A 126,455-nucleotide genomic window follows, 5' to 3' on the forward strand; every position below is an offset into this window, starting at 1 on the left:
ATCACCCCTAGGGTGTCCGGTCGTTGCACACAACCCGCCAATCAGCTGTTCTTCACAGAACTACACACCTCTGTCCAACCTATTGATGTAAAAACAGAAAATCATATAGTACAAAGGTAGAACCAACTGCTCTGCTTGATTCTTTGAAGGCTGGGAGTTTAGGGGGTGCGTTCTTTCTCAGAGGGCATGTCCTTTCTCGGGGACAGCCCTCTCCCTATCGCAGCTAAGGGGGTGTCCATTCTGCTGCAGTTTTCTCCTGTCAAAGATTTTGCATTGTGGCCAGAGCTTCTGAATCCCTCAGGTTAGGGTTTGATAGGGGGCTCTCTAGCTGGTTTGAGAACCCAAGACCTCACTTGTACTTCTATTTGCAAATATTCCCATTGGTAAGTAGCAAGTCCTTCTGTTGACAGGTGGCTGATGTGTAAGGACAGGATTTGTTGTAGACAATGACAAGGAGTGGGAACCTAGCCTGAGGCGGCTTTGTGTAATAGGCGGCATGACGTAAACCAGGAAAATAGCTTTCCATTAGTGGTAATTGACAATCAGCTGCTGCAGAACAAAGCCTCGGCACCACATAAAGACATTTACCTACCAGGTGGATGCCCTCCGAGGGTTGTTAAACCAGGTAATCAGAGAAAATGAAGCTGCAAAACAACAACTCCCAGCATGCCCTGATAGCCCGTGGCTGGAGAGACACCGATGGGTTATATATTCTTTCTTACTGGATGGTTTACTTTGGGCCTGTCATACTGTCTCAGAGACATGGGGATTACAAGATGTTTATATCTTATACAACAAGCAGAAGGAACATCTGGGAAGCTTTTATCTCTGTCATCTTAACCTTGCACTGGATTCACAATCTATCTGTTTGCACCATTTTAGGAATCATTTTCCTCTCACTGGTTGGGAATCATTTTTTATGCTTTGCTGAGAAGTACGTAGCACCACTTTTACAGCTCCTTTGTTTAAAGGGAACCCGTCACATTGACCACGCAATCAGATCTGTGGGCAGCACGTTACAGAGCAGGAGGAGCGGAGCGGAATGATATATAGTTTTGTGGGAAATGATTCCGTAGAATGTATTTTCTATATTTATATCTTTGCTCATTCTATGATTAGGAGTCCAGTGGGGGGTCCTATTAGTGATTGACAGCCTTCTCTGTATAGGTACTGCATGTAGACAAAGATAGTGTCAATCACTAATAGGACCACCCACTGGACTCCTAATCATAGCTCCTCCTACTCAATACCATGCTGCTAGCAGATCAGACGCCACGTTCAATGTGACATATTCCCCTTAAAGTAGTCCTCAAGTTCAGTTGCATTATTTTATGGCACATACATCATAGCATATAATTTATAATATCAATTTTATCTTATATTGTACCGGTGGTAATGGTTATGTTTGACATCATTTTTTATGTCTTCTATGAATTTTATCTAACAAAAATAGTTAATGCGGTTCTCCAATCCTACAGTTTTCAAACCAGTCCCTGGATCTGAATACTTTTGTAATTGCATGTAATTAAACATTTAGCATAGCCTCTGAGTTATTCACTGAAATCTATCTGTATAGCGCCACCTGCTGTTTGCTCTTTTTCTAATTTCTCTGACCTGCTCACTGAGGTGGACGGACATGCTCAGTTCCATCCTTCAGCTGAAGTAGAAAGGACATCATTTAATATATGATATTGGATTTCATTTTTTTTACATTAATCATGGGGCAACCCCTTTAAATAACTTTTTTTTTGTTTTATCTGTTTTGCCATTTACTTCATAAAGCTTTATTTTTTTGCCATTTGAGGACTTTTAATTTTTCATTATTTTACATATTAATCCTGCGTATATAAAATGAACAGGCACATGTACACACTTCAGTTATTCCCATCAGTAATTGTGAGCGAAAACCAGGTGCGGGTCAAAAACACGGAACAGGAGGAAATCTTTCTATCATACCTGATCTCTCTGGAGGCTTCACTACTGGTTTTGGCTCACAATACCTGACGGAAATAACTGACCAAATAACTGGTGTGAACTCAGCCCTATAGGAGCCAATGGCTGAAGGCTCATTCGGCCAGCAGCTATTCTCTCTAACTCCCCTATACAAATGCCTTCTCTGAGTTTGGCCGAATGTGCCAGGGGAGAAAGGGACATAAGCTTATCTCTTGTGGGAAACAAGGATTGGACGTGTTGAAATCCAACAGCCCGATCCTTCTTTTAAACGAACATCTTCTGTGGAGGAGAATCAGGAGACTCCCCCTCACCCTCATCCACCTGAAAATGACGTTCCTCTAATGTGTATGGGCATCTCAAGATATGTCCAAGGCATCATGTGAAGAGTCTTGAGGGGTATTTGTCAGCCACAAATGATCAAAATGTTAAGGATTATGGTGGTTTTATTATTATTTTTGTATATATAGCTATTATCACATAAATATAAATTTTTAAACAGTGAAACAAATACAAATGGCGAACTAAGGCAACATTAATGAAAGAATAAATGTTCTGTGTAGAGCGAATAGAAGTTAATGAAGTGGACTTCGATACGAATTTCAGGGAAATTTAGATTTGCCGCAAAGCCGAATTTCCTTGTGCTTCGTGGTAACAAATTGAATTTCATATCATACACCTCATCTATTTGAGTGTGAAGAGGCCTCTGCGGCCATCTTGCTTGAAGATCCCATGCGAATGACGTATGACGTCACCAAGCCAGAAGACATGATGATGTCATCACGCGCTGCAAGAGATTTCGCGCTGGATCTTCTAGCAAGATGGCGACGAAGGCCTCTTGCCGCTCAAATGGATGAGGTATGTATAAAGCAACCCCTAAAATGCTTTAGTATTGATCTCAGATGCCGCGATCAGCGATGGACACTGCATCTGAGGGGTTCAATGATGGGGGCGGCGCAATCGCCCCCGTCATTGAACTTCGTGATGAAGTAATTCGTCATAAAGTAAATTCGGCGAAGCAGCGGAATTAAATTTTTAAGAACTTCGCTCATCTCTAAATAAATGAATGGACGAGCAGAGGATATACAGTATGTCTCGTTTTATTGAAAATACTTTTTTTAATGCTGAAAACCTAACATAAAAGCAAAAATTGTGGTATCTACTGGATCACAGCATTAATACCCACAGAATGATCTGCTTATCTATATATGAATACTCCGATACTCCATTCTAATCTGATATATCTATCGTGGCAGTAAGACAGTGTGGGCTCAGTACTGCCTAGCCTCTGCCCGTGACAATTCACCCGAGTATCAGGCTGGATGTTGGGATCGTGTTGCCTGACAACCCTATATGTGTTTTAGGTAGAGTCTCCATAGCCACACGACTGGGGGCACAGCTGTTTAGCTCACAGCTTTATTGCTACTAGGTAGAGAGCAGAGATGAGCGAAATGATTCTACAGAATCGATCTGTCCAATCAGCAGAGCTGCTAGAATCCATTTGTCCAATCAGCAGGGTTTATGCAAATGAAGTAGCCCTGCTGATTGGGTAAACTGATTCTAACAGCCCTGCTGATTGGCCAATCGATCCATCTCAGCCTGCTTTACTAATCAGATTTTTCTAAAAATAAGGAGGAGAACTAGAAAACAGATATAACCATGTGCTGCAGGGTACAGTCCGGCACCTGTACACAACAAGGATCCTTACAGAGCCTGAAATCCTATGGCATCAGTCTAATACTCTTTAAGGATATGATAATTCACCATATCGTGGAGAAAGGTAGGACTTCATCGGACAAGTATTTTTGCAGGTCAGTCTGAGGATCATCAAGGTCTAAACTAAGAAAACTGGAGACCAGCTTCTGACACCTGAAATGAAAGCAAACGAAAGCATGCGAGGTGAGCTGGAAGAGCGAGAACGCATGCAGACAAGGTCAGATCATTACATCAATCTGTCTAGTCCCACAGGCATATGGATCCTGAAAAGTGGAGCTTCTTCTGCCAACTTGTACTGTTTGAAAATGGGTTTTGCAAACCAGAAAACTCCTTTAAAGGGCATCTGTCAGCAGATTTGTACCTCTGACACTGGCTGACCTGCTGCATGTGTGCTTGGCATCTGAAGACATCTGTGTTGGTCCCATGTTCATATGTGCCCGCATTGCTGAGAAAAATTATGTTTTAATTATATATAAATGACATTCTAGGAGCAATGGGGGTGTTGCCGTTACACCTAGAGGCTCTGCAACTGCTGCACCCTCTCCACTTTGATTACCAGGGCCAAGCATTATGATGTTTACACTGCCTGGCCCTGTCAATTATAGTGCAGGGGACATGGCAGTTGCAGAGAGAGCAGAGCCTCTAGGTGTAATGGTAATGCCCCTGTTGCACCTAGAGGATAATTTGCATATATTAAAACATAATTTTTCTCAGCAATGCGGGCACATATAAACATGGGACCAACACAGATGCCTTCAGCTGCCAAGCGCACATGTAACAGGTCAGAGGTACAAAACTGCTGACGATGCCTTTTAAATACCGGTATGGCGAATGCTGGCCAAATACATAGGATAACTGTTAGCTTATAATAATTGATCCATGTTATAAGAAGTGATTAATACTGAGATCCCGGGATGTTCCTGTGCCTCTCAGTTACAATAAAAGCGTTCTGGCACCTCTTCACCAGCGACATTCTTCACCAGGGTGTTACAGATGCCGATCCCACATCACATGTGAACTGTATACATAATCATTCTCTGTTGGTTAAAGATACATTGATATTTCCCTTACTTGTCCATTTTCTCTTGCTTAGCTGCTTGATCAAGGCATTGGATGGCGTGTCCTCTCCGAAACAGCTCTGAAACCTTAGGTTCAAAATTGAGAATGTAATGAGACTTTTACATAAACTTCTAGATTGGAGAACAAATTGATTTATAATGGCTCCATCACGGCTCCTGTGCAGAAGACATGACACCAGTCTGAACAAAGCCTTGCAGGTTCTCTAGTACCCCGACACTAAAATGAAACATGCATAATTTCCTATTTGAAGGGCTCAATATATGGTGGCCCTCTCCTCCTCCATGATATGGACGTCTTAGCTGGGACTCCCACCTACCGGATATGTATGGACACCCCTTTAAAAATTATTCACGCATTATATATCACACTACTAATTGTCGGTGTTTACTGCCTACTTAATAGAATGGACCTGACCTGCAGTATTTAAGAGGCTGTGGCTGAAGCCTCGTCATTTAGTGGTCGGATGCCCACTAATCACATATTGATGGCCCATCCTAAAGATGTACCATCAATGTAAACTTACCTTGAGTGATTTTACATCAACCCTTATGAGGGTTATCCATATTGATGGCCTATCCTTAGTAACCGAATCAAGCCGGTGGGAGTCTGACCCCCGGCACCCCTACCGATCAGCTGTTTGATGGGGCTGCGGCTCTTGCACAGCTGTTGTTGCCTCTTCATTGTAAACCAAGCACAGTGTCATACATTGTATTGTGGCTCAGTTCCTTTGACTTGCATGGGACTGAACTGCAGAAAGGCAATGTGACTGTAAAGCATGACGCCATGGGCCTAGGAAGAGCCTGAAGCACTCACATAAGCTCCAGGGGCGGATTGGCCATAGACCATACAGGGAAATTTCCCGGTGGGCCGATGCCCAGGGGGCCAACCAAGATCTCCTGATGGCCCAGGCTAGGTACATAATTATCTGAAGCGCAACGGTCGCAGTTGCCCTCCTGAACAACTGTATTACCATCCTTAGGACGCTGATACATTTAAATATTGTGGTATCCGATTCTGCTGGGGCGGTACTTTGTGCTGCACAATGGTACTGCAGCCCCTGTCTACTTCTATTGTCCCTGCCTACTTATGTTGCCCTGTCTTCTATCAATTTTGTCCCACCTAACGCGGAACCACTTTGTTTTTTTTCCAGGGTCACTTTAATTTCCCAATCCGCACCTGATAAGCACTGTGAACTCTTCCAACTGCTGATCGCCGAAGGGGTTGTGAGCTGAACTATTGGTGACCCATCCTTAGAATAGGTCAGTGGTGGCGAACCTATGGCACGGGTGCCAGAGGCAGCACTCGGAGCCCTCTCTGTGGGCACCAACACCCTGGAAAAAGTCTGAGTGTACCAATATGCCTTAGACCTTTCCTGCCATTCATCAGCGCAGGACGCACCATGAACAGCACAGGCAGCGCACTGAATGTAGACAGGCTATTATAGCTACTACATGATAAAGTACATGAAAGATATACTATATTGGACTGTAGGATTCAGGTTAACTCGCCACGTTGGCACTTTGCGATAAATAAGGGGTTTTGGGGTTGCGGTTTGGGCACTCGGTTTCTAAAAGGTTCGCCATCACTGGAATAGGTCATCAATATCTAAATCCCAGACCACACCTTTAAGAACAGTTAGTACTTTACCTCCACTCCTCTCTTGATGATTTCTTCTGGCATACCAGCCATAGATGCCACCCTGGCTGCCTGGCTCACTTCAGAAACGCCATCTTTAAGCTGGTAGAAAAAGATGAGTTCCTCCCCGTCCAGACACCACTCAAGCGTCTGTAGAGAATACAGGGAGACTATCGAAACTAGGCCAAAGCAAAGGACAAGGAGCTCAGCATGGCAATCAGTTGGGTCTCAGCTCTCGTTTTGTTCCGAGACGCTTTTAGAAATAAAAGACTCAATCTTTTTTCCTTTACATCAGTTCTTATAGATCTTCTCCAGTGTGTGTAAGTGAATGTGGCGAAAGTTAATAGGTCCACTACATCCAAAACACCCACAGTGTAGGGGCCACCTGTCCTATATGCGATAGGGGTCAAGTGAGGTCTGGGTCAGGAGCTAAGATCGTGACCACCAAGATCTTCCTGCTACCTGCAGTAAGAATGAATGGCGTGTCTTACCTGATAATGCACTATGGGACTTTCTGGGAGTATTTTCAGCTGAATCAGACTGTGGAAGTTAGTAGAAAGTAATATATAGGGACAGGAAGAGTCCTGCTTTATCCAGTGTCTGAGAGTGGCAGCTAAAAGGGAAAGGCCGTCCACCTGGAGAGACATACATACATCTTCTATCATAAGTAACATCTGCCTGCTTTATCTATCTACAGTGGCATGCCAAAGTTTGAGCATCTATGGTGTTAGTTATTACTAAAATTACTGTTACTTTGAGCTGTTAAAGGGGTTATCCCATAAGTAATGTAAACATTGAAAATCATATAGTACATGGCATTCTCTTTCTAACAAAGCTAGAACCAGCCCTGCACCTCACATGGATCCAGAGATCTCCCCATTCACTGCTCTGCTAGATTTATATCAAGCTGAAAGCTCAAGGGGAGTGTCTTTTCTATTGCAGCTTAGGGGGCGTGTCAATGCTCTCCCTATCACAGCTCAGGGGGCGTGCCCATGTTCTCCCTATCACAGCTCAGGAGACAGTTGAAGGATGAAACTGAGCATGTGCGGCCACCTCACTGAGCAGGACAAAGAAATAAGAAAAAACAGCGTAGATACATTTTATTGAATAACTCAGTGGCTATGCTAAACTTTTAATTACATGAAATTACTAAAGTATTCAGATCCAGGTGCTGGTTTGAAAACCCCTTTAAGCAAGTTAAAGAGGAAATGATCTCCAAAAGGCATAAAGTTAAAGATGAATGTTTTCAACATTTTAAGCAATATATCTGAACTATTTTGGTTTTGTACAATTTAAGAGTGAAAAATAGAAAGTATGTAAACCCAATGTCACGGTGGGGAGTGGGGAAAACCCCCCACCGTACAATGTAAAGGTATAAAGGGGAAGCAGCTAGGCCAGGAAGCTGGAATCAAGGAGCAGGTCACCTCCTATAGCGTCCCTAATCCTCACCCTAACTTCTTACCGTATGAGCGGACCTGGATGGTGGGACGGCACATACCAGGATACCTATGGCCTTGAGTTGCCCTGATAATCCCTCACATAGAAGTAGGGGAGAGACAACCTGTTCTTCTCAGACATGAATGAACAGAAGTCTCAAATGGCCTAGCAGCAGGGAAAAGGGAAGCCCATACACAACTAGAGGATCGGCAGGTAAGAACAACAAGACTACTCACTTACCTGCTGAAGCCTCCACAACTGGAACCCGTGCATAAGTACAGGAGCCCAAACACAGCAGGTCACAGTACAAACTACCACACAGGAATTCAGCAGGCCAACTCTGCCAGAGTCCCCCATGCTCACACAGTGCATGGCAGCCCAAAGCAGCGCTGCATACAGGCTTATGGTACACCCCTCCGGGAAACCAGCCCCCTCACGGAGGTAACACAAAGGGAAACGTCTTGCACACATGTAGGGACAAACACCAACAACATCCCAGACATGCAACAACAAACAAGACGTACAACAAACCTCCAACTCAAACCCTCACCATAAACAACACACCAGGAGGGGAAGAAAGACAAGGAGGAAACACACAAACTGGGAAGACCTTGATGACCACAAGGGTGGCCCTCACTGGACAGATGGTAAAACCAGGAGCAGGGAACCACCAGCACACACCAAGCGTGGAGGAACACAGAGCTACAGGCTTCCAGCAGAAGCTAAATAGCCCAAAGTGACCACACCTAATCAGGGGTTTAACCCTTACAGTACCAGACAGGGGAAGGCTACAACTTAAAGGGGAAGTGCACACACAAGCCACCACGTTGCCACCAGCAACAGCATGCGTGGCAACCATGTCACGGCGCACACAGCCAAAGCCTAGACACTGCCACCACATGTCATAACAGCAACACGTTGCCACCGGCAACAGCATGCTTGGCAACCATGTCACGGCGCACACTGCAAAGGCCGTGACACCCAAGGAGATTTCAGTCCTCAGATAAACGTGGTCTCAGACCTCAAATAGCCGTTTGGGTTAAGATTTGATCACAATCATCGTTAGGAAAGGCCAGGTGATGCACATTCCAAACCTTTATAAGTATCCACACTCCTCTAACCTTGTCCCAAAAATTCTGAAGTTTGCAAAAGAACATCTACACAAGCCTGGTGCATTTTGGAACAAGTCCCGTGGACCAATGAGGTTCAAATAGAACTCTTTGACCACAATGCGCAAATGTTTGTATGGAGAAAAAAGGGAACAGAATTTCATGAAAGGAACACCTCTCCAACCAGAGCTGAACTCGGACATACCCATAATTTCACCCAGGCAGCCCCCCTGATCTTAGCAGCGGAGTATTTCATGCTCCGATGCTCTCCCTTGCCCTGTGCTGGATCGTGCAGGGCAAAGGCTCTTTTATTTACAATAACACACTGCCGGGCGGAGGCTTCCACCCAGCAGTGTGTTCGGTGACGTCACCGGCTCTGATGGGCGGGCTTTAGCGCTGCCCTAGCCGTTTTACAGTGTCGGTGACATCACAGGGCTCACTGCTGGGCGGAAGCCTCCGCCTGGCAGCCCTATGGAGAGCCCGGTTCGTCACAGGAACTCCAGAAAATGCCTTTGCCCTGCGCGATTTAGTGCAGGGCAAAGGAGAACATCGGAGCATGAACTGCTCTGATGCTCAAGTCAGGGGGTTGCCTGAGTGAAAATGGGGATATGTCCTAGTTCAGCTCTGAATCCGGAGAACCCCTTTAAGCATAGGGGTGGATGAATCCTGCTTTGGGGTTGTGTTGCACCCAATGGCATGGGGAACATTTCACAGATAGAGGAAATAATGGATTCCATGAAATGGAAGCAAACACCAACTGTAAAAAAGCTGAAGTTGAAGAGAGAACGACTTCTACACGTGAATAATGATCCTAAATACACCTCAAAATCCACAATAGACGACCTCAAAAAGCTCAAGCTGAAGGTTTTACAATGGCCCTCACAGTTCCCTGATCTGAACATCATAAAAAATCTGTGGATAGACCTCAAAAGAGCAGTGTCTACACTACTGGAAAATGAAAAAAGGATATCTATCTATCTATCTATCTATCTATCTATGCAGTTAATTGTCAGTTCACTATGCAAGAATAGGGAACATCAGTGACATTTCTTACCGTATTGGTCCCTTTTCCAAATTCATCTATTAAAATAAGTGAACTTCTAGTTGCATTATTCACTGCTCTTGCAACCTAAATAAAGTAAATGGTTGTGATAACAATAAATTAATGGAAGTGCCAACTTTTCCAGTATATTTCTATAGCGACTAGGGATGAGTGAATCGACTTCGGATGAAACATCCAAAGTCTATGCGCGTAAAACTTTGTTTGAATACTGTACGTAGCGCGCTCTCCATACAGTATTAGAATGTATTGTCTCCGATAAACCGAAGTTATAACTTCGCAAAGTCTCCTGAGACTTCGGGTAATAACTTCAAAACTTAATTTCTACTGTTAAAATTATTTTCCCGAACTCTGGTTCAGCTACAAGGTACCACTTGGAACCGAAACGGAGTTCGGAAAAAGGTTTTTAACAGTAGAAATTCATTTTTGAAGTTATTGCCTGAAGTCTCGCGAGACTTCACGAACTAATAACTTCAGCTCATCTTAGCTCAATACATTCTAAAACTGTATGGAGCACTCGCTTTATTTACTTTTAGATTGTTTATGTTTATTATCAATTTATAATAAATGTTATAATGAAAGTTCCATGTGACCCCCCATTTTAGAGTGCCTGCCCTCTCTATTACAGTATTCAAACAAAGTTTTATGCGAATCGGCTTCGGATGTTTCATCCAAAGTTGATTCAGTCATCTCTAATAGCGACAATGCATGTAAAATAAAAAAGTTGCTTGTTTAGTAATATTTTATGTATGCAGACCTATGTGCACCCATACTGCAGGGATCAGACTACACAGGGTTTGTTTGCAGTCTGTAACCATGGATACACATAGACCTGCAAAGTTGCTGTAGAAACAAAATGACAAGTTGTGATGCAGTTCTCTGCATGCAGCACAGATTTCCTGGTTTATGTGATATTTTGTCCATGTGAGTTCTTTTATATAGGAAAAACAATTTTCCCTTCATATAAACGCGTATGTGAACATTTCCATTCTTTGAAAACCGGTATAGGCTGTACTCATAGAACATGTATGTAGTGAACACAAGGGTGATTCACAATGCCTGCGGTTTGCAGGTCTTCAAAGAATTCACCCACCAGTGAACGGCTCCGAGTGTTACTACAGGCTGAAGCTAGATGGATAGTGAGAACGAGAGCTTTAGGACCCTGCGGACGGATGGACAGAAATGTTCTATCTTCTTTTCTCTGATTAGCTTTGTTTTTACTATAGGTAATTTTTGCAATATGACTGCAATTATTCTCTTTTTTTTTTTTTTTTAATGTTTGGTTAATATCAGTGTGAATGTATAACACAAGTAGCGATATAGTACACCTGTGAATCAGGCGGTGTGAGATTCAAAAGGACGTGCTTACGCCCATCCCACTTAGGCCTTGAGAAAACGGCGCACGATGAGAAACGGCCGTAGGCCGAGGATTTGTGCTACATCGTTACCTCCCTGTATCGTGCACTTCAATTTAAAAAAGATACTTGGCAAGTCGGGTGAGTGCCGTGGATATGTTTCTTCACTCTGGATTAGCGTTGGTAGATCCAACTTTGGACGAATCCGAATGTTTGTGATTCTTTCACTAAGCAGTAAGAGTTCCCGATCACCGTACCTGTATTACACAGTATGGGCTCCTCCTGTGGCCGCATGAATGTGAGTCTCGCAAATGCGCCATCGCTGTAACTAACTGTATTACACAATGAATACAAACCTAGATTCATTATGGATTGCAGTACAACCAACGACTCTGGGTTTATATACGTTGTGTAATACACTTCGGCATGCGCCGCCACTCACAGTAATGGTACATACTCGACACTCATATAGGCTCGTGTTACTGGCGGCCATCTTCATGCGGCCACAGCGGAGCTTATTTCACGCCCCAGAGTGGCATTACCACCTTTGAACCCCGCTACTGTCTTTATTGGTTAACCTCATTTCATCATGTGTATTTATTTCAGGTTTAAACACTGTGCATTTCTATGTTTGAAACTGTTATGTTAACATGTGATATACCTGGTTCACCAGTAGGTGGCAGCAAGCATGGCAGAGATACAGTTAGAGAGAATGGAACCCTTCTTTACATTCTAACTCTCCCTCTAAGGAGGGGAGGGGGCTAGTTAGTTAGAAGTCAGTCTAACTCACCCCCAGCTAGGGGAAGGGTGTGCACAAGGTGCACGTCCCTGCTGGACATGCCCCAGCCAAGCAAAGCGAGCCAGCTAGAGCACCTTCAGCTCTGCTGGATATAGAGGACACAGCTTGGAGCCTCATGAGCCAGGAGGAATTTTCCCTGGACAAAACTAGAGACAGACCAGACTAGAAAGTGAAGTACGGCATAAAGAAGAAGCTGAGTTCTATAGCCAGCCTGTAAGTACAGCAGAGCCAGAGAGGAACAGATGTAGCAGAGAGGAGTTTGCCTGCCACAGTTTTAATGCCAAAGCCTGCTGGGACCAAAACAAAGTTTTAAGATTGTTTCTGATGAACGTTTACCAAAAGCCAACACCTTGGGTCCAGTCGTATACAGGTAGGAGCACCGTGACACGTGCACAAAACATTAAGGGACATTATAGGCCACCCTATACCACTCGGCCATTCCTACATCTGGGTAATAACACCATTTCTTGAAGGCACTCTGTCCCGTTGTTGCTTCATTGCAACTGGCGTCACAAAACACTTATCTCCTCTTAAAGGGACCCCTTGTGGACCGCATTGTTGCACTTATACTGTATAATTCCGATTCAGCGATCGGGAACTCACGCTGATTACTGAAAGAATCACAAAGATTCACATTTGTCCAAAGCAGGACAAATCCAAATCTACCAATCTAAGGCCTAGTTCACACGAACGTTTTTTTTGCGGGTGTACGGGCCGTTTTTTTGTGTTCCATATACGGTCCGTATACGGAACCATTCATTTCAATGGTTCCGCAAAAAAAACGGAATGTGTTCCGTATGCCTTCCGTTTCCGTTTTTCCGTTTTTCCGTTCCGTTGAAAGATAGAGCTTGTCCTATATTTGGCTAGGTCTACACGACGACAGTTGTCGCGCGACATTTTGTTGCACCAATGTCGCGCGACAATTTTTATAATGGCAGTCTATGGTGTCGCACTGCAACATGCGACATGCTGCGACTGCGACGCGACAGTCGCAGAAAATCCATTCAAGATGGATTTTTCTGCGACTGTCGCGTCGCAGTCGCAACATGTCGCATGTTGCAGTGCGACACCATAGACTGCCATTATAAAAATTGTCGCGCGACATTGGTGCAACAAAATGTCGCGCGACAACTGTTGCGCCCTATCTGTCGCGCGACTTTTTGTCGCGCAACAAATGTCGTCGTGTAGACCTAGCCTTTGGCCGTAAATCACGGGTCGTGGCTCCATTCAAGTCAATGGATCCGCAAAAAAAACGGAACACATACGGAAATACATCCGTATGTCTTCCGTTTCCGTTCCGTTTTTTCTGAACCATCTATTGAAAATGTTATGGCCAGCCCAATTTTTCCTATGTAATTACTGTAAACTGTACATGGCATACGGAAAAACGGAACGGAACAACGGAACGGAAACGGAAACACAACGGAACTCAAAAACGGAACAACAGATCCGTGAAAAACAGACCGCAAAAAACTATAAAAGCCATACGTTCGTGTGAACTAGGCCTAACTAATTTGGATGTAGTGTCTTTTTTTCAAAAGCCCAATAAAATGTAGTGAAAAATGTCTCAAGCTGCTTTATGTGAATATGACTTAGGCCTCATGCACACGACCGTTCCGTTTTTTGTGGTCCGCAAACAACGGAAGCCGCCCGTGTGCCTTCCCCAATTTGCGGAACGGGCGGCCCATTGTAGAAATGCCTATTCTTGTCCGCAAAACGGACAAGAATAGGACATGCTATATTTGTTGGGTGGGGACACGGAGTGCTGTCCACATATTTTGCGGCCCCTTTGAAGTGAATGGGTCCGCACCCGAGCCGCAGTTTTTGCGGTTTGGATGCGGACCCAAACAGCGGTCGTGTGCATGAGGCCTTAAAGGGGTATTCCCATCTCAGACAATGGGGGCATATCGCTAGGATATGCCCCCATTGTCTGATAGGTGGGGGTCCCAACTCTGGGACCCTCATCTATCTCTTAAACGAAGCCTAACACGAGGCCGGCAAAGTGGTGGCCAGTGGTGCCGGGTCCGGTCACCACCAAGCCTTCCTATTGGCCCAGAATCCCCATAGAAATAAATAGGAGCACACTGCGCTTGCGTGGCCACCACTCCCATTCATTTCTATGGGGACGAGGGAATTTTAAGTGGCCCCATAGAAATGAATGGTGGGCAGCCACGCATGCACGGTGCGCCCTCTGGGGCTTTGCCAGCTCTGTTTACGATACAGGTGGGGGTCCCAGAGGTGGGACACGCACCTATTAGGCAATAGGGGCATATTCTAGAGATATGCCCCCATTGTCTGAGATGACACAACCCCTTTAATAGGGTTTTCGGTAATTAAGATTTTTTAGCCAGTGCCTGCTGTCTGCCCCGTGTAACAGAAGATTCATACTTCCAGGCTACCTCTGTTGTGTCCATCTTCCGGTTTTTGCGCGGTTTTCTTTCGGTGGTGCATGGGCTTTAGCGTGACATGCTGCTTGTGCCTACATCACCGCTGACACTAGTCATTGGCTGGAGCAGTGCACGTGACCATGCCCATGCACCGCCAGATGAGAGTCAGAGCAGAGGCAGCGTGGAGGACCAGAGCGGTGTGTAGCAGGAGAGCAGGAATTTTCGGTTTCAGGGGGGCGACTGTGGGCACATGCTACAAAAGCTTAATTACCAAAAACCCTTTTAAATAATTGAATATAAAAAATTTGCAAGATTTTAAGCTGGAAATAAAAAGAAAAATTAAACTTACAAACCTGGTTTAAGTCAATCATGAAAGTGGACAAGCCGAGAGACACAGATTCACGTGTCTGTAAACGAGTAAAGATTCCATCGACGGGGCCGATTTCAGCATAAGAGGCAGGGACATAACTTCCAATCATAGCCATGAAGACAATGAGACCCACCTGGGATTAAAAGTAGACGGTCAGTCAGGGCTAGAGACAGAGTGTGCAACTGCATGGGGCCCTGAACTGCTACCGGCAGCCAACACTAGGGGGAGCTCACTGCAGATGGATTTATTCAGGCCCCTTTGAGCTCTATACTAGTTGTATAAATCCATATGCAGTTAGCTCCCCCTAGTGGTCGCTGCCTACAAGAAAAATTCTATCATTTTTCAAAGTTGGAAAAAAATCTCACCTATACCGATATATTGAAATGAATAAAACATCCCTGTCTGTTCTTAGCATACATTTCTATAGAGTTCTGTACCTCTAGTCTGCATGTACATTTAATGCACGGTATATGTTCTGTTATGTCTTCTGCCATTTTCGCAGTACCTGTTTCAGATATACACTCTTCCCACATGAGTTGGGTCCTGTCAAAATTTTGATCCTCCTCTCTTTTTCTCCAATCATGGTTGGGTTTGGGACAAAAGTTCCGGAGCAAAATACCAAAAGGGGGTGTCTGCGAGAGAAAAAGTAGAGTAAAGCAAAGACTCTATGGCGATGGTACATAATAGCGTGAGACCTGGTGGATCCCCCCCACCTCCTCACCTGCCCTCTTTTATATTAATGATGCTGTTTGACGTGTAACAAGGACGGACGTATCCGTACTCCCGAGCAGAGACAGCCATGGCGAGAAGAGCATCCAGCTGCCCGATGTAATCAATCACATCTTGTAAAACAGCGGACCTTTCCAGGATCAGTGTCTGCAACTGATGCATGATCATGGTCTCGTGATCTGTGGACGACCCACACGTGTTACATACACTCATACATATCCAATGGCTTGTGGCATTACTGATACCCATCCATCACTGCAGTTACATCATCTCCATTTGTGCACCAAAATCCCGCATTTACAATTCTGCCGGTCATCATTGGAGACAGTCAACAAGCTTGTTGTCAGATGCCACATACCAGCTTAGCTGAGCTCCTATACTGCACAGGGGTACTGAGTTGTTCCTCCCTCTGATTACTGTGCAGTGTCTGGTGTAAAGAGTACACTTCCCAGGATACAAATCAGGGTCAGTACAGGATAAGTAATGTATGTACACAGTGACTGCACCAGCAGAATAGTGAGTGCAGCTCTGGAGTATAATACAGGAGGTAACTCAGGATCAGTACAGGATAAGTAATGTATGTACACAGTGACTCCACCAGGAGAATAGTGAGTGCAGCTCTGGGGTATAATACAGGATGTAACTCAGGATCAGTACAGGATAAGTAATGTAATGTATGTACACAGTGACTCCACCAGCAGAATTGTGAGTGCAGCTCTGGAGTACAATATAAGATGTAAGTCAGGATCAAGGTATTTAATGTCATGTGTGTTCAATAGATTATGGGGGTTATTTCCGAACTTATATACGCCAGGTCTGCGACCTTTTCCTGCTCAAAAAATGGCGGTCTTAATAAATGACCCCTATATCTCTATGGGAACTATAAAGAGGTGTTAAGAGGCGAATATGTACCCTGGTTAGCAATAATAAGTCAGCAGCCGCTGCTTGCCAATAGAGGAGTGTAAGCTGTGGTTTATTTCCGGCCTGAGGCCTTCATTTAGGAGTACAGTACTGACAGCCTGTTAGACTAACTGACTCCACAATGTCCCAAATATGTGCGACGCCCTTACAAATGCTGATCAGACGCCTGACCTCTTATATCACAGTGGAGATCCCCCAGAACGCTATCCAGCTCTCGGGTCCGTGCACTTCTGTAATGAAGTCGATCGCCTGACAGAAACTGCTCAGAATAAAAGAAAATACAAAAAAAATAAAGATAACAGGCAGATAATTGAGATGTGAATGAAACTTTTTACTCCCCCTGTATACCCCAGATCTCCAGGTGCCACCGTGCCAGCATGGCTCATTCTTGTAGTCATTTTGTAAATAAAAATTTAATGCATCGCAAATTACTGCAGAATTGTTTAAGATTAACAGCAAAGAAGACATAGAATACCGGAGGAACCAACAGTATAAGGGCTCGTTCACACGACCGTACCATTTTTTACGGTCCGCTAATTGCGGATCTTCAAAAAACAGATTCCGCCCGTGTGCCTTACGCAATTTGCGGAACAGAACAGGAGGCCCATCATAGAAATGCCTATTCTTGCCCGCAAAACGGACAATAATAGGACAGGACTCATAATTTTTGCGGGGCCACGGAACGGAGCAACGGATGCGGACAGCACACAGAGTGCTGTCCGCATCTTTTTCAGGCCCATTGAAATTATTGGTTCCGTATACGGACCGTATGCGGAACGCAAAATACGTTTGTGTGGACGAGCCATAAATGCGAGACTATGGAGCTCTCTGCCTGAGGAGGTGGTGATGGTGAGTACAATAAAGGAATTCAAGAGGGGCCTGGATGTATTTCTGGAGCGTAATAATATTACAGGCTATAGCTACTAGAGAGGGGTCGCTGATCCAGGGAGTTATTCTGATGCCTGATTGAAGTCGGGAAGGAATTTTTTATTCCCCTAAAGTGGGAAAAATTGGCTTCTACCTCACAGGTTTTTTTTTTGCCTTCCTCTGGATCAACTTGCAGGATGACAGGCCGAACTGGATGGACAGATGTATTTTTTGGGCCTTATGTACTGTTACTATGTAAATGATATATTCACTCTTGACAGCAGAGGGCAGCACAGTAATGAGACTAGCCGCCATCCACTACATGTATGCGATACACAGTGGCAGAGATTTACTAACCCGATATAGACGATGTTAGCTTAGAGTACTTTCACACTTGTGTTAGAGGATTCCGGCAGGCAGTTCCGTTGCCGGAACTGCATGGCGGATAGAGAAGTCCGTATGCAAACGGATAGCATTATTTTCCGGATCCGGCTGACAAATGCATTGAAATACCGGATCCGTCTCTCCGGTGTTATCCGGAAAAACGGATTTAGTATTTTTTTTTCCCGCATTTTTAAAAGTCTGCACATGCGCAGACCTGTAAACCGGATCTGTTTTTCCAGAACACTCCCGCATTAACACATTTCAATGGAAATGAATGCCAGATCCGGCATTCCGGCAAGTGTTCCAGAATTTTGGCCGGAGAAAATGCCGCAGCATGCTGCAGTATTTTCTCCAGCCAAATACCGTAAGAGGGACTGAACTGATGCATCCTGAACGGATTGATTTCCTTTCAGAATGCATTAGGATAAAACTGCAGCGTTTTTTCCGGTATTGAGCCCCTAGGACGGAACTCAATACCGGAAAATTTTTACGCTAGTGTGAAAGTACCCTTAGCCGTGCCGTGTAGACCTGCACCAGGTTTATCACAGGGGCTCAGGCTGGAGGATAAATCTGGTGCAGGGACAGACACGTTTGTCTAACTGTATAACAACTACTGGTTGGTTTAGTCCGAGACAGAATTTTACACCAGAATTGTGGTGCAGTTTTGAAGCAAAGATCATATGGTAAAGCATGCCCCTTTTCCATGAAACCTTTCGCCCTTCCCATGAACCCCATCCCCTTTTTGAGCGAGTTGTAGAAACCATAGTTGCACCGAATTATGTCAATTTGCGCCACTTTCTAGGTGCGGTAAAAAATGAGTAAATCAGGGACAATATATGTGACGCACGCAGCATAATCATAAATCCTAAAACCAGTAAGGTCCCATTCACAGGAATGTAAGGCATCCGTGCCCGTATTGCGGACCGGCAATACACGGGCACCGGCCATGTGTACTCCATGCTGCAGATGAGGACCCATTGACTTGAATAGGTCAGTGATCCACAAGATATGACGAAAGATAGGACATGTTCTATCCTTTGGAGAGTGGAGGCGCGAATTGGAAGTCCACAGACACTCGGAAGCGCTTCCGTGGCTTTAGGGCTCCGTGCCTCTGCACCGCAAAAGATAAAGCATGTCCTGTCTGTTGCCTATCTTGCGGATCGTGGACCCATTTAGGTCAATGGGTCCGCACCGCAATACAGGATTCACATGGCCGGTGCCCGTGCATTGCAGACCGCTATTTGCAGTCCGCAACATGGACACGGCGACCTTGCGGTTGTGTGAATAAGCCCTAAGGGGACGTGCACACAACGGATTTTACCGCAGAATTTTCGAATGTCAAAATTCCACAAAAACCCGCCAGCTGCTGTGTCCTTTCTGTCTTCCATGCAACCCAGTAGGAAGCAGAGCTGAGGATTGCAGAGCGACGGCTTATAGCGTGATCCTCAGCGCAGCCTCTCATTGAAATTAATGGAAGGCAGAAGGGACGTGGTTGCCGGCGGGTTTTCAGCAAAATTTTGACGTGGCTGTCCGCGCCAAAAATCCACTGTAAGATCTGTTGTGTGAAGGTCCTCTTGGAGTTTTGCTATTGGCAAAACTGAAGACGAAAGGAGTAAACTTCTCACCATGAAATCCAGACCATCGATCTCAAAGTCCGTCTTGTCCTGCATGGACGGGAGGCGCTTGATGGAAAGAAGGAATCCAATCTATAGGAATAAGATGGTTCGTGATGCCGATACCAGAGATCGACTACAGACGGTTCTGTGTGTAATGAAATGCTGTTTTCTAAGATACTTCTTTTATATCAAGACTGTAAGGCCGGTTTGACACAAAGGGGGTCATTTACTAAAGACCGGCGTTTCACAGGTTAATTCTCACCCATTTAAATTTGTCATTTCTGCTGTCCATTAACCAGAACTGAAATTTACCCCAGACAGTTTTTTTGTGGGACAGGTTATATGTTTGATTGGCACCATTTAATATTGCATACGATGTAGTGGGGAGCTGGAAAAAAATTCCATATGTCGTGAAATAAAAAAATAAAAAACAACCAATACCACTTTATGGATTTTTTTTTTATGCGGTAAAACTGACATGTTAACTTCATTCTCTGTGTTAGGCTACATGCACACGACCGTATGTGTTTTGCGGATCCGTTTTTTTTGCAGATCCATTGTAATAATGCCTATCCTTGTCCGCAAACTAGAAAAAAATAGGACATGCACAATTTTTTGGGCGGAGCAACGGAACGGACATACTGATGCGGACAGCATGAGGCCTTAGTATGATTAAAGTGATACCACATTTATATAGTTTTTCGGAAAAAATAAAAACTGACCCGTGTGAGGCCTCTTTATGTGGGGCGATCCGAAGTTTTCAGTGATCCCATTTATGACTTTTTTGATCACTTTTTATTCCTGTAAATCATCCATTTAGATTTTTTACTTTTTCCTTTAAAACATTCACTGTATGGGATAGATACATTTATTTTTTTATCATACGGGCGTTTTGGGATGTGGCAATGCCTATGATGTTTCTTTTTTATTGTTTATTTTTATTATGGGAAAAGGGAGCGATTTGAATTTTTATATTTTTTTATATTTTATAAAACTTTTTTAAGCCTTTCTTTGGGGGCTTGAATATCTGATCTTGAGATCGTCAATTCGCTGTGTTCTTATGAAGCCCTGCCACCTGCAGGCTTCCATAGGAACTACAACTATAATAGCACGAGTTTCTTCAGGGAGATCCAGGCTTTTGCAGAAAATGAATGGCTCCCATGAAAGCCTCCTCAGATGCTGTGGTCACAACTGACCACAGCATCTGTCTGCGATTAGCGTTATCGCCAATTAGAGACATTTGTCCTAGGTGTCTGATGTGTGAAACTGCGGAAACCAGACAGCTATGCTATCTTAAGCAAAGTGGGAGCAATCTTAAAGGGTTTCTTTCATGAGAAATAACGTTATGTAGCTGGCTGAGATGAGCGATGTGCTAATGTCAGCACTACATAACAGTATGACTTATAACTCCCTGCCTGCCGCCGTTCCCTCAAAATAAAGACTTTTATAATATGCTAATTAGCCTCTGGGTGCAGGTGCAGTGAGGAACCCGGCAGCAGGAGCGCGTCCTTCACTCACTGCGCCTGACTGAAGAGGTGGTGTGTACCTGACCCTGCCCCTCCTCTGTACCAAACCCTTGCCATCACTTATTTTTTTCCTTGTATTTAAACCTGAAGCATGGGTGCCAAGATGGTCTTATTCTGTCTCATTTTTCTCACCAGCGGGATGTAGACAATACAGCAGGATGGTATCTGAACGTCCAAGGTCTCCAGTTCTTTACGTGCAACCTCCGTTAGGAAGTCTGGCAGTCCTTGCAGCCGACGTTTCTCTGAGAAGACAAAGATAGAACTGTCACACAGCGCATGTGAATAAGTAGAGGGAAATTCCTTGCAGCCGCATACAGTGTTTGGATTTTTTTGGGCCCAAAAAAATCCACCAAAAAGTTTTTTTTTCTCTAAGGCCCCTTTCACACGGGCGAGTATTCCGCGCGGATGCGATGCGTGAGTTGAACTCATTGCGCCCGCACTGAATACCGACCCATTCATTTCTAAGGGGTTGTGCACATGAGCAATGATTTTCACGCATCATTTGTGCGTTGCGTGAAAATCGCAGCATGCTCTATATTCTGAGTTTTTCACGTAACGCAGGCCCCATAGAAGTGAATAGGGTTGCGTGAAAAATCGCAAGCATCCGCAAGCAAGTGCGGATGCGGTGCGATTTGCACGCACGGTTGCTAGGAGACGATCGGGATGGAGACCCGATCATTATTATTTTCCCTTATAACATGGTTATAAGGGAAAATAATAGCATTCTGAATACAGAATGCATAGTAAAATAGCGCTGGAGGGGTTAAAAAAATAAAAAAAAATTTTAACTCACCTTAGTCCAGTTGATCGCGCAGCCGGCTTCTCATCTGTCTCCTTTGCTGAACAGGACCTGTGGTGACGTCACTCCGGTCATCACATGATCCATCACATGATCTTTTAAGATGGTGATGGATGCGGGTGGCAGGCTGCCTTCAAGGAACATCCGGCCACCCGCTCGCCTCAGTCCCTCTCTCCCCCCGCTACCTGTACGCTCCTCCATGCGATGCAGGAGACGGGAGCGCAGAACACAGTGCACCGGCATGCCAAGCCTCAGCGCTTCCGGACATATTCGCCCCTCGTCCCTGCAACAGGCGTGCGCGCTCTTAGGTTCATGGTAGTCTCCTGGCCGGACCATTAGCTGTCCCCCCTTTCATTTCAGATATGGGAAATCGCCCCCAGAGTTTCCTCCTCTGCAGAAAAGGCTTTTCCCCATGTTTCTGCCCCCTTCAGGGGCCGCCAAATGAGCCCCCACGGCCACCAATACATTTAATCACCCCGCCCCCCTCAGGATGCCCCTATGGCTTCTCAGCCTATTGTTGAAACCCCCCTGCCATCTATTACAGGGCAGCTTGCAGTGCAAGTCACTGACAGGGCACAAAACCAGCCCCCTCACTACCTTAGAACACACACTCGTTCGCGTTCTCCCGCTGACATCTCTGACCGCCTGAAATAGGCGCAGGTCGGCATCTCACCGGCATCGCTGTACCCGCCATGCGTCCAGATCCTCCAGGCGAAGGTCTTTCAGGTGGTGGTCGCCTTCTTCATCGGAGTTGAGCTCCTGCAGATCAATTTCTGGCAGGTCATATTTACACAACAAGCCAGCGCGGTTCCAGAAACGGATCCTCCAGTCATGGCAAGGGACCCTCCTGCAACGTCTTCCACTGGCGAGTTTAATTTCACGGGGGCGTGGGGCGCTTCCTCAGTAGCGAAAAGCCTGGTGCCTGCCCTTAAGGCATTGTTAGTGCAGTTAGACCCTAGTTCCGCATTGGCTGCACCCTCCGCCCCTGCCCCTAAACCTGTTACGCTGCTTAGAGCTAGTGACCATAAGGAATCCCTGTTTTGTGGCCTCAGCCCCTTAGGTGCTCATTTAGATGAGGAGACAAGAAATAAAATATGGGCGAACCAGTATATAGATATTTGGTCTTTAATATCAGTCGATCAACACCGTGGATAAAGAACGTGGAGCAAATTCCGATAGATTCATTGATCGCAGACCAAAAGTTGCCCATACTATAGGTAATTGGTTGCAAGCATTTTCCGTCCTGGGATATATTATGGATATATATCTGTAGCGCATACAAGTCTCACAGAGGCTCTGCATGGTGGCGGTATGAAGAAGAGTTCCGTCGGCGCTTAGCACTACATCCAGGGATAGGCTGGGGAGTTAAGGCGACTGATTTATGGCTCCGCCTTATGATGGCGCAAAAAGCGCATCTTTTTCCTTCCATGGCCGCTGGCTCCTCTAACGTACAGGTGCCAGTAGCCGTACGCAGACCTGGAGCATGCTGGCTGTACAACGAGGAACATTGCAAATTTTTTGCCCTGTGTAGATACAAGCATGAGTGTTCTGTCTGCGGCGGATCCCACGCCGCTGTCCATTGCTCAGGCAACCGCCCCGGGTCCAAGCCCCCAGCTCCCACTAGTGGGAAAGACTCCGGTGAGCGTGGCCATGATGTCCAAGTGGTTAGATCTGTACCCCAACAAAGAAGCCACGGACCAAATGCGATGTGGGTTTTCTTTTGTTTTTTTTATACCATTCTATTTTTTACATTCCCTTACTTTTGCTAGCAATTTAAAGTCTGCTAGAGGCAACACCGACTTGTTGCAAAAAAAAAACATTTATAAAGAAGTTTTATTAGGCAGAATGGTTGGCCCATTCCCCCCCCCCCCCCCTTTTTCGAATATCCGAGTTTAGCCATTAGGCCTCATCCCCAAATGGTAAACGGGAAAATTCTGACGTATCCACCACTTTTCCTTTCCTAGGGGCACGTCTGTTAACAATGGCATCTCCAAGGATGACGCCTCGGTTTCTTATGTGCCTTTTGATAGGGCGGTGGTTCTGGTCAGAGCGGCGGGACAAGGAGCCTTGCTGCCTAAGTCAGACATTGAAGCAGCTTTTCGTCTGCTTCCGCTGCACCCGGATAGCTACCATCTTCTGGGATGTATGGTGGACGACTTGTATTTCTATGACACTTGCCCACTGATAGGCTGTTTCATCTCCTGCAAATTTTTCTAATTGTTTAGTACCTTCCTAGAATGGGTTATCTGTTATGAAACGGGTTCTCATTCTATCATCCATTATTTGGATGATTTCCTGTTTGTCTCCCCAATGGCAATTTCTGCTGGATACCTTTGGTTTTTTCATGGCCCGTTTTGGCGTTCCCCTATCCGAGAATAAGATGTTATGCCCTACTACTAATATCACATTCTTAGGCATCGAAATAGATACCCCCCTGATGGTTTCCCCGTCTCCCTCAGGATAAGTTAGCGAAGTTATTAAGTTTCATCGAGGGGTTTTGCTCAGCCAAGTCTGTTACGTTCCGTCAAATGCAGGGTTTGCTGGGCCTTTTAGTGTTTGCATGTCGAATAATGCCTATGTGCTGAGTTTTTTTTATCGTCGTCTTTCTTTATCCGCCTGCGGCATTAAAAAACCTGAGCACCACATACGTCTGACCAAACGTCTTAAGCGTGATTTGCTTGTCTGGAGGGAACTTTTGCGTTGTTACAATGGCCATACATGTTATCAAAGCACGGAAGAGTCCTCTGTAGACCTGTGCTTTTTTACCGATGCAGCGGAATCAATATTCGGTCCTGATGGTGTGCCGCCCCTTGGCCAGAGGAATGGCGCTCGGCAGGGTTCTGTTCCAATATTACACTCCTTGGAGCTTTTCCCTATTATCGTTGTCACTAATTTATGGGGCCATGAACTTAGGAACAAACGGGTGTGTTTCTGGACGGACAACATGGCGGTGGTTTACTGTATTAATAAGTTGACATCTTCATCGCCTCCTGTTTTGGCACTGCTCCGGCATCTCGTGCTTTGATGTCTGGAGCTCAACGTCTGGTTTTACGCTCACCATGTACCTGGCGTACACAATAACACTGCTGATGCTCTTTCCCGTTTTCGTTGGCAGGAATTCCAGAACTTCTTGCCGGAGGCGGACCAGGAAGGCCTTCCATGCCCGCGACAGCTTTGGAACTTGCCGATCACTGCATGATGTCGCTAGTGAGAGCATCGGTTGCACCTGCAAATTGGACTGGACATAGTAAGGAGTGGGCGGAATGAGGGGCACGTGTTGGAGATGTACCAGCAGGGAAGCCCCTGACTGCCTGGTTGGAGGTGACGATTTCGTATTTATTATGGCTGAGGGACCAAGGGGTCTATGCTACTGTGGTGCAGCGTAGGCTTTCGGGCATTAGTTTTTTATTTTAAATTGCACGGTTGGCCCCGATGTCACCAAACATTTCATCATTCGCCAAGCCCTTAAGGGCTGGTGCAAGGAGTATGTATGTTGCAAGCATAGACACCCAGTATCTTATTCGTTATTGACCCGTTTATGCAACATTTTACCTTCTGTTTGTCCCTCGTTGGCGGAAGTTGTGCGTTTTCATGCGGCTTTTTGCATAGCAGTTTTTGCAGCTCTTAGGAGCTGGTGGTCGCAAGCTCAGCTTCCAGAACGTCCAGGTCTCTTGGCGTAGCACTCGGGGTCTACGTTGGTTTCAAGTCTTGCCTGAAGCGGTCGAGATAAGTAGAGCAGTTCATTCTCCGGTCGTCTTAGTCACACATGCCGGGGGCAATGACCTCTGCCTGCTAAAATTGGCCAAGCTCATTACATTCATTGGGATGGACCTGGAACGACTCCCTTCCTTTTTCCACGAAGTCGTAATTGTCTGGTCAGAGATCATCCCTAGAGTAACTTGGCAGGGATCAGGGATGCCAGGAGGACGGTCAATGCCCGTATCGCTCACTTTGTACGTTCCAGGGCGGGAATTGTGGTGCGCCACCGACAGTTGGAGGGCGATAATATGTGCCTCATGAGGCCCGATGGTGTACATCTCAACGATATACAGTACAGACCAAAAGTTTGGACACACCTTCTCATTCAAAGAGTTTTCTTTATTTTCATGACTATGAAAATTGTAGATTCACACTGAAGGCATCAAAACTATGAATTAACACATGTGGAATTATATACATAAAAAAAAAGTGTGAAGCAACTGAAAATATGTCATATTCTAGGTTCTTCAAAGTAGCCACCTTTTGCTTTGATTACTGCTTTCCACACTCTTGACATTCTCTTGATGAGCTTCAAGAGGTAGTCCCCTGAAATGGTTTTCACTTCACAGGTGTGACCTGTCAGGTTTAATAAGTGGGATTTCTTGCCTTATAGATGGGGTTGGGACCATCAGTGGCGTTGAGGAGAAGTCAGGTGGATACACAGCTGATAGTCCTACTGAATAGACTGTTAGAATTTGTATTATGGCAAGAAAAAAGCAGCTAAGTAAAGAAAAACGAGTGGCAATCATTACTTTAAGAAATGAAGGCCAGTCAGTCAGCCGAAAAATTGGGAAAACTTTGAAAGTAAGGGCTATTTGACCATGAAGGAGCGTGATGGGGTGCTGCGCCAGATGACCTGGCCTCCATAGTCACCGGACCTGAGCCCAATCGAGATGGTTTGGGGTGAGCTGGACCGCAGAGTGAAGGCAAAAGGGCCGACAAGTGCTAAGCATATCTGGAAACTCCTTCAAGACTGTTGTAAGACCATTTCAGGGGACTTCCTCTTGAAGCTCATCAAGAGAATGCCAAGAGTGTCGAAAGCAGTAATCAAACAAAAGGTGGCTACTTTGAAGAACCTAGAATATGACATATTCTCAGTTGTTTCACACTTGTTTGTTATGTATATAATTCCACATGTGTTAATTCATAGTTTTGATGCCTTCATAGTCATGAAAATAAAGAAAACTCTTTGAATGAGAAGGTGTGTCCAAACTTTTGGTCTGTACTGTAAGTCTCAACATCTTTCTCTCTGGCTTGGAAGATAGCGTGGAGCAAGCATTGTTCTTAATGGGTGGGGGTCGGAGCGCTGTGTAGGGGTACACGGGCTCCTCCGTTGAGGTCGGTTGAGTCATTTAAGAGGGAGAAGAAGGCGGACTTGCCCACGAATGAATTCTGTGGGGCATACTGCTTAGCCCCTCCCCCGGTTGGCTAAAAGGGGTGGTAGTGGCCATATGTAGAAAAGAAGAGGAAGGGCCAGAGGACAGCCTCTTTCTCCGGCACCTTAGTGAAAGCTTCCCGTCTACCCACCCCTTGTTTCGTTGTTTTTCTGTTATTGTTCTTCTCACTGCTGGTGTTCCGTTTTCAGATCTATTCCAGTTCAGAAGTCACAGCGGAGGTCCGTTGAGTCATTTAAAAGGCAGAAGAAGACGGACTTGCCCATGGATGAATTCTGTGGAGCATACTGCTTCTTATACTCTGAGGCAATTTGTTTGGTATTATAAGAGTTGGATGGTTTGAGAAAAATAACTAATGAACCTGTGACCGACCCTCGACCAAAAAGTTGGTTGCCAAGTGTTGTTATTTATTATAGGCTGCAAGACGGCCAAGGTGTTGGGGGGCAAGAGTATAAGTCTCGGCAGTCTGAATATAACCGAGTAATCGTGCTCTGTTATTTTTTTATCTACCATAAAAATGAATGGAGAGAGTCATGCATGTGCATCCACCTCTTGGGGGGGGGGCGTCGGCGAGATGGGATCCTGTTCTCAAGTTCTCCTGTTGCTGTGAAACTATAACCCCCAGTATGCCTTGACAAGGATGCAGCTGTCAGGGTATGCTGGGAGTTGTAATTTTGCAACAGCTTGAAGACCACTGATTCACATCATTACAGCACATTCTGGAAAAATAGTGGTTTCTCTTCAGCTCGAGTGGGGTTAGTTACAGGAAATGGTTGCTCATTGTTTTTTTCAGTACAGTTGCAGGTGGCCTCACTCTATGGAGATGTATATACTGTATATCAGTCTGGTGTGCCTACTGATAAGATAAACACAATTCAATGACCACAGGCAGCCAAAATTATATTATTACGCTCGGTGGGGGGAATTTATTAAGACTGAAGCAAGATGTCCAACCTTTCTACACCAGAAAACCGTCGTACAACAAGCATTAAAGAGATTTTTCAGGTTCTAATAATGTAGGTCATCAATATCAGATCAGCGGCACCTCAACACCTGGCACCCTCATCCAGGGCCGGTTTTAGGGCTCATGCACACGACAGTATTTTGCGTTCAGTATACTGGCCGTTTTTTTAGTTCAGTATGCGGTACATATACTGAACCATTCATTTCAATGGTTCAGCAAAAAAAACTGAAGTGTCTCCGTGTGTATTCCGTTTCAGTATTTCCGTACCGTGAAAAGATAGAACATGTCCTATTCTAGTCCGCAAATCACGGTGCTTGGCTCTATTCAAGTCAATGGGTCCGCAAAAAAATGGAACACATACGGAAATGCATCCGTATGTCTTCCGTATCTGTTCCGTTTTTGCTGAACCATCTATTGAAAATGTTATGCCCAGCCCAATTTAAATCTATGTAATTACTGTATACTGTATATGGCATACGGAAAAAACGGAACGGAAAAACAGAAAGGAAACGGAAACAAAAAACTGAACAACGGATCCGTTAAAAACGGACCGCAAAACACTGAAAAAGCCATACTGTTGTGTGCATGAGCCTTTAGACAAAGTGTGGCCCTAGGCAAAATTGAAAGTGGGGCCCCAAATCATGAAATATTGGACCAGAAGTCTGACAGAACTTTGTAGGCACGGACAGCAGCTTTGTAGACTGCCACCTTCTCTCTCTTTAGCCTTTCCACTGTAAGCTGCTGCTCCTGCAGCCTCTTTGGGTATGTTCACACAGAGTATTTTCTCTGCTTAAAAAACCTAATGCAGAATCACATCAGGTTTTTTGGATGTGTTTTTGTCTGATGCATTTTATAACACACTTTTTGATGCAGTTTTGCTGTGAATTTTCATTAATGCCGATTTTCAAAGGGAATTCTGGACATGGAACCCACATGAAGAATGGCCAGGGCACTTCATTTTTTTCATGGTGCAGTTTATAAGCAGAAAAAAAGGAGTTGTCTTATCCGGGCCCCTGAAGTGAAGGGAGAGCACAATGTGCATGCATCGTCATCCATAATATGCGAATATTGTTCTGAAAATAGCTGATCACTGGCAATTCCATAGCAGTGAATGGAGATAATGCTGTGAATGCACACTGTTATGGGGGATCTGTGAATGCACACTGTTATGGGGGATCTGTGGATGCACACTGTTATGGGGGATCTGTGAATGCACACTGTTATGGGGGATCTGTGGATGACACTGTTATGGAGGATCTGTGGATGACACTGTTATGGGGGATCTGTGGATGAAACTGTTATGGGGATCTGTGGATGAAACTGTTATGGGGATCTGTGGATGGCACTGTTATGGGGGATCTGTGGATGACACCGTTACGGGGGATTTGTGGATGACACCATTATGGGGGATCTGTGGATGACACTGTTATGGGGGATCTGTGGATGACACTGTTGTGGGGGATCTGTGGAGGACACTGTTATGGGGGATCTGTGGAGGACACTGTTATAATATGTGACATTGCTTTACAGATTTCTTTATTAGCAGCCCTGGTCTGCTCCCCCCAATTACTGGAAAAAAAAACACTGCTAATTTGGACCTCAGATCTATACTCCATTGCTTCCCCCCCCCCCCCCTCATTAACAATGCAGACCACCTAAACAATGCCGTCTTCAATAGTTTAACTAGAGCCCTCTATGGCCCAGACAGCCATGCAGTAATTGAATGCAGAATGGCCACGTCACACGCACGCTCCTTGGTGGTGTCCTAAAAGTGCTGCAGACCACACTGGAGTCACAGGTAGCACACTCCGGAAACAAGGAGCACACACACAGCTCACAGAGGGGGCACACACCAGGATCAGAGGGGGCAAAGGGAGCACAGAGGTCACACGGAGCGCACACAGGGGTCGCAAGGAGCGCACACGTGGGTCGCAAGGAGCGCACATGAGGGTGCTCACAGAGGGGGCACAGGGAGCTAACAGAGGGGGCACAGGGAGCTAACAGAGGGGGCACAGGGCGCTCACAGAGGGGGCACAGGGAGCTCACAGAGGGGGCACAGGGCGCTCACAGAGGGGACACAGGGCGCTCACAGAGGGGACACAGGGCGCTCACAGAGGGGGCACAGGGCGCTCACAGAGGGGGCACAGGGCGCTCACAGAGGGGACACAGGGCGCTCACAGAGGGGGCACAGGGCGCTCACAGAGGGGGCATAGGGCGCTCACAGAGGGGGCACAGGGCGCTCACAGAGGGGACACAGGGCGCTCACAGAGGGAACACAGGGCACTCAAAGAGGGGACACACAGATCAGTGACCATCAATACTTGAGGGCAGTGAAGGGCTGTTACAATGAGAGTGACCACCAGCAGCCCTGCACCCTCCTCCACAGACACTGCTGCATGCTTGGATGGACTTACCAGGTGCTTTCATAAGACAGGGTCCTGGGATCTCCTGCGGTCCAGCAGCTGAGGTCAGAGCCAGCAGAAGGCCCACTCATCCCAGTCTGATGTTTGGGCCTTTCAGACTGAAGCAAGTGCAGGCAATATATGGACAGAACGTCCGATGTGTGTGGCAGCAGGATTCTAGTTCTGTGCAGTGACTGAGGTCTGGTGAGACGGGGAGACTGTGCAGGGTGGTCAGTAGCGCTGCTGCAGCATGTTAGAGTGCCAGTCACAGGGAGCATGTGGAGGAAAAAAGACTCCCACCATCAGCCTATTTAACTTTTAAATAGCAGGGAGCCCCTTTTCGAAAGTGGCCCTGGGAAATTGCCCTGTTTGTCCCCCCCCCCTAAAGCCGGCCCTACCCTCATCAATCATCAACTTGAACAGGACTGAGCTGCACGTAGGCCATGCGACCGATGTACGAGACATCACTGGCCTAGAAAGAGGCCGCGGCTATTTGAAGAGCACTGTGGTCTCTTCAAACAGCTAATCAGCAGGGGTGTTGGGAGCCGGACCCCACCAATCAGATATTGATGACCTCTCTTGAAGATACGCCATCAATACCAAAATCTCAGACAACCCTTTTAATAAATTCCACAACTGTGTCTATGTAGTGGACTGTATCAGAAAACCCTGGACCTAAAAATTAAACTTTCAGAACAAAGTAAAATCAATAACATTTGCTCAAAAATGCTTCTAGAAGGTCTGCGCGTGACTAAACGTCACTTACTGTCATCTACAGTTGGATCTATTTGTGGTTTAATGCAAAACCGCTTTTCCCTTAGGCTTTCTTCAAAATCCACCTGGGGAAACAAATGCAAACGAAAAATTGAGTCTAATGACACAGTATAAGACGGACGAGAAAAAAAATTAAAGTTCATATAGAGGAGACATGGGAAAAGGGATTCCAAGATCCTGTGCTGATTAACCTCCATATATATCTTTATAGTAGTATTTTTTTGATTTCTTAGACACAGATTTAAACTGATAACATTTTGACTACCTACAGCCACCACTAGAGGGAGGTCTCTGCAAACAGCTTTATTCTTGAGGTCAATGTATGAGAGTGTGCAGTAAGCTCCCTCTAGTGGTGGCTGCAGGAAGCCCTATATCTGTAGGCAAGGATATATGGATCTGAATGGGCAAGATCGCTGTAATATGGGACTTGGATTATTTCTAATTGACTGTAGGTAAAAAAAAGGTTTAGCAAGGGTTTATGTGTAGATAGATAAGAAAGTGTCGGGATACAAACCACTTTACTAATGATGCTGGCAATGTAGTGCAGGTCACCGCTGAACGCAGAAGAGATGCGACTGAACAGGGTCACAGTCTGAGGCAACGAGCGGCATATTTCTCCTATGCAAACAGCACTGTAGACACTCTGCAAACAATATGGCGGATTGAGAGAAATGAAGAGCATTTACTATCTGGCTAATCATAAAAAGGGGACACATAAATCCCAAGCCGTGGAGACAAATGTACCTTGTACAGGAGCTGCCAGTCCGAAACTTTGGTGTTAGAGAGGGTCATCCGCTTTAGTATCAGCTGATTAGGAGAAAATGTGACAAACAGACGGCTTAGGCTCAGTTCACACTTCAGTTATTTGGTCGGTTATTTCGATCAGTTATTGGGAGACAAAACCGGTGCAAATCAAATCATTATACCGGATCTCTGAGTCGACTTCACTACTGGTTTTGGCTCACAATCGGGGCTCATGCACACCACTGTATGTATTTTGCGGTCCACAAAACACGTATCAGCAAAAAAAATTAAGGATGCAGTCCGTTTACATTCCGTATATTGCGGAACGGAAGACCCTTAATAGAACAGTCCTATCCTTGTCCGTAATGTGGACAAAAATAGGACATACGGAAACGGAATGCACACGGAGTATCTTCTGTTTTTTTTGTGGACCCATTGACATGAGAGGTTCCGCATATGGTCCGCAAAAAAATAAAATAAAAATGGAAATGACATGGAAAGAAAATACGTTTGTGTGCATGAGCCCTTAGGTGAACGTATTAGTCACCATTGTAGTCATACATGTACCTGGTATTACAGGGATGAGGCTTACAAATGTTGCGCAATTTTGTATTCAAATGTAGATGGGTATGTAAAGCTTTTCAGAACTCACCGAAACGTGCGCTTTAGGGAGGCAAAAGTGTATTAAAAATACAAAAACCATTAATAAAGTATATTACAAAAAGTGTTATTAGGGCATTAGGGACATGTGAACAAAAATGTATACAAAAGTTTAGTTACTCTTTGATGTTTTGGCGGATCGGTGTATCTTCACTGGGGATGTTTTGATTATTCATTACAGCATATATGCTCAGCAATAATGAGGGCTTGTGTGCACAGCCATAATGCAACTTCACATGATCTCCAAGTTGTACAGTACCTCCATATACATTCCATATGGATTTGGGGGGGTACAATCTCTCCTTGGGGAGAGAGCACCTTGATCGGCGTGAGGAGACTTATAGGCCATACATGCTCGTCTGGAATTCTGGGAAGAAAGGGATGCAAATGATATCTTAACAAGCTCCACCTCTAATGCCACCAGATGTACGGCAGCTATCCTATAAGTCAGGCATGCTCAACCTGCGGCCCTCCAGCTGTTGTAAAACTACAACTCCCACAATGCCCTGCTGTAGGTTGTTCAGGCATGCTGGGAGTTGTAGTCTTACAACAGCTGGAGGGCCGCAGCTTGAGCATGCCTGCTATAAGTCAATGGTAGGCCTTGAGACATGACTCGTATATTAAATAAGCCAGCACCTCATCTGCAGACAGCTGTTTTGGGGTGATTGCCTCTCATCAGTGCAGAGCAGAGAGTACTGGCACTCTGATTTGGGGGGTACAATCTCTACTCTGCACTGATGAGGGGCAATCACCCCGAAACAGCTGTCTGCAGATGAGGTGCTGGCTTATTTAATATACGAGTCATGTCTCAAGGCCTAACATTGACTTATAGCAGGCATGCTCAACCTGCGGCCCTCCAGCTGTTGTAAAACTACAACTCCCACAATGCCCTGCTGTAGGCTGCTAGCTGTAGGCTGTTCGGGCATGCTGTGAGTTGTAGTTTTGCAACAACTGGAGGGCCGCAGGTTGAGCATGCCTGCTATAAGTCAATGTTAGGCCTTGAGACATGACTTGTATATTAAATAAGCCAGCACCCCATCTGCAGACAGCTGTTTCGGTGTGATTGCCCCTCATCAGTGCAGAGCAGAGAGTACTGGCTCTCTGATTTGGGCGGTACAATCTCTGCTCTGCACTGATGAGGGGCAATCACCCCGAAACAGCTGTCTGCAGGTGAGGTACTGGCTTATTTAATATCCGAGTCATGTCTCAAGACCTATTTAAAGGGTTAAACATTGACTTATAGGATAGCTGCCTTACACCTGGTGGCATCAGAGGCAGAGCTTGTTAAGAGCTCATTTTCATCCCTTTCTTTCCATTCCATATGGAGGCACAATCTCCATGGGACTGCTAGAAATAGCTGAGCACTGTACTTGGTTGTCTCCGGTAGTCCTATAGAGAGTGCATGCAGTGAGAGGCAGTGCTCATGCTCGACCCCAGGTCTCAAGATCTGCGGTGATCGGAACACCACCAATCAGTGGATAGCGGATGTTTGTATTTGTGGGAAAACCCCTTTAATATTAGCCAAAATTAACTAACAGTCTAATGATAACAGCCTCTAGGGGGAAAAAAAGGGAAAAAAAAGGATCAGGCGTATTGTATCTGAACGTACCTTTGTTCCCCAGGAGATAAACGTCAGCAGTGGTGCCAGGCAGCAGCTTATCGCCCTTAATAGGTAAGCATATTGTATATGCTTTGTTTATGGGGAAGACAGTATCTCCAGCCTAATACCAAAAAATAGACCTTTATGGTTTAGCAAAATTGCAGCTTAGACTCACAGGGATATTTTTAATGTACTTGAGGCAGCTCTGAATGTTGCTGGTAGTTTCCTGGTTTTGCGGAGCCATGAAAAATTCAATCACATCAAGGCGAGATGTCAACTCCTCCTGGTTCCGTGTAGGCCTCATCAACCACAATCTAAAAAGAAGCAATGGATAACAGGTTGGGGAAATGTATCAGCTAGACGTTCCTGGAACATGGTCCGTGAGATACCGGACTGGCATTGCAGGAGCGCACCTGCCGTGCGCTCCTGCAATGCCAGTCCGGTATCTCACGGACCGTGTTCCACAGACGTCTGCATGAGGCGTTACATTGTAGAATGCAGGAGTTTGCTTGTTAGCAAATAAAATTAATTGCACAATATATTTGGTGTAGGCGCATTTCTCTTCCATATTATCACCTCATGGCTGGAGTACATGTATGCCAGTATTTTCACCATAAAATGATGCTCATCTTTAACCCTGGGTTCACACCTGAGCGTTCCTCAAACGCGCGTTTTACGCGCGTTTTTGTCGCGCGTTTTTATGCGCGTTTTTTGTAATAGTAAACGCGCGTTTGACGCGCGTTTGTGTCATTGACTGCAGTGTCCTATGGCCACAAACGCGCGTCAAAACGCCCCAAAGAAGCTCAAGTACTTGTTTGAGCGTCGGGCGTTTTACAGCGCGTTCGTACGCGCTGTAAAACGCCCAGGTGTGAACCCTTCCCATAGGGAAGCATTGGTTTTCATGTCTTAAGCGTTTTACAGCGCGTTTGAACGCGCTGTAAAACGCTCAGGTGTGAACCCAGGGTAAAGGGGATGTCTGAGGAGAGGCATGGTGTAAAAGTAAAAAAAAAAAACACATCAGATCATGCTGAACTCTCATCTTTGCTGATTCTGTTCCCTGTCAGACCAGAAATGTGAAGTGCCATGTACATGCATGTCACCATTGCTGGCCAATAAGGGTCTCAGCGGTGACCTGTGCAAGATTGGCATGTGACTACTGAAGCTCAGCGGTCACATGCCATTACTGATGTGTCACCACTGAGGACATTGATTTGGCAGCAGTGGCATGCATTTAGAAGGCATGAAACACTTCAGGTCCGGCAGAGATCGAAAGTGATGGAGATGAGAGCTTGGTGTGCAATGACCGGGTTTGGGGTGGCCCCAACCCTACACTGGCTCCCCCGAACACCGTTGAAGTGTCACCACGTGTTGCTGCTCTCCGGAAGGGATGGTGAGGCGTGTTGCACCCCAATGGTAAATAAGTCCAGGGATTCAGGGTTTGCAATAAACCAATGTGCTTCTTTACTGGAGGAATTCAGGTGCAAAACAATACAGGCGAGGCATAGGGCTTCTCCAGTCTGCTCCCTGGCAGAAGAAGGGTTTGATGCTGAAGAAAGGCCTGAGCTAGCTGTCCCTCTCTCTCTTCAGCAGGCGAGCAAAGCCTCCTCTTCCGCTGCTCAGAGAGCCCGGTGACGTCACTGGCAGCCCAAGTAATTATGCAGCGTGGATGGAGTGGCGGTAACTAGGCCGTCCGACTTCGCGCTAAGTCCTGCCCCTCTGGTCCGGTGACGTCACTGGGCATGGAGCTTTATAATGAATGGAGGCACATCACTATGCTAGTTAGCATAGAAAACTCCTCCCATGTAATGTGCATGAGGCATGAATATGTATGAGGGGGGTGGGTGCAGGGACGATGTTAGAATGTAGAAACCGGGAGATGCCGCACTGCGCTGGGACCCACAGTGCAGTGTGGCAGGAAGTGATCGCACATATAAACAGATATGTAAACAATCTGTTGGGGACTGTAGGAGCCATGCTGCAATATAAAAGCTACCTAAAAACATCTGGGGGACATAGACTCGGCTAGTAACGGTCAGTAAGCTGTTTTAAAAAAAAATAAGTTTGATCCTGGACAACCCCTTTAATGATACTCAATAGCAATGACACAGCAGTTTTTGCAGGCAAAAACAAATTTCCAGACATAACAAAGCTAAACCAGACAGTCACAAGGTCAGTCTGTCTCGGTTTGGTGGTAAACAACATCTGGCTTTTCCCCCCAAAAAACACGCTCTTCATTAAACTCTATGGCAGCTGTGGACAATTACCAGCTTCCTATTCAAAGTCCTAACAGTCTCTCAGTATTCATTAACCCTTTCCACAGAGCCTTGAAAATACAGTGAATATGAACAGGATATATATCACAACATATAAAATGCAGTTACACAGTATGAAACAGTGCAAGTTAACCTTTTTAAGTGAAATAAAGTAAGAAGTTTATAAGTTTGCATAGGGGAAATGTCCAAACATCAAAATACCCCCTGCTCCAGGGCACTACAGGAGCCGTACCCAGAACGATCTGAAGAAGTGAATGGATTTTGTTTGTGTTTTTTTGTTGTTAGTTTTTTTACTTTTAGACCATGTCCACCCCCCTAGAGATTTGTTACCAGTTTTAGATAGTCCTTTTAATACATTTTGCACATATTACGATTCCTTCCACCCCCAAAACATTCCAAAGCTCTCAAGGTACATGTAAAAATGATGGATTTTGCTAAATAAGCCTCGTCCAATGCCGTCATAGTAGACAGAATTGTTGCAACTTACCTCATCGTATTCTCGCCCCACCTGCACTGGCATCGGTTAAGAAGACCTAAAATATGACAACAGTCAAAAAACCTGCTTCTCTCACCACCATATTCCTTCTATACAGCAGCCTTATTTTAAATGCTTTGTGCACCTTTGCAAAAAATTGTGAAACTTTGCAATAGGGGTTGATTAAAAAGTTTCTACTTCTCTGCACAATATGGGTCTCCATGGTAACAGACAACAAACAAACTTTGTGTAGTCTGATCCTGCAGTCCTAGGGCCCTTTTACACCAACTCATGATCGAGCCAGCGCCCATTTCTTTCTCAGGTGATCACATCTTTCATCAACCTAAATCATAATGTATCAGCAGGATACTACCCAGTGTAAACAGCAAATGTGCTGGTGACAATATGGAAAGTGAATGGTGAACGATAATAACAAATGTTCGTCCCTCTGTCACTTTGCATGGGGTTGTGTAACGGGTCCTTTAAACAAGAGCACATCAACTAGTACATCGCTGATCAGCATTCGTTTATTGGCCAGCTTTGGCCCAACTTCCAGCAAACTGACCAGATATACTGTATGCTATCACAAATAGGGCGCAAGTGCAAGAAACGATGAGACTGGTATGTCCAAAACTTTCCATATGTAATATCACCTACCCTCCCCATCATAAATACTTGGGGGTTAGATATACACCAGCAATCTGCGACTTTCCCCCTGCTCACGCCAGGTCTAAATAGGGGTGTGTGGCGTGGGTGTGGAAGGGGGTGGGCCGGCAGACCCATCTCATTTCTTAGGAATAGAAAATGTTATAAGTCTACGCCAGCAAGGAAGCTGGCGTCAATTTAGACTGGCGGTGGATGCGCCCAGCTTATGTAGAGGCCGGAACTCAGGGGCGTAACTACCATAGTGGCAGACCATGCGACTGCTATGGGGCCCAGAGCAAGAGGGGGCCTAGTTGGGATCATCCCCTCTTCTACTGGTGGTTAAAACTTGGTCAGTACTCTATCCTCTAAAGGTAAAGCTTTTAGCAAATGAGCAGTGGAAAAAATGGCTCAAGGGTCATTGAAAGGGGTTTAGGCGGTCCTGTGTTGGGGGTCTGGTTTCATCCTTGCTATGGGGCCCTTACTTCTCTATGTACGCCACTGCCGACACTGGTCCATATAAATGACCCCCTTAGTATATAACCAACCCATCTTCCCAGAGGAGGTCAATATTATCTTGTAGATACCGAATGCAGAACTGATAATCCAAGCACTTCTCCAATGCTGCACCAAGGTAAGTCTACATGAGTATACGGTATATGACGTGAGGTAGTGCGTAGGTTCAGTATTACCAAAAAGGCTCAGTCCTTCTTTTCCTCCGGAACACATTTTATACACAGATGGATGCGCTTCACTTTTGAATATGTGCAAAACACTGAAAAAAAAAAAAAAAAAAAAATAGGCGAAGACTGAGTATTTCAGCAGTATCACATAGTATCACCGATAAACTACAGTCATGTAATATTGCAAGGGTATATTACATGCATTTATCTCCACAGTTAGTTTAATTTGGGATTTGGGTATGGTAGCCACAAAGCAACTGATCATTTCAATAGCAAGTATCTTATGGCCAAGGCTAGCTCACGGGAGCGCAGGTGCCTTCTCAAACAGCTGGTTGGGGTCAAGGGTGTCGGACTTCCACCGATCAGATACTGATGACCTATCCTGAGCATAGCTCATCAGTTATAAAATCTCGGAAAACCCTTTTAAAGTTAACCTCCCCTTTTAGCATCATGTGTTTAGGTCCAGCCTAAATTATCGTCTTCACATATCTTTACAGCAGTCCGAGCAGCACTTCCCTGATACAGAGTAGTGATGAGCGGCATAGGCAATATTCAAATTTGCGATATCTTGCTAATTCTTGGCCGAATATTCGCCATAAATTAGCAAATTCGAGAATTCATAATCTCCAGTCATTGTTTACTTGATTGCAAAAATCGGCAATGTAATATATTTGCGATAAATTTGCCATTAGAATACAAACCGGATTCCCAAAAAGTTGGGACACTATACAAATCGTGAATAAAAACTGAATGCACTGATGTGGAGGATGCCAACTTCTAATATTTTATTCAGAATAGAACATAAATCACGGAACAAAAGTTTAAACTGAGAAAATTTACCATTTTAAGGGAAAAATATGTTGAATCAGAATTTCATGGTGTCAACAAATCCCCAAAAAGTTGGGACAAGGCCATTTTCACCACTGTGTGGCATCTCCCCTTCTTCTTACAACACTCAACAGACGTCTGGGGACCGAGGAGACCAGTTTCTCAAGTTTAGAAATAGGAATGCTCTCCCATTCTTGTCTAATACAGGCCTCTAACTGTTCAATCGTCTTGGACCTTCTTTGTTGCACCTTCCCCTTTATGATGCGCCAAATGTTCTCTATAGGTGAAAGATCTGGACTGCAGACTGGCCATTTCAGTGCCCGGATCCTTCTCCTACGCAGCCATGATGTTGTGATTGATGCAGAATGTGGTCTGGCATTATCTTGTTGAAAAATGCAGGGTCTTCCCTGAAAGAGATGATGTCTGGATGGGAGCAGATGTTGTTCTAGAACCTGAATATATTTTTCTGCATTGATGGTGCCTTTCCAGACATGGCACGGTGGATTGTGTTCACTGACAATGGTTTCTGGAAGTATTCCTGAGCCCATTCTGTGATTTCCTTTACAGTAGCATTCCTGTTTGTGGTGCAGTGTCGTTTAAGGGCCCGGAGATTACGGCATCCAGTACGGTTTTACGGCCTTGACCCTTACGCACAGAGATTGTTTCAGATTCTCAGAATCTTCGGATGATGTTATGCACAGTTGATGATGATAGATGCAAAGTCTTTGCAATGTTTCGCTGGGTAACACCTTTCTGATATTGTTCCACTATCTTTCTGCCCAACATTGTGGGAATTGGTGATCCTCTACCCATCTTGGCTTCTGAGAGACACTGCCACTCTGAGAAGCTCTTTTTATACCCAATCATGTTGCCAATTGACCTAATTAGTGTTAGTCTTCCAGCTCTTCGTTATGCTCAAATTTACTTTTTCCAGCCTCTTATTGCTACTTGTCCCAACTTTTTGGGGGATTTGTTGACACCGTGAAAATTTGAATCAACGTATTTTTCCTTTAAAATGATACATTTACTCGGATTAAACGTTTGATCTGTCATCTACGTTCTGTTACAAATAAAATATTGACATTTGCCATCTCCACATCATTGCATTCAGTTTTTATTCACCATTTGTTTAGTGTCCCAACTTTTTTGGAATCCGGTTTGTATTCAACACTATTAGCGAATACGAATATATAGCACTATATTCAAAATATTCGCGAATTCTCAAAGTGGCGATATTTGCGAGTTGAATATCGCGCTCAACACTAATACAGAGCTCCAAATGCTGCTGCAAAGGCATAGGGGTGGAATTTATCAAGCTCTGCTCTCCAGTTTGCTTCAAAAAGTCATAAAACAAGTATCCGTGAGCTTTTTTGCTTTTTTGGGCAACAACTATATAACATTTTGCATTGAAGCCCGACTATTCAAAAAGGAGCAGCAATTGTCGCAATAAAGGGGCGGCATAGAAAGCTGAGTACCTTCTCCAAACAGAAGTGTTGGCTATACGGCTAGAGAGAGTGGCGTAGCTAGAAATGACTGGGCCCCACAGCATATTTTTGAATGGGGCCCCCCCCTCCCCCAGTATTTTTTTCGCAACCCCTTCCTTTCATGCCGCCCCCATTCCTGTGGCTTATAAAGATCGCTCTCAGACCAGGCCCGGCAGCTGTTCTTACACTGTCTATACTGTCGCTGTATATCATTTCATGGTGTAATACTGTTAAGGCTGCCCTGACAAAATCTTTTAGTCCTCCTCCTCCTGGATGGGCCCCTTCGGGGTCAGGGCCCCAATGCAGCCGCTTTCCCTGCTTCCCCTATAGTTACGCCCCCGGGCTAAAGATGCAGCAAATTTATCAACCATCGTGCGACATTTGACACATTTTGTAAAATTACTCCAACACAAATTCCTGCAAAACTGACATTAAAAATTCCCTTCGTGATAAATCTCTCCCATGCAGTCAAATTGCCATTGACAGCCACTAGAAGGCACTTATGAGCTTACAGCATACAGTGTTACTGCTGAGTTCACTGTAGAGATTCTATGACGTTACCTCCTCAGCTCCCTCTAGTGGTGGCAGATTTTTATAATTTAAAACTGTTGTCCAGGATTTTACTATTGATGACCTATTCTTAGGATAGGCCATATGTATCTGACCAGCAAGGTCCGACACCATGCAGCCTCGCTGATCAGCTCTTCTGCAGTAACTGTGGTACCGGAACGAGACAGATCCATTTACTGTGTAGTGCACGGAGCTGGTAACTGCAGAGCTGCTCCCCAACAGCCCTGTCCACTACACCACAGACAGAACTATTTCGTCCCATGCAGTGGGGTGCCCAGGCGGGGGGGGGGGGGGGGGGCGCTCCGCCCCGGGTGCTGTCTCTCAGCGCTTTCAGGGGGGTGCCGAAACAGAAGCAATAAGCGTGTCCATCAATACAGACGAAGCCCTCATTGCTTTTCCCTTTATAAGATGCAACTTTCCAAGTGCCGGGACACAAATGGATAATTGGTGCACAGAATTGTCCATATTCACTAGAAGCCTTCCGGGATATAGTGGAAACCTAAAATCCTGATTACTTCACAAGAGCATCCAGCAAATAATGTAGCAGAAGACTGATGCCTGCCCCGAGGGAGAACGCCCTTATTGGATAGCTCAAGATAAGTAGAAAACAGCATATTTAGTACCAGAGTGCTATAGTCGGGACTTAAAGTAAATATACTCAGCCTTTGTCTGTCAAGTAACAGTATTCGAAAATCCCTCCATTGACAATTTCCTAAACCCAATATAAGGATTACCATTACATTAACATCTGAATCATTACTGGTGCCATATGACTGCACTTTATTGATGGACTGCAACATCTGCCTTGAGACTATTGATTCAAGTAAATGTTCAATTGTTTTACAACAACTGACTCTTTATTACTACTACTACACTCAACATTTGCACCTTACGGTGCTGGCGTCATGAACACAGGGGCCCAGCCACCAAATCACCTTAAACACCTACACCATCAAGGGCACCTCAACTTCCATCTGGCTGGTGTTCCCTGCAATAGAGAGTGCCCCGGAGGATTTAGTGCTGTCCTCCCATCCACTGCACTGCCGGCCCAGGGAGGCACTGCTAACCGTGGGTACAAACAACTACTACCCCCATCGGCCCACCGTGAGCCTCACGTGTTTCCCCTGCGAACGTGCCGTTGCATAATGTGGGTTCTGGAGGTCTGATTGGGGGTCTGGAGGTCTGATTGGGGGGTCTAATTGGGGGTCTTGAGGTCTAATGGGGTCTGACTTGGGGATCTGGAGGTCTAATGGGGGCCTGACTTGGGGATCTGGAGGTTTGACTGGGCGGTGTGATTGGGGGGTCTGGAGGTCTGACTGGGGGGTCTAGAGGTCTAATGGGCGTCTGTAGGTCTGACTGGGTGGTCTGGAGGTCTAATGGGGGTCTGATTGGGGGTCTGGAAGTCTAATGGGCATCTGGAGGTCTAATGGGGGTCTGGAGGTCTAATGGGGGTCTTATATGGGGGTCTTATCTAAGGTGTGATATTGGGTCGGGGTCTTACATGGCAGTCTAATGGGTGTCTGATCTGAGGTTAAAAATTGGAGTCTTATATGGGGTCTGACATAGAGGTCTAAAGGGGGTTTGGTCTGAGATTGGGGGATGTTATTTAGGGTTTTATATGGGGGTCTGATCTGAAAGGAAGGCTTTTTTTTTTTTTATTACTAGCGCACAATATAAAGGGGTGTTTTTGTACTGACGCACTATGTGTGTGGTACCAGTATTTTCAGGGGTAATGTTTCTGCAGGATAACATTGGGGAGGACAGTGGACACAGTATTGGAGGTGGCAGGATGGGGTGTTGAGAAGGTGGGAAGATGATGGAAAAGTAGGAAAGTAAGATGTCTGTTTGTTAAACTCTCTAGGTCTCGTCTAACAGGAGAAGAGGAAAGAGAATATCTACATCAGAGGAGACATCACTGGATGTGAGAGGTACATATGTGGGGCTGTATGACCCTGTATGTTCTGTAGCGCTGTATGTAATGTTTTCCAAGTATGTCTTTAAAGGGGTTGTCCGCTTTTGTTTGTATGAGCGCTGCTCTGTTTACCTACTCATCACTGCAAATGCTACGGCGAGCGGGTGAACAGAACAGAGAAAGCAGCTCTCATATGAGCGCTGCCCTCTCTTCAAACAGCTGGGGGCACAGAGGGCATTACTACTATGGAGGGGGCACAAAGGGCATTACTACTATGGAGGGGGCACAGAAGGCATTACTAATGTTAAGGGGGCACAATAAGCATTATTACTGTGAAGGGGGCACAATGGGGATTTCTACTATGGAGGGGGCACATAGGGCATTACTAGCACAGTGGGCATTATTACTGTGAAGGGGCACAATGGGCATTACTGTGAAGGGGACACAATGGGTATTATTACTGTGAAGGGGGCACAGTGGGCATTATTACTATAAAGGAGGCACAATGGGGATTATTACTATGAAGGACATAATGGGGATTATTACTGTGAAGGGGCACAAAGAGGGCATTACAACTGTGAAAGGGGCACAGAGAGAGCATAACTACTTTGAGAGGGCACAATGTGGTCATAAGTACTGTGAGGGGGCACACATCTGTACAAAACTACTGTGAAGGTTGTACAATGAGGGCAATACTACTGTGAGGGGGTCCAATTTTTTAAAAGTATTGGGGCGGGGCCAGAGAAAGGACCCGCCTCGGGTGCCAAACACCCTAGGCACGCCACTGGTCCCATGGTCAACTTCTGGCATCAGAGCTACCCTAAAACAGTTAGTCGGCAGAGGTGTCAGATGTCAGATCCTCACCAATCAGAAATTGATGGCCTGAGTAAAGGCTATCAATAGTAAAACTATTAACTCTAAGTTCTAAAGTGAGCATGTACTTTAAGGATACATTGCTTCGCACTCGCCGCTTTTAAATAAAGTGGATGGGGAGAAAAGAGGGTCAGCGGGGGAGAGGATTATACAACCCAGCACATTTATTATAATGTACACCTGAAAACTGGCATAAATCATACCTGAACTCAATGCCAGTTCCTAGCTGTCGTAGATCCCAGTAGATCGGTAGATCTCAATAGTTGTAGCGCATCTGACACCAGTTCCGTCAGATGTCCTCCGGCCTTAATAAAAGCCCCACCTATGATTTTGTTTGGTCACATTACTTACCTAAAGGTATCTTGGTCCATGTCCACAATGTCAGTCCTAGACACAGAAGACAAACAGAGATACATTACTTCCTTTACACTAAGGACCATATATTGGGTGCCCATTCCCAATGCAGTGTGCCATCAACAGGATTGGATCCCAGTCCAAAATCCATCCTGGACAAAATCCTGTCATTTTTATTGTGTCTCTTAACATCTTAAATAGCTTTGTATATCGCCATTTCTAAACCTGACAAACATCAGAGCTCAGTTTCTCTGATGCAGAGCTCCAAATCCCCTGCATAGACCAAGAATTAAAGGATCTGTGCAGGGCTTTACTATAGGTCATCAATATCTGATAGGTCATCAATATATGATTGGTGAGGGTCCGGCACCTCGTCAGTCAGCTGTTTGTAGCTCTGTTTGTTGTGTACTTCACGGAGCTGGTAACTGCACTGCTGTTCTGAATGAAGCGAGCAGCGCTGCCGTTACTAGCTCCATCCATTACAAAATGGACACAGCTGTGTAGTTCTGGTGACAACTTTGGTGTTGGAGCTACTCTGAAACAGCCGATCGGCAGGTGTGCAGAGTATCGCAACCCGGACAATCAGACATTGATGGTCTGTCCTGAGGATAGGTCATCAATAGTAATATTCTGGACTACCTCTTTAAATGATACCATTTTTACTTCCTGCAGCCACCACTAGAGGGACCTTATGGGCTTAATGCATAGTGTTTATACAATGAACTCTAAAATAAAACTGCATGCAGTGAGCTCCCCCTAGTGGTGGCTGCAGGCAGACAGAATTATGTTATTCATTTATGTCTATGCAGGGGATTTGGAATCTCTATAAGAAAATAAAAATGGCACTCTATAAAGCAATGTATTTTAACACACAGAAAATTATTAAATGTAGGCAGTAAATTTCAAAGCGTATTTGAAATACTAGATATAACTGTATATGTACAGTATAGAGTATACTGTAAGAATGCACGTCATTGTGAACCACACGAATATCTGCAGTATGAATAAAAATGCATATATGTCAGCAGTTCACAGGAGAAGGAACATATCCGTAAGTATCAGGACATCATACATGACATATTTCTTGATACTTAGGACTGGTACTCCCACACTGTTGTCCTCCAGTTCAATGCCAATCCTCCTCCGGTCAAGAAATTTTAGCAATCCTCCTAAAGTGCAGACCTGAAAAAAAAACACAAGAAATAAAATTTTAAAGAAAATGAGAAAACATGACTTGTTTTCTATGAGAGGTAAATATTTGGGCTCCATGCTGTTAAGAGAGGAACCACGCTGCTCGCCTGTTATATGGTCCCTCATGGGATATTGTCTTTTTTGTATAGATCCAAACCTCTTATCATCTATAGATCCATATGCATTATGACAAATATCTAATGGAGTAGTCATGCATGAAACAAGCATGGCAAGAAATGGATGGTCACGTGGAAAAAAGCTCGGCAAACTTGGCAAGCGACCTAGTTGCCAGACCCCCACCAATCAAATGTGTCCTAACTATAAGGCAACTATGTCGGTGGTGAGTCAACCCTTTTAAATTTATTACAGATCTGTAATATGTGCGGCTCTCTGGTGCCCAGAGTAACACACTCAGTTGTGTGACATGGGCCAAAAGAAACAAAAGGCCCCACTATTATGAATGGCACAGACTAGGTGAGGGCCCTGTTACATATTTTTTGTTTCGGGCCCATGTACTGTAACTTTCAGAAGCTGCAAAACAGCAGGAAATATTCAGGCAATATTAGTCTCTTTAGGCAAGGAGGAAAGTTTCTCTGCCGTTCACATCTCGTTCTTCTTCCTTTTGTCGGAGGAATACTTTGGAAGTATCCCATCATGTGTACCGCCCCACAGTGGCATTACCACTTCTGCAACCTGATACTATCTCTAATGGGCTAACAAAATGTCATCTTATGTATTTTGTTCAGGTCCACTACACTGAGCATTTCCAATGTTTTGCAACTGTTATGTTGAAATGTAATGTGCCTGGTTCACCAGCAGGTGGCAGCAAACACGGCAGAGCTATAGTTAGGTAGAATGGAGCTTTCCTTTCCATTCTAACCCCCCACTGGAGAGAAGTGGGCGAGTCCTACTTCCTGCAGGAAGGGTGGGTCCGCGTTTCTAGTTAGTTCTTGCTTACCCCCAGCTGGGGAAGGTGTGCAGAGCAGCATGTCTCTGCTGGATGTGCCCAAGCCAGCCAGAGCACCCTCAGCTCTGCTGGCCATGGAGGCCAGAGCTTAAAGCTTCAGAAGCCAGGAGCATAGTTTCCTGGCATAATTTAAGAGTCAGACAACAGAGAGAATGTGCAGCAGACAGAAGAATCTGAGTTTTACAATCAGCCTGTGAATACAGCAGAGCCAGAGAGAAACAGATGTAGCAGAGTCAAGTTTGCCTGCCAGTTTTAATGCTAAAGCCTGCTGGGACCAAGACAAAGCTTGAAGATTGTTTCTGATGAACGTTTATTCGAGTAAAGCTGCTGTTCAACTACATACAAGGTCTGTGCCTGGGGTCCAGCCGTATCCAGGTAGGAGCACCGTGACACATATAAAGGGACATTTTAGGCCGCACTATACCACTTGGCATTTCCTACATCTGGGACACGTTTTATCTATAAAGAGCCCTAGTGGGAGGCGCCCGTTGCAATTTTGGCATCACGAACAGGATTTACTTGCGTGCCTTTATACTACAAGGCCTACAAATTTGACAGAAAACCTTCTAAAAATGACTTTATTGCATTTACTGTGAAGCGACAGGCGCAGGAAAGTGCATGCCGGCATCCGAAGGGTTAATATGCCATCTTTCCCAGTGATGGCGTACCTTCTTCTTGTACCTCAAGAGTGGGAAAACAAGGGAATGCCCAGCCCAAGAGCGGAAAAATACAGCTCTGCCCGCAGGGAACAACCCAGTGCAAACGTTCAGGGAGGAAACTCCACCCCTAAAGCTCCTCCTCCCTCACCAGTTCGTTTTGGCAAAAGAGGAAGCAAGATGGCGTGGCCTAAGCTGAACTGGAGTGAAATGATGTATGGAGCCGACAAACCCGACCTGCGTGCTGCTGTGCAGGACATCCGGGTATTGCAAATACTGCGGAGACCAGAGAAGGGATCAGGGGCGTTCACTGCACCGGCTGGTGTGGTGGAGGCGGCCGGAGTATCCACTCCACCGCCCAGGAAGAACGGTACATTCGTTGGCCTCAATCCGATGGTGCCGAAAGAAGTGACGGCCCACGCGACGACCATGTGGGAATACAAGCGGGCCATTGAAGACTGGGCAATCCGCATCTTGGATCGACCACAGCCAGGAGACCCAAAGCTGGAGTGGCGCAAAGGAACCGTCATCTGGTTTTCGGTAGAGAGAGGGTCGTCGTTCCGTCAAGCGCCCCTACCTGTCCCAGGCCAGACACAGCCTCTACGCGAGGGACCATGCGGAATATACCCCTATTGAGTCCCTTAAGGGTCCCTTCGCCACTGGGGTGACTCTTCTAGCCAAGCCCCTGGTCCCAGTGGAGTGCTGGCAGGAAGATTCCCCTGCCGTGGGTTGTGTACACTGCCTGCAGGAGACTGCAGGGGGAGTACTCCGCTTTTGTGAGAAGCCGGAGCTTCTTATTCCTGGTCTGCCCCCACCACCAACTTACCAACTAGGATGTGTGTCCACCACAATGTTCACCTATAGCCCGACGGTGGTGAATTTTCAATTACCCTGTAAGTTGGCGACGGCAGTAGAGAGGGCTTCCCGAGATCCATCACCACCACTGGAGGTCCAACTACCACAACCTCTACAGCCGGAGATACTAAATCCATTTCCCCCGGCAGGAGGTTCTGGTCCTGTAAAGCAGAAGGTTGCTACAGCTATGGCAAGTGTGACCACATGGTCACTACCAAAATCATCCAGCTGAGGTCAGCAGAGCATCACTGTGGCAGCCAGCCTAGCTTACAAAAGGCAGATGTCCTTTAGCAGCAGCAGCAAAGAGGACTTCAGGTACCTCCTCTAAGGAGCCCCTCTGTTGCATCCTTCATCAGCATGCTGAAGAAAACCATGAACTAATGGGAGCCACTTCATGGACTGGACTTGACGAGTGAGGATGTGCTGGCTGTTTTGTGTGTCTTGTTGCCCCGTTTTGTCCTCACCCAGATGGCCATGCTTGTTAGGACTCCCCCCAGCTACCGAAGAACTTCCCAAGTTGCGCACGCCTGCGCCCAATTCCTTTTTCCCCCCTTCTCAGGTTAAGTGGCAGCCCCCTTTTGTAAAAAGGGTTCTCATTTGCCATTGCTGCTGGGGAACATTACTCACTAGCTAGGAATTTAAATAGAGTAGGAAGAGGATGGAAGCTATCTTCTTAACCAATGTCAGAAAATTACTGAAATATTAGAACAGTTTCACATGCAAGATGCAAAGGAAGCGAGAACACAAATGGAACCAGATTATCCCAAAAACAATGGAGCAGAAAACTTGCTACTTAACATTGATTATTACCGCAGGGCAATCGGAAAATTGCTATACATCGCCACTGTGACAAGACCAGACATTGCCGTAGCAGTGGGAATACTTTGCAGGAAAGTCGCAACACCGTGTCAACGTGAATGGAACGCAGTAAAGAGGGTAATGCAGTACCTAAAGGGAACAAATAGGATGAAGCTGCAACTTCCAGCATCATCAAACCCAAAACTGATTGGATATGTGGACGCCCATTGGGCTGGAGACACCACTGACCGCAAATCTACAAGTGGTTACATCTTCCAGTATAGACTAGGAACAATAAGCTGGTCTAGCCGGAAACAAGTGACTGTTGCACTCTCTTCAACTGAAGCGGAATACATGTCAAGAAGCCATTTGGATTTGTCAACTTCTACTAGACATGGGACTGAATATGTCACAACCCACACCCATCTCTGAAGACAATCAGGGATGCATAAAGCTTACACACTCTGAGAAGATTAACCCAAGAACCAAGCACATTGATGTAAAATATCATCTGCTCAGGGACATGCAAGAACAAGGAGTTATCGACATCCAGTACTGTCCATCAGAGGAGATGACGGCAGACACACTCACCAAACCTTTGCCAAGGGAACGTCATTGTTTTCTGCAAAAGAGACTGAATGTCGTATAATTATGCACATGCCGTTGAGAAGGGGGTTGGGGATGCAACAGCATGTACCATATACAGTATTGTGCATTAATATCACTTGACCACTAGATGGCACTGTATGTTAAGGTTACCCGTTGTGTATATCTGTAAAAATTGTTGGTTCTCTTTTTCTCTCTTTATACCAAGATGGCTGCTGTTACAGTTTGCTGAAATGTTTTGTATGTTTGCAACTTAATCCACACAAGTAAACCAAGTTCTGCCTTATCACTAGTGTCTTCTCTAATGCTACTTTCACACTAGCGGCAAGGACCTCCGGCAGGCTGTTCCGTCGTGTGAACAGCCTCTCGGATCCGTCCTGCCGCTAGTTAACGTGTGCCCCCAGACTGCCACTCCGTCCCCATTGACTATAATAGGGGCAGAGTTCCGGCGGAGGCACGACACGAGGCTGCAGGAATAAATGTCGGACATGTCGTAGTTTTATTCCGGCAGCCTCTTACCATGCGCTGCCGTGCCTCCGCAGGAACTCCGCCCCCATTATAGTCAATGGGGACGGAGTGGCAGTCTGGGGGCACACGTTCACTAGCAGCAGGATGGATCTGACAGGCTGTTCACCTGTCACCACCAGACATCTGAGAAGCTCTGACAGACATCCTTCAGAACCTTCACGTCCTTCCTTTTGTTTTGCTTTCATTTTCTCATCTCGTTAGCCTCTCTCAGCTGTCATGTAGTTGCACTGATTGCATCCCTTTAAATCCCTTCCCATACTGCATCACTTTGCGGTTTATATTACTTCCTGGAGTGTGTGCATGCTGATCCTACTACTGAGTCTTCTACAGATAAGTTTTGTTCGTTCATTTGTGTTTTCCTGTTTGCTGGATCCCAGGTGACCCTGACTCCCTCCGTATCTAGTGTAGGGAGCCGGTGGTCGTGTCTCATTATTATAGGGTGTTCAGGTGTTATACAGTCGAGGTACGAGGATATGCGATCATCTACCATTGGGATTTTCGCATAGGCTAAGCAGTTAGGGAAAGAGCCAGGTCTGATGCAGGGCTCTCCCTTTTGTTCCTTAGTTTTGGATCCAGTCAGTCGGATCTTCATTCTTGTGTCTTCTAGTTTTCTGTACACCTTCCGTGACACTGTTCACCCGACGGAACAGCCTGCCAGAGGTCCGTGCCGCTAGTGTGAAAGTAGCCTAACCCACAACCAACACATGGATCAAGACTGACTGAGCGTAGGGAGGCATCAATAGGAGAGCAGAGACTGTCTGCTGACGGTGATGCTGCCCCCTGCTGGCTGTATTTGTTATATATCTTTTATGTAGTGAATAATCAATCTAAAAAAAAAAAAAAACTAGGGCATGAAGGGTTAAGATGCAATTATGGTGGGCTGCAAAAAATGCAGCCCAGTTTAGGCTGAGTTCACATAAGCGTTCAGCCTTTCCGTTCTCCTGCACCGCTATAGGAGCAGGAGAACGGAAAGTACAGATTCAGCACATAACTCAGCCAAACGGAGCTTATGGGCCCCAAAGACTATAATGGGGTCCGTTAGGTTTCTGCTCAGAGTAAGATTTTTGAAGCGGAGACAAAAGTTGTGCATGCAGGACTTTTGTCTCCGCTTCAAAAATCTTCCTCTGGGCGAAAACCTAACAGACCCCATTATAATCTATGGTCCCGTAGGCTCCGTTCGGCTCAGTTATGTGCCGAATCCGTCCTCTCCGTTCTCCTGCTACTAAAACGGAAAGGCTGCTCGCTGATGTGAACTGGGGGAAATCCATGCGCCTGGAACTCTGACCTCGGCTCTCTGTAGGTATGGGCCTGGTCGGTCAGCAATAGCCTTATAACATCTACAGGAAGCTGGAAGAGACTAAACAGAGCTATGCAGATTGGCAGTTGTCACTCCCCCAGTTACCACACCGCCATTACTAGTCAAGACAGGAAAAACAATGCAGTTGTAATGAGTTAACAGGATGCAGCTGCAGTCCGTATGGCAGCCCAGTATTCAGCCGCAGGCAGGGGCATCCCGAGCGTAGCATGACCGCCCCTGCCATGTAGTCTTACCCTTAAGGCCCCATTAACATGACTGTATTTTTGGTTCGCATCCGATCCGCATTTTTTGCAGATTGGATGTGGAAAAAATGGTGTGCTGTCCGCATTTGTGTGTCCGTTCCACAGCCATGCAAAAAAGATAGAATGTCTTATTCTTGTCCTTTTTGTGGACCGCAAGAATAGGCATTGTTATAATGGCTCTGCAAAAAAAAAAAAAAGATGTGTCATCCGTATTTTTTGAGGATCTGCGTTTTGTGGACCGCAAAATACATATGGTCGTGTGAATACACCCTTAGGCCTCATGCACACGACCGTATGTATTTTGCGGTCTGCAAAATACAGATCAGCAAAAAATATGGATGATGTCTGTGTGCATTCCGTACAGCTGGCCCATAATAGAACAGTACTATCCTTGTCCGTAATGCGGACAATAGTAGGACATGTTCAATCTTTTTGTGGAACGGAAATACAGACATATGGAAACGGAATTGCAACAGGCGCCTCCCCCTAAGTCCCTATATATAAACGCGTCCCAGGTGTAGGAATGCTGAGTGGTATAGTGCGGCCTAACATGCCTTTTTAGGTGTGTCACGGTGCTCCTACCTGGATACGGCCGGACCCCAGGCTTTGGCTCCGAAGCAATAAATAGGGGGAATAATTGAGGGATTTGAAAGAAAGATTGAGTCCAGACCTTGCATGTAGTTGAACAGCAGCTTTACTTTGCATAAAGGTTCTCCAAAGGGGTTTGCAGACTTTGTCTTGGTTCCAGCAGGCTTTAGCATTAAAACTGGCAGGCAAACTCGACTCTGCTTCATCTGTTTCTCTCTGGCTCTGCTATACTGACAGACTGACTATATGACTTTGCTTCTTCTTGGTGCACTTCTCTTTGTATAGTCTGTCTCTAGATTAGGCCAGGGAACTTTCCTCCTGGCTCCTGAGGCTTCAAGCTTTAGCCTCCATGGCCAGCAGAGCTGAGGGTGCTCTGGCTGGCTTGGGCACGTCCAGCAGAGATGTGCCCTTACTCCATTTCCTTAGCCAGGCTTAAGCTAGACTAACTCTCACTGGTCCCGCCACCCTTACTGCAGGAAGTAGGACTCGCCGACTTCTCTCCAGGGGGGAGGTTAGAATGGAATGGGAAGCTCCAGTCTACTTAACTGTAGCTCTGCTGTGTTTGCTGCCACCTGCTGGTGAACCATGCACATTACATGTGAACATAACAGTTGCAAACAAAATAGGAATGCAAAGTGTATAGGACCTGAACAAAATACATAAGATGATGTTTTGTTAGCTCATTAGAGATAGTAGCAGGGTGCAGAATTGGTAATGCCACTCTGGGACATTACAGAATGCACACGGAGCAACTTCCTTTTTTTTTGCGGACCCATTGAAATGAATGGTTCTGTATACGGTCTGCAAAAAAAAAAAAAAAAATCGGACACGGAAAGGAAATACGTTCGTGTGCATGAGCCCTTAGGCTGGAATCACACATGCAGTTTTTGTGGCAGATTATTTAAGACAAACGGAGGAGCGGATGCAGAACCAAGGAGAAGCGTTAGTCTGTCCTTTATATATCTATATATACATTTGCAGGCTTTGGCTTAAAAAACCTGCCTTTGTGTCTCAGGCCTGTGCAGAAAGCATATAGATTTCTGCAAACCCCATTCAAGTAGATGGAGCATTCGCAGCATGTGCTGCAAAACATCTGCTGTGTGTGTGAATATGCCCTAAGAGATAGATGAAAGACGTCTATAAATAGAAGGCAATTAGAACCAAAGGAAATGAACTGTAATTTCAGCTCTTACCATTAGAGGGCAGTCAAAGGGTATGATGGAGGAGAGGTGCAGAATTTTCTCAGGCTCTGTGAGGTTCGATGGCAAAAAAGAGAAATTTCCTGAGAGGACCCTCTGCTTACAGACGGGAAGCGCTGAGGAAAGAGACAATACTGTATCAGGGCCAATAATGCCATCCATTTCTTCACATACCGATCTGCAAAATATTCATATCATGCCGGAGAAAAGGGGCAACTTAGGGCTGAGTGCTGCAAACAATGACAATGGAAAGGATATCCTTGACTTTAATTCCACTTGAATGCTTGCAAATGTAGCCATTGCTGCCACATGAGGCGACACATTCTTTCCTGGAGGCCATTCCTCTGGAGGAGAATACCATTGTAATACATCATGCAGAAAAATGAGAACAATCCTTGTTATATTATGTTATAGATTTATATATATATATCTTTGTTTTGTTTTATAACTTAAATTTGTCATACCTTTATTTATGTGTATGTCTTTGACAAAAAAGGCTACGATCCCAAAAAAGGCTTGTAAAAAATTTTAATGTTCTGATTTATTGATTATAATTCAAAGCTTAAAAAAAAATCACCACGCAACAAAAAAATAATAATAATTTTTCGTCTGCTACTGGGCAAAAACCATTTGTTCTATACTAAATCGAGTGTGCGGATTACGAATCTGAAGTCAGAATTTTTGTAACACGTCACGAAATGTTGCTCTGCATAAGTACGCCTAAATGAGTTAGGCACTTGGAAAGAATTGAATAATTTTGAGCAGAACGAGTTTTACCCCAGCAATTACCTGATCTACATCAAAGTTTGCGTAGAAAACAGTGTATTAAAATGTAATGGAATAACAACATTTCAAAAAGTTTCGTTTTTCAGTTTAAAAGTCTTACTGTACTGTTTAAAGTGCTTCGGGCATCTTCTTTTGCGTTTGTGAACGGTCATATTTTCCCGTTGCAAAAACCAGCAGTATTCCGCCATCATGTTGGGATTCCAGCGGCCTTGATACCTGTTCTCCATTGTAGAAATATCTTTATGGAACCGCTCTCCATGTTCGTCACTTACGTGTCCCAAATTGGGTGGGAAAAAGTCAAGATGGGAATGTAAGAAATGCACTTTGAATGACATTCGGCAGCTCTAAGCATGTTGTCTACTGATTCAGCATAGTTTGCAGCTCGTCTGTTCCCAAGGAAGTTCTGCACTACTAGCACAAGAGCCTCCCAAGCTGCAAGACGCGCTCACTTTGTCAGATTCTTACTCTGATCATAAGTAGTGTATTTGCCACATATGTAGCAGAAATTGTCTGGATCGCTAACACTTTTGCATTTATCCATCTTAAGTTTTAAAACTGATAGCGCTATAGCAGATCACTTTATCAAAATCTGTCCAGCTTGCCTTATATACTTACTGCTGACATCAGCCTGAGTGCGTCCGAACAGGTCTGGACATGTCCATTGGAATATCTCCAATATAATGCATTAATATTATAACTGAATAGGCTTTGCATGTGTAACTTAATCCTTTAAGGATCTCCGCCGTACATGTACGGCGGAAGTCCGGTCCACAAACATCGTGCCCGCTCGCACGTGCAGTGGGCGCCATAGCCGCCGGGTTTCTGCAATTTTAAATAGCAGAGACCCGCGGCACATGTATGCGATCAGCCATATGTGACCACAGCATCTGCGCAGTCCAGAAGCGGAAGTCGCGCACTTCCGCTCCGGTACCAGCTTTCCCCGGCTGAGATCGGGGAACCTGTCACATTGATCTAATAGGCTGAAGCCTCAAGCAGGCTTCGGTGCCTATTAGATGACTATACCAATACAGGCCACTAGGTGGCAGCATTGTATTGGTATAGTTAAAATGAAGTGTTCAATGGTGTCTATATAGACATCAATGAACACAATAGGCAATCTAATGATTGCCAGTTATTGTCACCCAAGGTGACTTAAAGAAAGTAAATAAAAGTTTTTACAAATATAAAAAAAAAAAAAGTTCTAATCACCCCCCTTTCCTTAAAATAAAAATACTTAAACAATAAAAAAATAAACATCATGGGCATTGTCGCGTGCGAAAATGCCTATACTATTAAAATATAACAATATTAATGGCATACGGCCATTTTTTGTCACTTATACTACCCAATAATTTTTTTATAAAAAGTGCTCAAAAAGTCGTACAAACTTCAAATTAGTAGCACTGAAAAGAACAGACCGTCCCGCAAAAAATGAGCCCTCCCACAGCCCCGTACACATAACTACAAAAAAGTTATAGGGTCAGAATATGGTTATAAAAATAATAAAAATTCCCTCAAAGGTTTAAAAAAAATAATCCGTATTAAAACGCAAGAAAGATTATACAAGTGTGGTATCGCTGTAACCGTACTGACCTAGAGAATGAAGATAACAGGTCAATTTTACCGCATAGTGTACAGTGTAAAAAATAAAAATAAAAACCTTTATCAGAATTGTGTTTTTTCCAAATTCTACCCCATTTGGAATTTGTTTCCCGCTTCCTACTACATGGTATGCAACCGTAAATGGTGCCATTATAAAGTACAACTTGTCCCGCAAAAATAAGCCCTCATAAGGCTGTGTGAATGGAAAAATAAAAAAAAGTTAGGACTATGGGAAGGCAGGGAGTGAAAAATAAAAACTCAAAAATGGAAAATCCCAGGGTCCTTAAGGGGTTAAAATCTAGACGTGTCAGGCAAATTCTAAGTTCATATTTGGAATCAGCGCGCTCATTTTAGTATTAGGCCTCATGCACATGGCCGTTGTTTTGGTCCGCATCCGAGCCGCAGTTTTGGCAGCTCGGATGTGGACCCTTTCACTTCAATGGGGGGGGCCGCAAAAGTTGCTCCATTTAGTGGTCTGCAAAAAAAATATAACCTGTCCTATTCTTGTCCCCGTTCTGCGGACAAGAATAGACAGTTATAATAATAGCTGTCCGTGCCGTTCCGCAAATTGAGGAACGCACACGGACGCCATCCGTGTTTTGCGGATCCGCGGTTTGCGGACCGCAAAACACACAACGGTCGTGTGCATGAGGCCTAAATCACATGTTTTTCTCTCAGTAGCCTATATGTGCCTAATGTTCTTGCAAAATGACTCTACATGTAAACGTCCTTTAACACAATCTCCTGCAATATTCTTGTTGTAATAAACCCAATGAAGGTATTTTCCAGATTGCATCAACATCCTATAAAATAACCATGTATGAAGGTCGCTGTCATTTTGCAATCACCTTTATTGCCCCTGTTTTCCGTTCTGGGCTGCGGTCACATGGCCATGTCCATGCAGCTCTCTCTGACTTCCTGTGATGTCATATTGATGGGTGGGGCAGTGATAGGGGAGTGTCTATGTAACTAGCTGGGTGGGAGGAGCAATAAACTAGCTGGGAGGAGTTAGGGGCAGTGATAGGGGAGCATCTATATAACTAGCTAGGTGGGAGGAGCTATAAACTAGCAGGGCGTTGTTAGAGGAGGTGCAGGAGGTGTGGCAGAGATAGGAGAAGTGCATCATGGGTTTGGTTGGATACGGCAACAGGAAGTGCAACCTACAGGATGGAAACAAACCGGAGCGAGTGGTTTACATGGGGAAAACGGGTCAGGAGAGTCCAAATGGAAAATAAAAGCATGAAGGTGGATGTACATGAGGTAAGCGACTATATGAGCAGATCCCTAAAAACTGTAGAAATCCTGGAAAACCTCTTTAAAGTCATTGGGATTGGTCAGAATTCACTGGGATTAGGCTCCATCACTCTTTTCCTGACAGGGGATACATAGAATTCTAAGAAGATTACCAAAGTCCACTCGTGGAAACAGACAGATCTCAGCTTTGAATCTTCCATCAGCTGCACCATCTGGAGCCGGGTCTAGAATAGGATAACAAAGCAGTAATGTCCACACGTGATGAGGAGAAAGTATATTGGAAACCAGTTCAGAAAGGCAGATGAGACACTCCGCATCCATTTCTGTCCCATTGAGAATGAATGGGTCCGCACCCGTTCCCGATATTGCGGAACGGATGCGGACCCATTTGCGGACGTGTAAATGGACCCAAAAGGTGGCCATACACAGAGTTACATCTGCTGATTTCAGTGGGGTCGAGTGACTATGTGCAGGGGGGTGTCCTAAATGTCCCCTGATGGTAAAAGTCAGAAGAAAGAAGCGTCGGGCATGTTGGTTCAACATGCCCAATCCTGTGTTCCCACAGAAGATAATCACTATTAAAAACACATGTACATTTATGTATATGGAGTAAACAGGAAGAATAATTGTGAACCAAATGCTCGCCATACGGTCTCCTGGAGCGCTGGCTATGATATGGGATAGGAAAACTCATTCAAAGTTTCCAGATATTAGAATAATGGCCTGCTTTTTACTGAAAACGGCATGTCTTGTCCTTAGGGCCCATGCACATGACAGTTGCTTGGGCACTGAGTGCATTGGGGTCCGCAATTTGCTGTCCCCAGTGCATGAGCAACATCCATTCCAGGTCCTATACACTGTGCATTTCTATTGTTTGCAACTGTTAACATGTAATGTGCCTGGTTCACCAGCAGGTGGCAGCCAATATGGCAGAGCTACAGTCACAGAGAATGTCCCCGAACATACTGGAGGACATAACGGGAGAACGGAGCGGCGCCCAGGGATAATAGTAAGTGCAGTGAGATCCCTGGGCGCCGCTGTATATGTCATGATACTTAGTTCACAATGTTTTTCCAGGTGAAAGGTCCTCTTTAACCCATGGACAAGGGGGGGGGGCGCTGTTTTGGGGAAGAAATTGTACTGTCAGGCAAGTTTTTAAGAAATAAAAGTAATGAGAAAATATGTGGTAAGAAGCAAGTTTGGTAAGGGATTGAGATTACTCAGCGTCTGGAGGAAGTCAGTAAGATTCTGGTCTTGCTTCGCACTGGTCACGATGCATCTTGGCTGCAGATCAGAAATCACTGGGGAAGGAAAAGGAAGACGCAGAAGATATTAGACTGTGATAATGAAGATTAGTCAACCCATTACTAGAAACAAGCGCGTCTAATTATATAGAAATATTGGACTCTACAGGGAAATTTCCCGGCGAGCCCTCCTCGTGGCTGCCGGCCGGGTACATAATGATCTGATGCTTTCAGCATCGATTAATTTAGGAGCATCAGTAACTTCTGCCCCTGACTGGTGGCAGTGTGATATTTGGTTCTGCTAGGGCAGTATATTCTGCCGCACGTTGCGGTATTGTAGGCCCCGCCTACTTCTGCTGGCCCTGCCTATTTGTGTTGGCCCGCCTTCTGGCAATTTGGAGATGCTTTCTTTTTCTTTTTTTTTCCAGGACCACTTTAAGTTCTCAATCTGCCCCTGCTTAGGCCTTAGGCTACTTTCACACTAGCGTTAAAGTTTTCCGGTATTGAGTTCCGTCCTAGTTTTATCCTACTGCATTCTGAATGGAGAGCAATCCGTTCAGTATACATCAGGATGTCTTCAGTTCCGTCACTATTACGGTATTTGAACAGAGAAAATACCGCAGCATGCTGCAGTATTTTCTCCGGCCAAAATTCCGGAACTCTTGCCTGAATGCCGGATCCGGCATTAATTTCCATTGAAATGTATTAATGCCGGATCCGGTATCAAGTGTTCCGGTAAAACAGATCTGGTTTCCAGGTCTGCGCGTGCGCAGAGCTTTAAAAATGTGAAAAATAATAAATACCTGATCCGTTTTTCCGGATGACACTGATCCTGATCAGTCTGCAAATGACATGCGTTTGCACACAGTTTTCCTGATCAGGCAGGCAGTTCAGGCAACTGAACTGTCTGCCGGAATCAAACAACGCAAGTGTGAACGTACCCTTAGTGCACACAATGCAGATTATTTCAATTTTCTGCATATTAATCAACTCAGTCTGCGTTCTATGAACATGACCTTAAACGGGATTATTTAAAAAAAAACAGCGATAGCTATAAAAAATTAAATAAAAGAATGAATACCCATTTCTTCCTTCCCAGGTGGGCGATGATTTCGGTCAGTATACGGCAAGTCATATATTATTAACTGGCTGGGAGGGGGAACATTTTTTATACAACTATTTACATTTTCAACAATTTAACCAAATATGATTTTTAATAAATGTAAACAATTCAGAGGATGAAATGTGTAGAACTGTAGAACAGAAGCAGACTTTTAGTTCGTTTTTTTTTTTCCATGTTGTAGGTAGATCCAAAATCCTGAGCAAAATAATTTCTTTATGGGGCTCTGTTTATTCTGACTTTGGTCTCCGACTAATATGTCTGTAAAGATGTAATATAAGCTACTCACCAATATATTCCCCATACATATTTATGAATGAAAGGGTTTTTTCTGGGACTTACCGTATATACTGATGACCTACCCCCAGGGTACGTCATCAGTATCATGCCAGTAGGGGCCGACTTCCAGCACCCCCACCATTCAGCTGTGGGAAGGAGCTGCAGAGCGCTGAAGCCTCTTCCTCGTCCCGAGTTGTCACATCCGCTGGTCACGTGGCCTCAAGTGAATTGGATTGAGCTGCAATACCAAGCCCAGCCACTATACAATGTAAGGCGCTATGCTTGGTATGCTATGAAGAGGCTCACCCTGGTGCTGCAGCCCCTTCAAACAGCTGAATGGCATGGGTGCAGGGAGTCGGACCCTACTGTTCTGATATGGATGACCTGTGCTGAGCAATCAGTATGTAAGTCCTGGAAGAGTAAATGAAGAAAAGGCTATAGGCATGTAGTCAATAAGAAGGTCCCGTCGCTGTGCCACCGACCTCTATTAAGCAGACGGAGCTGTTCTGTCTCTGGAGTATCCGGCATAAAGTGAATGGAGCAGTCACCAGAGTTATAATACGCAGCCGCGAGATGGCCGGACTGCCATAACACACTCAGGTATATCTAGAGGAAACATACAGGAGACGCATCGTTAGTGCCCAGTTATTAGTATGATAAAGGGGTATGCCCATCTCGTAAAGTGATGGTATATTGCTAGGATATGCCATCACTTTATGATTGGTGGGGGTCTGATTTATGATACGCTGTAGATCCCAAGAATGAAAGGGCCACAGCCCTGCTTAAGCAATTAAATCCCTTTGCAGTACTTTCCTATACAGCGATGCCCAAGCCACCCGCTATACAATAGTACTGCAACATCTCCATTCAAGTCAGTGGGTCGGCTATGGTTCCATGCACAGCGGGGCGGTCGGGATGCTGCTGTGTGGGGAAAAACAGCGAGGGAGGAGCTGCAGCACTGAATCAGAGCTGTAGCCCCTTCATTTTCAGGACGGGTGGAGATCCCACAGATTAGACCCCTACGATCATTAAAAAGGGGTTTTCAGGCTCCTGATATTGATAGCCTATTCTCAGGATAGGTCATTAATATCCGATCGGTGAGGCTCCGACGTGCCGAACCCTCACCGATCAGCTGTTCCCTGCAGAAGCTGGCAGTGGAACTAGCTCTGTGAATGGAACAGGAAGCACAGCTCCGTTCAAACTGTAGTGGCCGTGCTGGGTTACTGCAGCTCAGCTCCCATTCACTTCAAAGAGAGATGAGCTGCAGTACTCGGCATGACCACTAAACTTTGAACTGCGCTGTGCTTCCTGTTCCATTCACAGAGCTATTTCCAGTGGCGGAGGATGCAGGGAACAGCTGATCGTGGGGGTGCGGCGTGTTGAACCGTCACGGATCGGATTCCACAAGAAAGATTATCTTGTGTATTATTCCCAATAAAAATTACCATTGTTGTGGCCAAAGTTGTAGCAGATGCAGCTTTAGTCACAGTTTATAAAAATCCCTTAGTCTCAGTGTCACACCTAACAATTAACTGCACCGATCACTGCTGACGGGTGACGTTAATAACACTGATTATCTGGTGACGATGGGTGCTGTCAGGGGGAGGGCATGTTAGACAGCAAGTGATCAGTCAGTGTTCTCCAGACACCATGCGCATGCTGGACCAGCCACTCCGTTCATTTCTGGGGCTCCATGGGGTACGGGCCCCCATTCCTGTGCTCAGTGTAACCGATCTTATAGTTCTCCCCTATTCTGTGGATGGGGATAACTTTATATAACCAGAATACCCCTTTAAGTTCCTCCTGTAAATCAGCAATACATAATTAAGAACCTCTGCTGGTGGCTCCTGCTCATCTTCTTGAGAATCAGCAATTATAATATTCGTCGGCGCCTGGAAGTGATCCATCGGAGAATATTCCTGAAGCCTGAAGACAAAAAAAACCAACAACTAATTAACATCTGGAGTCTTATAAAGAAGGATACCGATGATTGATACAACATGGCAAAGATTTTTCCCCCCTTAAAAATCTAATACCATTTTTAAAGAGCATCTGTCAGCAGGATCAACCCTATTAAACCAGGCATAGTGAATGGTAGGGTAGATGCTGCTGAGTGAAATGACACCTTTTTATGTATTTACTGAAATGTAGCCGTTTTATTTAGATGCAAATTAGCCAATTGGTGCACAATGGGGTGTGCCTGAGCCCTTCGGAGCACGAAATCGTCACCGGCCCTATACCTCCTGACACTCCACCATTTCACTTGGTTGACAGAGATGCTGGGCCCTGTAATCTTGCACCTACGCCATGGTTTCCATGTAACGGCACCACACAAATACATTAAAAAGTGTCAGTTTACTCTGCAGGATCAACCCTAGCAGGCGCTATGCATGGTTTAATAGGGTTAATCCTGCTGACAGATGCTCTTTAAAAGGGACTTCTAGTTTAATATCGGGTGTCTTCTATTGCTTACCATTGGACCCTGGCTTTTGTGCCCGTTATGACTGCCACAGTAATGCCTCACTGAAATTGACTGCCATGTGCTACGGTAGATGTAAACGATCCAAAAACAATGCCACTCCAGTCTATGGGCTGTGTGTGGTACTGCAGCTCAGACCCTTCCACTGTATGGAAGCTGAGCTGCAATACCAGACACAGCGCATGGACATGGGAACGAGGGGGGCCACGTCTCGAAATTTGAGATTTGCACCGTAACATTTTTGTCCTTGTAAGCCGTATACCGGGGTGGGCTCCCCAGGATACAGCGAAGTCACGAACGAGAAAAGCAACTCTGACACCAGCTTTTTACTGCAATATGACACTGAACGCAAACCCCAACCTCTTGGAACATAAAATGGATTTACATACACTCAGCCCGCAGGCCGATACTCTTGTGCTGCACAGCACGGCGCCCTGCAATGGATGCCAGAAAGAATTGCACTAGTTTGCCTACTGGCGGGCACAACTAAAATGGCCACACCGTACCTGTTATTACCCTAGAAATGACACGAACGATTATGTGGGTGTATGATACGGGCTGGCCTGCGGTGCAACACAAAAGTTCACAATCTTATAATAAACTACAATATTCCCCCTCCTGTAACTGGTCCTATGGCATGTGCCTGCGCATTACTCCTGCGCCTGGGCTGGATTGAGCAGGTGAGACGTCTATCAGCTCTTAACTGTGCAATTTCTCTTTTTATTATGGAGTCCTTTTGTGAACAGCAGAAACACTTTTTGGCCTGACACACGAAACAGAGACCCTAACTAGCTAACTACAGGCCTGGTCTAGTCTCTAGGCGCCAATATTGCAATGAGGTGCGTGCACGATCTTACCGACCCGGGTCTGCTCTGTCTCCGCTAATGGCTCCGAACAAGCAGTCTATTTAACAAACATGCGGTACCGCAGAGCAGGTAGTTTGTTCCTCAGCTCTCATCAGCACTCCTGGCAGAAGTCCTCTGTCTCCTGGGCAGAATCTGGGTCCTGAACAGCAATCAGCTTAAGGCTCCATTCACACGTCCGCAGAATGTGTTCCGCAATTTTGCGGAACGGATGCGGACCCATTCATTCTCTATGGGGACGGAATGGATGCGGACAGCACACAGTGTGCTGTCTGCATCCGCAATTGCGGAGCGCGTCCCCGATCTTCGGGTCCGCAGCTCCGCAAAAGATAGCAGCTTGCGGACAAGAATAGGCATTTCTATGGGGGTGCCGGGCTGGTGTGTTGCGGACCCGCAATTTGCGGGTCCGCATCACATCACGGACGTGTGAATGGAGCCTAACTTGACTGTAGCTGTGGTTGCAAAATGTTGATCCCACACTTGAATGTGAATGGATTCACTCCTCTCTGTGTCCTTCCAATATGGCGACTTCCTCTTTCTCCTTCAGCCTGGAAAACCCACCTCTCATGAATATGGAAATATGTATATGTAGTCAGTCAGCTGTGCCTAGGAAATGGCGGCATCTTGTGGCCAAACAGCAGAACGTCAGCCCGGAACATTCAATTTAATCCACACAAACGGTGTTCAACAATTTGAGCGGTTTCCCAATCTCACATCCTGACAGCAAAAATATCCTGGGATCCAAAGGACAGAGGAAGGTTATTGGCTGCGTTCCTCTCCATGACTTGAGCCAGCCTATGATAAAGGGCACGCCTACGCTAGACTATGGCACTGGTGACAGATGGCACTCAAGTCTAACCTAGCTGGGTGGTCAGTTTGGGACTTTCTGTAGCAAAGGAAGGGGAGGAGAACGGCTGCAGTATAATAGAGCCCTGTGCAGACGTCTATCCATGCAGATTATCTGCACACAGCTCGTCACAACTGCAGACAGTTTCATCTTTTGAGGCTCTGCAAATGCGAAGCTTCCCTTTAACTATTTCTTTGCACAATTCACAGTTTTCAGACTCTTCATCATAAAATCTAACTATGATACTAATTATATAATTATCCTGCGTACAATTCAGGATTTTCCTAAGTTATGACGTAAAGTCATGATTTTATGAAAGACACGGAGGCGAGTATTTGCTTAACTCTTTCTTTACTGAGACATAGCAGCAAAGATAACTGAAGAAAAAAATGACATCAGTGTAACCATGGTAATAACTCCACCCCCATAGCCCCTATATAAGGCGCATCACCCCATGGACACTTCCTCTTTCTTTGTGGACTTCAACTGACGAGAACCTGGAACCTCGAACAGTCAACAAACAGCCCGAACCTTGGCTGCGAACGAGAACACCGGAAAGCCGTAAGGTGAACACTTGGAAACAGCAGACAGAGGGTGATCAACCTGAAGAGAAAATAAAAGATCATGGTAATATGGATACTAACAAACCGAGTATGGGAACCACACCCGGACTCATTCCCTGCGGACACAATAAGAAATTAAACAAAACATATAAGTAAACTTCCGAAAGGTCCGAGACCCCCAGACCAGATGGGTGGGTACAAAACAAAGGGAGGGAAATACTCGCCTCCGTGTCTTTCATAAAATCATGACTTTACGTCATAACTTAGGAAAATCCTGAATTTTATTTCAAGACACGGAGGCTCATATTTGCTAGTTTAAAGCTGAGCAATCACGGAGGAAAAAGCGTGAGGAACAGGTCTAAAATAGAATTCCCGAAAGGTAGAGACTCGGGACCAATCCGCCAAACGTAATACATCCTCTAAACGGGCACCAGCTACGGACATAGAGGTAGCCGCTGCCCCACGCACAGAATGTGCGGTAAAGATGGACGTGTCGATACCCGATAGGGACAGGATCCATTTAACCCAACGGGACAGTGTGACGCTTGAAACCGGCGCAAAGGGGCGGCGGAAGGAGATGAAAAGCTGGGGATCATTCCCAGAGCGAGAAGCCAGAGTGCGAGCCTCATACTCCCTGAGACAAGCCACCGGACACAACTGCAGAGACGAAGGGAAAGACGGATAAGCAACGGATTTAATGCCCGTCTTTGTGCGCCGAGAAATATTAAACAAAACTCCCTCCGGCGTAAAATAGCGAGCATCCACATCCAGAGCCCGGACGTCAGAGACACGCTTACACGAAATCAAACACAAAAGGGTCACTAATTTGGCCGAGAGCTGCCGGAGAGACAACAAGGAGTTGGAAGGCCAACCCTCTAGAAACCTAAGAACTGACGCCACGTCCCAAGTGGAAGAAAAACGAGGTCGTGGAGGCCGCGCTAAACGACAGCCTCGCAACAACCTGCACACTAACGCATGTTGGCCTGCGGGAACACCATCAAACCCCGAATGCCCGGAAGAAATGGCAGACCGGTACACATTGAGAGTACGGTAAGCTCTCCCTGCCTCAAACAGAGATGTGAGGAACTGAAGAACGTCCGTCACAGGGGCCAGTACGGGATCCAAGTCCCGAGAATCGCACCAACGACTCCAGACGTCCCAAGCGGCGTGATAGGCTCGTCTAGTGCCTGGGGCCCATGCCGACTCCAACAGACGTCTAGTCGCCGCCGAAAAGCTGGAGGAGTCCCAGGAACCCCTGAAATGCGACAGGCGAGAAGATGAAGCGAGCCGTCGAGGAGTAGAGGGTGAGGACGGCCGTAAGGGTCGAGCAGGAGGAGAGGGAAAGATGGCAAGAGCCGAGGTTCCTCCGACAGAAGGTAAAGTAGCTGGGGAAACCAAGACTGTGTTCTCCAGTAAGGAACTATCAGAACCATCTGGGCCTGTTGGCGACACACCTGAGCAAGCACTCGAGGGATGAGTGCGAAAGGAGGGAAAGCGTAAAGCAGAGACCCGCCCCAGGGCTGAAGGAAAGCATCCACTGCCTCGGCCTCTGGGTCTGGACGCCAGCTGAAGAACCTGGGGAGTTGTGCGTTCAAACGCGTCGCGAATAAATCGATGGAGAAAGGGCCCCAGAGAGATACAATATCCTGGAAAACCCCCGAATCCAACTTCCAGTCGCTGGAATCTGAAAGACAACGAGAACTCCAGTCGGCCAACGTGTTGTGTAACCCAGGAAGGTATTCGGCCACCACTGACAGCCCCCTGGACAGGCAGAACTCCCAAAAATCCTTGGCCAGAGATGACAGGACCCTGGATCGCGTTCCTCCCAGGCAGTTCACATAACGGACAGCCGAGACATTGTCCATCCGTAAACGGACACACGCCCGAGCCGACCCGTGAGCAAAGCTGCGGATCGCAAAAGATCCCGCTAAGAGCTCGAGAGCGTTGATATGCAAGTGTGATTCGTCCGGGGACCACGCTCCTCCCGTGGACACCCCTTGACAATGGGCCCCCCAACCCATGAGGCTGGCATCCGACTCGATGACAAGGTCGGGACTGGGGCCGAAAATGGCTCGGCCATTCCACACAGATAAATTGTGGATCCACCACACCAGTTCGTGCCTGGTCTCCGTGTCTAAGATCAGAGTGTCCGAAAATGAAGCCCCCGCCCTGAGGTGAGCAATTTTGAGCCTCTGAAGGGCTCGATAATGTAAGGGGGCTGGGAAAATCGCCTGAATGGAAGAGGTTAGAAGGCCAATCAAGCGAGCCAGTTGACGGAGGGACACCTGAGGAAGGGCGAGAGAATGGCGGATCTCTTTGCGGAATCGCCTTGACCTTGGACGCGGGTAGACTGAGCGTTTGACTCCCCGAATCTATGGTAAACCCTAGGAACTCTATGGAAGTGGTTGGCAAAAGGCAGGACTTTTCCAGGTTGAGAATGAACCCCAAGCCCTGAAGAAGGTCTTGGGTCAACTTCAGATGACCAAGTAAAAGGGGCGGATCCTGAGCCATAATCAGGATGTCGTCCAAATAAATGATCAGACGAATTCCTCTCCCTCTGAGCCAGGCCACTGCCGGTTTCATGAGTTTCGTAAAACACCATGGGGCCGACGACAGACCAAATGGGAGGCAGGTAAAACGCCAGATGCGGTCCCTCCAAAGGAACTGGAGAAGACTCCGGGACACCGGGGCCACAGGAACTGTGAGATACGCATCTTTTAGATCTAATTTGACGAACCAGTCCCCTGGTTGAAGCATATCTCTTAACAGATGGATCCCTTCCATTTTGAAATGTCTGTAACGAACGAAGACATTTAAGTTCTTTAGATTTATGACTGGCCGGAATTGTCCGCCTTTCTTCTGCACTAGGAAAATACTGCTCAGTATTCCCGTATGAGGTTCGGGGGATACCTCTATCGCCTCCTTCCGGAGGAGGGAGAAAAGTTCTGCATCTAAGAGCGTCTGTATCTGGTTCGAACAAGAAACCCTCGGGATAGGAGGAAGGTTTCTTGGGGCGGCTACCAACTCGATGGTGAATCCCTGAACTGTGGAGAGGACCCACTGGTCTGAGGAGATCCTTGACCACGCACGGAAAAAGAAACAGAGTCTTCCCCCAACCTGTAGCGAAATCGGATAAGACACACAGAGATGGCTTACCATATGGGCGTCTGGATCCTGGAGCGCCTCGGAATCCTCTGGACCGGAAAGAGCCACCGCGAGACGGGAAGAACGTTGGCTGGTACTTGGGATCCTGAAGGGACTGGCGGTAATTAAAGGAGCCTCTGCCCGTGCCTCTGGGCTGGAAATTGGATCGGCCGGACAGGCGGCCCCTGAGACTGCCGGCCCTGGATGAAAAACGAGACTGGAAAACGCGGCGCATCGAACTCTGCGCCTTATCCAGGGCCGTAAAGGCCCCCACGTATTTTCCCAATTCTTTAATAAAAGGATCTCCGAAAAGGAAGGCCCTGTGCCTCCTTACCGGACTCAGAGAGGGACAGATTTGCTAACTTGGGCTCTATCTTCATCAAGATAGCCTTTCTTCTCTCAATGGCAATGGAGGTGTTTACATTGCCAACTAAACATATAGCCCTTTGGGCCCAGCCGCTAAGATCCTCTGGGTCGACCTGCGTGCCCGCTACTCTAGCGGTCTCGGCTAAATCGAGGATTTTTGCCAGTGGGCCGGTCATATCGAGCAATTTGTCCTGGCAAGCTTTGAGCGCAGAATCAAGCCCCTTGCGTGGGTTGAAACCGGTTTTCGCCAGAAATTGGACCACTTTTGGGTCCACAGTAGGGGTCTCACATATCTTGTTCGGAATTAGGGGACGGGGACATTCCGCGCGCAGCTTACTGCGAGCCTCCTTGGAAAGAGGCGTGCGGATCCTAGCCTCAAGATACTGGGTCACATGGGTGGCAGGAAGCCACTCAGAGGACCGCGGATGGTGTAGCTGGTCGGGATTAAACAGAGGATCCCCCATGGGGTCTATAACTGTGTCTTTGGCGACTTCCAGCGGCTCAGTAATAACACCCGTTGTCAGAGACGGGTCTTCTAAGGCAGTATCCACTGCAATATCCGCTAACTCATCCCCTGAGTGAGTGGACCAATTCTCACCTGCCTCCTCAACAGACTCTGCGTCTGAATCTGATACCGGATCCGGGAGTGCCCGGGCGGTCTTCCAAGATCGCACCCTTTCTGCCGGGCGCGGGTTAGCTCTTTTGCGTGACTTATTCACGCAGTCAGTGGATGGGCCAGAGCCATCATTCAAGAGTGTTCTGGAGGCAGGAGGGGGCATAACAGAAACTGGCTGTGCCATAAGGGCCTGTGATATGGACTGTGTCAGCGAAGCTGACATGGTCCCCATTGCCGCAACAATTGCATCAGATATAGATTGTTGTAAATTAGTAGCCTGCACTACAGGAGCAGGCGTCTCATTAACTCTGAAAGGAGTGGTGGGAGCTATCTGACCTGTGTGTTTGTCTTGGGCAGAAGCGACAGGGGAAGCTGGCACAGAGGACATGATGGATGAGATACTGCAGGAGTTAGTCACCCCAACAGAGTCAATAGGGAAGCGCAGAGGGAGAAATACCGGACTGAATGTGATGAACAACCGACCGTGCGGTGCTGAAGATGCAGCCGATAGTACTGGCAGCCGGAAACACACTAAGAAAAACCCGGGAATCGTAGGGGGAGTAGAAAACCCTAAGACTCCACCTCCTACCAGTGAGGGCCAATGAGCGGACGCCAAAGGAATGACGTCCGAAATCCCGCGAGATCTCGGTGATCAGAATCCACCAAAGTAAAGATGGCGCCCGAGAATCTCGCACCTCGCGAGACTACGAGCGCGCGCAGCCTGGAAGAAGCGGCGAAAAAGGTAAGGCCCTGAGGAGAGTGGGGGGGAAGAAAATGGCCGAATGCCGTATAATATAAGGGGAAAATCGAAGCGCCGGGCACCCGAACCGGAGGCTAAGCGGCACAACAAGGCCGGACGAAGACAAGCAATAACCAAAAAAGCACCACAAGCGGGCCCTAATAGGGGATGAACAAATAAAATGAGAGAGGGGAAAAAAGGAGTCCCACAGAGATGAGAGAGACAGAGGGCAGACAAATAAGCCCTAATCAACTAACGGACGCCAAGGATGACGTCCGCAAATTGAGAACCCTATCTATATAAGGGTTAACAATAGGACACAAGGCAATGAAAACTATACAGATTAAAATATATAACCATGTACTTATCTGAGAAGCAGCAAAGAAAGAGGAAGTGTCCATGGGGTGATGCGCCTTATATAGGGGCTATGGGGGTGGAGTTATTACCATGGTTACACTGATGTCATTTTTTTCTTCAGTTATCTTTGCTGCTATGTCTCAGTAAAGAAAGAGTTAAGCAAATATGAGCCTCCGTGTCTTGAAATAAAATTATTATTAACGTTAATGGTGCATTGCACAGAGCCCCTGGGCAGCCCTGCCCCGTATTAGGCAATCGCATGAGCATGAGGCCTCATGCACACGACCGTTGTGTGCATCCGTGGCCGTTGTGCCGTTTTCAGTTTTTTTTCGCTGACCCATTGACTTTCAATGGGTCCGTGGAAAAATCGGAAAATGCACCGTTTTGCAGCCGAGGCCGTGATCCGTGTATCCTGTCCGTCCAAAAAATATGACCTGTCCTATTTTTTTGACGGACAACGGTTCACCGACCCATTAAAGTCAATGGGTCCGTGAAAGAACACGGATGCACACAAGATTGGCATCCGTGTCCGTGATCCGTGGCCGTAGGTTGCTTTCATACAGACGGATCCGAAGATCCGTCTGCATAAAAGCTTTTTCTGATCTAAGCTTTCACTTCGTGAAAACTCATATCCGACAGTATATTCTAACACAGAAGCGTTCCCATGGTGATGGGGACGCTTCTAGTTAGAATACACTACAAACTTTGTACAAGACTGCCCCCTGCTGCCTGGCAGCACCCGATCTCTTACAGGGGGATATGATAGCACAATTAACTCCTTCAGGTGCGGCACCTAAAGGGGTTAATTGTACTATCATATTCCCCTGTAAGAGATCAGGGCTGCCAGGCAGCAGGGGGCAGACCCCCCCCCCTCCCCAGTTTGAATATCGTTGGTGGCACAGTGTGCGCCCCCCATCGGGCCCCCCCTTCCTCCCTCTAATGTTAGAAATCGTTGGTGGCACAGTGTGCGCCCACCATCGCCCCCCCCTCCCTCCCTCTATTGTAATAAATCGTTGGTGGCACAGTGTGCGCCCACCATCGGCCCCCCTCCCTCTATAGCAGTAACAACATTGGTGGCAGTGTGCGGCCTCCCATCTCCCCCCCAGTGTGGCAGCGGAGTTCCGATCGGAGTCCCAGTTTAATCGCTGGGGCTCCAATCGGTAACCATGGCAACCAGGAAGCTACTGCAGCCCTGGTTGCCATGGTTACTTAGCAATAGTACAACAGTAGAAGATTCATACTTACCTGCTTGCTGCTGCGATGTCTGTGAACGGCCGGGAGCTCCTCCTACTGGTAAGTGACAGTTCTTTAGCAATGCGCCGCACAGACCTTTCACTTACCAGTAGGTGGAGCTCCTGGCCGGACACAGACATCGCAGCAGCAAGCAGGTAACTATGAGTCTTCTACTATTGTACTATTGCTAAGTAACCATGGCAACCAGGACTGCAGTAGCGTCCTGGTTGCCATGGTTACCGATCGGAGCCCCAGCGATTAAACTGGGACTCCGATCGGAACTCCGCTGCCACCAATGATGGGGGGGGGGGAGGAATGGGAGGCCGCACACTGCCACCAATGTTGTTACTGCTATAGAGGGAGGGGGGGGCCGATGGGGGGCACACTGTGCCACCAACGATTTATTACAATAGAGGGAGGGAGGGGGGGCGATGGTGGGCGCACACTGTGTCACCAACGATTTATTACAATAGAGGGAGGGAGGGGGGGCGATGGTGGGCGCACACTGTGCCACCAATGATTTATTACACTAGAGGGAGGAAGGGGGGCCCGATGGGGGGCGCACACTGTGCCACCAACGATATTCAAACTGGGGAGGGGGGGGGGTCTGCCCCCTGCTGCCTGGCAGCCCTGATCTCTTACAGGGGAATATGATAGTACAATTAACCCCTTTAGGTGCCGCACCTGAAGGGGTTAATTGTGCTATCATATCCCCCTGTAAGAGATCGGGTGCTGCCAGGGGCAGCAGGGGGCAGTCTTGTACAAAGTTTGTAGTGTATTCTAACTAGAAGCGTCCCCATCACCATGGGAACGCCTCTGTGTTAGAATATACTGTCGGATCTGAGTTTCATGAAGTAGCTCATATCCGACAGTATATTCTAACATAGAGGCGTTCCCATGGTGATGGGGACGCTTCAAGTTAAAAAATACCATCGGATTGGAGAAAACTCCAATCCGATGGTATAAAAGAACTCCAGACTTTACATTGAAAGTCAATGGGGACGGATCCGTTTGAAATGGCACCATATTGTGTCAACATCAAACGGATCCGTCCCCATTGACTTGCATTGTAATTCAGGACGGATCCGTTTGGCTCCGCACGGCCAGGCGGACACCAAAACGACTTTTTTTTCATGTCCGTGGATCCTCCAAAAATCAAGGAAGACCCACGGACGAAAAAACGGTCACGGATCACGGACCCGCGGACCGTGAAAAAAAACTGTCGTGTGCATGAGGCCTAATACACGAGTCGAAGAATTGTCTTTCAATGTACAGTATACAGGTCCTTCTCAAAAAATTAGCATATTGTGATAAAGTTAATTATTTTCTGTAATGTACTGATAAACATTAGACTTTCATATATTTTAGATTCATTACACACCAACTGAAGTAGTTCAAGCCTTTTATTGTTTTAATATTGATGATTTTGGCATACAGCTCAAGAAAACCCAAATTTCCTATCTCAAAAAATTAGCATATTTTATCCGACCAATAAAAGAAAAGTGTTTTTAATACAAAAAAAGTCAACCTTCAAATAATTATGTTCAGTTATGCACTCAATACTTGGTCGGGAATCCTTTTGCAGAAATGACTGCTTCAATGCGGCGTGGCATGGAGGCAATCAACCTGTGGCACTGCTGAGGTGTTATGGAGGCCCAGGATGCTTCGATAGCGGCCTTAAGCTCATCCAGAGTGTTGGGTCTTGCGTCTCTCAACTTTCTCTTCCCAATATCCCACAGATTCTCTATGGGGTTCAGGTCAGGAGAGTTGGCAGGCCAATTGAGCACAGTAATACCATGGTCAGTAAACCATTTACCAGTGGTTTTGGCGCTGTGAGCAGGTGCCAGGTCGTGCTGAAAAATGAAATCTTCATCTCCATAAAGCTTTTCAGCAGATGGAAGCATGAAGTGCTCCAAAATCTCCTGATAGCTAGCTGCATTGACCCTGCCCTTGATAAAACACAGTGGACCAACACCAGCAGCTGACATGGCACCCCAGACCATCACTGACTGTGGGTACTTGACACTGGACTTCAGGCATTTTGGCATTTCCCTCTCCCCAGTCTTCCTCCAGACTCTGGCACCTTGATTTCCGAATGACATGCAACAGTCCAGTGCTGCTTCTCTGTAGCCCAGGTCAGGCGCTTCTGCCGCTGTTTCTGGTTCAAAAGTGGCTTGACCTGGGGAATGCGGCACCTGTAGCCCATTTCCTGCACATGCCTGTACACGGTGGCTCTGGATGTTTCTACTCCAGACTCAGTCCACTGCTTCCGCAGGTCCCCCAAGGTCTGGAATCGGTCCTTCTCCACAATCTTCCTCAGGGTCCGGTCACCTCTTCTCGTTGTGCAGCGTTTTCTGCCACACTTTTTCCTTCCCACAGACTTCCCACTGAGGTGCCTTGATACAGCACTCTGGGAACAGCCTATTCCTTCAAAAATTTCTTTCTGTGTCTTACCCTCTTGCTTGAGGGTGTCAATGATGGCCTTCTGGACAGCAGTCAGGTCGGCAGTCTTACCCATGATTGCGGTTTTGAGTAATGAACCAGGCTGGGAGTTTTTAAAAGCCTCAGGAATCTTTTGCAGGTGTTTAGAGTTAATTAGTTGATTCAGATGATTAGGTTAATAGCTCGTTTAGAGAACCTTTTCATGATATGCTAATTTTTTGAGATAGGAATTTGGGGTTTTCACGAGCTGTATGCCAAAATCATCAATATTAAAACAATAAAAGGCTTGAACTACTTCAGTTGGTGTGTAATGAATCTAAAATATACGAAAGTCTAATGTTTATCAGTACATTACAGAAAATAATGAACTTTATCACAATATGCTAATTTTTTGAGAAGGACCTGTATATGGGTGTTATTGAGCAGGCTTCCCCATGACGTACATGCTTCCTCCGTCAGTCTATGCACCAGAATGAAATCTACAGCAGTTCGGAGAGGCCTTAGATTTCGGTGATGATGAAACTGGTGGGCCGATGGCCCCGTCCACACCCCTGCCTCGCCCCCTTTTTGTAAACTTGGAGAGGGCAGCGTAAAATGCCAGTTGCAACTTAAAAGTCACAGTAGCATTGAAAAAGTGCAAAAACTTTTTCAAGCCAGGAAGATGCGTAGGGGGATGGTAGATTTTCCCCTAAAACCTTTTGCGATCAACTCTTACTAGCGGTAGAAGCTGCACAGTTTACCTGCAGCGGCCACTAAAGGAGAAGTGTGGTATTGCATGGAGCCTATTTCAAAAGGAATGGGTGAATACGTATGGGGTCATTTATCAAACTGGTGTAAAGTAGAACTGGCTTAGTTGCCCATAGCAACCAATCAGCTTCCACCTTTCATTTTTCAAAGGAACTGTCCAAAATGAAAGGTAGAATCTGATTGGTTGCTATGGGCAACTAAGCCAGTTCTACTTTACACCAGTTTGATAAATGACCCCAGTAGTCTCTCTGCTGTGGTTAAAAAAGGAGTTGCCTTTTGTAATGTCCATATGTCCTCAAAGACGTGTCCTCGAGCTCTGGTCACTTTACTTTATTAGTTGATGTGCACATTTGCATTGAGATTTCTGTTACATGCTCCATATTTGTGAAACGCATGCACCATTTAGTTTCTAAAATCAAAAGCATAAAAGAGGAGTGGCCATATAACTGGCAGTGTTTGAACATAAAAGAACACTAAGGCCTCATGCACACGACAGGTTTTTTTTGCGGATAGAATGGGGACCCATTCATTTCGATGGGTCAGCAAACAAAATGCTGATAGTTCATCCGTTTGTGTTCCGCGTCCGTCGTCAGTGTTTCCCTTCAGCAAAAAAAATAGTGCATGTCCTACTTTTTTCAGATTTGCGGACAAGGATAGACATTTATTACAAGGGATCTGTGGAAAAAAACGGATCCTCCCAAAAAAACTGATGCCGCATCAGTTTTTTTTGGCGGACGCACAATTTGCGGACGCAAAAAACAACTGTTGTGTCCATGAGGCCTAAGGCCTCATGCACACGACCGTTGTTTCATTCCGCGTCTGTTGTTCCGTTTCTCGTGATTTTCTGCGGACCCATTGACTTTCAATGGGTCCGTTGAAAACTCGGCTAATGTACCGTTTGTCATCCGCGTCCGTGATCCGTGGTTTCAGTCCGTCAAAAAAATATAACCTGTCCTATTTTTTTCACGGAAAATGGTTCGCGGACCCATTCAAGTCAATAGGTCCGTAAAAAAACGCGGAGGCACACAAGATTGTCATCCGCGTCCGCGTTTTTTTCCTATCATTTGCATGGCAAACTTGACTTAGACTTTTTTTTACTTTCCTTCATGTCTGGTGATCCTCCAAAAATAAAGGAAGACACACGGAAACAAAAACAGATCACGGAACACCGGAACCCCATTTTGCGGAACGGAACACAACAACGGTCGTGTGCATGAGGCCTAAGGGTGATCAAAATTAAATGACAAAAACTAACTGAGGAAAGGCTTTTTTTATTTTATTTTTTTATCACACATTACCCATGCTTAGATTTAAAAATTGAATTTCATATTAGAGTATTTCATTTAATTTTTAATTGTGGCATGAAATCTGCACACATGGGTGAAAAATGAAATCTCAAAAAGGTATTTGCATTAAATTTAATTTTTTTATTTTCAATTTCATTTTATTTTTGGCCTCCCTTAACAACCATGCTCCCAGTAGTGGCAGCTGCAGGTATGCCAGAATTATAACTGTTTTAATGACATTTAGGAGAGCACTAGTCATGTCTCCTATTTTTCTCCAACAAGGACAAAAGAAAAATGGTCTTTTATTAAAACTTTTTAATATACTTACTGTAGGGATTCTTCTATGGTCCAGCATCACTACTGCCCGCCAGTCAGTGTACTGATGTGTCCTCCACACCCTGGACTTGGTCATCCATAGAAATACCACCGCTGTGGGCTGCTAGTGGCCACCCCATGTCAGGTGCTATTTCGTCAGTATGGCTGACAGGTCAGCAAACAGCCGGGCAGCAGCAATGCTGGAACAGAGAAGAATCCATAAGATAAATATATTGCAAGGCCCTTTAAAGAGTAGGTTCACCCTCAACCACCTCACTGCCATTTACTTATAGAATTCGGGTAGGAACACGATACTTTAATTCTGCTTTACACTAGGCATATTGATGGCTCTATAATAATACTTACCTTTGTATAATGTACGCTCGGCATGGTCGGCATTATGTTCTGTATAATGACAGATAGCAAAAGCTGCCGTACAAGCTTTTCTTTGTCACCTGGCAGGCAGAGAGCCTGCGCTGTTACCTGATAGGCGCTGCTGTACTCTCTATGCAAACAGGGCGACTGTGCTCCTGAGGCCTCCTGCACAGGGCCATATTAAAGCTGTACAGTATATATACGTTCCATAGTGTGCACAGCAGACTATAGCCCCCATAGTCTATACCGTATAAGGTAACAAATCGGAGCATGGGTATAAAAAGGGGCTGCGTAGTGAACCAAGCAAAATGTTGTGTTTTATGCCCCACCCATTTATATAAGACACGCCCCAAACCACGGCTTTTGAGCCACAAGGTGAATACAGGATGACACACCAGGCCCTGTAAACAGAGATATAGACCCTTGACTTCCACCCCTCTATATGGACCACCATATTAATAAAGAAACTACATTTATACCCCCATAAATACAGACTTAAGACCCCCCCCCAATTTACAGACCTATCCATTTATACAGACCCTATACTCACTCCATCTATACAGACCCCATACTTCTACATTTATATAGACCCCATGTAACATCCCAGAGTTATGTTACGAAACTCTTTTACCCCGCTACAACCTGTTAAGTGTATTTATACTGTCATCTAATGTAATTTTATATAAAATTCTCACAAATGTGCATTGAAACCATTGTTAAATGTATCTGCTGTAATTTCTATGTTCACCAGCAGGTGGCAGCAATGTGTTTAGCAGGGACTTAGCTATAGTTTAGTATTTCTAGACTGGAATAGTTCATTCCAGTTTAGACCCCCCTTCTGTGAGCAGAGTGGACTATGCCCATATCCTGCCTCATGGATGGGGAAGGAAGTTAGAGTCAGTGTGCCAGCCACCCCGGCTAGGGGAAGGCTGTGCTTGTAGGAGCTCCCAGTTCTAGGGATCCAAGCCAGTATCTTGTCTCGGCTGAGACGAAAGATCATCATTCCCAGTCTGAGCCTTCAGCCTCAGCTGGTAGAAAGCAAGCAGGCACCTCCAGAAGTCCAGGAAGAACCATACCCTGTGAGCACAACTGTGAGTAACGTCCAGAGACCAGGAGAAGCCAAATTCCTCCTCAGCTAGTCAGTCCCCAATACAGCAGAAGACAGATAGTGCAGAAGATATAGATTCCTGCCACATATTACAGAGCCACAAACAGACGTACTTATCCTGCAAAGAGCTCCAGGCACATGATAGAAGCAGAAGACAGATCCCTGCCACACATTGCCAATACCTGCTGGGACCCAAGACTATTGCTGTATCTCACTTGGATGAAAGCTGCATATAGTAAAGACAAGTTTGAACTTTATTCTAAGTCTGGATCTCAATTATTGCTGCAAAACCCTCAATTACTCCTACTAGCAACACACTGATTTTATTGCAAGTGAGCCAGGATCCAGGAGTCCAGCCGTAATCAGGTAGGAGACACCGTTGACACTATACCTATTACCATACAGAGACATTACACCACTCTGGCATTCCTAACCTGGTACGTGAGCTACAACACCTTAAAGGGCCCTGCGTTAGTACCCTGCGCACGCTGCAATTGGCGTCACGAACAAAAACTATAAACTATCATTCACACCTGACCCAGCCATTGCATATTATTGGCGTCAGAGTGCATTATTCCAATCCGGCTTACTGCACCCAGATCCCCCAATTTACAGACCCCCATTTATACAGGCCCCAGACTCTACCCTTCTTTACAGATCCCCATATCTCAACAGACCCCGATCAATACAGACTCAAGACCCCCGACTTACAGACCTACCCATTTATACATACCCCATACTCATCCCGTCTATACAGACCCCAGTACATTAATGGAGACCCCAGAACCCCATTTATACAGGCCATGCATCTTTACAGACCCAAGACCCCCAATTTACAGACCCACCCATTTATACATACCTTAGACTTTCCTCATCTATACAGACCCCCATCTATACAGACCCCCATCCAGGGGCGTAGCTTAAGGCTCATGGGCCCTGGTGCAAGAGTTCAGCTTGGGCCCCCCTTCCCTCAGTACTTTGTGGCAAGGGAAGGGGGGCCCCCCTCAATCCAAATTCTTGACCTAACCCGTTCCCTTCAGCCAGAGGTGTAACTTGACCAGCATGTACCGTACTTTCAATAATACCAGTGTCCTCTTATATGGCACAAGGGTCTTTGGGTCCCCTCAGGCTCCTAGGCCCGGTAGCGACTGCTACCTCTGCACCCCCTATAGCTACGCCACTGCCCCCATCTATACAGGCCATGCATCTTTACAGACCCCCATCTATGCAGACCCTCTATCTATCAAGACCCCCAATTGACAGAACCAACCATTTATACAGATCCAACATTTTCCTCATCTATGCATACCTCAGACTCATGCATTTACATGGACCTCAGATTTCCCTATTTACACATAACCTATTCTAGATCCTCCACATCTAGACCCCAGATTCCCCCATTTATAAGACCCTCCACATCTATACAGACCCCAGATTCCCCCATTTCTTGAATTTTAATTCATGAACTTGGGGCATTAACCTAAAAAGGGGTGCCACTTATGGGTGGGCTTACATGAGCCCTGCCCAGGACACCCCAAATTCTACGGGTCTGTTACTGAAAATTAGAAACAATGCCTCCAAATTCGGGGCTGTTGGCAACTATGCCCATCTATACAGACCCAAGGCCATGTCTACCAACTTTGCAGCTGGTAAATTCTGGATAAATGGTCCCCATCTCAGGAACACCCCCAAACAGAGCCGGCCTGTCCATTATTGGTGGGACTTATGTAAGCCCCACCAATTTCTGGCTCTGGGCAACCTCTGAAAATTCGGTACAGTCCCTACAAATTCAGTACTGTTGGCGACTATGCAAGACTCATCTCATCTGTACAGACCCTAGATTCCCCCCCATCTATAAAGACCCCAGATGCCCCTTATCTATACAGATCACAGACCCCCAATCTATACTTGCCTATTTTCTGCTTTTCCTGGCAGCCTCCCAGATGTTATGGGGGAGTTTTGAGGCTCGGTCTGTACTGTACCTCTGATTTCATGTGGAAGCTTACAGAAGTTATATGCTCCATAGGATGCCATAATACAGTAATATTCCCCCAGAAGCATTGCATTGTGGGGGGGGGGGGGGTTGACTGGTATTGAATCTCCTTCTCTGCGTCCTGTCACACACTCAGTTTACCCATAGCCACCATTAGTGGGAGATCACTGCATACAGATTTGTACCTATACAATCAATTCTATAGCTCCGTACACAGATAGCGTACATAGGACACACTTTGGGCCCCACTGGATAGGAATAGTGCTGGAATAGAGATTATTATTATGGTTATTGCAAACACTACCTCACTTTGATATATAACAAGGCCGCCTGTCTCTAAAAGATGTTGTTAATAAAGTTAACTTGAAAAAAAACACTTCACATTCACACAGAAGGCAGAAGAAGGTCTGCACAGTTCTGTTCACCTGTCAGACACCCAGAAGCTCCCCTGACAAACCAAAGATGGCACCAGTCATGTGACCAGGGTGGGTGTGTCATGTGACTCAGCAGCTCTTGTGCTAACAGAAAGCAAGATGTCACATGACATATGTGGGTGGTCACATGGCTGATATCCTGTTAACTCCTAGTGAGTTGGCCATGGATGCTCTACACAGGGCTGTACCATTCTACTGTGCAGGGGGGTGTACCGCCCTGGTATAAGTAAAGTTTGCAAGCAGCATCTTTACTACTTACATATTAGAAAATTGTAGGATTTCCTATTTGAACAATAGACACAGTCACTTAGATCAAAACTATCTTTTTGTAAAAGTAGCTTTGTTGCCCATAGCAACCAATCAGAGCTCAGTTTTCATTTTTCCAGAGCAGCTATAGGCCTCATGCACACGACCGTTGTGTGCATCCGTGTCCGTTGTTCCGTTTTCCGTGATTTTCTGCAAGCCCATTGACTTTCAATGGGTCCGTTGAAAACTCGGAAAATGCACCGTTGTTCATCCGCGTCCGTGATCCGTGCTTCCTGTCCGTCAAAAAAAATATGACCTGTCCTATATTTTTGACGGACAACGGTTCACGGACCCATTCAAGTCAATGGGTCCGTGAAAAAACACGGATGCACACAAGATTGTCATCAGCGTCAGTGATCCGTGTCCGTAGGCTACTTTCATACAGACGGATCCGAAGATCCGTCTGCATAAAGATTTTTCAGAGCTTTGTGAAAACTCAGATCCGACAGTATATTCTAACACAGAGGCGTTCCCATGGTGATGGGGACGCTTCAAGTTAGAATATACTAAGAACTGTGTAGATGACTGCTGCCTGGCAGCACCCTATCTCTTACAGGGGGCTGTGATCCGCACAATTAACCCCTCAGGTTCCTCTCTGTTTCCCCTGAACTGCCTTGCATTACCCACAGCTAGCAGCTGCACTCTCACTCTTTCTCTCAACCGACTAACTAGGCCTGAACTGCACTATATATACTGTGGTGCTACCCCATCTAGTGGTGGATGTATGTAGTGCACCTGACAGCCTGGTAAAAAGGGATTTCACATAATAACACAATGCACATGCTATTACAGAAGACAACAAAAAGCTTTTGCAGTTCCCACATAAGCTAGCGGGACGCTGCACACTCTCTCTACTGTCAGCCACAGCGCAGACCACCGCTACCAGTGTCACAATTCTAACCAAGACCAATGAACACCACTCAAATTGGACAAGATTTGGCATTAGACCATGGGGCATAGATAGGACATCGTGCACTGCCCAGCATTAGTTAATGCTGTGGGCAACTCATCTGCCTGCTGCACACCATAATCTCCAGCTACAGATCAGTGACAGGTTTCACAAGGGGCACAGATTTGGGTCCTGATATCCAGCCTGTAAGGAGAGGACCTGCTATCCCCTTATGGGTGTCATCATGGTTACAAGCCAGTCACTGGGATACATGGAGGTTATTTTGGGGCAGATTAGAGTGTAACCCTCCCAGAAACCTGTATGTACATGGCGAGGTGCAGTGTGGATATGGGACGGAGGCTATCGTGCCGTTAGCGGCAGCCAGGCCTGCTCCAGTGTAGGGCTGTGCGGCCAATGGAGCCTCGTCCCGCTCGCACACACAATAGATGCACTCTGCTGGCCGAGGCTTTTTTCCACTTACTCTGTACTGCGCAGGGGTCGCTTCCTCGGAGTACACGTAGCGCAGTCAGGATCTGATGGCTCTCGCGTGTGCAGTGTTCCCCGTGGGCAGGGGGTTGGGAGCGTGAGTCGTGGCCTGAGTCCGCCAGCTTTCTTCCCACTGAAGGCAGTAAACCCTCACTGCTGTGCGTCCAGGCTAGGGTTGCCACCTTTTCTTCAAGCCAAACCCGAACAGAAGGGAGGGAGGGCCCCCTTCCAGGCCCCGCCTCCAGCCACGCCCATGTCCCGCCTCCAACCATGTCCCGTCTCCACCCCTGGTCGCTGTCGCACCGCAATCGTTACGCCCCTGATCCCATGCCTGCGCTGTCCCTTTTAGTATTCGCTGCAGGTGCGGGATTTACGGGACGAAGAGGAGAACTTGGACGTCAATCAACTGGACATGGGCGTGCCACTGACAAAGGGTGAATAGACTGAGCCTCTAGGTGCTGCAGGAACGCCCTCATAGCACCTATAGGCTCATTAGCATATTATAAGTCTTTATTTTAAGAGAACGGCGGCAGCGGCAGGGAGTTATAAAACATACTGTTATGTAGTATTAGCACATCGCTAACCTCAGTCAGCTACATAACATAACGTTTTTTCTGATGATTGACAGATTCAGAAACCTGTTTAAAGGGCTTCTGTCCCCCCACTAAACTCTTTTTTTTGGCTTCTTATAATCCCTATACTGCGATATATGAATACATAATGTTATTAGTCATTTTGGTTTAGTAGATAATGAATAAAACAGACTTTTATAATATGTAAATTACCTGTCTACCAGCAGGTAGGGCGGTTACTTGCTGGTAGCAGCCGCATGCTCTTTTCATAATGACGCCCCCTCCTCATGTCGATTGACAGGGCCAGCGAACGCGATCGTTCTCTGGCTGGCCCTGTCTGGTATCAAGATCTCGCGCCTGCGCCGTAACGGTCTTCAGTTGGTGCGCTGAGAGGAGGACACTCGATCGGCCGCTCCATCCTCAATGCGCCTGCGCCGATGACGTCACATCTACACCCGGCGCAGGCGCACTGAGGATGGAGCGGCCGAGCGAGTGTCCTCCTCTCAGTGCACCTGCACCAACTGAAGACCGTTACGGCGCAGGCGCGAGATCTTGATACCAGACAGGGCCAGCCAGAGAACGATCGCGTTCGCTGGCCCTGTCAATCGACATGAGGAGGGGGCGTCATTATGAAAAGAGCATGCGGCTGCTACCAGCAAGTAACCGCCCTACCTGCTGGTAGACAGGTAATTTACATATTATAAAAGTCTGTTTTATTCATTATCTACTAAACCAAAATGACTAATAACATTATGTATTCATATATCGCAGTATAGGGATTATAAGAAGGCAAAAAAAAGAGTTTAGTGGGGGGACATAAAACATTTGAATTGTGTAATTGTATGTAACAGTTTCTATGTATACCTTTTTAGAAGTGAGTGACAGACTAGGACAGGTGTCAGGACTCAGGAGTTAGGACTGTCTTGGTCAGGTTGTCTGCATGTAGGGCACAGTGGGCACTTGGCTGGCCACTACATGGGCAGGCTGCTGGAGCTGGGCTGGAGAGGAGAAGTAGAATGATTTCTCCCACGGAGCTCCCTCTGCCTCTCTCTCTGATGTCATCACTTCCTGTTCCTTATCAGAGAGAGAGGGAGGGAGGGACTGGGAGGCAGAGGAGGAGCCTGAACAGTGAGTGAACACACAGCGCTGCCTGGCATCACTGGAGGATGGAGGAGGAGGAGGAGGGAGGAGGGAGGGAGGAGGGAGGGAGGAGGGAGGGGGGAGGCTCGGGAGCGCTGCGCTCAGCTGATCACCCGGAGTGACAGCTTAAATATGCGATCGGAGTCTCGGTCGGACCACACTGCAGTTTGAATGAATAATCCTGTGCCCGGGTCTAAGAAAGGCTTGTACCCGGGCACAGGATTACAAACCCGGACTGTCCGGGTGAATCCCGGACGGGTGGCAACCCTAGTCCAGGCACAGGCGGGCGTAGGTGATCGTGTCAGTACTGCAGCCGCCCAGGCGTGTCCCTTCATCTTCCACTATGCGCAAGCTCCGTCACTGTGCGAGCCACATGACTCAGCCTCGCGGGCCGCAGGTTGGACATCACTGGTGTAGCTGATAGGTTCCAGTGCAGGGTGTTAGGTAGTGTGATAGGAATTACTGTTTCTCTGCTGTCAACAATACTTAGTGCACCAATACAACAATACTTAGTGCAGCAATCAGTAATATCTACTCAGACCTGATAAAATGTGAAGTTGCACGTATTGTGCAAAAAATATGCGCATCATTAGTGCCGATTTGTGCAATGGCGAAAATAATGACTGGAGATTACGAATTCTAGAATTCGCGAGTTTATTGCAAATATTATATGAAAAATTTACAAAATATCACAAAAAAAACTAATATTGCCTATGCCTCTCATCACTATTTATATCCTTAGTGCTGAGAACTTCCTCTGACAAGCACCGCCCCCAGTATTATTTTAAAGGGGTTGTCTCACTTCAGCAACTGGCATTTATCGTGTAGAGAAAGTTAATACTAATGTATTGTGATTGTGCATATTGCCTCCTTTGCTGTCTGGATTCATTTTTCCATCACATTATACACTACTCGTTTCCATGGTTACGACCACCCAGCAATCCAGCAGCAGTGGTCATGCTTGCACACTATAGGAAAAAGCACCGGCCTCTCTCTTTAACTGACTGTATGGCGGCCCCACCATGGCCGCTAATGGCGGGGCGTGTGACCCGACTAGGCCTCTACTGAATAATGTGAATGCACTAGTTTCCCATGTCCTATACACATGCTTACCAATGTTTCAGTTGGTAAAATTGGGGCATCTAGACCCCACCTGGGAACACCTACTTACTGGTGGTGTTTGTGTTAGCCCCGTCCATTTTCTGCCCGAGACAGCGTTAATTTGCTGGGACTGTCTCTGAAAATCAGGGACATTCCTGCTAAATTCGAGACAGTTGGCAGCTATGCATACAGGGTTATTCAACAGAGGTGAAGAAGATTGTATTTCTCAGTGGAAGAAATTTACACAAATATATCAAACATCCAAGATACTAGACAGTTCAAGAGACTAGTTATAACTGTGGGGCCCCGGGGACCCAGATACTGTAAATAAATGGCCAATCCTTTTAAGAATATCATTAAAACGTATTAATCAAATGTGCATATTCTGCATTAAAATATAACATATTGGGAGAGATTTATCAAAACTGGTGCAAAGGGAAACTGGCTTAGTCACCCACCACAACCACGGGCAGATCGGCCATAGACCTTACTGGGAAAATTCCCAGTGGGCCAAAAACCAGGGGGTCACCCAAGCCCTCTTCTCTGCCAGCGACCACACATGCCCTACTGCAGGGGTGCACCAGCGATGAGGCCAGGTGAGGCAATCACCTCAGGCAGCACCAGGTACGGGCAAGAGGGGGGCAGCGGAAATGCCATGGGGAATGAGCGTTTTTATTGTGACAAAGGGGTTAGGGTAAGAAATTAGCATGGGGGGAGGGAGGGCACAGTTTCAGTTTTCGCCTCAAGCAGCAGAAAGGCTAGGACTGCATATGTAGTGTCCCACTAGGTATGGGTGGGCACTACACAAGGGTCAATTGGTGTGCGCATTACTCTTACTCACAAGGAACAGAAATGTCATATTTTATTCTGCATTTAATGTATGTTTTACTGTGTTGTTAGATGCAACGTACCCCTGTCTAATGCAGCAGCAGGCCTAGTTGGGTGTAGTTAGACATCCCAGACACTAGAGGGAGATAGGGAGCCCCTAGTATAAATGTCCAGGCCCAGACAGGGAGAGGAGTGTGCAGAGTCAGGAGTCTGAGAAGACACAGGTTAAGAAGCCTGCTCCTAACATGCAGCTGGATAGCCCTGGCTGCTAGTGATGTCCAGGAGGCTGTTGAGAAGCTCCAGCCTGCCTGAAGAATGAGAGAGCCTAAGTTAGCTCTGAAGAGATACCCCAGTTGCAGGATTCAACCTCCTGGGAGAAACCAACAGTTACCCACCTGATAGGAGGAGGCATCCCAGGGTAAGCGAAGTGACCCTGATAGGCAGAAGATCTTAGGAATCATAGCAAGCAGTATAATACCTGAGGAAGGAGGTAACCAAGGATATAAGCCACCCTTTTAGGCATCCGGGCCTTGGGAGTTATCAAGCCAGAGTAGGAGTCCTAGAAAGGACAGAGTACATGATTCTGGGAAAAGTACAACCTGCTGCTGAGTGCTTGTGGAATTTACCCTCAGTGTAACTTGCATGACTATTGCCTGCCATATTTGTGAATAAGCCCCTTTTGTGGAACTGTAATACAGAGACTAACTACTCCCTGCTGTACAAAGTTGGATTGTCCAGTAAAGTTTCCGTTTGGTTCACTGCATACTTGTGTACCGTTATCTTTCCAACCATCAACCGGCGTGCCACCGGACAAAGGCACTGGCGTCACGAATACCACAGGGACCTTGCCCCAGGCACACAAAATACCTGTAACATCCAGGGCACCTCAACTACCATCAGGCCTGGTCCCTATCTACAGAGCGTGCCCCAGAGGAACTGTGTCTACCTCTCCTTCACTGCCACGCGCCTGCCCAGGGTTCTTCAAATATAGTGAGTACCCTCGATTGCCCATAACTGTGACCTCACTTCGGCATACCCTGCAGGTCTGGCGTGTTGCATAAATTGGCGTCACGAACAGGATCCGAATATTCCTGCGCCATAGCGGATTTAAAAACTGTGTGCTGAAAGTTATCTTAAAGTGACATGCCCCAATTGTTTTATTGAAAATTGCCGGGCCAAAGTAAACTGTGATGATTGCGGTGTGAAGATTGCACTATATGGACTGTTTCCTGCTTATTTAAGCCACCGCTTGCTGTCAGTGAATAGACAGCTATTTTGCTCAAAGATGGCCGCTGAGCTTGCTTGAAATTGTTTGCTGCGTCATCTTCATCATAAATTGGCGGTAAAAAATTGGCGCCTTCTGCTAAAAGTGCGGGAAGGCGGTATGCTGGCGCCACCGCCCTGTCTGGACATTTGCATGTCTGCTGTGATGGACTCCGCCTCCCCAATACTGGAGTACCTGGGGGGCGGCCTCCCAGTGCAATGGGAGGATCTGTCTGAACTTATTGGCGCCACCCTGTCGCTCTCCAGAGAAGGATCGAGCATGTTGAGGAGTGAGGACTTTCCTGATGATATGTCTGCGCCTGACTTATTAACCATGAATGTGACTGGTGTTGAGCAAGAGGACGCTCCACCGGCCTACTCTCCGGGACCGGAGAGACCCGCCTGCCCGCCACCGAGGACGCAACCGGAGACCTACTATGGCTCCTGGAGAGACTTCTTCCAGCCCTCGTTCAAGTGGTCCGCATTGATGGCAGAGATCCGGGAGGCCGCAATTAAGAAGACGACTAAAACTAAGATTTACTACGAAGAACTGGCAAAGACCGTTCACGAGTGCCACACTGACACACAACCCCGCCTGGAAAGGAGAATGGGGTTGGTTGTGGCCTTTGACAAGGACCGAGGCTTCGGTTTTATAAAAGACTACCTGACTGGACGAGACTTATATGTCAACAGGAGGTCCGTCAAGCGGAGTTACCTCCCAGAACGTCTACACAACCTCCGCGAGGGAGAGGAGGTTGAATTTACCCCTGCTGAGGGCCTGCGAGGCCCCTACGCCACTGCCGTGTCCCGTCCTAAGAAGAAGACAGAGGACTGGGACTTTGATGAGGACTACTCTGGCTGCGAGCGTGAGTCTGTGCGCTCTCCGGAGGACAACCCTGGCTGCGAGCGTGAATCTGAATGCTCTCCAGGACCGGCCCATCACGCCTTCCAAGAACGGGGCTCTTTCATTGGCCCAAATGTGTTCTGGCAGCCGACAGTGGTAGAGAAGAGGGTTAGCCCATGGCCCTCACCTGAGTTGCCTCGCAGGGAGAAAACTATCCGTGAGCTTCAGGATGCAGAGAGATTCAAAGCTGCCCTGGAGAATATCCGCAGAGGGAGGAAAGCGGACGCCTCACCTGAGCCTGCAGCGGCTGCGCAGGACGAACCACCCACCGCCCAAGTGCCGACAACGACAGCGGAGACCAGCGATCCCGACTCCGAAAGCCTGGACGACCAGATCGTGCGGCTGGAGCTGAAACTGCGGGAGCTACGCCAGCTTGCCACCGCCAGGATCCGGACTCCACCTGGCCTACAACGTAAGGACACGGACGTCTCCGGGTCCAAAGGTGAGAGTACCTGTCCCTGCCAGTCGTCCCTCCTTAGTACCGGCACCTGCGGTGGGATCCTCTTATGCTGTGCACCGGCGCACAGAGCCAGTCGTCCAAGAACCCACCGGACCGCTTGCAGCAGCGGTACCCAGGCCAGTGCAGCAGCCTACGATTGTTATGCCTGCTCCGGTGAGGTCAACGACTGTGATAACCCCTAGGCCTATGGGGCCTATACCTATTAGGGGTCCATTTGTGTTACAGTTGCCCCCCAATACGGTGTTGTGGGCACATCCATCTGTTGAATCGCAGTACAGGCCCAATATACAAATGGAGCCAGGGAGCACCACTGAAATGCAAAGTGGATATGACATGCCCCTGTGAATTGGCCTGCTTGGCCCTTGATGTTTGATTTGATTTACCAAGGGATCCTAAAGAAGATTTAACTCTTTCAGGACAGGAGTCCTTCGTTGTTTTGGCCCTCTGTTGCTGCTGCCAGTTACCCACGGCTCAGTGGAAGGCGGCAAGCCACTGAAGTACCACAGTGCAGCAAGGCCATCTTGTTTACAGGACCTCCTGCCTGCTTTCTCAGAGTGAAAACCCAGTTGTGCCTGTTTACATGTTGCACCTTTTAACCCTTTAACCCCCTTTTCAGGTTGATTAAGGGTATTACAGCACTACTTTGATGTGTATGCCATTTAAATAATGTGGACTATTTTATGTGCTGCTATTTTATTATGCAACTGGAATTTAAAAGAATTGGGCCCAGGGATAGACTCAAATGCACATGAGCCTCTGAGATTTTGCTACTATTTTAAAGTATTGTGCCCAGAGATGGACTCCACCTCGTGCGAGCCTCTGTGATTCTTACTGCCCTTTATGGTCGCCTCTGCCTATATCTCTACTTAGCTGTGGAATGAACGAAAAGAAAAGAACCTGGGTACGGACTCATTTTAAATGCTTTGAGCCTCCAAGAAGCTGTTATTTAATGTTTTACATTTTCCATGGACTACAACTGTTCTATCATGGACAATTTGCACTTAAAAGGTATTATATGGACTATCCTGGTATTTATTGTTACTCTGTGCCAGGTCAGCGCCCCTGTTCCCATTGTTTTATCCTGAGAGAAGAGAACGACGCCCCTTTTCACCATTACTTGCTCCTATTCCAGTGGAACTGCCTAATATATGTATACATATAATGTATATCTTGCAAATGTAGATGTGTTTTCCTGCTTTGCTTTATTGTCCTCATTACAGGTGCAGTATCCAGCTGTGCAGGGACCCTCCATGTTGCGCCGAGGACGGGCAACGTTATAGCGTGGGGGTATGTAGTGTCCCACTAGGTATGGGTGGGCACTACACAAGGGTCAATTGGTGTGCGCGTTACTCCTACTCACAAGGAACAGAAATGTCATATTTATTCTGCATTTAATGTATGTTTTACTGTGTTGTTAGATGCAATGTACCCCTGTCTAATGCAGCAGCAGGCCTAGTTGGGTGTAGTTAGACATCCCAGACACTAGAGGGAGATAGGGAGCCCCTAGTATAAATGTCCAGGCCCAGACAGGGAGAGGAGTGTGCAGAGTCAGGAGTCTGAGAAGACACAGGTTAAGAAGCCTGCTCCTGACATGCAGCTGGATAGCCCTGGCTGCTAGTGATGTCCAGGAGGCTGTTGAGAAGCTCCAGCCTGCCTGAAGAACGAGAGAGCCTAAGTTAGCTCTGAAGAGATACCCCAGTTGCAGGATTCAACCTCCTGGGAGAAACCAACAGTTACCCACCTGATAGGAGGAGGCATCCCAGGGTAAGCGAAGTGACCCTGATAGGCAGAAGATCTTAGGAATCATAGCAAGCAGTATAATACCTGAGGAAGGAGGTAACCAAGGATATAAGCCACCCTTTTAGGCATCCGGGCCTTGGGAGTTATCAAGCCAGAGTAGGAGTCCTAGAAAGGACAGAGTACATGATTCTGGGAAAAGTACAACCTGCTGCTGAGTGCTTGTGGAATTTACCCTCAGTGTAACTTGCATGACTATTGCCTGCCATATTTGTGAATAAGCCCCTTTTGTGGAACTGTAATACAGAGACTAAACTACTCCCTGCTGTACAAAGTTGGATTGTCCAGTAAAGTTTCCGTTTGGTTCACTGCATACTTGTGTACCGTTATCTTTCCAACCATCAACCGGCGTGCCACCGGACAAAGGCACTGGCGTCACGAATACCACAGGGACCTTGCCCCAGGCACACAAAATACCTGTAACATCCAGGGCACCTCAACTACCATCAGGCCTGGTCCCTATCTACAGAGCGTGCCCCAGAGGAACTGTGTCTACCTCTCCTTCACTGCCACGCGCCTGCCCAGGGTTCTTCAAATATAGTGAGTACCCTCGATTGCCCATAACTGTGACCTCACTTCGGCATACCCTGCAGGTCTGGCGTGTTGCACATGGACAAGAGACGCATTACAACTACGGCATCCGCTCTTCCACAAAAAAAAAAACCGCCATTTGATGGAGAAAATGGGGTGGACACAGCTTTATTAAGCAACATTTTCAACAAGATAACCACTCCCTGAAGGCTGCCTTGTCACTCTTCCTTTTCTGTATGTTCCCCATGATGCTGTATTACATCGAGCATGTAGATCCATCGAATGCCTTGAGGGCCAACTTACCTGCCAGCTGTGACACCTGCAACAGAAATTGCTGCGGATGCCACTCTCCTCACAGTGGACTGCATCATCAACAATCAGCTACCCCTTATATAAGTTCATCCTCCATCCCTCCCTCACCTTTGAATCCCCCAATCCTGCTCCTGCATTTTCCCGCCACGGCGCCACTACTGAATTCAACTGCTGTGGCCTGCATCTCACCTCCTAAGCCCCCTTCTCCGTATCTTAATCAGAGACAACTGGTGGAGGAGGACAGAAAATGACATCTATTGATGGCCGCCACAGAGGGATAGCCTTTTCGTCACTATATTGTGCTGCACTGTGGTATACATAGGCGTGCGCACGGGGTGTGCCGGGTGTGCCTGGGCACACGCTGTTCACACCCCTGTGCTCCGCCTCCTGCACTGCCGCTTGAGCCCCGGCTGCCTGCACAGCTTCAATGACATATACATCTGCTAGACTGCTCGACTGACGAGTATAATACTGTATACGACTGCTCACTGCTCCTGTGCTCTGTCTCCCGGCGGCCGGCCGCGTAACGTCACTCACTCCGACGTCACGCGCCTGCTCAGCCTGCTTCATTAGTAGTTACAAGTAGGAGGAGCAGGCGTGTGCGGCATGACGGATTGAGTGACGTCACGTTACGCTGTCGCCGGCCTAGTTTATATGTTTGAAGAGCCTGTCTGCCCGCCCGCCCAGTGCCTATGCCAAGTGAATAGTGATTGTGCACTGTGAAAAAGAAAAACTGTGAATACTAGCTGGAGTCCTGTCCCAGTAAGTTAGTAATAGATTAGATAGTAGTACAACTTGGCACAAGTTTTTTAATTACAACACTTTACATAAGGAACGCAGCGGGGTCTTACAATAGTTGCCGACCTCCACCCCCTGTTGGGGGTCACTGTCAGGGACACTGTTATGGGGGGGGATCTGTGGATGATGACACATATATAGCACAAGATGCTGCTATATATGTGTCATCCACAGATCCCCCCGGCCCCCCATAACAGTGTCATCCACAGATCCCCCCCGCATTTGTGTCAGATTCCACACAGATGCCCCCATAACAGTGCCATCCACAGATATCCCCTTAAGAGGGTGTTAAGGGGATATCTATGGATGACACTGTTATGGGGGCATCTGTGGAATATGACACTGTTATGGGGGATCTGTGGATGATACTGTTATCAGGGCATCTGTGTGGAATATGTCACTTTCTATGGGGGATCCACAGATGCCCCAATAACAGTGCCATCCACAAATATCCCCTTAACAGTGCACCATCCACAGATGCCCCCATAACAGTGTCATCCACAGATCCCCCATAACAGTGTCATCCACAGATCCCCCATAACAGTGTCATCCACAGATCCCCCATAACAGTGTCATCCACAGATCCCCCATAACAGTGTCATCCACAGATCCCCATAACCGTGTGTCATCCATTGATGCCCATAACAGTGTCATCCACAGATCCCCCATAACAGTGTGTCATCCACAGGTCCCCCATAACAGTGTCATCCACAGGTCCCCCATAACAGTGTCATCCACAGGTCCCCCATAACAGTGTGTCACCCACAGATCCCCATAACAGTGTGTCATCCACAGGTCCCCCATAACAGTGTGTCATCCACAGATCCCCCATAACAGTGTGTCATCCACAGGTCCCCCATAACAGTGTGTCACCCACAGATCCCCCATAACAGTGTGTCATCCACAGGTCCCCCATAACAGTGTTATCCACAGATGCCTCATAACAGTGTGTCATCCACTGATGCCCGTAACAGTGTCATCCACAGATCCCCCATAACCGTGTGTCATCCATTGATGCCCATAACAGTGTCATCCACAGATCCCCCATAACAGTGTGTCATCCACAGGTCCCCCATAACAGTGCCATCCACAGATCCCCCATAACAGTGTGTCACCCACAGATCCCCCATAACACTGTGTCATCCACATATCCCCCATAACACTGTGTCATCCACAGATCCCCCATAACAGTGTGTCACCCACAGATCCCCATAACAGTGCCATCCACAGGTCCCCCATAACAGTGTGTCATCCACAGATCCCCCATAACAGTTTGTCATCCACAGGTCCCCCATAACAGTGTCACCCACAGATCCCCCATAACAGTGTGTCATCCACAGGTCCCCCATAACAGTGTCATCCACAGGTCCCCCATAACAGTGTGTCACCCACAGATCCCCCATAACAGTGTGTCATCCACAGGTCCCCCATAACAGTGTGTCATACACAGATCCCCCATAACACTGTGTCACCCACAGATCCCCCATAACAGTGCACCTGCGCACTGAGGAGAGACTGAAAGGAGGGGAAGGTCCGCGGAAGCAAGCAGAGGACGGCACAGCAGACGACTGAATAGCTTCTTTTGTAAGTAAATTCTTTTATTATAGTGCTGAAACTGCTTTAAACTCTAAAGAAAAGTTTTGGAGAGCGTTTCTCTCTATCTCAGGTCTAAAGCAAAACCGAGGAAGAAAGGAAAACTCTTGAAAGCTTGTCTTTTAAGTATTAGGATAGTACAATAAAAAGGTATCCGCAAAACTCTAGTATTTTGTAATCTTATTTATATATACTTATTTCGTTTTTTAAGTAGTATGATTAAGTGGTGAAAATGATTAGTGCCCCCCCATTTTTGACTGTGATATCTTTTGTGCCCCCCCTATATATTAGTCCTGGAGTCACCACTGCGCAAAGGCGGGGTAACGGCAACGCTAGGGTGAGGCCCGGTCTGTGTGTGTATGTATATAATATATATATATATATATATATACATACACACGTGCGCTGGGCGTGTGTGTTTGTACTTTAGGGTGCACACCCTAATGCAATAGGCTGCGCACGCCTATGGTGGTATACAGTTCTGATGAGGCAGTATTTTGCTCTATGGTATTGATGACCTTGCCTACTTGTGTTGCCCACCCTACCACATGGGGCCACTTCTGACCACACCAATCAGATTTCATATTTCATTTTTCAGAGCTCCTTTGGAAAATGAAAGTATCACTCTGATTGGTTGCTAGAGGCAGCTAAGTCAGTTCTCCTTTGTACCAGTTTTGATAAATCTCCCCCACTGAATTCTCCTCTTTTCAAAGAACATAGGTTTAGCCGCCCAGCACCTCGGTGTCCAGTATGGAGGCAGTGAGCTTCTCCTGCAGGGTTCACCACCAGGCTGTATGCATCCTTCTTCTGCCTGGAAGCTGCAGTAGGTGGAGGTGGCTTCATGTCTCTCTACCTATCAGATGAGGCTTTGCTCCTTGTTTGATGTGACGTAGGGGTGAAGGATGCACCTATTTATAGCCGTATATAAGGACCAGACGTAAGTCACCTGCTGCCTGTGCTGCCGCTCGGGGATGGGTGCAGAGTATGTATACTCTTTTTTTTCAATTTAAGTATCTTTATTATTTTTTCCAAATATGAACAGTATAAAAACAGATATCTGATCACAGGAAATGAACACATATAACAATTACATATAAAACAATGTATCGCTTCCATACCATAGAGCAAACATATATAGAGAGATATCTATAATCAGGGTAGCCCAGCTTTGATGTCGATTCTCTGGCCTAGATATCAAGACCCAAGAAAGACCCATCCCCCCCCCCTCATCACCCCCCACCCATCCCACCTGGCTTGGTGCGGCCGCCGCGGGGGGCGGCGGGGTACTCTTGCCCCCCTCATAGATATTTTCTTCAATCCTTTATAATATCAAACCTGCTTAATGTGGGCTGTGTTGATAGAATTTATCATTTAAGGATGTATAATGATTTGTAGGGTTGTAATTATGCCGTAGTCTCCACCGATAAATAGTCGTCAGTTCTAATCAGGATGTTTCTTCTAGCTGTTTCCCCTCTCTATACGCCCATTCCTATGGCATCGCTCAACCCGCGTCGTTTCATGCCCTCAAAATGTGTTATTCTCGTCATTAAACTTTGCCATTCATTTATTGTTGGAGGTCTATCTTTCACCCACTGTCTCAGGATTATCACCTTAGCCAATAGAAATCCCTTCAGCCAGTACGCCTGTTCATTTTTGGTGGTTTTATTTTTGTACTCGGGGGGAAGAGTCCAAGCACAACTACTTGGATAGTCAAGGGGGGGCTATTCCTACTGTTTACCGCCATTGTCTGAAATATGCAGCCCCAAAAGGTCCTAATAGCAGGGCAGTCCCACAACATGTGTACAAGCCCTGCGGCTACAAAAGAGCATTTCAGACAACTAAATTCTTGACCCTTATTGATGTACATTTTGGATAATAGACTCGGGGTAACATATAGACGATGTATTATTTTAAATTGTATCAATCGGTGTTGTCGTGAAAGGGAAGCCTTCTTGATGTTTTGGTATATTTCCCGCCATTGTGAGGGGTTACATTCCCCAATGTCCATCTTCCATTTATCTACACTTTTGAATTTAGTGATAGTGCTTAATTCCTCAATGAATCTCCTATATATTAGTGAAATCTTAACTTTATTCCCTACTATATTATAACAAAATAGTAAAAAACCCTGAGTGACTCTTGTCAGAGGTGTTTTTTTAAGCGTGTATGCTAATGCGTGTTGTAATTGACAATATCTATAGTGCTCTAATACAGTTATTGGTGTCTGTTGTATCAGTTCCCTTATTGGTTTGATTTTCCCTTTCGTGTATATATGTGAAACTAATGTGATACCTTTTCGAGTCCAGTATTCGTTTTCGTTAAGTGTCAGAAATTCTGTTAGCGCGGGATTATCCCATAACGGGGAGAAGTCCAGGATTTGAGGAGCATGAATCAGTACCTTGATTTTATTCCAGGCTTTCTGTAGCGCGGCCCCGATGGGGCAAGAGTAATCTGCACGCTGAAGCAGCCCGGATTCCAATATACTAAAAATGTTATTTACGTGCTGTTGGCGTTGACCTAGGATATGGGATAGTAATACTCCATCCCCGGTGTTAACACACCATTGTAGTTGTGCACACAGATAATAGATTTGAAAATGGGGCAGGCCTAGGCCCCCATTACTTGCGGCCATTCGCAAATATTGTAATTTAATGCGGACCCTTTTTCTGCCCCATATCAAATCATTTATCAAGCGATCAATCAAATTGAAAACACTATCCTCAATCCAAGCAGGGCAGGAGCTGACCGTGTACAATATCCAAGGCAGCAAAACCATTTTAATCAGCGCAATCCTGTTAATCTGCGAAAGCGGAAGTTTCTGCCAAACTCTTATTTTTTCTTTTATCTTCCCAACTAAAGGGGTAATGTTTAGCTGATTATACTCCCTAATGTTATTGCTAATTTTTATTCCAAGATAATCTAAGTGGTCTGTTGGGGCAATAATTCTGATCCTGAGATCGTTCGGGGGGGGCATCCGGTTCAGGGGGAAGAGTACAGACTTTACCCAGTTTATCTCATATCCGGCACTTCTGCCGAATTCCTCTGTTATCCGCATAACATCAGAGACGCTTCTCCATCCATCATTCAGGTAGAGTAAAACGTCATCTGCGTATAAACAAATCTTGTCGTCCGTCCCTCTCCCCCCGAAACCCACTATACCAGGTTCAGCCCGTATCCTGCAGGCAAGGGGTTCCATAAAGATTGAAAAGAGAAGTGGAGAGAGGGGGCATCCCTGACGTGTTCCCCGCTTTAGGGAGACGGCCGGGGTGAGCACCCCGTTAACCTTAATTCTGGCAGTTGCTTCACTATATAGCAATTTAACCCATCCAATAAATTCCTGGCCCAGATTCATCCTATACATAACACGCCAGAGGAAGGGCCACTCGACCCGATCGAACGCCTTAGCGGCGTCCAATGACAGGATCGAGCGGTCCTCCCCCCCTCCAATCTGAATATTAAGGATGGTCCGGCGTATATTGGTCTGTATCTGTCGCCCAGGAATAAACCCTGTCTGGTCTACATGGACCAGGCGGGTTATTACTTTTTTTAACCTGTTAGAAAGAACTTTTGCGATTATTTTATAATCTGCATTAAGCAGTGATATTGGGCGATAATCCTCAACTTTATTGCCCTTTTTCCCTTTTTTGAGGATCAATGTAACCGTTGCTTCAGTCAAAGACGGGGGCAGCTTTCCACATTTGCTAGACTCATTTAGGACCTGCAACAGTCCAGGCAGGAGCACCTCCGCATGGCGCTTATATATGCCAAATGGGAGTCCATCCGATCCGGGCACCGAAGCACCCCGGGTCTCATGCAGAGCCGCCTGTAGTTCCTCCAAAGAAATGGGGGCGCTCAAGGGGGCAGAGTCGGAGTCCGACAGCACCGGGATCTTGACTTGTTCTAGAAAGTCATCTATTTTAGTCACTGTATCTACCACTCCGGATCGATATAAATTGTCAAAATGATTTAAAAACTCTGCCTCCATCTCCATTCCTCTTTCCAATCTACGCCCATCACCCGTCAGTATTTGTCTAATTCTTTGGGGGGGTTTTTGATTCGCTATAATAGAGGCCAATAGCTTACTCGGGGTGCCACCCTCGCAGAAATCTTTATAACCCATAAAAAATAATTGATTCTGCGCTTTTTCCTTCATAAAGGTGGTATAGTGGTCTTTAGTAGATTTTAACTTGGTGCGCATATTCGCATCGTTCCGTACTCGGATACAGCCCTCCAGGTATGCAATATTTGCCTCCAACTTTTTTTGTTCCGCAAAAAATTCATTTTTTTTCTTTTTTATTCTAGAAAAATAAAGCCCGCGCATAAATGCCTTCATGGCATCCCAAACAAAGTGGATATGTGCTGTACCAATATTCTCTTGCCAAAATTGTAAAAGTTCTTTATCTATCCCTACGGGGTCGTTTAGTATAGTTAGCCAGTGTTCATTCAATCTGAACGATCTGCTAATCCCAGCTTGTTGTCCGGTCTTCATCACCAGTAAAATCGGTGAGTGATCGGAGATGCCATGGATCTCATATGTCATTTTTAAGATGGATTCAAGCATCTGCTCATTGGCCAAGGCCATATCAATCCTGGACATAGCGCTGTACGCTTTACTAAAGCAAGAGAACACCTGTTTGTTGCCATAGAGCCATCGCCAAACATCTGTTAAACCTATGTATGTATACTCTGATCAGTGTTTACTGAACGAGGCAGAACCAGCCGACCTGAGCGCGAACCTGCAAAGTTACTGCGGTGGAAACCACAGACGTCTCAGAAACAAGACCTGCTGAGGAGCTGAGATACAGATACAGTCATTTTTGAGCCATTCACATATTTTTTGCAGTTCCGTGTGACCGTTCCGCAAATTATAGAATCTCGGACAGGAATAGCCCTTTCTGCTAGGGGAAGCGAGGAAAATGCAGGCGGTCATTTATCAAGGGACTTGCGACTATTTTAGTGGTAAAAAAAAGTTTCAAGTCCCTTTTTTGACCCTCATGGATGTTTTTACGCCATGTTTGACAGCTGGGGGAAGATGGGGGAAACAGGCATAAATGTTAGCGAAAAACGAATCTTACGACAGTGTAGGGGAGAATCAAAGACTGGCGTAAAAAGCTGGTCTTAGGAAATGACCCCCCACAGAGTTTACATAGAAGGTATATGTGTTTTACGTGGGGTCTCCATGAAGCCTTTCACAGCTGGGGATCCGTTAAAGGGATTTCCCTCTGACTGCTGTATTAGCCTTTGTGGCTTCCATTTATTACAGAAGCTGTAAAGCTACGATTAGTGTTAAGTGAATCGAAGTATCCGCCGCAAAGCCAAATTTCCTCGTGCTTTGTGGTAACGTATACATTTTCCCTAAAAAAAGGCGGTAAAAATAGAAAAATCATCCTTACCTCAACCCTTTGAATGTGAAGAGACCGCCGCAGCCATCTTGCTTGAAGATCCCGCGCAAAATCTCGTGCGCAGTGACAAATGACGTCATCGGCCAGAGTGATGACGTCATCACTCACTGCGTGAGATATCGCTTTGGATCTTCAAGCAAGATGGCCGCGGCGGTCTCTTCACACTGAAATTGATAAGGTAAGTACAATTACATTTTTAAAAATTTTTTTTAAGATTAACCGCTGAAAGGCCTTAATATTCATCGCTGTGATCAGCGATGGACGCGGCATCTGAGGGTCACAATGACGAGGTGGCGCCATCACCGTTCCCTGTCATTTCACCTGCTACTTACAAAGAAATGCGCTTCGCAATGAAGTACTTCGCCACAAAGCAATTTTTTTTATTAAATTCGGCAAAGCAGCCAAATCGAATTTTTAAGAACTTCACTCATCTCTATCTACGATGGATCCGTCACATGACAGACACCAGTGTCAGACACAGGTCCCATTGACTTATATTAGTGTCTGTCAGGTTCTGCCATGGTGTCCGTCACTTTGACAGGAGAAATAGTGCTGCATGTAGAGCTATTTTTCCTGTAAAAAACTACCAAATCTGCAATGGATGTTTCTAATGGAGTCTCTGACACAGATGAAGGCTGACTAATATCAGAGCTGGGCCTCGGTTGGTGGAGGTTAGTGTTCGGTCAGTGATTTCCAGCCATGATTTTGGGCCAAACCCAGGTGAGGGTCTAAACATAGAACAGGTGCAGATCTTTCCCTTACACCTTATGTCTGTGGAGGCTTCATTCCTGGTTTTGGCTCACAATCACTGACGGACATCACTGACCAAAACGCTGATGTGTGAAGGAGGCTTTAACGTTCCACCAAAAAGTTTAAACTAAAAAGTGGTCATCAAAACACAGGCATAAGAGGATCTCCTGTCAAGTCTATCTGACTGGAGAACCATGGAGGGGATTTATCATCTCCTTTGCACCAGAAAAGTGGCTTTAAAAATTCTCAATTTTTAAATACGACTTCTTAAAGAAACGCCACCCTCGCCACTTTTCCAAAAGGGGACGTGACAAGGGTGGGAATGCGGTGTGGCCTACACTCAAGGCAAATATATCTTCATTTACACCAGTTTTCAAAGCTGCCATAGATTTCTACTTAGGCGCCTGAACTGCCGGAGGATGCACCTACTTTATGATAATAAATTAGGCGCATCCTCCAGCACCACAGGGCCAGCGCAGAAAGTGTCAGTCTTGATAAATCTCCCCCTGCTGGACATACCCGGAATGATCAGCAGTATGCCCCATTGGTTTGACATTTCAACCAACCAACCACGACACCATGATGGACTCTGCGTTTCTAGAAAGTATAGAGTAAAAAATTTACATGATTCTAAACATTTTTCTGATTTCTCCCAGCCAAAAAAGACTTTTTTTTATTTGTTGGTGGAGTACAAAGTGTCCACATAAATGTCCAAACTGATCTGCAGTTTAGGATGTGACCACTGATGTACGTAGTCAACAATGGACAACGATGAGCTCCAACCTCGGTTTGACAAGTGTGAAGCAGGCTTGTCCAGATCCTTATGGGCTCTCCTTCTGCCCAGGTCTGCCTGGTGCTCCGTGCTCACCTTGGTCTTGGGTTGGACTTGTGCAGAACCTTAGGCACAACCTTAGTCGTGTGGATCTTGGTGACACTTTACTCCACCCCGATGATTCAGAATAGACTATATCCAACAGATTACTTATAGAAGGTTAAATACGCCGATGTCACTGATAGTATGATGAAGTCAAAGGCCAAAGTCCAGCAATGACTGATGGGTGGTGGCTGCAATGATATGTATATCAGCTACATTCTTCTTATACTACTGAGAGATTATCATTGCTTAGATTGTTCTCATTCCTTTCTGTCCTACAAGTTAGGGTACTTTCACACTTGCGGCAGAGGATTCCAGCAGGCGGATCCGTCAAAACATATGCAAACTGATGGCATTTGTCAGACGGATCAGGATCCTGATCTGTCTGACAAATGCATTGAAATGCCAGATCCGTCTCTCCGGTGTCATTCGGAAAACTGATCCGTTTTGACCGAAGACTCGGGACCGGATCCGACATTAATGTATTTCAATGGGAAAAAATGCTGGATCCGGCAAGAGTTCCTTAATTTTGGACGGAGATTAAATGGCAGAATGCTGCGGTATTATCTCCGTCCTGAAAAGTCAAAAAGACTGAACTGAAGACATCCTGATGCATCCTGAACGGATCGCTTCCCATTCAGAATGCATGGGGATGAAACCGATCAGTTCTTTTCCGGTATTGAGCCCCTAGGACGGAACTCAGCGCCGGAAAAGAAAAAACGCTAGTGTGAAAGTACCCTTACTATGTAAGGGCTTGTTCACACGAACGTAAGGGCTCAGGGCCCGTGCTGCGGGCCGCATATGGCGGTTCTGCAATACACGGGTCACCAGCAATACACGGGTCTGCAAATCCGGAGATGCAGTAAGGAACGGAAGCACGGAAGGGAGCCCACGGAAGCACTACAGAGTGCTTCTGTGGTGTTCCGTTCCGTGCTTACGTTCCGCAAAAAGATAGAACTTGTTCTATTTTTTTCCTGGATGGATGATTCGCGGACCCCATTCAAATGAAAGGGTCTGCAATCCGCATGCCGCTACCCCACGGTCGGTGCCCGTGCATTGCCCTTACGTTCGTGTGAGCAAGCCCTAACTCTGCAGCATGCCCAGGGATGGAGAGCAGAGGAGAGGATAGAAGTGAGAGTAGAAACAATTGCGGTCGTAGTTATTAGGCTACTATCACATTAGCGTTTTCAATTCCGCTATTGAGATCCGTCATAGGATCTCAATAGCGGAAGAAAACGCTTCAGTTTTGTCCCTGTTCATTGTCAATGGGGACAAAACTGAACGAAAAGCACCAAAATGCATTCCGTTCCGTTTGGTTGCGTCCCCATCGTGGACACACCCTGGTCTGGGGTTTCTTCTGCCTGATGGTGGTTTGGCGTGCCCTTGATGGTGATGAATTGTGAGGTGCAAGGCAGGGTCCCCTGCAGGGGTGGACACAATGACGAGACAGAATTGTAGTAGAACACTACTTGCAGACCAAGCACATTACTTACAGGTCTCAGCATGCATGGCAGTTCTTATACAATGTACAATTTTCACAGTTCTCACAGGTTACACGGCTGCGAAGGGAGTTAACAGGCCAAAATGTCTCTTCAAAGCATTTTATTCTCACATTGAACTTTTGTAGCTGATTTAGGCAGGAACACCTAGAAATAGGGCTGTAACACATCACACAAGGCAACCACAAGGCGGACCCCAATGTCAGACTACCTTCTGCCCCTTTTGTACAGGTTGCCATGTTCACAGTTATGCTTTCCAATTTCCTCAGCGAGATGTAGTATTTTGCTTACAGTTGGCCAGGCAGCTTGAAATGTATGACCAGGGACCATAAGACTTAGAGTGTGCCTGGCTTTTTTAAAAAAAGTTTGCATAATTGGGGCACTTCTTTGTAGAATCATAACTGTGAAGGAACAGGTGTTTTGGGGCTTCTGGAAAGTCTTTTTCAGCTGCACAGCTAGATGCATTTCACTAAGAAGCAGGGGGCGTATCCCTTCTGTGAAGTCTGCCAGCACTGTACTGCTGTCACGTCCTTTCCCTTACTTCCCACTATAGGTGTTTTCATCTCTGCAGCTCGCAGTACAGATAAGAAGGGGTAGATCACACTTACAGATGCACAGGAGGCTCTTATAATCTTCAAAAGCAGTGGAGAAGCAGTGTTTTATCAGTCTCATGATCTCAGCTAGCTCTTACACATCCCCATTTCCTGTGAGCCCTCTTTTGTATCTCGGTTACTAGGGATTGATCTTGCAGTGGACTGCAAATTAGGTAGAAGTGAGACCCCTAGTGGTCATAACTTTACAGGTTTTCTTTTTTTCAGGTAGATGCAGGCACATTGTTTAAATGAAGTGATTTAGAAATTTTCTAGTTACACCATTCTCTATTAAATTAAATGAAATTGTGTGAAAGTACAAGCACTCTTTAGCTCTCCTGAACAAGTTACTGTTCAGACAGCTTATCTCCACAGAACCTCTACATGCACCTCCTCTCAACACTTGAACATCCTTTCAAATATCTCAGTCTGTTCTTATCTAGGGCTCTGTCTTTGCATCTGCTCTCATTAATGTCTAGATACTGTCACCTGACAGTGTATTCTAACCACTCCCAAGGAGAACGGTGGCAACAGACCCACCTAGTGATTGCAATGGACAACCTATTAACACCTTATTCACCAAAAACACATTAAATACATATCTCTCAAAAAAGCACATTTGTAACCCTTTTGCGGTGTACCACTACCGTAGTAGTGGGACACTGCAAGTCCTAAAGGGGATCTCCAGGAATTGTTGAAAATGACTGCCCTAGATTGTGAATGGGACGGTTGTGTCCTGCTGCAGACCTGCCATGGGTCGGTGAGAGGGATGTGTGGGGCCTCACTGCACACTACGCTCCGGCGCCTGACTGCGCCTGTCAGCCTAATGGCTTCTCGCAGACAGAACCAGTTTTAATAAACGAGGTGCAAAAACTTCAAGTATTCTAACACTGACCACTGGCAACCAGCAAATGACTGGCAAGAGTGACCGCCGCATCGGGTATGAATCCAGTCTAATTGTAATCCTTTTCTGAAGCAGAACAGATCTGAGTGATCTGATAAATAACCTGTAGGCCAGGTAGAAGTTAATGACCTCTCAGATAGATTTCAGACTTTGTCTGGTCAGTGCAACCTGAAAAACATTGATTTTCTCTGCTAAATGCACTGCTCTGTCTGCAGATGAGGACATTATGGACGACATGTCATGGGGAATTACATTTAGGCCTCTTTCACATGGGTGTGTGCGCCCCGTGGTCGTGCTGCGGCCCGCAAAATGCGGGTCGCAATGCACGAGCACAGTCTGTGGGCCAGCCGCAGTGGATCGCGGACCCATTCACTTGAATGGGCCCGCGACCCGGCCGTTCTGCAAAAAGATAGGACATGTTCTATCTTTTTGAGGCAACGGAAGTCCGGGACGAAACCCCATGGAAGCACTCCGTAGTGCTTCGGTAGGGTTCCGTTCCGTGCTTTCGTTCCGCACCTTTCCACATTACCGGATTTGCGGACCGTGATGCGGAATGCCCACGGAACGGCACCCATGTATTGCGGGTCCGCAATTTGGCACCGGGGAGCACACACCCGTGTGAAAGAGGCCTTAAGAAACTCTATGCAATTCAATAATGACCGATAGAGTTAGATTGCTATCAGTGCATGGATAGTGGCTAGAATAGCAATTCCTAAATGATCTTTGAAGAATAAGACCGCATATTGCCATCCTCTTCGTGCCCACGGCAGAAGTCCCATCGTTCTCAGCCCCTACAATTCGAATAGATAGCTGTTTTTCCATTCCATATAAATGATTTATGATACATACTCTCCATTTCTATCTACTGTCATCACCTCTGTGGTGGTGTGCTGTTTGTCACATAAGCAAATTAGTTCCAGCACGGCCTGTTGCCGCTTCCCCACTGCAGTGCTACACTGCTTCCAGTTACTGACTGATGGCTGACTGGTGCTGCAAGATGAGAATTCAGAGGTGGAAGTGGAGAAGGAGGTGGAGGAGGAGAAGGGGGTTGCACCCACTAATGTAGGTGGGGGCGGAAATCCTGATGGAAGTAGGTCCTGCAATCCTTGGCGTCGGTAGCACCTGTACCATCCCAGGGTACGACTTGCTCCTGGCCTCCACAACGTTCACCCAGTGTGCCGTCCGGGAAATGTAGCGTCCCTGGCCAAAAGCACTTGTCCATGTGTCAGTCGTTAAGTGGACCTTCCCAATAACTGCGTTGGTCAGGACACGAGTGATATTATGGGACACATGCTGGTGTAAGGTGGGAAAAATAGTGGCGGCTGGGGACTGAGTAATGAGGGACGGCTGCCAACATTAGGCTGCGGAAAGCCTCAGTGTCCACAAGTCTAAATGGCAACATTTCCAGGACCAGCAATTTGGAAAGGTGCGCATTTAGTGCTATGGACTGTCGGTGGTTGCCTGGGTATTTGTGCTTTCGTTCAAAGGCCTGGGGTATGGACATCTGTATGCTGGGCTGGGATACAGAAGTGGATGTGCTAGCTGATGGTGCTTGCGAAGACCCAGGTGCAGGGCGGGAGGTATCCAGACCTGCGTCTTGGACAGGGGATGGGCCAGCACGTAACACAGGGGAAGAGGAGACAGTGGTGTGACCCGCAGACACTGATTGAGGACCCAGACGTTCGTCCCACCTATTAGGGTGCTTTAATTCCATGTGGCGGATCATATTAGTGGTGGTGAGGTTGCTAGTGTTCACGCCCCTGTGCATTTTGGTATGGCACAGGTTGCAAATGACAATTCTTTTATCGTCCGCACTTTCCTCAAAAAAGTGCCAGACTGCGGAACACCTACCCCTTGGCAAGGGAGGTTGCTGCAAGGGGGTGCTCCAGGGAACAGTTGTGGGCCTGTTTGGTGTGGCCCGCCTTCTCCCTTTTGCCACCCCACTGCCTCTTCCAGCCTGTCGCGGTGCTGCAGATCCCTCCCCCTCTGTACTGCTGTCTTCGCTCGGCTTGCCACCTTCCCAGGTTGGGTCGGTGATTTCATCGTCCACCACCTCCTCTTCCACTTCCTCACTCTGGTTATCCTCCTGACTTGTTGACCTAACAAGAACCTCACTTATTGGCAACTGTGTGTCATCCTCATCATCCACCTCGTAAAATACGAATTGCCTTTCCCCACCGTCATCTTCTTCTGACTGTGGATGCTCAAGAGTTTGAGAATCAGTGCACAAGATCTCCTCATGTCCCTCTTCAAGCCGGCTTGGCGAGAGGCCCAAATCAAGGAATGAAAAGATGTCCTCGGAATATCCGAGTGTGGGATCACTTGTTTGCCAAGACCCTCCATTGTCGGAGGAAGGAGGATCAGGGTGAGGATTCTGTTGACCAGACACTTGGCTACTGAGACTGGACTTTGTAGAAGACAGGGTGGTGCTTAACCGACTCGAAGCATTATCTGCTGCAATCCAACCGACCACCTGGTCGCACTGGTGTGACTTCGAGAGTGGTGTCCTGCGCCACCCTGCAAACTGGGACATGAAGCTAGGTATCGTGGATGGTTGTGCTTCTTGTGCTCTGGCAGCAGGCACAGTTTTACCGCGCCCAGGGCCACAGCCTCTGCGTGCACCATCAGCATCACGGCCACGTCCCTGTCCCTTACTGCTCGCATTGAGCATATTAAATGGTATATATGCTTGCAAGTATGTCACATGTACAGTAGCGTAGGTTTTGTAAATGTATGTGCAAATAAATTAGACTGAATGCCACAGATATTTAGGATGCGCAAGCGTTATACAGGAGATGTAGCGCAGCCAGATAAAACAATAGTCCTTAACAGAATTTTTGGGTCTCTAACACCTTTGAACACTAAACAATTCCTGTCCCTACACTGTCTTTCCCTTTTTCAGCACAGCTCTCCCTGACTAAGACTGAGCCAAGCCACGTGTCATCGGATGCTATAGAGCACCCGATGACGCATTCTGGCCAGCCAATCACTGTAATGCCAGTAACCAACATGGCTACGGCAATACAGTGAGTGGCAGTACCTCCCTGCACGTTTATTGGCTGTGTAGCAGCCAACAAACAATCAGGGAGGAGACTTGAGCATCACGCTTGAGCACATGCAGTTAAACCAGGAAACGGGTACGCTTATGCCACTTAAATGCAGCGGCTGGGTCAGGTGGATAATAGTCTGTATTTTGTTTGTGACGCCAATTGCAACGGGCCCTTCCAAGGTGTTATAACGCACGTCCCAGATTAGGAATGCCAGAGTGGTGTAATGGCCTATAATGTCTCTATAGGTGGTGGTAGTTGTGTCAACGGTGTCTCCTACCTGGGTACGGCCGGACTCATGGCTCACTTGCAATAAATTTGAGTGTAGTGATAGTAGAAGTAAGGCCTCTTTCACACTTGCGTTGTCCGGATCCGGCGTGTACTCCACTTGCCGGAATTACACGCCAGATCCGGAAAAACGCAAGTGTACTGAAAGCATTTGAAGACGTCTTCAAAATGCTTTCAGTGTTACTATGGCAGCCAGGACGCTATTAAAGTCCTGGTTGCCATAGTAGGAGCGGGGCGGGGGAGCGGCATACTTACAGTCCGTGCGGCTCCCGGGGCGCTCCAGAATGACGTCAGAGCGCCCTATGCGCATGGATGACGTGCCATGTGATCACGTCATCCATGAGCGTGGGGCGCCCTGACGTCACTCTGGAGCGCCCCGGGAGCCGCACGGACGGTAAGTATACTGCTCCCCACTACACTTTACCATGGCTGCCAGGACTTTAGCGTCCCGGCAGCCATGGTAACCACTCTAAAAAAGCTAAACGTCGGATCCGGCAATGCGCCAAAATGACGTTTAGCTTAAGGCCGGATCCGGATCAATGCCTTTCAATGGGCATTAATTCCGGATCCGGCCTTGCGGCAAGTCTTCAGGATTTTTGGCCGGAGCAAAAAGCGCAGCATGCTGCGGTATTTTCTCCGGCCAAAAAACGTTCCGGAACTGAAGACATCCTGATGCATCCTGAACGGATTTCTCTCCATTCGGAATGCATTAGGATAAAACTGATCAGGATTCTTCCGGCATAGAGCCCCGACGACGGAACTCTATGCCGGAAGAAAAGAACGCAGGTGTGAAAGAGCCCTAATAGAGGAATTTAGCAGCAGAAATGATGTCCAGACCTTTCGATGAAGTTCAAACTTTTCTTTACTGAAGATAACTTGTATCCAAACAGTATGCAGCTTTGGGCTTTGGTCCCAGCAGAATAAATGATTCTGCTTTGAACTGTACCTTCTGCTTTGTGGGGACAGACTAGCTGAGGAGGAATGGCTTCTCCTAGGTCTCTTGACTTGACTCGCAGATATATTCTCAGGGGATGCTTTCTTCCTGGAACTGGAGGTTGTCTGCAACTTTCTGCTTCTTTTCATCCAACTAGAAACTTTGTACCCAAATAAGTATAACGTGCTTTATGTAGTACACATAAGACATACAAAGACAAACACAAAACGGCTACCCTGAGGTTCCTGCCCGCATGAGTAGGGTGTCCTATGTAACAGTTTCCCTCTCGGTATAACCAGTGAACCAAAAGGTCTGCACTAAGCAATTACTACTGACTGACTTTTAGGTATTTTGGATCCGAATACCAAAGAAAGCATGGGGGTGTCTTTACTCCGTAATCGCACCATGGTGTAATAAAATACTTGCAAATGGAAGGGTGGCTTTATCCTGTATTCCCTTCACTGCACCAAAGTCAAAATATAAGGCTTATAGCACGATCACTATGGTGACTATGGGTAGCAAAAAGGCTCTATGGTGGAGGCGCCACCTTACACAGAAGAGAAAGTCATTAGCTTTTCCAAACGCTTTTGGCAGTCACAGGAGGAGGGCATGGTAATCCCATGAAACTCCTGGAAGACACCCCAGGATGGGAGTTTAGTAGTCCCATTACCAATCCTGGCACATATAACAAACAGGAAGGAGGGGTATATTATTTCCCTAGCCGTTCCCGAAGCAGCGGGGGCACCCTTGCTGGACCTGCCTGGGATTTACCACTTGGTCCTACTTGGGTACCAGGGATATATGACTCCAGATGTAGGCCATTAGTATTAAGCGTCCGCAGAGGCAGTCCGTATAAAGAGAACAGAGCTGTAAATCAAGGCACAAAGAAGCAAGGTGCTACTGAACTAGCTTAAGGCAAAAGTTAGTGCAGTTTCACAAATAGTGCATAAATTCACATTGCGGCATCTGTAAAAGAGTCCATACAATGGGCATATGATACTTGAACGTTGCTTAACCTGTAAACATTTAAGCAAAATGAGTGCAAGATTAGAACAGTATAAGTCACAAAGAGCTCAGGTACACGTTTGAATCATTTCTTTGGGTGCAGGCTTGTAACGTTGCATAACTTGTAACAAGTAGAAAAAAAAATAATATATAAAAATGTGTAATCCTACATGAGGTATGGCTTGGCTGATAGATGGAGGCCATGAAGTCCAGGCACAAAAGGGTTAGATGAAAAAGGCCAGAATGTCAACAATAGACAGTAGGCAATGTTTCTTACCAGTCAAAATGTGTCCATGGCTTGGCTCCCATTGTCTCTGTAGCTAAACACTGGTTTCAAAGAATTCCCGATAACGGGCAGGTGGTTTACTTTTATTGGTCCGTTGGGATCTCCGCAAGGGCAGTTGGGATCTCTGCAAGCGGTAGAAGTAGAGTCCTGGACTTGTGCAGGAGGATCAGCTGTCTGACTTGGAGTAATCTCAGCAACTGGCATCAGGACTCGAATTTGAGGTTGGAGTAACCACCGAAGGGGGGGTCAAGCATGGAAGGCAACTCTGTTGGAGTCTTACTTTCTGAAAACAATGGCAGCTCAGGTAATGTATCCTCTTCTCTTGGCTGCTCTTGAACAGGTTCCTGTAGGCATTTCTTGAGCCGGTTACGATGGACTCGCTGAGTACCTTTTTTTCTCTCTCTGGATTTCGTAGACCTCTGATGATGGAATGGCCGCTATTGTATATGGCTCACGTTCCCAGCGACTATCCAGTTTACTTACAGGGTGATTGTTTTTTTAGCCAGACCTGGTCTTCAGGCTGTAAGGGCTCAGCATGTGCATGCGTATCAAAGTCCTGTTTTAGTTGGGCCTTCTCTATTTTAGAGTCCACTATTTCTTTGGCGTCTTCCAGGCGCTTCTGATGCTCTTTGACCCACTCAGATTGGGGAAAGAGTGGTTCAGAGTCCGGTACAGGGACTTCAAGGGCAAGATCTGCAGGTAGACAGCAATGTCCTCCAAACATGAGGTAGTATGGAGTGTACCCAGTGGAGCAATGAGTTGTATTGTTGTACAGGTACACTAGTTCAGGGAGGAGTAACGGCCATTCATCCGTTTTTGTGAGGCGGCACAGCCTTGAGCATGTTGATCAGTATCTGGTTCATTTTTTCACACAGCCCATTCCCCAGAGGGTGGTATGCGGTAGTCCTCAGTTTTTTGCAGTTGTATAAGGAACAAAGTTCATAGAATAACTGAGACTCAAATGCAGATCCCTGATCGGTGAGTATCTTGTCAGGACACCCATACGGCAGAATGAAGCTCTTCCACATGGCAGCAGCTGTCGTTTTTGCAGTTAAGTCCTTTACAGGTACAGCTACAACGAACTTGGTATAGTGGTCTATGATTGTCATAGCATAGACATACCCGGATCTTCTGGGTTCCAGTTTCACGTGGTCGATGTGGTTCTTTCTGGGCAGGTAGCCTAGCCAAAGCGTCGGCATTGTCATTAGATTTTCCAGTCCGGTACTTAATGGTGAAGTTAAAGTTCGCCAGTCTAGAGGCCCATCTTTGTTCTAGAGCTCCCAGACGTACAGTGTTCAAGTGAGCTAGCGGATTATTGTCAGTTTAGACAGTAAAAGGTGTGGCAGCTAGGTAGACCTTGAATTTCTCAGTTACAGCCCAGACCAAGGCTAGAAACTCCAGTTTGAACGAGCTGTCGTTGTGGTTATTCCACTCTGGCTCTCGTAAAGATCTGCTGGCATAGGCGATGACTCTTTCAGTTCCAGTTTGTGTCTGACATAGTACAGCTCCCAAACCTTTCTTACTTGCGTCAGTATAGAGGCAAAATGGTAGACTGTAGTCAGGGTAACCCAGGACTGGAGGTTCTGTAAGTTTTTTTCTTTCAACAGTTGGAAAACAGCTTCTCTCTCTTCATTCCACTCCACCGGTATTTTGGAATTCTGACAGCCTTTATGGTGACCTTTCATAAGCTCCTGGATAGGTTCTGCAATCTGAGCGAAGTGCGGGATAAATCTCCGATAGTAACTTGCAAATCCGAGGAAGCTCTTGACCTCTTTGACTGTTTTGGGGGCTGGCCAACTTTGTACTGCAGCTATCTGTCACGGCTGAGGATGGGGAAAACCCTCAGCCGTGCGATGACAGAAGATGGTTGTCACGACTTGGCCAGAACCACAGAATAGGGAGCAGGTCACCTCCTATTGCTTCCCTAATCTGACCCTAACTCCTAGCGACATGAGCCGACCTTGAAGGTAGGAGGGCTCATGCTCTGGAACCTCGGGTCCCTAGTAGCCCTCCGCAGGTCCCTAAGCTAGGAGCTGGGTAGACTACCTGTTCCTCCTGAACATCGTGTATAACAATACATAACAATTTGTTTACAATTTATGACCACAAGGGTGGCCCCCACTGGCAGATGGAATTACCAGGAGGATGTCTCAAGCAAAGCATGGCTGAAGACCCCCTCAGCTACTGATCTCCAGAGAGGCTTTAAAGCCCAAAGTGGCCACACCCACACAGACACACACAGGAGAGGGAATTAACCCTTCCAACACTAACCAGGGAAGTGAAACCACTTAAAGGGGAAGTGTCCAAATGAACATCACACTGCAGCTGTTACCACAGGCAACGACATGCATGGCAACCATGTCCTGGGAGTCAGACAGAAGGCCGAGACACTGCCAGCACATGTACACCATACCAAACGTTGCCACGGGCAGCCACAGTGAAGGGAAGTGTCACAGTGCACACCTAACATAACACCTAGTGCACACCAGACATACAAAGTGCATAACAAACACACACACCCAACCAGGAGTTACCGCATGCACTTGACAGCAAGCTGCCCAGCAACAGCTCAGGCTGCTATACTGCCAAGTACAACCATGTTACTAGCGGCAACTACACGTGAGGCAACATACAGCAGCCCTCACCATGTGGTTGACAATAAAACCAAACCGCAGGCAACTGCATGCGGATCCTGAGTCACAACCATGACCATGGTCGTGACACTATCTTCAACCACAGGGCGGGCGCCCACATACCTAGGCATAAAGGCTGGATCTTTGGGACCTAGTATTCTTCCTCCCGAGGGGCAGTCATCGACCTCAGGGGATACCCGTTTAACTGACGGTAGTCCTTTTCAGTGTGTCCATACCTCTGACAATGCTGGCATCGCTGTTTCCTAATGTTTTGATAACCATGGTCTGACAACCTACTGATTGTCTGGCGCGGATATTCTTGTGGACCGGGCGTAGAGCGGTCTCTGTTTGCAGAAGTCTCTTTCCCCACCTTGGGTTGCTGTTCCAGTCGCTCTAGCTGTTTCCTCATCCTCTCCACATTCTCAGCTAAGAGGGAGACTTGAGCTGCTACTTCATCTGGAACGGGTGCCTGAGCCCCATGCTCAGCTATTTGGCTGTGAGTAGCAGGCCGTAGTGCGAGCCCTGCCTTCTTGTCTTTAGGAGGTTCAGCTTGGTGACTTTTCCCTAGGATGCTAATAGCAAGTTCCTTAAAGTCCAAGAAAGGGGCATCTGGGTGCTGAGCTGAAAGCATCTTCAGGTGACATTTGAGGGATTCATCAAGGACACCTTAAATAAACTGTTCCCTGAGGGTTTGGTCTTGTCCATCAGCTTCATGGGGATCAATCTGAATAACAGCCCGCAGGGCTTCCTGCAGAGACAGGGCAAAGTCTCTAAAGGTCTCCTTTGACTGCTGCCGCTTTCCAAAGAAACGTATTTTAAGCTCAGAGGCGTTCCTAGTCTCAAAGGTTGTACTGAGTTGGTCTAGGATCTGCTCAGCGGTTTTCCGCTCTGGCCGGGGCCAGTACTTGACCTCCCGGAGCGCAGCTCCCTGTAACTGGCCAATCAGGATTTCCACTTCCTGATCCTGTGATACTGGATATAGCTTAAACGTGGCTAGCATTTTATCACAGAATTCCCTGAGTGAATGGGGTTCTCCTGAGTAACTTGGGAGACAGGGTGCCCCAAAATAGTATGACATAGTAAGAGGCATGATGCAGGTGGCTGCCGCTGCTGCTGGTGGATCGCTGCGGTCCAAGTGCGTGCTATCTTTGTTGTCAGACATGGCCCTTGATACCCAGTACCAGATTAGAGGAATTAGTACTGGCTACAATGCAATTTAGATGCAGGTTGCTATGGTTGACTGCAGCAGAATTGGTGGTGGCTCCTTTAAGAGTCGCTGTAACTGCTCAATTTCGGGAAGTAGGGTGCTCTGGCAGACAGATTATAACTCTTTAGCAAGGTTATTTGCACAGTAGTACTCACTCAGATCCAAGGGTTGGTGCTTTTCCAACATCCAATGCAGAAAATACTATTTTCCCTTTTTCAAGATGGCCTCCGCTTCACTTCCTGTATGGGCAGCAATTTCTTTGTCCTCCTGGGAACTTGTATTCAGCACTTTTGTTCCTGCTACTGTAGGAATGCTTTATCTGTGGAGGCGGGCTGTCTGGTTCCCTCCTCTCTGCTGGGTAGAGATATCTGGGATGGCCGATTAACCCCTGCTCTGCCACTGTCCTGCAGCTGATGCAAGCCCACACTCTTCAGCAATAAGCACATGAAATAAAAGTCTATTTTTCTGGGGGTTTGGTGATTACCATAGCCAGAATTATAGTCCCAAAGGTAAATCCTGTTCTAGTGACACCACTTTATGCAGTGACCAGGAAACAGGTACGCTGACGCCACTTAAATGCAGCAGCTGGGTCAGGTGGATAATAGTCTGTATTTTATTTGTGACGCCAATTGCAGCGTGCGCAGGGTACTATCACAGGGCCCTTCCAAGGTGTTATAACGCACGTCCCAGATTAGGAATGCTAGAGTGGTGTAATGTCTCTGTATGGTGGTAGTAATTGTGTCAACGGTGTCTCCTACCTGGGTACGGCTGGACTCCTGGCTACTGGCTCACTTGCAATAAATTTGAGTGTAGTGATAGTGGGAGTAATAGAGGAATTTAGCAGCAGAAATGATGTTGAGACCTTTTGATGAAGTTCAAACTTTTCTTTACTGAAGATAACTTGTATCCAAACAGTATGCAGCTTTGGGCTTTGGTCCCAGCAGGTTTTGGAAATCATTGGCAGGAATAAATGCTTCTGCACTTTTCTGTACCTTCTGCTTTGTGGGGACAGACTAGCTAAGGAGGAATGGCTTCTCCTAGGTCTTTGGACTTGACTCACAGATGGATTCTCAGGGGATGCTTCCTTCCTGGAACTGGAGGTTGTCTGCAACTTTCTGCTTCTTTTCATCCAGTTGAGCTGCAGGGCTCAGACTGGGAATTTGATCAAGTCTCCGGACGAGACTTGGTCCTTGCTGTCTTCCCTATGCAGGAGAAAACTAGAAACTGGTCCTAACTGTTTTTTTCCTCTCTTGCTGCAGGAAGCCGGAAACCTCCACTTCTCTTCAGCAGGGGGGCAGAATAGAACAGGATTGTTCCACTCTGAACAGCCATGACATTAAAACTGGTAACACCCAGTTGGACCTTTATTGCAGGCTGCTGGCAATTAATTCATAAGCTTCTAGTAGGAATAATAGAGGAATGGTGCAACATACTGTAGAATCATGAGAATAGATGCTCCAGAATTTTTATTGCATGGGAGAAGGCAAGTAGTTACTAAAACTAAGGGACCTTGTTAGGGGGGATGGTGAGTGCCAGGGGAGAATGGGTGTATAACAAGCCACTCTTCTTTGACTAGGGTACTTTAATATACCAAGGTATGTATCATCTCCCTGTGCCAGTGGTCTGGCGGAAATATTGTTGCAAGTTTAATTTATATGCCAAAATGGGAGCATGACAGGGTCAGGCCCAGTGAATTTACTTTCTTTTACTCCAGTTTTCTTTCTCTTTATTTTCAGTCTACACACTCTGAATCCCAGAGGACACGCCTAATTTATGTGTACTCATCAACACATATAAGGCCCATCCTCCGGCAGCACAGGGAATATCAGAGAGTGACATGAAATACCAGTCTGTGATAACTCTCCCCCTATGAGTTTTGCTTCATGTCATTTCTTTCCATCTGTATTGGGACAGAAGCCATGGTGGCTGGTGGGTGCTAAATCTGTCAGAGTGGATCCTACAGCAATAAGATGCCAGTTCCTCACAAAGTCCATGTTCTCCCAGTGACACATTTTGGGAAAATCTCACCATTATAATCAGCCAGTTCACTGTATAAAATGACAGCTTTAGAAAGGAATAGATTTCTAGAAGCTCATCCCAGCCTGTACAGTCCTTATCAGGCTGCAAATCTTAAACCTTCTGGGACTTGTTGTTCCACAAGAACCGCCTCTGTGCAAAGCAAATAGTCTCAAGGCCCAAATTTGAGCAGGGAGGAAGTGTACCCCCTCCCACGTCAGGGATATGTTGTTGTAATCTCCGTCCTTATTCTTCACCCCTCCCCTGCTTCCTTCCTCCCACTTCTTGTACAGACTTGGACACTTTGGAGATACTGCTGATCATTTGCTGTTCTTTTTATTATTATTATTATTATTATTTTACAGAGAAATGTCAGAATGGTAAAATCTTGTATTCCTTGTGCCTGGTGACAGTCTGGTTGCAATATAAACATGCAGATATATACCGATTTTTTTTTTCAATTCTGGACGTTTGTGGACATTTGCCCCTATTTCCCCTATGCAATGTTGTCAACTCCTGACTTTATTATTTCACTTTAAAGGGTTAATTTGCACTGACTTATACTGTTTAAAGGGCATCTGTGAGCAGATTTGTACCTATGACCCTGGCTGTCCTGTTACATGTGCGATTGGCAGCTGAAGGCATCTGTGTTGGTCCCAGGTTCATATGTGTCCACATTACTGAGAAAAATGATGTTTTAATGTATACAAATGAGCCTTTAGGAACAATTGGCTCAGCTCGCTCTGCAATGGTAACGCCCCCGTTGCTCCTGGAGGATCATTTGCATATATTAAAACATAATTTTTCTCAGCAATGCGGACACATATGAACATGGGACCAACACAGATGCCTTCACCTGCCAAGCACACATGTAACAGGTCAGCCAGTGTCATAGGTACAAACCTGATAACAGATGCCCTTTATTACTGTGTAACTGCATTTTATATGTTTGTTGTGATATTTATAGCCTGTTCATTTGCACTGTGTTTGCACGGCACTGCAGAAAGGATTAGTTAATATTGAGAGACTTTTTGGACTTTCTAGCTAATAATGAGAAGCTGGTATGTTTCACAGTTATTGTCACGGAAGGTGTACAGAAAACTAGAAGACACAAAATGAAGATCGGACTGACTTGATCCAAAACTAAGGAACAAAAGGGAGAGCCCTGCAACAGACCTGGCTCTCTCCCTAACTGCTCAGCCTATGCAAAAATATCAATGGTATATGATCGCATATCCTCGTACCTCGACTGTATAACACCTGAACACCCTATAATAGTGAGGGGACACGACCACCGGCTCCCTACACTTGATACGGAGGGAGTCAGGGTCACCTGGGATCCAGCAAACAGGAAAACACAAATGAATGAACAAAACTTATCTGTAGAAGACTCAGTAGTAGCATCCAGCATGCACACACTCCAGGAAGTTGTATAAACCGCAAGGTGATGCAGTATGGGAAGGGATTTAAAGGGATGCAATCAGTGCAACTACATGACAGAGAGGCTAACGAGATGAGAAAACGAAAGCAAAACAAAAAGAACCTCAAGGAGGAGGTTCTGAAGAACGTCTGTCAGAGCTTCTCAGATGTCTGGTGGTGACAGTTATCATAAGAGTTAAGGGGTTATTGATATCTCAGATACTGATATGCACCCATTGTCTGATAGGTCTATCTTGTAAACGCAGCCAAAAACGAAGCTGGCAAAGTGGTGGCTGGCAGTGCCGGGTCCAGTCACCACCAAGTGTTCCTATTGGCCAGCCGAAAATAGCTGAGCAGCACGCTCGGCTATTTTCGGAATCCCATAGTAATGAATGGGAGTGCACCGCTCTTGTGCTACCACTGCTTCCGTTCTCTTCTATGGGGCCGACAGAAATAGCCGACGGCTATTTTCAACAGCCCCATATAAATGAATGGAAGGAGGCCGCGCATGCGCCGTGCACCCACCTTCATTTTGCTGACTGCATTTACGAGATAGGTGTGGGTCCCAGAGGTGGGTGGGACCTGCACCTATCAGACAGTGGGGGCATATCCTAGCAATATGCCCACATTGTCTGAGCTGGGAAAAAGCCGGACTTGTTTACCTCCAAAGCCAGACAGACTGACCTTTTGGATGTCTGGTCTACCTATGTTATTATGTCTAAAGACTTGTTTTTGTCTGGAAAAACTGCTGTGTCATTGCCATTAGGTATTATTAAAGTCGATGACAGATGGGAATTGTAACTTTGTATTTGTTTGGGTTGTGTTTCTCCACTCCACCCATCCCACTAGAAAGGTCTCGTTTAGCTAGAAACTGTATATAAGAAGAGCAGTCAGAGCCCCTAGTGTTCTGCAGTTAGGGAACAGTGCTTTGAAGAAGAGACTCTGCCAGACTGCATGAGTGACCAGAAGAAGACACTGAGATGAGAATGCTGAGCTACAGATCATGGGTCACCAGCCCTGTGACCAAGGAGCCAGCCGGCCTACTGAGCCACAGACCCTGGGCCACCTACCTTTGGCCAGGATACCAGCCTTCTGAGAGAAAGAGACAGGGACAGCTAGCTCAGGCCTTTCCTCAGAATGAACCCTTCTTTTGCCAGGAAAGGACTGGAGAAGCCAACTCAGTGCCTTGCCTGTATTGTTTTGTACTTGAGTTCCTCCAGTAAAGAAGCACACTGGTTTACTGCAGACTCTCGCGACTTATTTCCCATTGGCATGCACCATGCCTTACCATCCCTTCTGGAGAGCAGCAACATTGTCACCACCAGACATCTGAGAAGCTCTGTCAGACGTTCTTCAGAACCTCCTGCTTGAGGTTCCTTTTTGTTTTGCTTTCGTTTTCTCATCTTGTTAGCCTCTCTCAGCTGTCATGTAGTTGCACCGATTGCATCCCTTTAAATCCCCTCCCATACTGCATCACTTTGCGGTTTATACAACTTCCTAGAGTGTGTGCATGCTGGATGCTACTACTGAGTCTTCTACAGATAAGTTTTGTTCATTCATTTGTGTTTTCCTGTTTGCTGGATCCCAGGTGACCCTGACTCCCTCCGTATCAAGTGTAGGGAGCCGGTGGTCGTGTCCCCTCACTATTATAGGGTGTTCAGGTGTTATACAGTCGAGGAACGAGGATATGCAATCATCTACCATTGAGATTTTTGCATAGGCTGAGCAGTTAGGGAGAAAGCCAGGTCTGTTGCAGGGCTTACCCTTTGGTTCCTTAGTTTTGGATCCAGTCAGTCGGATCTTCATTTTGTGTCTTCTAGTTTTCTGTACACCTTCCGTGACAAACATATGGTGACACCTTGACGGTGCCTGGGGGACCCAGAGTAGCATTTGAGCCACCTCAAACCCAGTGTCACGGTGTCACGGCTGAGGATGGGGAAAACCCTCAGTCGTGCGATGCCAGAAGATGTTAACCGCTGCTCGGCCAGGACGAGAGAATTAGGGAGCAGGTCACCTCCTAGAACATCCCTAATCCGTCCCTAACTCCTAGCTGCATGGGCCGACCTTGAAGGTAGGAGGGCCCATGCTCAGGAACCTTGGATCCCTACTCACCCTCCGACCGGTCCCTATACTAGGAGTGAGGGTAAGATGACCTGTTCCTTCTGGACGCGGAGGAACAGGAGTCTCACTGGCCAAGCTGCAAGGAACAAATACAACATACAGATATGACAGGCGAACTACAGTAGTTCCAAACATACCTGTCACAGCCACGCTGACTGGAACCCATGCATGACAACTAATGTCCACAAAACACTAAGGGACACAGCACATATATCACATATCACACAGGTAACCAGGACATCCATAGCAATAAATAGACATGACAAAGGAAAACATCAGGTGAACATCAACATAAAACCTATGACCACAAGGGTGGCCCCCACTGGCAGGTGGAATTCACAGGAGGCTGCTCCAGCTAACCATGGCTGAAGTACCCCTCAGACACGTGCTATGCACAGAGGCTTTATAGGCCCAAGTAGCCACACCCAACAAACACACCCAGTGTTCACACACACAGAAGGGAATTAACCGTTCACATACAAGGGAAGGGAAGATGGCCACTTAAAGGGGAATACACACATAAACAAACACACTTCACCTGTTGCCGCGGGCAACGGCATGTGTGGCAATCATGTCCTGGGGATCAGCCATAGGGCTGAGACACTGCCATCACATGCAATCAACACCACACGCTGCCACGGACAACCAAGTGAAGGAAAGTGTCACACAACATACCATAGGCCATGACACTCTCACCCCTCAAAGCCCCCTCACCCACACAAAAGGGAAAACAAGTGTGGGACCCCAAACATGGAAGGGGGAAGGGAAAAGAAAACAGGATCAGCGTCAGCGAGTCGCCTCAGGACTGATGCCAGCCCGGAGAGACCGCACTGAACACTGCGTCCACTCTCAGCATATGGTTCTCACAAAGTCGCTGCCAGCATGCATCCTCTCCCAGCACACACTAAAGCCAGTCCAACGAGGCCTGCAGCCAGCCACACCGACACAGATGAGAGAACCACTGAGACGTGGACGAGGGGAGACCCAACCACAAGTAACAGTTCGCACACACTGCAGCCTCTGCTACAGAGAACTGCACTGTATCAGGGTTCCCCTTTCACCCTCCCTCCGGAGGATAAGCATGCATGCCAGAAAGTGGCAGGCACCACATGCTGTGCCCTCTTCCGAAGGCGGGATACTCCCACCCCTCAAAGCCCCTCCCAACAACAAAATGGGAAAGTTGGTGAGGCACAAAAAACAATGGGAGGGGGGGGAGAATGACAAACAAGGGGACACCAACACGGACACCGGTGATAAAGGAATGGCGGGGAATGCCACTCACCGCGCCGTAAGCGGCGAAAACCCCCATAACGCTCTCCCTCCGGAGAACGCGCATGCACCCCATCAGCAGATGGCGGTACATGCTTCACCCTCTTTCGAGGGATCGCCATGTGAGGAGCCTTTGTGGTCATACTGTCACGGCTGAGGATGGGGAAAACCCTCAGCCATGCGATGCCAGAAGATGCTAACCGCTGCTCGGCCAGGACGAGAGAATTAGGGAGCAGGTCACCTCCTAGAACATCCCTAATCCGTCCCTAACTCCTAGCTGCATGGGCAGACCTTGAAGGTAGGAGGGCCCATGCTCAGGAACCTTGGATCCCTATTCACCCTCCGACCGGTCCCTGAACTAGGAGTGAGGGTAAGACGACCTGTTCCTTCTGGACACGGAGGAACAGGAGTCTCACTGGCCAAGCTGCAAGGAATGGGGAACAAATACAACATACAGATATGACAGGTGAACTACAGTAGTTCCAAACATACCTGTCACAGCCACGCTGACTGGAACCCATGCATGACAACTAATGTCCACAAAACACTAAGGGACACAGTACACATATCACACAGGTAACCAGGACATCCATAGTTGCAATAAATAGACATGACAAAGGAAAACATCAGGTGAACATCAACATAAAACCTATGACCACAAGGGTGGCCCCCACTGGCAGGTGTAATTCACAGGAGGCTGCTCCAGCTAACCATGGCTGAAGTACCCCTCAGACACGTGCTATGCACAGAGGCTTTATAGGCCCAAGTAGCCACACCCAACAAACACACCCAGTGTTCACACACACAGAAGGGAATTAACCCTTCACACACAAGGCAAGGGAAGACGGCCACTTAAAGGGGAATACACACATAAACAAACACACTTCACCTGTTGCCACGGGCAACAGCATGTGTGGCAATCATGTCCTGGGGATCAGCCATAGGGCTGAGACACTGCCATCACATGCAATCAACACCACATGCTGCCACGGACAACCAAGTGAAGGAAAGTGTCACACAACATACCATAGGCCGTGACACACGGATGTACTGAGACATACGGACATCCCGGAGACAGTGAGTGGCAGGAGATCTGTGAGACTGGCAACGCGTGGTTTGATCTGACAGGTTTTCCTTGTGGATCAATAGGTGTCTGTGTTGTTTCTGGTAATGGCCACACCCCTTGCCTCCAGGTGTTGCTTATGTGGCCATTTAACCTTCCTTATTTATAGCTGCTTCTCCCACTATGCTAAGGTTTATAGCTTCTCTGCCTGTGGATTGTTTGTGGTTGGATCTCGGCTGAGTTCCTGGTGCTTCCATAGCCCCTTTAAAGTTAAGTCTTTCCTTTCCATTTTGTATTTTGTTTGGGTTCTGTGTGTTGCATTAACCTATAGTTTGTATTAGGCCTGAAGTAGACTCCTGTTCGTCCTTCCTTTTGGAGAAACAGGTAGTCTTGTCCCTGCCATTGGTACCAGGGTCATATAGGGCTAGATAGGACTCTAGGTATTCCTGCGTATGAACTCACCTAACTTTGGGTTCTGTTCATACTGGTAGTCAGTCAGGATTTTGGTTAGGGTTTTCACTAGGAGGTGTCCATCTTCCTTGCCTAGTTCTCAGGCCTGATTCCTTGTTTCCCCCTTCCCTCCTATGCTCGGTGTGGTGTTTCCATGACACCCAGCCACTGCAGTGACAAGGTGGCAATGAGGGTGCTAGTAGTCTTCACAGTGCCTAACCCTGCTCCATTTCTCCCCCAGGCCGTGCATGCAGTGTTTGGAGGGATGCAACCTTTCTTCCCAAGGGGTTCCTGCCTGATGGTGGCTGGGTTGCCCTTGGTGTTAGATGAGCAGCGGGTGCAATGTAGGAGAACAGGGCCCTGGGTCGGATGTGCAGACAAACAGACCAGGCAGGCTTGGTTAAAGCAAAATATAGTCTGAGTGAATGATGGATGGCACAATACAAGTAATGGGCACAGTAATCAGATATATCACAGGGAAAAAACATGTATAGGGCGGGGGTGGAAATGGCCCTCTCTGAGTCTTTCTCCAGCAAACAATACAATCTTCCCAAATGAACAAAAGTGTACAATTTCTCTCAGTCACATGTACTACAATGTCAGACCAGTCAATTTCAGTAGTGTGCCGGGTGCCTAAAGCAATATAACCCAAACCACGTGCAGTGAAGTCTGCAGCCGTAAACGTGCATTACCCAGTGCACTACCACTGGCTTTCCTATCCATGCACTATTCCTTTTGACGATATTCAATGTTCTGTACAGCTTCAATGCTTCTTTCCCTCAGAGGTTAGCTTTGAGCACAGTTGGTTTTCTGGCAGCTTTTTACTAAGAGGGATGGCGTCTCCCTGGATAAGGATTCTCCATGAGTTCTATTACAGCAACACATACACAGGATTCTGCTCACACACCATTGTCTGCTACCTGGGCCTAAAACACTAGCAACAACCATACACAGCTTTTCGCTAGCTTATTCAGCAGCAGATCACTTACCAGAGTAGTCGAACCAGTCTACCACCTAGCAACGGTCTCCAATTAACTATTCATTTCTCATATACATCCTTTTGAAATACTGGTGTATAATAAAGCCATATTATTATTTTTTACTGCTGAAAGTGCATAGTCAGCATACATTAGCAAAGTTAGTAGTGTTGGACATTTTAGCCATAAACCACTGGGTCAATACATATAGACCGTAAAGACATTACACAAACCCAACAGCATAAAGCCACATGCAAAGTGAATTATACAAGTCATGGAATCCATAATTTATGGTAAGGGGTATGTTATAATACACACCTCAACTGCTGTAGAACCTCTTTTTGAGGGTAAGGGGGATGCCTGCCTATTAATGACTGATATGAAACTTCCTTAACTTTTCAGTAAAGAATTTCTACAGCAGCTAAGGTTTGTATTATGATGTTCTGCAGCAGCTGAAGTGTGTATTATGAGGTTCTGCAGCAGCTGGGGTGTGTATTATGATGTTCTGCAGCAGCTGGGGTGTGTATTATGATGTTCTGCAGCAGCTAAGGTGTGTATTATGATGTTCTGCAGCAGCTGAAGTGTGTATTATGAGGTTCTGCAGCAGCTGGGGTGTGTATTATGAGGTTCTGCAGCAGCTGGGGTGTGTATTATGATGTTCTGCAGCAGCTAAGGTGTGTATTATGATGTTCTGCAGCAGCTGAAGTGTGTATTATGAAGTTCTGTAGCAGCTGCTGTGTGTATTATGAGGTTCTGCAGCAGCTAAGGTGTGTATTATGATTTGCGGCACCAGCTAGGGCAAAACCTGTATCATAAACACTTCAGCACTTCAGGACAGGACTTCATGTCCGTCATTCAGTGTTGGGCACAGGGGAAGGAACTTCAGACAGCTTCTACAAAAAGAGATAATCAGTGTCTATGTAACACCGCTCTACTCCATAAAACCTTTAAACTCTAAAGATCCTAAAGCAAAAACTCTGCACGTGCCGCTTCTCCCGTCTTCTCGAGCTCCTCGTTTCTTGGCATGTGATCTAACAGATGGGATTCTCTCACTCCCTTATTTTACTAGTGAACTCTGCCAGTTCCTACTGACACAGGAGGCGGCCATTTGTAGGCTTCTCCAGTGATCACAAAATGCTTCATATTAACTCTTGCTATAGGACGGATTTACATTTCTTGGGAATGAGGTAAACACTGGGAGGAGATGCGTTGTAAATCTTGTGACCACACACATACCAGACTTCTGCAGTTAGAACTGGACCATGAATCCAATTTTCCATCTCCATTAACTTTTATAGGGGGAATTCGGCATCTGATGGAGAATTCTTTCATATGAAAGCAGGCTTGTACTGTGGGCTGAGGAAGGTCCTGGGGAATACTGTTGTTCTGAATGAAGACAGTGATTTCCTCGCCAAGTTCAGTTAACGGAAGTCGTTTGAGGAGCCTATTTAGTCTGAAATTACAAACACAATATCCTGTGTGCCCTCACTCAGTGACTTCAACCAATATGCTGTGTGCCAACACTGAGGAACTGCAACCAATATGATGTGTGCCCTCACTGAGGAACTGCAACCAATATGATGTGTGCCCTCACTGAGGAACTGCAACCAATATGATGTGTGCCCTCACTGAGAGACCTCTACCGATACCATGTGTGCCCTCACTGAGAGGCCACAACCAGTACACTGTGTGATCCCACTGAGACACTGCAACCAATATGCTGTGTACCCGTACTGAGAGACTGCAACCAATACCATGTGTGCCCTCGCTGAGAGACTGTGCTGCATGCCGACTAAGAGAATTCTGGCCAATCCTCCTGGAATGTCCGTAATGCTTCCAGAAGAGCTGAGAGATCTCCTGAGCGCGACATGGGCACTGCAACCAATATGTTACAGCCGTCCATGAATAAAATTGTAAAGAGAGTGGTCTATGAAAGTGAATGTGGTCAGAAAAAAGGAGCATGGCACACTCCTGCTTCCTGTGCCACTTCTAATTGTAACTACCAAGCTCTGCACCTTCAAGAGACCATGTAACCACCAAGCCTGGTACCACTAATACTTTGTTTGTAACTGCAGCGCATGGGGATCAACATCCATGGGATCCCTTTAAGATGAGATAAATGTTTGTGGTGACGCTAGTTGCATTGAAGCAAAAAGGGCACAAGGCCCCTTTTAGTGATATGGTGGTACCCAGGGTAGGAATGCCAGAGGGGTATAGGGTGGCCTAAATGTCCCTAATGGTGTTGCACATGTCACGGTGCTCCTACATGGATATGCTGGAATCCCAGGCGTGGTCGCACAAAGAAAATCAAGGGGTGATTGATGGAAGGGATGGAGAAAGAAATGGAGTCCAGACTTTGTATAACGTTGAACAGCAGCTTTACTTTGGTAAACGTTCATAAAAAACAATCTTCCAACTTTGTCTTGGTTACCAGCAGGCTTTGGCATTAGTTCTGGCAGGCAAACACACTCAGCTCTGCTACATCTGTCGCTCTCTGGCTCTGCTGTGCTGACAGGATTAAATAGGAATCTTTTCCTTTCTGCTGTACTTAAACTTTCTGTAGTCTGGTCTGTCTCTAACTTTATCCAGAGAACTTTCTTCCTGGCTTCTGAGGCTCTTGTACTGTGGCCTCCACATCCAGCAGAGCTGAAGGTACTCTGCCGGCTTGGACACAGCCTTCCCATAGCAGGGGGTACTCTAGACTCGATCTCTCCCCTAGAAGGGGTAGGCTAGATTAGCTGACTAACTAAACTCCTCCCTCTGTCAGAGAGAGCTAGAATGGGAAGAGGGGTTCCATTCCAGGTAAACTAACTCTGCTGTTTATGCCGCCATCTGCTGGTAAATCAGGTATATTACACTTCAGTTACATAACATTACGGTATTATGAAGGCAATTTTGCAGGATCTGGAAATAAATACCTATGATGACATTATGTTAACCATAGGAGATAGTATGGAGGTGCAGAAGGTGGTAATGCACCTCTGGGGCGTTACATAACCACCACTTGTTGTGCCCCTGCTGGAGTAAAGTTATTCAAGTTCTCCGCCATGTTTCCACCTCTTACTGCATCAAAGTCATCCTTGAGCGGGATCCCGAAATAGAATCAAGGGCCACACACAGACCTGACCCTCTTACACAATACTTTCACAACCGGCATTTCGATGCTAGAGGAACAATGCAGCGGCATATGGAGGCCCAATATCGTGGCCCAATGGGGCTGTTGTCACGGCTGAGGATGGGGGAAACCCTCAGCCGTGCGATGCCTTGCGATGTTATGGCTGCTCAGCCAGGACAACAGGAAAGGGAGCAGGTCACCTCCTACAGAGTCCCTAACCTGACCCTAACTCCTATCTGCATGGGCCGACCTTAAAGGTAGGAGGACCCATGCGCAGGAACCTAGGAGCCCTGTACTTACCCTCCTGTCAGATCCCTGAGCTAGGAGTCAGGGTAAGACAACCTACTCCTCCTAGGCACGGAGGAGCAGGAGTCTCAATGGCCAAGCTGCAAGGAATGGGGAACAAATGCAGGCCTATGTATATGGCAGGCGCTGCACTAGTTCCAGCCACCTGCCACAGCCTTGCTGACTGGATCCGTGTGCAGGCAAGCTGAAGTACGCAAATAACCAAACAGAACTCAGCACAAACTCATCCACACACCGGAACCCAGATACATGGCTGCACAGAATTATACAGGAAAACATAAACAGAACATCACACAGACTTTACTTAAACTTATGACCACAGTGGTGGCTCTCACTGGCAGATAGAAAACACAGGAGGCTGCTCCAGCTAGCAAGGCTGAAGCAACCTACTGAGCCATGCCAAAGAGAGAGGCTATATAGGCCCAAGTGGCCACACCCAACAGTTGGACACACCCACACTGGGAAGGGAGTTAACCCTTCCAGCACCACAGAAGGGAAACACACATTAAAGGGAAAGTGTCCAAACTTAACAAACACACTGTGGCTGTTGCCGCAGGCGATGACATGGGTGGCAACCGTGTCCTGGGAGTCAGCCCAAAGGCCGGGACACTGCCACCACATGTACACAATCAACCAAACATTGCAACGGACAGCCACAGTGAAGGAACGGATGTCAGTGCACACCACACAACACAAAGTGCACACCAGACATACAAACGTGCATACCATACACACACACACACACCTAACAAAAAGGTAGCTAGGTGACACTGCATGCCACTGCAGCAAGCTGCCTAGCAGCGCTCAGGCTGCTCTGCTGTTAAATACAAAACTAGTTGCCCGCGGCAACCACAAGTGAGGCCACACACCAGCGGCCCTCACCCGTGGTTGAACACCCATACAAAACCGCAGGCAACTGCATGCGGTAAGGAGTCACGGTCATGGGCATGGCCGTGACAGCTGTGGGACTAAATGCAATCATATGCTCATTCTTAAAAAAGAAAAATGTGTTCTGTAATTCATTGAAAACCAGGTGGATTGTGAGAAGAGAATTGATGCCTCTATACACACTAGATGCTAATCACCTCCACTCTGGCCACTTTCAATGACAAATATTAACTAACCCTATTAGTGTGCACTTTTACCAACTGCGGGGGCGAGTGTAATGTATGCAACAACTCTTTCCGAAATGCAACGTTTATGCCCTTTTTGTGATCTGTGCCGGGTCTACTTAATGAGACATTACAGTTTGATCGTTTAGTTCTGCCGGCACCAGAAATCATGGTTCCCGCACAGCAGATCGCACTGTCTAAACGACGTTCTGCTGCTCAGGAACAATAGTTTTCTATGGTCTATGGAGACAAGCGATCACTGTATATATATATATATATCGCTTGTCCCCATACATTGGAGGTGATTGGTGCATGTCAATGTTGTCCTCGACTCCGCTGATGATCAGGCAATTATGCGTAAAGTTTGCTTCGTTCCCGATAATCTGCCAGATCATTGATCGGTGTCAAAAGACTATTAGGCCTCATGCACATGACACAGTTTTGGTCCACGTCGGATGCAGACCCATTCATTTCAATGGAGCCACAAAAGATTCAGCTCCATGTGCTGTCTGCATCCGTATTTCCATTCCGTGTTCTATTCTTGTCAGAATAGGCATTTCTAACAGAGGTTAGGATGTACCGATCCGAAAAATGCAGAACGCACTGGGGCAGTATCTGTGTTTTGTGGATCTGTGATTTGCGGACCGCAAAAACACATACGGTCGTGTGCAGGAGGCCTTAGTCAACCATTCCTTGGTATAGACCTACAGCATGCTGCGTTGTAGAAAAGAAGACAAAAAGACAAAAAAAACACCACCTAAAAAAGCAAACCGGCAGTAGCAAAAGAATTTAAAAAAAACACTTGTGTGTCCCTGCATTTCATATTTCCCATAGACCTTCAGCTAACATCTGGAGCTAAAAAAAAAAAAACACTAAAAAATGCCAGCAAAAATCTCCGTGTGCACCCACCCAGCTATTTTGCAGGACCGCGTCTTTG

The 126,455-nt window shown here is 46.6% G+C and overlaps 1 protein-coding gene across 3 annotated transcripts; it reads right to left on the reverse strand.

Annotated features, from left to right (window-relative positions):
• Positions 1 to 2,416: 2,416 nt before the first annotated feature.
• Positions 2,417 to 82,680, reverse strand: MSH5 (mutS homolog 5). 3 transcript variants are annotated; one of them, XM_044306399.1, is made up of 25 exons: positions 82,389 to 82,680; positions 61,197 to 61,290; positions 59,847 to 59,970; positions 57,942 to 58,022; positions 56,874 to 56,945; positions 53,074 to 53,195; positions 45,204 to 45,313; positions 44,129 to 44,164; positions 38,120 to 38,202; positions 36,798 to 36,843; positions 34,213 to 34,351; positions 31,778 to 31,840; positions 31,548 to 31,676; positions 31,026 to 31,098; positions 21,074 to 21,183; positions 19,425 to 19,505; positions 16,720 to 16,807; positions 15,620 to 15,806; positions 15,404 to 15,530; positions 14,882 to 15,031; positions 9,982 to 10,056; positions 6,873 to 7,016; positions 6,394 to 6,531; positions 4,738 to 4,811; positions 2,417 to 3,819 (listed from the first exon to the last, which is right to left on the reverse strand). In XM_044306399.1, the coding sequence occupies exons 2-25, from the start codon at positions 61,269 to 61,271 to the stop codon at positions 3,711 to 3,713; spliced, it is 2,436 nt and encodes an 811-aa protein (XP_044162334.1). In that variant the 5' UTR covers positions 61,272 to 61,290; positions 82,389 to 82,680; the 3' UTR covers positions 2,417 to 3,710. The 3 variants fall into 3 exon arrangements, with proteins under 3 accessions (XP_044162334.1, XP_044162333.1, XP_044162335.1); XM_044306398.1 differs by having other exon boundaries at positions 31,778 to 31,888; XM_044306400.1 differs by lacking the exons at positions 56,874 to 56,945; positions 57,942 to 58,022; positions 59,847 to 59,970; positions 61,197 to 61,290; positions 82,389 to 82,680 and adding an exon at positions 53,966 to 54,078 and having other exon boundaries at positions 31,778 to 31,888.
• Positions 82,681 to 126,455: the final 43,775 nt, after the last annotated feature.

The sequence above is a fragment of the Bufo gargarizans genome, chromosome 9, assembly GCF_014858855.1.
Source record: "Bufo gargarizans isolate SCDJY-AF-19 chromosome 9, ASM1485885v1, whole genome shotgun sequence".
NCBI classification, from domain to species: Eukaryota; Metazoa; Chordata; class Amphibia; order Anura; family Bufonidae; genus Bufo; species Bufo gargarizans.

Bases quoted from the DNA above. Each gene is read 5' to 3' on its own strand.
- MSH5 (XM_044306398.1), bottom strand. From the start codon at position 61,271: ATGGATCACTTCCAGGCGCCGACGAATATTATAATTGCTGATTCTCAA. The intron at 34,352-36,797 runs GTAAGTTGCAAC...GCTTCTTTTTAG, and splicing joins TGGGGCGAGAATACGATGAG to ATTGTGGTTGATGAGGCCTA. The intron at 31,099-31,547 runs GTTTGTATCCCG...TTGTTTCCCCAG, and splicing joins CCAGCATCATTAGTAAAGTG to GTGGATTTTGAAGAAAGCCT.